Source organism: Mauremys mutica, chromosome 15 (genome assembly GCF_020497125.1).
Source record: "Mauremys mutica isolate MM-2020 ecotype Southern chromosome 15, ASM2049712v1, whole genome shotgun sequence".
NCBI lineage: Eukaryota > Metazoa > Chordata > Testudines > Geoemydidae > Mauremys > Mauremys mutica.
In genome coordinates, this window is record NC_059086.1 from 15,830,150 (window position 1) to 15,974,328 (window position 144,179).

The 144,179-nt window shown below is 48.0% G+C and overlaps 2 protein-coding genes across 2 annotated transcripts in view; one reads left to right on the forward strand and one right to left on the reverse strand.

Annotated features, from left to right (window-relative positions):
- The window catches only part of LOC123350521 (nuclear factor 7, ovary-like), a 17,269-nt gene extending 14,935 nt beyond the window's left edge, over positions 1 to 2,334 (forward strand). Inside the window, exon 4 of the mRNA XM_044989138.1 lies at positions 228 to 2,334. Coding sequence (XP_044845073.1) covers positions 228 to 816 — 589 coding nt within the window. The 3' untranslated portion in view covers positions 817 to 2,334. The remainder of the gene's footprint in view (positions 1 to 227) is intronic.
- Positions 2,335 to 16,145: 13,811 nt separating this feature from the next.
- LOC123350522 lies at positions 16,146 to 77,371 on the reverse strand. The gene is made up of 13 exons (XM_044989139.1): positions 77,281 to 77,371; positions 76,079 to 76,117; positions 75,318 to 75,608; positions 74,036 to 74,128; positions 73,242 to 73,535; positions 72,119 to 72,211; positions 71,324 to 71,617; positions 70,421 to 70,459; positions 69,489 to 69,782; positions 67,404 to 67,448; positions 66,626 to 66,784; positions 19,548 to 19,850; positions 16,146 to 16,225 (listed from the first exon to the last, which is right to left on the reverse strand). Exons 1-13 carry the CDS (start codon positions 77,309 to 77,311, stop codon positions 16,146 to 16,148), a joined length of 2,055 nt encoding a protein of 684 aa, XP_044845074.1. The 5' UTR covers positions 77,312 to 77,371.
- Between the last annotated feature and the right edge of the window lie 66,808 nt (positions 77,372 to 144,179).

Consider the following 144,179-nt stretch of genomic DNA (forward strand, 5'->3'; position numbering starts at 1 on the left):
CCCACTCCAGCTCTCCACACCTCTCCACCAGCTCAGGCCCAATCACAGCCCTGGAGCTCCCTGGAGCCCAAGGCTGGATCCAGGCTAGCAGTGCCAGTCCCACTAACCACCCCAACCCTTAGGCTGTCCTTCACTCCAGCTGTGCTGGCTGGATTCTCTCTCCTGTCAGATTGTGGGGTCCCCGACTGACCCATGGCTAATGGGGATATTCTGGTTTCTCTCCCCAGTTCCTGTCACCCTGGATCCAGATTCAAACACCCCAAGCTCACCATCCCTAAGGATGGCCGAAGAATCCAACATGACCCTGCCTCCCTAGAGCTGGCTACCCCATCTGGGGCCCTGGTTGCTGTGGGGAGGGAAGGATTTGTGGCCAGGAAGGTTCATGATGGGGAGGGAGAGGCTTGCTGGGGTTACTGGGAGGTAGAGGTGGGGGACAGTCAGGACTGGGAGCTGGGGGTGCTGAGTGAGTCTGTGAAGGACAGAGTGAGACAGGAGAGGCTGGAGAGACTCCCTGAGGGGGGGTGCTGGGCTCTGCGGAGATCTGGGAAGCAGTATTTCCCCGGGGAGGCCGACACTGTGATCCAGAGCTGGGGTGTGACACCGACAGTGGTTGGGGTGTATCTGGATCTAGAAGTGGGGAGTCTCTCATTCTATAGTGTCAGTTCAATGGCCCTTATCCTGGAGATTCCTGTGGAAGGTTCTGAGAGATTGTTCCCATTCCTCAGCACTGGTCATGCTGCAGGGAAGGACCAGGGGAAACCCCTCAGCATCTGCCCCCCCCAGCAACTGGGATTTCCTCCAAAAATTAGGAGTTAGTGGGTCTGTTTAGTCAGGGAGATTCCAGAGTCCCTGCACAGACCCCTGCCCTGAATGAGAGGGAAGGGGAAGAAAACAACACAGGACCTGCCACAGGAAAAACAGACCCATCGCCTGGACAGCACCCAGCCCCCGCAGACAAGGAAGTGGAAAAAAACAGGGCAAGGCCATTTGTGGGAGAACATTTCCAAAAGCTCCTGCCCACAAAACAGAGGACTGGGGATAAAACAGAGCAGGAGCATCAACAACCGGAAACACCCCCCAGACAGAAGGGGAAAAAGAACAGCCAAACCCTCCACGTCTGAAACCCACCTGCCGAACTCCTCCCAAGGGGCAAAGGGAATCATGAAAGAAAAACACTAAGAACTTGAATCCAGAATGGTCTCTGGATCTGACTCTTCTCCCAGGCCTACCAGGGCCAGGAAATGTTTTTGGGGAATCAGACACAAATGCTGACACCTGGGAAAGAACCCAGGGCCTCCCAGAGGATTCAGGGGGCCTGGGGCAAAGCAATTTCGGGGGTCCCGTCCATAAAAAAAAGTTGCAATACTATAGAATACTATATTATCGTGGGGGCCCCTGCAGGGCCTGGGGCCTGGAGCAAATTGCCCCACTTCCCCCACCCCCAGGGCGGCCCTGAAAGAACCTCGCTCTAATGGGAAAGTGGGGAAATGGCGACACATCAAATGTTTCCTTCCCACCCCAAACTCAAAAGAGAATCACAGCAATTCATGATAACGCTTTAAACCAATCCCCTGTTAAATCAGAATGTTTAACAGGACTGTTAAATGTAGGAAATTCAATACACACTGGTTGGTCAGGGGATGCAGCGGGGAAGGGTCTCACAGTAGCACTGACTCACTCTCATTGCAGACACACACTCACTGCTCCTGCCAGCCTCAGGCAGTGCAAGTGGGTGACCGAATCTGTGTATCAGACTGGATTGTGTTAGCCTCACACTGAGCATCACCCCGAGGGCTGAACCCCGCCCCCTGCCCAAACCCGGAGTCCTCCCCTGGGCTCTAGCAGGGCTGGCTGGCTGGTCTCACTGGGAGCAGGGACGATGGACGATGCTGCAGAAGCTTCTCATGGAACAAGAACATGGGGAAGTTCAGAAATCGTTGGAAATTGCAGTGAGGGGGCTGTGGTGTAGGAGGGGAACAGGCTGTCAGTGGCAGCATTGCCAAGGCCCATGATAAAGCCCCAGCTCCTGGAGTCCTGGGTTTGAGGGAGAATCTCAGCTTTGGTTTAAAACAAATAAAAGTAAGTTTCTAGCCTGTGGCTGTGGTGTGGAGCTGTAAAGTGTGACCCCAATGCCCTGTGTGCTGTGTCTAGCTTTGCTGCTGGGTGTGCTGCATTTAAACCCTATGGCCTGGCTGTCAGTTTACTGCAGGTTGTGATGGGACCTAGCAGTGAATGGAGGGCAGGGAGCCCTGGGCAGCGCTGCCCAAAGAAGCTGAATCTACAATCAATGAAAGGTGTAAGAGCAATGAGCTGGCTGAACCAGACAGCGCTCTCACTGTCAGATCCTAGTGGAGACTGGGCCGCCTCGGTGCCATGGGCATTTTACCTGCCTTTAGCTGGTGGAGGTGAACCCCAGGGATTTCTTACATGTGAAAACATCTTTTTCCTGGTGCAGGCAGTGGCCAAACCAGCCATTTCCACCCCGGTAGCAGCTAGCAATCAGCTTCCCAGCGCAGGCAGGACATTGGCAGGAGGATGTTTGGGGAAGAAATGACAATCATGGGGTGTTGCGAGTTTGGAGCTGCCCTGTAATAACCTCTGAACTTTGCTCTGTTTGGCTGACTCTTCTTCAGGGGTCGCTGCATGACCACAGGGCATGGCTAGTGAGTGAAGCTTCCCCTGGGGGATGCTAGCTGCCTGTCCTGTCTCTTCTGCCCACGGCACCACCCACACTCCACGCCTGCTGCACCCCAGGCCCCGACTCTCCTCCACAGTATCTTCTCCCCTTATTGGTCCTTTTGGTCAGGTGCCAACCAGGTTATCTGAGCTTCTTAACCCTTTACAGGTAAAGGAGGGATTCATCTTTACAGGGTAAGGATGGAATTTATGCTACCCTTAGCTGTATGTTTATGATAGGGACCCCTGGATACTGAACCCAGCCCTTGTTGCTGCCGACTCCACCTGTCAGAATAGTTATGTTATTATGCATTATTCTTCAGCACTGACCAATGGTGTCTCGCCAACACCCTGTCCAGACCTAGTAACTGCTATCTCCTCATGCTTCCGTGAGAGACTGCTGAATTGGAATTAATTTGCAAATTGGACACCAGCAAACCAGACTTGAATAAAGACTGGGAGTGGACGGGCCATTACACAAAGTAAAACTATTTCCCCATGCTTATCTCTTCCCCCCCCCCCCCGCCCACCGCTCCAGTTCCTTACATCTCCTTGTCAATTGCTGGAAACAGGCCATTTTCATTACCACTACAAACAGTTCTTTTTCTCTCCTGCTGATAATACCTCACCTGAACTGATCACTCTCATTAGAGTGTTTATGGTAACACCCATCATTTCATGTTCTCTGTGTGTATATATATCTATCTTCCTACTGTATTTTCTACTACATGCATCAGATGTAGTGGGGCTGTAGCCCACAAAAGCTTATGCTTAAATAAATTTTTTAGTCTAAATTTCTAGTGCCACAAGTACTCCTGTTCTTTATTCATTTCTGTTTCTCTTCTCTGGACTTGCTCCAATTTGATCACATCTTTGCTGAAATGTGGTCCCAGAACTGGACACAATACTCCAGTTGAGGCCATATCAGCTCAGAGTAGAGTGGAAAAAATACTTCTCATGTTTTGTTTACAACACTTCTGCTAATACATCCCAGAATGATGTGCACTTTTCTTGCAACAGTGTTACATTGTTGACTTATATTTAGCTTGTGATCTACTATGACCTTCAGATCCCTTTCCGCTGTACTCCTTCCTAGGCAGTCATCTCCCATTTTGTATGTGTGCAACTGATGGGTCCTTCTTAAGTGGAGTACTTTGCATTTGTCCTTATTGAATTTCATTCTATTTACATCAGACCATTTCTTCAGTTTGTCCAGATAATTTTGAACTTTAATGCTATCCAAAGCATTTGCAGCTTGGTATCATCCACAAACTTTATACATGTATTTTGTATGCCATGAATCACTGATGAAGATACTGAACAGAACCGGACCCAGTACTGATTCCTTCAGGACCCCACTCAATATTCCCTTCCAGATTGACTATGAACCACTGATAATTACTCTCTGGAAATGGTTTCCCAGTCAGTTATGCACCTACCTCATAATAGCTCCATCTGGGTTGCATTTCCTTAGTTTGTTTATGAGGAGGTCATGCGAGACAGCATCAAAACCCTGATTAAAGTCAAAATATACCACAGCTACTGGGTTACCCTGTCAAAGAGAGCTACTAAGTTGATTTGTCACAATTTGTGCTTGATAAATCCATGCTGAGTATTAGTTATCACCTTATTGCCTTTAGATGTTTGCAAACTGATTACTTAAATATTTGCTCCATTATCTTTCCAAGTACTCAAGTTAAGATGACTGGTCTGTAATTCCCTGGGTTGTCCTTATTTCCTTTTTTATAGGTAAGCACTAGATTTGCCCTTTTCCAGTTATCTGGAATCTCTCCTGTCTTCCATGACTTTTCGAAGATAATTGTTATCTCCTCAGTCATCTCCTTCATTATTTTAGGATGTATTTCATCAGGTGACCTGAAGACATCTAATTAATCTAATTTTTAACTTGTTCTTTCCTTATTTAAACCTCTGATCCTACCTCATTTTCACTGGCATTCACTATGTTAGATGTCCATTTGCTACTAACATTTTTGGTGAAAATTGAAACAAAAAAGTAATTTAGCACTTCTTCCATTTGCACATTTTCTTTTGTTGTCTCTCTCTCCGCCCCTCCCCCCGTCCCCGGACTGAGTAACAGACCTACCCTGTCCTTGGTCTTTTCTTGCTTCTAATGTATTTGTAGAATGTTTTCTTCTTACCCTTTGTGTTTCTAGCTAGTTGAATCTGTTTTGGTGCCTTGGCTTTTCTAATTTTATTCCTACAAAGAACCCAACAAAAAATCAAGAGATTTTTTTTTTAAATATGATCCCTAAAGATTCAAGACTAGAAGACAAAGAAAAGGACACATTTTTTTTTTAAAAACCTCATTAATTTAAGGCAAACTTGGATTTAGGAGGGACGGGGGCGGCCACATGATTTTTGGATACTTTGGGTTGGAAGTGGAATCACTACACAGAACCCAGAAGGCTTGGGAGCTGAGCGATCTATATAAAGAGTAAGGGGGTAGGAATACAGAGTTTGGGTATTTTTACCAATTTTATTCAGAAGAAACATTTTTTCCAAAAGGCAAACAGGCTGCATGTGTCTGTAAAATATTATAGTGCCCTATAGCACCTTGGGGTGCTGTACATTGTCCTGTTGTGGCCAAAGAGAAGGTCCCCCTCTTCATTGCTGCACAACCTCTATAGTGACCTTTGATTCTGGGAGGTTCTTTGATGTGGCCGTACTGTGACAAGCACTTGTCAACTGGAGCTTTAATGAATAGTCATAGGATGACGTCCGTGTATGTCAATGTCTCTTCTCTCTGGGGTGGTGGATCCTTTCAGATAAAAAAAAAGTAATGTTACTCTTCTTCTAAGCCACCCTAAAGCCAGAGAAATGAAGCCAGAAAATGTCCATCTGACAGCACTGCTGTACGTACATCGGGAGCAGTTCTAATGGGCATCTAGGCTGGGAAACACCAATGGCCTCACTTCCTCCATCAACCCCTCTGAGGCAGGCAACTCAGCTTTCCCCCTCCCCAGCCTTGGTCTGGCCTTTTTCTACCCCCTAGTTTGGACAGCTGGGCTTTGCCCTGATGCCTGCCAGTTGGGCAGAGGAGCCCTTCTCCCTCTCTCCATACTAGATAACCCATCCAGGTAGTGCCAGGTTATCCCTGCGATGGGGTGTTATTGTCTGATATAAGGATTTTTCTATGCTGCAGGCAGTTTCATTTTTTCCTGTCCAGTTTCATATTTTAATCACTGATGTTATTAATGGTGATATTTATAATGGTTCTGGACCATTTTTAGTATACTTTTCATATCCTGGAGATTGGGTGGCTCCCATTAAGCGCGTCTCTGATCTTTGGGCAATCACAGCACCTTGCTGAATTTGGTGGCTGTGATAAGCACCTTCCATTCAGGTTAAATAAGGGAACCACTGAATGCCCCTTTATTTAGTTTCGGCTGAAGCAATGGGAAACCACCACACAATGACTAGATTGCAGAAAAGCATGGGAATGGCAGGGCCATATGGTCCAAGAGGGTTCCTTTGGGTCTGATAAGAAAAGCAGTGTCAGGCTATGCGACACAAGCAGCAGAAACACCTTAGAAGCAAACAAAGAAGCAGGGCCGCCCAGAGGATTCTGGGGGCCCGGGGTCTTGGGCGGCGGTGGGGGGGGGGACCCGCTTCGGCGGGAAGTCGGTGGCGGGGGGGTCCTTCCGTTCCGGGACCCGCCGCCAAAGTGCCCCAAAGACCCACGGCGGGGACCTCCCGCCACCGAATTAACGCCGAAGCAGGACCTGCCGCCAAAGTGCAGCTGGGTCTTCGGCGGTAATTCGGCAGCGGGGGGTGCCCGCAGCGGGTCTTTGGGGCACTTTGGCGGCAGGTCCCGGAACGGAAGGACCCCCCCCACCGCCGACTTACCGCCAAAGACCCGGCTGCACTCCAGAGGCGGGTCCCACTTCGGCGGTAATTCGGCGGCGGGGGGGTCCTTCTGTCCTGGAGAGGAAGGACCCCCCCGCTAGCGAAGACTGGGAGCGAAGAAGCTCCAGGGGCCCGGGACGGGCCCCGTGAGAGTTTTCCGGGGGCCCTAGAGAGTTTTCCAGGGGCCCCGTGAGAGTTTTCCGGGGCCCCTGGAGCAAGTCAAGGACCCTGCTCCAGGGGCCCCGAAAAACTCTCGCGGGGGCCCCTGCTGGGCCCAGGGCCTGGGGCAAATTGCCTCACTTGCCCCGCCCTCTGGGCGGCCCTGCAAAGAAGGCAACAAGACCTATAGGCAATCACAGCACATTGCTGAAGTTGGTGTGTGTGATAACCCCTGCCATTCAGGCTAAATAGGGAAATCATTAAATCCCTCTTTGCTTAGTTTTAGCTGAAGAAATGGGCAACCACCACCCAAGGACTAGACCGCAGGCAAGCCCTGGCATGGAAGCGCTATGTGGGCCAACAGGGTTCCTTGGGGTCTGATAATAAATGCAGGGGTGGGTCGTGTAACACATGCAGCAGAAACACCTCAGAAGCAAATAGAGAAAGTAACAAGAAAGACAGACACAGCCAGAGAAGCACTTGGAGCAGGACCCTGAGAAAAAGCTGAGAGAGAGATTTTGGGTAGAGTGTTGGCTTGGAGCAAGGAGCAAAGAAAAGTGCCTCCTGGAGTTTGGTTCCTGTTGTGTTCAGGGAAACAGGATTCTGTAAATAAATGGGGTTGCATCAAAGAACATACCTGACTGTCATCACTTTTGCCTCTCAACAGAACAACCCGCAAGATCCCAAACATTGGTTATCTGCTTAAGTCAAAGGGGGACCAATATGTATCATTCTGATAGGGTTAAACCAGCTTCTGAATTCACGAGTCATGAATATCTCTGTAGGTAGTACCCTGTCCTACAGTCATGTACTAAAAGATCTAAGGGATAAATCATTTACTACTAGGAAAGTCTCTGGAGAGGGAGTGAGCCTCTATCTCTCTGAGATCATTTACTTTCTTGATCCCAAGCTTTCAGGACAAGATATCCCCCATGACGAGATATGGCAATGAAAATTTCATGTCTACTGGAGAGAGGATGTGAGTGAAAATCAGACTGATAACAAGATGCTAACTTCAATCTTAACTCTGAGGAGACCAGGTATCCCTCCATGATAGTGGCACACAGCTTCCCCCTTTGGGACACTGATATAAACACTCATTAAAATAATACATATTAAAAACAATAATAAAAGGACAACATTTCAGTGACCCAAACTCCTCCCATGCAGCTTTACAGGAGGAGGAATAAAAATCCAGGGTTATTCATTGTTCATTGCCAATATCAGCTGGAGTATTGACAAATAAATATCATAAGGAAGTAGTTTGTGGAAGGAAGTGCTGTGTCAGCAGCTTTCCCTGCCACTAACATGCACCACCACACAGCCACTGCTAACAGTATGGGACCATGCCCGTCCCTCTGAGACCTATATCACATTGTGGGAAATCCTGTCCCTACTGAAGTCAATGGGAAACTCCCAGGATTGCACCCCTTGCCTGTCTTCCTTCCCCTTTAGGAGGCCTGTAGCAGGGAGGGTTACCAGAGACGCAATCTGAAGCCTGGGACTCCTGAGTTCCAAGCCATGTTCCAAGCCCGCGGGTCACTGCCAAGCTGGAACAGGCAAATGGATCGCACTTTTCTATGACTTCACTTTGTCGTTAATAAAAGCTGTGACTCACCCTGGAGCTTCCGACCCAATTCACGGAGGCATCTGGGGAGAGAATGACAGTTACACATGGGCACTGGGTGTAAATGCCCTTCAGGGAAGGCACCTCACTGAGCACAAACTATAACCCCTCAGCTCCTACCTCTCCCCTAGCCAGGGCGGGACTCCCCCGTGGGCAGCACTGAGCACAATCGAGCCTGATCCTGAGCAGGGTCACTAGGTTATACCAAAGCAGAAGAATTTAATGCGGCTGTTGAAGATCTTCAGTGGCAACTGTCTGCATTTTCCACAGAGCTATTTTGTCACAAAGAAAGGCAGCTTTTGGCACAATATTTCAACATTTTGTTCAAAAAACAAATTCCCCAAAATGGAAATATTTTGGCCAAATCCAGAAATACTGTAAGGTGCCAAATGGGACTTGCAGTTCAGCTGCATCTTGTGGATATTGTTCTCTCTGGGCTGGGCTGTCAAGCTGGGCTTCATCTCCCATGATGCACTGGAACCAAGAAGTCCCATCATGTACTACTTCCCATCACCAAGAGGGGACAGCTAATAGACAGCTGCAGCGGAACAGCAGCCAGCAAACAGAGCTGTAAACAGGGGAGTTTCACTGGGAGTTCTGTTGGAGGAGCAGGTTTTTGTATTTTGTGTATTGTATTTTGTAGTTTGTATGTGTGGAGGCTGGTAGGGGCAGGGTTATGGGAGAGAAGCTGAGCCCTGCTTAGGGGGCAGGGCTTATCTGCCTAGGGGTCCTATAAAAGTAGCCAGCCAGTCAGGCAGCAGCATAGACAGCTGCAGCGGCACAGCAGCCAGCAAACAGAGCTGTAAACAGGGGAGTTTCAGTGGGAGTTGACAGGGGGAGACTTAGAGACGTAGGCAGAGGAACTGACAGGTTAGTGAAGGGAGTGGGTGGTGGTCTGCCAGTGTTCTGGTGCCTGTTGGGGGTTTGTTTTGTGTTTCTTGGACTAACAGGTTTTAGGTGGGAAGGCTATGACCGATACAGAGGCAGCAGTCAAAGACACAATGAGGATGACCGGATGTGGAAGCTGCGGCATGTACATGATCCTGGAGGGGGGACCCGAAAAGAGTTTCGTCTGCATGAAGTGCCGCCTGATAGAGCTGATGGAAGAAAAGATCAGAGGACTGGAGTTGCAGGTGGAAACTCTGGTCGAGTTTAGAAGGGGGTTCGAGCAGATGATGGAGCAAAGAAATGAGGCGGCTGAAGGGACAATCTCAGACTTGCAGATGGAAGCAGGACCAAAGAATTCTGAGGGGAGATTGCTGAGTGAGGAAAGTGGACGGTGGAAGCATGTGACTAAGAGAACCAGGCAGAGAAAAAGACAGGCCAGTGAAGGAGAAATAGAGCTCAAGAACAGGTTTGCAGAGTTGGAAAATGAAGAAGGAACACAGCAGGTGGTCACTGAAGGTGAGAGGGCAAGGAAAAAGAGAAGAGCAGCTAGCCCTACAGGAAGAGGGGAAGAGTCAATGGAGACAACACCAAATATGAGCCCCAGGAGAACACAGGATGGGTTGCGGAGGATTGCAAGGGCGAACGGGAATCGAGAGGACTTGCAGCCAGTGGGAGCAGGGGATAGACCAGAGAATCATACTGTCACCAGGAAAAGGCAGGTCTATGTGATTGGGGACTCCTTACTGAGAAGAATAGACAGGCCTGTAACTAGAGCTGATTCGGAGAACAGAAGGGTGTGCTGTCTGCCGGGTGCTAAGATACGGAATGTGGACCTGAGGCTGAAAAGGATCTTAATGGGAGCGGGAAAGAATCCGTTGATTATCCTTCATGTGGGAACGAATGATACGGCTAGGTTCTCGCTGGAACGTATCAAGGGAGACTATGCCAGGCTGGGAAAGATGCTTAAGGAAATCGAGGCTCAGGTGATTTTCAGTGGGATTCTGCCTGTTCCTAGAGAAGGGCAACAAAGGTGTGACAAGATCATGGCGATCAACAGATGGCTCAGGCAGTGGTGCTATAAGGAGGGCTTTGGGATGTACGGCCACTGGGAAGCATTCATGGACAGAGGACTGTTCTCTCGGGATGGACTTCACCTGAGTAAGGAGGGAAATCCTCCTTCTAGGATGGAGGCTCGCCCAACTGATTAAGAGAGCTTTAAACTAGGAATTTGGGGGAGATGGTTGGGAGATGTCCAGGTAATCTCCACGCCGGAAATTAACACCGAGAGGGAAAAAAACAAAGTAAGAGAGGATACAGCCATGAGCAGAAGAATGGACATAAGGAGGAAGGGTAGTGTAGATACCAGTCTAATAGGTGATACTGGTGGTAGAATGTCTGTGCCTAACCAGATAAAGAATGTCAGTGAAGCCAAACGGCAAAAATTAAGCTGTCTGTACACTAATGCGAGGAGCCTAGGAAACAAAATGGAGGAACTAGAGCTACTGGTGCAGGAAGTGAAACCGGATATTATAGGGATAACAGAAACATGGTGGAATAGTAGTCATGACTGGAGTACAGGTATTGAAGGCTATGTGCTGTTTAGGAAAGATAGAAATAAAGGCAAAGGTGGTGGAGTAGCATTGTATATCAATGATGAGGTTAACTGTAAAGAAATAAGAAGGGATGGAATGGACAAGACAGAGTCTGTCTGGGCAAAAGTCACATTGGGAAAGAAAGCTACTAGAGCCTCCCCGGAGACAGGGGCGGCTCTAGAAAATAGGCTGCCCCAGGCAGCGCGGTGTGCTGCGCCGCCCTTCCTCGGTCCCGCGGCGGGTCCCCTCTTCCCGCGGCTCCGGTTGAGCTCCCGCGGCAGGTCCACCGGAGCCCCGGGACGAGCGGACCTGCCGCAGGCATGACTGCGGGAGCTCCACCGGAGCCGCAGGAACAGCGGACCTCCCGCGGGCACGGCTGCGGACGGTTCGCGGGTCCGGCGGCTCCGCTTGAGCTGCCGCAGTCATGCCTGCGGGAGGTCCAGCCGAGCCGCGGGAAGAGCGCCCCCTCCGCAGTCATGCCTGCGGCAGGTCCGGTCGTCCGCGGCTCCGGTGGACCTCCCGCAGGCATGACTGCGGCAGGTCCGCCGGCCCAGCCTGCCGCCCCCTAGATTTGGCCGCCCTAGGCACCAGCTTGGTTTGCTGGTGCCTAGAGCCGCCCCTGCCCGGAGATAGTGCTTGGGGTGTGCTACAGACCGCCGGGATCTGATTTGGAGATGGATAGAGACCTCTTTAATGTTTTTAATGAAGTAAACACTAATGGGAATTGTGTGATCATGGGAGACTTTAACTTCCCAGATATAGACTGGAGGACAAGTGCTAGTAGTAGTAATAGGGCTCAGATTTTTCTGGATGTAATAGCTGATGGATTTCTTCATCAAGTAGTTGAAGAGCCAACAAAGGGGGATGCCATTTTAGATTTGGTTTTGGTGAGTAGTGAGGACCTCATATAAGAAATGGTTGTAGGGGACAACCTTGGTTCGAGTGATCATGAGTTAATTCAGTTCAAACTAGATGAAAGGATAAACAAAAATACATCTGGGACTAGGGTTTTTTATTTCAAAAGGGCTAACTTTAAAGAATTAAGGAAATTAGTTAGGGGAGTGGATTGGACTGAAGAACTTGTGGATCTAAACGCGGAGGAGGCCTGGAATTACTTCAAGTCAAAGTTGCAGAAACTATCAGAAGCCTGCATCCCAAGAAAGAGGAAAAAAATCATAGGCAGGAGGTGTAGACCAAGCTGGATGAGCAAGCATCTCAGAGAGGTGATTAAGAAAAAGCAGAAAGCCTACAGGGAGTGGAAGATGGGCGGGATTAGCAAGGAAAGCTACCTTATTGAGGTCAGAACATGTAGGGATGAAGTGAGAAAGGCTAAAAGCCATGTAGATTTGGACCTTGCAAAGGGAATTAAAACCAATAGTAAAAGGTTCTATAGCCATATAAATAAGAAGAAAACAAAGAAAGAAGAAGTGGGACCGCTAAACACTGAGGATGGAGTGGAGGTTAAAGATAATCTAGGCATGGCCCAATATCTAAATAAATACTTTGCCTCAGTCTTTAATAAGGATAATGAGGAGCTTAGGGATAATGGAAGGATGACAATTGGGAATGAGGATATGAAGGTAGATGTCATAAACAGTTAGTTAAGGGTTAAGGTCTCTTTTACCTGTAAAGGGTTAACAAGCAGTACCTGATGAACACCTGACCAGAGGACCAATCAGGGACAAGATAATTTCAAATCTCTGTGGAGGGAATTTTTTTTTCTGTGTTTTTGTTTGTGTTGTCTCTCTCTTCGGAGCTAAGAGAGTCCAGGCACCTTAATCAAGTCCTCCCAGGTTTCTGCAGTATTTTTCATCTATTCAGTCTAGTGAGTATTAGAAAGGCGTACTAGTATTATAAGTTTATTTCTACATTTGCAATTGTGTGTTTTGCTGAAGGAATATCTTTATTTCTGTTACTGTTACTTTCCTTTTCTGAGAAAGAAAGGGGGAGGGGGAAATCTCTCCAGGTTATAATTTAGACCCTGTGTATTGTTCCATCCTGGTATTACAGAGATAGTGTACTTTCTTTTTGTTCTTTTAATAAACTCTTTTCTTTTTAGGACTTGATTGATTCTTCTCTTGTTTGCATTTTCAAGGGAAGGGGAGGGGAGTCCCTCTTTGTGCTGAGTCAACGATTTGACTCGGTGTGTATCTCTCCGGAGCAGGCTGGAGAGAGGGAAGGAGGGGAGGGGAGCTGGCTGTTTCTCTCTCTCTGGTGAGATTCAAGGGATTTGAATCTGGGTTCCCCAGGGGAAGTTTGGGGGACAGGCAGTGTGTTACCCACTTTAAACTTAACTGGTGGCAGCAGAACCGGATCTAGACTAGGATTAGTTTAGAGGAGCCCATGCAGGTCCCCATCTTGGAACCCAAAAGCTCCAAGTGGGGGAGAAGACCTATGACAGTAGATATTACCGCATCCGAGGTAGAAGCCAAACTCGAACAGCTTAATGGGACTAAATTGGAGGGCCCAGATAATCTTCATCCAAGAATATTAAAGGAACTGGCACATGAAACTGCAAGCCCATTAGCAAGAATTTTTAATGAATCAGTAAACTCAGGGGTTGTACCGTACGACTGGAGAATTGCTAACATAGTTCCTATTTTTAAGAAAGGAAAAAAAAGTGATCCGAGTAACTATAGGCCTGTTCATTTGACATCTGTAGTATGTAAGGTCTTGGAAAAAATTTTGAAGGAGAGGGTAGTTAAGGACATTTAGGTCAATGGTAATTGGGACAAAATACAACATGGTTTCACAAAAGGTAGATCGTGCCAAACCAACCTGATCTCCTTCTTTGAGAAAGTAACAGATTTTTTAGACAAAGGAAATGCAGTGGATCTAATTTACCTCGATTTCAGTAAGGCATTAGACACGGTTCCACATGGGGAATTATTAGTTAAATTGGAAAAGATGGGGATAAATATGAAAATTGAAAGGTGGATAAGGAACTGGTTAAAGGGGAGACTACAACGGGTCGTACTGAAAGGTGAACTGTCAGGCTGGAAGGAGGTTACTAGTGGAGTTCCTCAGGGATCAGTTTTCGGATCAATTTTATTTAACCTTTTTATTACTGACCTTGGCACAAAAAGCGGGAATGTGCTAATAAAGTTTGTGGATGACACAAAGCTGGGTGGTATTGCTAACACAGAGAAGGACCGGGATATCATACAGGAAGATCTGGATGACCTTGTAAACTGGAGTAACAGTAATAGAATGAAATTTAATAGTGAAAAGTGCAAGGTCATGCATTTAGGGATTAATAACAAGAATTTTAGTTATAAATTGGGGACACATCAGTTGGAAGTAACAGAGGAGGAGAAGGACCTCGGAGTGTTGGTTGATCACAGGATGACTATGAGCCACCAATGTGATATGGCTGTTAAAAAAGCTAATGCGGTTTTAGAATGCATCAGGCAAGGTATTTCCAGCAAAGATAAGGAGGCGTTAGTACCGTTATATAAGGCACTGGTGAGACCTCATCTGGAATACTGTGTGCAGTTCTGGTCTCCCATGTTTAAGAAGGATGAATTCAAACTGGAACAGGTTCAGAGACGGGCTACTAGGATGATCCGAGGAATGGAAAACCTGTCTTATGAAAGGAGCCTGAAAGAGCTTGGCTTGTTTAGCCTAACCAAAAGAAGGTTGAGGGGGGATATGATTGGTCTTTATAAATATATCAGAGGGATAAATATTAGGGAGGAAGAGGAATTATTTAAGCTTAGTAACAATGTGGACACAAGAACAAATGGATATAAACTGGACACTAGGAAGTTTAGACTTGAAATTAGACAAAGGTTTCTAACCATTAGAGGAGTGAAGTTCTGGAACAGCCTTCCAAGGGGAGTAGTGGGGGCAAAATACATATCTGGCTTTAAGACTAAGCTTGATAAATTTATGGAGAGGATGATATGATGGGATAGCCTAATTTTGGCAATTGATATTTGATTATCAGCAGGTAAGTATGCCCAGTGGTCTGTGATGGGATGTTAGATGGGTTGGGATCTGAGTTACTACAGAGAATTCTTTCCTGGGTGCTGGCTGGTGAGTCTTGCCCACATGCTCAGGGTTTAACTGATCGCCATATTTGGGGTCGGGAAGGAATTTTCCTCCAGGGCAGATTGGCAAAGGCCCTGGAGGTTTTTCGCCTTCCTCTGCAGCGTGGGGCACGGGTCACGGGTCACTTGCTGGAGGATTCTCTGCAGCTTGAGGTCTTCAAACCGCAATTTGGGGACTTCAGTAACTCAGACATAGGTTAGGGGTTTGTTATAGAAGTGGATGGGTGAGATTCTGTGGCCTGAATTGTGCAGGAGGTCAGACTAGATAATCATAATGGTCCCTTCTGACCTTAAAGTCTATGAGTCTATGGGATAAAGTGGTGCATCATGGGAGAGCCAGAGATCCTGGCTGAAAGAGGAGACCAGGAGCATGAGGAACCTGACTTACAGCTCCAAGAAGGAACTCTTGCACTATTTTGAATCAAAATATTGTGTTTTTCAGCTCAAATATTTTGATTTTTGATTGTCACTGAAAATTTGAAATGGCTAACAGAAAAGTTTGGTGAATGCTAAAAATAAATTCATTGTTGTCTAAATATTCCACAGGAAAAAACTCTATTTTCCAACCAGGTCTAGAATTTGCTATTTAATTTTTAAAATAAAAGTGTAAAATTAGTAAGTTGAACAGATCCGAGCAGGTTGTGTGAGACTGTTCTTCTCAGGAGACAATCTCCCTCTGGGACTTGACAGGAACTTCTCAGAGCTTCCACACACCCTACACATTTAGAGGATTTTAAACAAGCGTTTTCTCTATTTATACTTGAACTTCAAGTATCCTGAGATAAGAATATCCCCCACGTATGTCTTTCAGTCTTCAGCTAATGGGTGTGCACCTTTTGGTCACCAATGCAGTGTCTGTTGGGACTTATTGCTGTGTTGTCACATCCTGGTCTTCGTTTGCATAGATCAGAAAGGACTGGTCAGCAACAGGGCAGACCCAGCTCCCAGGGAAGGGGCTGGAACACTTTCCAATGGGAACTTTCGCCATGATTTTTCCTTTCCATGAAGGAAGGGAGGTGGTAACAGTTTGGCTCAGACCCCTAAGCCATGGCAATGCAGGACTGGGGATTACAGGCAAAGGGTGGGACAAAGAAACCTCAGGGACTCAGATGCACGAGCCCTGGGACCCCAAGAACTCTTTATCCTCAATCCACTTTTATCATAGGCAATTTGTTAGTCTAACTCTTGGCCAGACAGTTTGATCTGGGATCTGTCCATCCCCCACCAATTAGCACATTTACTCCCAGCCCCACTGCATTTCTCCCTCATGTGCTGGAGACCCCACTAACTCCAATACTCTCCAAAAGCTCTTACAGTGAATATCATCTTCACGAGCATTGCTGGTGTCACGCTGGACTCGTTCCCTGTGGGGAGGAATAAGGACAGGACGTATCAGTGATGCCACATGCTCAATCTCTGTTTTCAGCAATCCAGCTGTGAGGAGATTCTTCCCATGGCTGATTCTACTGCTAAGACCTTACATCTTGATTCAGTTCACACTCAGTGGAAAGGCAGCAGGCTCTACTTCTGGATAATCAGGACATGTGGTGGCTTTGCCATTTATTCCGGGGTATGTCAGTGGTTTGAGCATTGGCCTGCTAAACTCAGGGCTGTGAGCGCAATCCTTGAGGGGGCCATTTGGGGATTGGTCCTGCTTTGAGCAGGGGGTTGGACTAGATGATCTCTTGAGGTCCCTTCCAACCCTAATAATCTATTATTCTATGTCTAATAAAGATAAGAATTGAACATTCTGTCGTACTTTAGCAAAGCAGCCAATAAAACACCCAGCTGAAACTGCACTTGGTCAAGTTGTAGTTAAGATAGGGTGCAGGGACCAAAGATCCCTGACATCTCAGGACAGAAGTTACAGAGAACATTTTCATCTGTGCTCAGTTAGAACTAAATGAATTGGAGACTCTTGATTCCCTGGCCGCTTCCATCCCAGTCCCATAAGAAGGGACCAGTTATAGGGAACTGGCTGGGTCAGTTGGTGCCACTTTGTGGAAGACCAGCCCCAACACCCTAGAGTGTGTCACACACACAAGGGCGATTTTCAAACACACTCACTCTGCTGCCAGTGAATTAGATGGGAAAATGCCGCTTTGGCAAACCCCTTCCTTAAAGTGTCATCTCCTAACCCACAGATCCCATCCCAAACAGGGAGTTCATTCTGCCCTGGCCTTTCAAAAACTCCTCCACAGCAAACAGCCTGAAACTTCTGTCCCCCTACTCCCAGCAGGTGAGCTGAGCTCTGTGAGGCAGAGAGAAGGGACCCAGAATGGATATGAGATGTAAGAGGGAATAATCTCCTCCTACCTTTGATCCCTTGGTAGAGGTGCAACTCGAAGCAGTGAAAAAAATGTGATCAGAGACGTGGACACGTTTCCTCAAGGGCAGAGAGAGAGAGACGGAAACTGAGTGACACGGCCTCAATTTCTCATTGTATTGACACAAAGACCCATCGCAATGGCCCAGCCCAAGAGCTCTCCTCCACCAGCCCCACTGACTGCCTTTAGGAGAGGTGTGGCCAAGTCTGATGATTTAACTTCAAGTCTCATGGCATTTGATATTCTATGTAAAGCCCCAGGTCTAATAGTCAGGGGATTCAGTGATGGTCTTGGTTTTCATTAAAAGAAACAAAAAAAGTAAATATATATCATTTTCTTGTTTTGGAAGAAAAGCCTGAAAATGTGACCCAAGAGACCCCTCAAAGAACAAATCCCCCAGGCAAATACAAAGACCCCACACTGGTGACTTGTTGGAAATCCCATGAGTTTTAAGCCAATCTCGAGATTCTTGGGATAACATTAGTGCTGTGAAAGCTTGGGACTGAGGGCGCCACATGAGGAAAGGTTGGCAGGGCAGAGCTGTATCCAGAGCTCTGTTTTCAGTGTTGTTAGATCCTGATTCAGGAAAGCACTTACAGATGGGTACAGATGTAAAGGCCCTTCTTCACTAGGGGATGCCGTCCTGAACTGCAGCCTTAGTCAATATTCCATTCAGACACACACCCCTGGGTGAGTCCTAGATTGTGACCATCTCTGGGGCAGGGACTGTCCCCTTCATTACTGATCTGTGCAGCGCCTGGCACAGTGGGGTCCTGAGCCTTGACTGGGGCTCCAGAGCATGACAGTAAAACACCTAATAAATAATGCACAGCACCTAGCACAGTGGAGATCTGATCCCTGTCTGGGGCTCCAGGGTGCTATTGCAATACAAATAATTAATCACAATGATAATCCCTTTCCTCATCTCTTTGATCTTTCTCCCCAGTCAGCCTCCCTAAACCACAATTTCACTGTGTCTTTCATTATCTCTCTCCCCCATCCCAGGCACACTGGGTATAGGGAATCTAAGGGCTTGTCTCTGCCACATCTGTCTGTACATTTGCGAACACGGCTTGGCCTCACTCTCATACCCACCTTTCTTTCCCAGCAGATAAAGCACCACAGCCAGAACCACGATGGCAGGGATTGTAATTCCCAATGGGAGCTTCAGACCCGGCCCTAGGAAAGAACCTCAATGTGAATGGCCTCTCCAAGCAGCCACCAGCAAGTCCCCACTGTCTGGAGCTGGCTGAATCCTGTAGTAAGTGACCCACATGTCCTCATGAACATACCCAGGGAGCTCACCTCACATTATCTGCAAGGTGACATTATTGGCTGTTCTTTGTGAGTAACGTTTTCCAGAAATTATTTTGACCCAACTGATTTTATTCCACACACAGTTTAATTGAATCAAATGTTTCCCCCCAAACAATGCAAGTGCAATGATCTTCTTAGTCATTCCAGAAAAGTAATTTTGAAAAGAAAGAAAACATTTTGTTTTGTTTTGAACCTACAGTTTTGTTTCATTTTGGTTTTCCAAATCTAGAAATAGAAGGAAAACGTCCCTTTGAAAGTAAACAAAGCAAAACTCTCTATGTATCCAACTGACATTTTGTCTCATTTTTGTTTCGAAAACCTAAAACAAAGGAAAATGTCTGGTCAAAATGAGACAAAAGAAAATTTTTGTTAAGTTTCATGTCTATTTTGTTCATCAAAAACTTGACATTTCCCTTCACAAGTTTTGAATAAAATTGTTTTGTTCACAATTTTTTGTGGAAATAAACCTGGATTTCCCCTCAGCTCTAAGGGTGAGCTTCTCAAGGAAGAAAACATGCCTCTGGGAAGTGCCCTGCTGCAGGAAATCATCATGATTCAGGACAGCACCAGGTACAAACTTAACTTCAAACAACCACTTTAGTTCCATCAATGGGACTTTAGCAGGTGCTTAAAGCTAAGCACCTACATAGAAGGTGTTGTCCTGGATAGGGTTGGACTTGAGCAAGTGTTCAGAGGTTTCCTGAGCTGGGGCTAGAGATCTGTAGGGCATGTAAAGATGTGTGTGGTGTTGGTCAACAAATCTCCAATGGAACAGTTTTCCATCAGAAAATGCGGTTTCTGCAAAATAAAAGCAGTTCAACGAGGTGCTTCGATGTTACTGAATGAAAATATTACTGAATTTCTGTTCCATGAAATATATCAGATTTTGACTTTTCATCCTAATTCCATATGAAAATAAATTTTGAAATGTCAGAATTTCCTGCAGGACAGAAATGCCTTTTCCCTTCCCCTGCCCCCCAACCTGTTACTGGCCAGGGCTGAGCTGGGATACAGTGTCTCTCTGTCTCGCTCACACACACACCTGACTCAGGGATCACACTGAGGTGCTTAGCAGGGCTGAGCTGGGATTTGTTCACCCGTTTGTCGCTGTCCTTGATCTCGTACCCACAGGCGTAATTCCCGGAGCTGCCACTGGACACTGTATGGTCATAGACATAGGTGACCTTCTTCTCTGAACCTGTCTGGGATGAAATCTCCTCCCCGTCCTTACAGAAGATGATGCGTGTGGCCAGGGCCTGGGAGATCACAGAACACTGGATCTGCACGGAACCCCCTTGTTGGGTGGACGTCTGGCTCAGATACAGGGTGGGGGCACGGAGAGCACCTGGGAAGGGGAATGAGCCAGAGCCATCAGTAGAGCTATCGGTGGCGCCTGTTTTAGGGGGATCCCAGGGAGCATTTTACTAAAGGAAGTTGGTTGCCATGGAAGCAGCTTGTCTGTCTACCCTGCAATCAAAAGCCTGGAGGCACAGTTGACCCATGTCAGCTCATTTGGGATCACGGGGTTCAGACTCAGGACTGCATACATGGCACGAGCCAGCGTCAAATTGCAGAGCAGGAGGAGCCCTACCGGAGGAAGGGCTGTGGGGTCTGCCTAATGTCTCTGGAGCAGGCTCTTATTTCAGCACAGCTGGGTAACGAGGGGATAATGTTAGATTTGAGACCTGAGGCCAGTCACTGCCCCAGGGAGCTCACTAACAGCTAAGGAGCTGTGTTCAGTCCCTAATCCTTCCAGCGTCTGCTCTAACATCCTCCCTGACTTGGGCCCCTTCCACCCCACAGCTGGCACAGAGGCACCGGGATCAATTCCAGGCCCAGGCTAAAGGAAGGTCCTAGAGCAGCAGCAGGGAGAAGATCCCCCTTTCCTGGGAATCACCAGGATGATGGGACCCAGCTCTGAACTCGCAGAGGAATTGCTGCTGCCGCTGGGTAGGTCAATATCTGCCCACCACTGTCCCTGCCCTGGCAGCGCCCCCGGCTGCTGCCTTGGCTGGCATCCCCTGCCCCTGCTGCTCAGGCAGCCAGCACAGAAATGTGGCCATGACTGAAAAGCTGCGTCCCGGCTCTGCCAGCCCCTGCTGGGCCAGACACAGGTTTACTGGGCTCAGCTCCATGGAATGGGTCATATAGGAGTTCAGCCAGGTGAACTGACTGTCCCTTCTAGCTGTACCCTAGTGAAAGCCCCCTGCCCATTTGGGGTTGACTGTTGACGTGCTGCTGACATTTCAGGACAAGGCTGTGTCCATGTGGGTGGGTCAGGGGGAGCATCAAAGACAACCGTGTGGCCACAAGAGGCTAGAAGCCAGTGCCATGAGAAGGTGAATCCCTTGGGGTCAGAGCCGTAGTGTTCTCTGCTTTCCAGGGCCAGTGCCCAGGGGGTGGGATGGGCCATGGATGTGTCGCTCTCACCCAAGTGTCACCTCGGCTCCAGGTCACAGGGGAGATGCACAGCAGGGAGCAGCCTCAGGGATGGTGGCTGGACAGGCAAGGGTAAATGTCATGTATAGATTGGGGACAGACAGACAGATAGACTCACCGGGAGCTGAGCAGATCTCCTGGCTGCTGGGGCTCAGTGCTGGGAACAGAAAGGTGATGTGTGTTCAGTGCCGGGTTAGAATCTCCCCTGCTGTGAGATGCCCTGAATAGCTGATGGGATCTGTGCTCTCCCCCATGAGCATGAATCCCAGTTCCAGCCCCAGCCATCCCACCAGGGGCACCTCTGCCTGCTCCATGAGGCTGTGCGAGAGCCCTGACCCTTCCAGGTCCCCTCTGGGTGGGTGACACCCCTGGCAGAGGCCTGGGGGATTTCCATGTCTTCAGCACTTAAGTGTCTCTGCACAGGTGTGACATTATGAGTGTACTATAATATTTCATTGGAAGGTGACAAGGCCAGAAAGAGTTAATTAACTCACAGACTGACCTGACCCATGGGTGAACCTTAAGGACTGATTAGGAAGATATGTAAATGAATAGAGCTTTGAAATGCAAGTCTGTATTGTTAGAGATCTCAAGGGTACATGTTTGCTCAGGTCTTGTGATCAGGGCCTGCTCCAGACCCCAGCGCCCCAAGCGCGCGCGTGGGGCGGCATTTTACCGGCAGGGTGGCAGGCAGCTCCGGCGGGCCTTCCGCAGTCATGCCTGCAGAAGCTCCACCCGAGCCGCGGGACCACTGGACCCTCCGCAGGCACGTCTGCAAGAGGTCCCCCAGAATCGGGGGACCGGCGACTAGCAGCGCGCCCCCTGCGGCATGCTGCCCTGCTTGGGGCAGCCGGATTCCTAGAGCCACCCCTGCTTGTGATGTAAGCAAACAAGTCTTGTCTATTGCTATAACTTTAATTCAAATATCAAAAAAGGAATATTAACATTTAGGAAGATACTTGAGTAAAATAGTATTATTGTCTATATCAGGGGTAGGCAACCTATGGCATGCGTGCCAAAGTGGCACGCGAGCTTATTTTCAGTGGCATTCACACTGGCGAGGTCCTGGCCACCGGTCCGGGGGGCTCTGCATTTAATTTAATTTTAAATGAAGCTTCTTAAACATTTTCAAAACCTTATACACTTTATATACAACAGTTATTTAGTTATATATAGGGGATGGCAACCTTTCGGAAGTGGTGTGCCAAGTCTTCATTTATTCACTCTGATTTAAGGTTTTGCATGCCAGTAATACACTTTAACATTTTTAGAAGTTCTTTTTCCATAAGTCTATAATATATAACTAAATTATTGTTGTATGTAAAGTAAATAAGGTTTTTAAAATGTTTAAGAAGCTTCATTTAAAATTAAAATAAAATGAAGAGCCCCCTGGACCGGTGGCCAGGACCCAGGTGTGTGAATGCCACTGAAAATCAGCTCGTGTGCTGCCTTCGGCATGTGTGCCATAGGTTGCCTATCCCTGTTATAGACTTATAGAAGGAGACCTTCTACAAACATTAAACTGCATTACTGGCACGAGAAACCTTAAATTAGAGTGAATATATGAAAACTCAGCACACCACTTCTGAAAGGTTGCCGACCCCTGGTCTATATGTCTCTTTGAAGGTTGTGGTAACCTGTATCTGAACTGTTTAATGGATAAATTACCCTGTGCTAATTGCCAGGATGTTTGGAAGGAGAGTTAAGCTGATTGTTTTCTCAGGCCAAAAGGCTGCTGGAAACATACAAGAACCCTGAGACACGATCCTACTTCATCTCAGATCTGCTTTGGGTTTCAAGAGGGTGAAACCTTAAGCCACAAGGGATTGAGATCCCCAGTCATTGACTGGAGCTACCCTGAATATGGACATTGGACTGTAACCTATGGACTATTTCTAAAAGGACTTTTGGCAACTACAAGCTCACCTCTGCTATGTATCTGAGCCTCAAGAATTGAATTCAAGTCTGTATGTATATTGTTCTTTTAACCAACTCTCTCTCTCTCTCTCTTTTCTTTTTAAATAAATTTTAGCTTAGTTAACAAGAATTGGCTATACATATGTATTTGGGTAAAATCTAAGTTATAATTGGACCTGGGTATGTGGATCATCCTTTGGGATTGGAAGAACCTTTTCTTTTATATGATGAGATAAGATTTTTAGTAATCATCATCATATCTGACAGGTGTGTCTGGACGGAGGCCTGAGTGTTTGAACTTCTAAGTAACCAGTGAGGCACTATAGAAGCTGTTTTGTGCTGACTTGGTAAATCTAAGTACTGGAATATCTACCAGCGTTTGGGGTTTGTCTGCCCCGTTTTGTTTGCAGTTCACCCTAATTGAGTGACCTCAGCAGGCTCCCACGGGCAGTACTGTCACAACGAGGCTCTGCTAACAGCCCAGCGGCACCTACATTCATCCCCAGCCCCATTAACTGAACTCAGCCCCTCACTTCCCCAGCAGAGCCTGCAGCAGGGAATGTGCTACAGACACACAGAGACACAGGGCCCAGACCTCATACAGACATTTGAGACACCGGCCCAAAGCAGAGCCCCTGATCCCAACCCCTACTCCCATACACAGATCTGGGATTGGATCCAAACTGTGTGACATGGGCCCAGACCTATAACAAATCTCACCCCGAGCCCCAGATCCAGAACCTCTGAATTCCAGGAGAATCCAGAATCAGAGCCCAGCCTGGATCCCAGCTCGGTGTCTCTAGCCTGTCGGTAACAGGGAGCCCTGGGGCTGGAACCTGATAATCCCCCACCCTCCAAAGGCAACAGCCCTCCCTGCTCTCTCTATCTCCAGGCTGAGCTAACACCCCATGAGCATCCTCCCCCAAGCCCAGACCATCCTGACTCCATGTGCCTGGTGTGGGGAGCTGGGCCCAGTGACACACCAGGGGTTTGAATACAGCCAAATGCCAGGTCACAGCTCCCAGCAATGGACACCAGCCAGACCTGCAGTCTGGAGCCTGGGTTGGGACAGCAGGGATCCGGGAAAGTATTTAGGGGCCCCAGGGGACAAGTAACTCAACATGAGCTCCCAGGGCACTGCTGTGGAACAGGGCTGATGTGCCCCATGGCTGTGTAACGAGGTGAGCAGGAGCAGGGAGGGGATTTCCCCCAGCGTGCGGCCTTGGTGACTCCGATCCTGGATCCTGCACCTGATTCTGGGGCCCCAGTTTAAAAGGCTGTTGGAAAAGTGCAGCGGGTACAGGGCAGAGCCAGAAAAATGCTGTGAGAGCTGGAGAAGAGGCCTCACAGGAGAGGCCGGGGGAGCTCTGTGTGTGGAGCTGCTCAGACAGCTGGGCTGGTCCCAGTGTCTAAGCTCCTTCTGGGGAGAAACCTCAGATGCTGAGGAGCATTTCAGTGCCGCAGAAACAGGCAGAGTCAGACCCAAGGGCTGGACGCAGACTCTGGGTAAACTCCAGTGAGAAAGGAGGCAGCAGTTTCTCCCCGTACGAGGGATTAACCCCCAGCACCAGCTCCCCAGGGAAGTGGGGGAATCACAGCCAGGCCGGAGGCCTTTCTGGGGCATTCTTTAATCAAACACAAGTGACTGGGCTCAGTGCAGGGGAGCTGGGGGAAGTTCTCTGCTCTGGGCTATCGGGGTGTCAGACTGGATGGGTGAATGGTCCCTCCTGGCCTTAAACTCTGTGAGATTGTGACTGTAACCGCAGCCTGTGCCGACGGCTAGTCCCGGGCCATCCCCAGCACCGAGTGCTGGTCCTGTGCTGGTTTGGGACAGTCCCACTCCCTCGAACATCCAACAATGCAATCCTTTCTGCCACAAAAGGGCATTTGCTGACTCCCTGGGCCAGGGGCTGCTCTCGGTTCTGTTTCCTCCCAACCCCCTAGGAGATAGCTGGGGCGTCCCGGATACTCACCAGGCAGCAAGATGCATAGAGACAGGATCATCGTGGCAGTTGAGAGGAACTGCAAGGGACTGAAATGGTCCAGTGGTTTCAGCTCTAGATGGGGTTGGGTGGAGACAATCTTCAGTCACTCCCTGCTCCCACCTGCCCCTTTTGCCCCTCAGGGCTCAGGGCAGAAGGACCCTCTTCCTGCTCAGAGTGTTGTGAACCCAGATGCTGTTGCTGCTCTGAGTCCCCATCAGGGCCTTATGGCTGAGGCAGCAGGGATGCCGCAGCCCCTCTCTGCTCTGCCCCGTCCTGTCCTCACGTCTGATCGTCACCGCTCCCTGTTTCCTGTCCCATGAACCACCATGGCCACATCATCTTTATTTAGTGTCGGAAGCCTGAGAATCAACCACACATCAAATATGTTGATAAACCTCCTCTCCCGATTTAGTAGTAGACGACTCAGCCAAACCCATCCTGGTAAACACAGGCCCGGCCTGGATGGAGGTTTTAACATTAATCACACCTAGTGCATCCATAGATTGCAAAGTGGAAGGAGGGAAACAGATGGGGAAACTGAGGCACAGGAAGATGAATATATCACTGGCCCAAGGTCACCCAGTAGGGCGGAGTCATGAACTGGAGTCAGATCGGATTTCCAGGCCAGTGCTCTGTCCACTAGGCCACACTGCCTCTCTTTACCCAAGAGGCCAGTGTGACAAAGGTATTTAGCAAAAAAGCCAGGTACCTAGTGGGATTCACTAGAGCTCCTAGGCAGGCTGGGCACCTGACTCTTGTTGGCAGCTGATGAAAGTTAGGCACCTCACTCCCTTGCGCACTCTGTCAGTCACACAAGGCACCCGTCTCCATCACTTGGCTCCTGAATCTGGCCCCAGGTGCTGAAGGACCCAGAGCAGGTGAGAAAGGGCAGCTTCTTCTCTGTGCAGAGTGGGGCCAGGCAGCCCCCAAACTGCCTGCCCTCGTGTGTGAGCCGTGCCCTGCACAGGCGCTGGGAGGTCACTGCCAGGACGGCGGCTGTGGCCGTGTGTTACCTGAGGAGCCCTTAGCTGTCACCTGAGGGCCACACACTGCTGACTGTGGGGAGGTGGCGCTGTCCAGTCCCCAGGCATTAGGGGAGCTGGGCTCTGTCTCCCCTCTGCTCCCTCATGGGGGCCCTTGAGGCAGCAAATCCCCATCTATTCAGCCCCCCTTGGCGACAGGCTGTGAGCTCTAGGGCTGACAATGCTATGTCAGAGCTGAGCCCTCAGCCCAGGGCTCCAGTGACTTGGGGCTATTCACCCAAAGATCCCACCTCTCATAAACCCTCCCCCTCACATCCCTCCCCCTCTAACATTGGGAACAGGCTGAGCCTTGGGGAGCCTGGGCCCAGCTGATGCCAGACAAGTCCCAGTGAGAAACAAGCCTCAATTTCTAGTCAGGAGGGTGATTAACCCTGTGACAAACCATCCAGGGCAGGGGGGATTCTCTATCACCTGATGGTGTCAGAGCCAGGCTGGAGGCCTTCCTGGGAGAGGCTTTGGTCCCACACGAGCTATTGGCTCAATTCAGGGGGTTGGGGGAGTCTCTGGGCTGTCCAGATCACACTGGCTGAGCTAACGTCCCTTCTGGCTCTGGAAGCCAACTGTCAAGGGCTGTTTGTGTCCCAGTTTGGGGTGAGTCTGGCTAGGATGAGCCCGAAAACACAGGGCAAGTGTCAGAGACACAGGCTGGGAAATAGTCTGAGCGGGTTTCATTGATCTCACAAAGTGTCCCCGACCTGCTGGGCCTGGATCGTGAGCTGATTCCTTCCTCCCTCCCCTGGCCCAAACCCCCAGGCAGCCAGGGGAGAATTAGACCCGTCCTGCAGGGGATATTGATGGAGCCAGATGCTGCAGGACTAGAGAGCAACTGGCTGCTGCTCAGTGACTCTCTGCACCCAGTGTGGCTGTTCCATGCAGCTGTGCAGAGATAGAACCACAGGAAAAGCCCACAGCACACTGAACATCTGCAGTGTCCCTTGTGCAGACGCCTCTTCCCCAGCCCAGCAGTGAGCAGCCCAGCAGCCCAGCAGTGAGCAGCCTGACCACGACCTAGGAGCCCAGCAGAGCAGGAGTGAGCCACACGCTGTGATGTGAGATTGAAGAACCTCTAACACTGTAATATTTCTGGCCCAGATGGTGGCTGTGGTTTGCATGTGTAGTAGGAAGAGGGTCTGAAACATAAGCCCGTATATCAGAGGCCTGGCGTGAGGCTTGAGGCCTGAACTAAAGTACTGGTCAAGATTTGCTGATATAAACCAAAGAAGCTAAATCAGGTTCTGCCTGCTTGCAAGCACAGAATCTGGCAAGAATATGGCTGATACTGCAGAAACAGATATTCCTAAGTCATATTAGGCACAAGAATATATACACAAACACATTCCAGAAAGGCGGTACCAGAACAGCTTGATAACAGCACATTCCCCACAGATAACAGGAACACACTGACCCATCCTAAAGATGAGAACAGGATGACAACATGATGAATAGAGATGTTTTGATCGAACCAACATGTACAAGGTAATGGGAGGCCCCTGGATACGTCAATGGGGCATCCCTAATACGTCTGAGGGTGGCACCCTGATATGTCAGGAGTGATGCATAACTTGTTTGTATCTGTGTATAAAGATTGTGATGGGTTCGATCACAGAGACCCCCTTGGGACTGTTACCTGAAGAGCTGAAACTACATCTGATGAAGTGGGTATTCACCCATGAAAGCTTATGCTTCAAGACGTCTGTTAGTCTATAAAGTGCCACAGGACTCTTTTGTCATTTTTTACAGATCCAGACTAACATGGCTACCCCTCTGAGGTTTAAGATGGATTCCAGTATCAGGTGACATGGTCACATGTCCTGTGAGACCCCAAGCCTCCATTCATCCTGGCCTGACACACAAATGCAGGAATGCTTGCAAGTAAACAGAGCCATTTACAATCAATTGTCCTAGTCCATGGGAGCCATCAAGATTCTAAACCACCATTAACGGCCCACATTTTGCATAATTACAACAGGACTTCAGAGTTATATTTCATATTTCTAGTTTCAGATACCAGAATGATACATAATACAAATAGGATGAACACACTCAATAGATTACAAGCTTTGTAATGATACCTTACAAGAGATCTTTTGCATGAAGCATATTCCAGTTACATTATATTCACACTTCTTATCTTATTTCTTATTTCTTATTTCTATAAAACATATGGAGTGCAAGGTCACAAAGATGTATCTCAAAGGTGGACTAGGGGATAGTGGAAAGTCCCACCACTAACTGAGCGGGTCCATTGTCATGAGCATACATGTGATAGCATAACTGTAGGCATTGATCCACGGATCTAGGACCATGCTTTGCTGACAATAAACCTGACCAAGTGCCTTTACATCTTGATGGATCTTGTGGTCATTGGGCAGTTCACTCGAGATCTGTTGTGCCAGCTGTCTGTGCAGAGCTGGGACGGCGTACATGGGGAACACTCACATGCAGCCAAACATTTATTAGCGTCTAGCTCATACTGGTTTTGTTGTGTCCCGCTGGTTGTACCAGGAGAGGCTGGGTTTCAGCTGCAGTACCTGGGAACACAGAACAGCCAGACTTGGGTGATCCCTCTCCAGCATCTGGCAAAACATCTGCCAGGTTGGGAGTGCCCGGAGCAGAGTGTGCCGGGCCTGACAGACAGACAGATGGGGCATATTTCCTGCCCCACCAGCTCCATGCACACAGACTGCATTTGGGGACATTTCCGTGTCTCTGCTCTCCCAGTTTCATCTCCTGCCCTGGTCTAGTGAAAGAGGCAGCAGGGAACCAATCCCAGCTTATCAGAAATGAGGGCTTGGCTGAGCAGCAGGTGGGTGCAGGTAAGAGCAGCTGCCCTAGGGGCGCTGCAGGATGAAGGATGGGGGGGTGATGGTTGGTGCCATTGGGGAGGGGGCCATAGACATTCTCTCTCTTTAGCTGTGGAAAGAGTTACTGGCTGGGGTTAGAACCTGACTGACAATTTTCCCAGTGGAAAATGTGGTTTGCCTGAAATCAGGATTTGCCAATGGCAGCTGGGATTGATCCTGCATGAGAATTCCTGAGTGTGAGAAAGTGGGGGACACAAACCGCTGCCACCCCTTCTTCCTGAGACAGCTAGAAACCAGTAACCAAAGTGTTGAAAAATCACTATCCCTTCACCTCTCCTCCCTCCACGGAGACATGGAGAGCCCAAGGGAACATCTCAAATGCGGATTATTCCTGAGAAAATTCTCCCAGGAAAATCCTCCTTTCCCCAGCAGCTCTAACCACGCTAGTGCACAAACCTCATGTCACAGTTACGGGGCTGGCTGCTCCTCTGTGCCCTCTCTGGAGGACCCTCAGGCCTTCCTTCCTCTCACACAAGACCTGGCTACAGCCCCCTGTGGACTGGCCGTGCTGACTCCCAGCTGGTCTGACTGGACTCAGAACCTGCAGTTCTACCACCAGGAGCTGTGACCAGCCATGACTGCAGTGACCCAAACACCTTCTTACACAAAGTCTCATTTCATCTCAAGAGCCGGAGCCAGGCGCAGCCAGAGAACAAGAGTAAAGGGGCTCCCTGCAAGTCTACCTCATCCCTAGACCATCTGGTCCCCGGTGTCTCTGCCTGTCCCCTCCCTGTCCTTCTCCCCCCACCCTAACCCTTAGGGTAGGATTCCTTCTCGCTGCCACCAGTCAGGTTAAAGTGTCTGACACACTGCCTGTCCCCCAAGCTTCCCCTGGGGAACCCAGATTCAAACCCCTTGAATCTCTACACACAGGGAAGCAGCCCACTTCCCCCCTCCCTCTCCTGCTCTCTCTCTGCTTGGAGACAACCCTTGTCTCCACAGAGTGGCGCCTAGCTTCCTTCCCCTGAATCCACAGGTAAGGAACTTAACCAAGTCCTGAACTTAAAAGAGTTTATTAAAAGAATAAAAGAAAGAAGAGAAAAAATACACAATCTCTATGAATCCAAGATAGACATTCATAGGGTCTAATCTTATTAATCCCTGGAGAAATTTCTCCCTTTTCCTCAGTACAAACAATACAGGCAAAATTACGAATAATCAATACAAACACACAGAATTGCAGACACAGGATTCTTATATGAAATTACCCAGTACTTCTAATACTCACTAGCTTGAATAGAAGAAATTAGTTCAGAAAGATGAGCAGACTTGGTTAAGCGTCTAGACTGGTGTAGTTCCAGACGGCTAAGAACTCAGAACAAAAAACACAGAGACCCAAGTTCCCGCTCTCTGGGATTTTCAAATTCTCTTCCCTGATTGGTCCTTTGGTCAGGTGTTTCACCAGGTCTGTGTTAACCCTTTACAGGTAGAACTTAACCCTTAACTAACTACTTATGACAGCGTCTCTCAGTGCAGCACGAGGTCTCTGTTCCCTCCTGTATCCCTGAGACTGGTTAACGGGTGAGGTGGCTCAGCAGGGCCCTGGATGGCTCTGCAGTGTCTCTTATCCCTTGCAGTGTTTGGCAGGAGGTTTAGGGGGCAAACAACCCCTGCTCAACTTAACCCCTTGTGTTCATGCAGTGACCTCGGCACAACAGTCAGATAAACAGCAAAGTTCAGAGGTTATTACAGGGAAGCTCTAATCCTGTCACACCTAGTGATTCTCATTTGTTCCCGTAAGATTCACCTGCCTCCCCACCCATGGCAACCAGTGTCCTGTCTGTGCCAGGAAGTCAACTGCCAGCTGCTGCCAACATAGAAACGGCTGGTTTGGGTGCGGTCTACACCAGAAGAAAGGAGTTTTCACACTGTAATACCTCCCTGGAGTTCACCTCCACCAGCTACAGGGATGTGAAATGCCCATGGCACCGAGGTGGCCTTGTCCCCAATAGGATCTGACAAGGAGAACACTGCTTGTCCCAGCCGGCTCATCGCACTCACACCTTTTACCTAGTGCAGACCAAGCGTCTGTGCTTGGCGCTGCCCAGGGCTCCCTGTGCCCCATTCATTGCTGGGGCCCATCATGACCTGCAATAAATCAAAAGCCAGGCCTTAAGGTTTAAATGCAGCACACTGAGCAGTAAAGCCAGACACGGCGCATAGAGGTATTGGGGTCACACTTTACATCTCCACCCCACAGCCATAGGCTAGAAATTGACTTTTTTATTTGTTGTAAATCAAAGCTGAGATTCTCCCACACTCCCAGGATTCCAGGAGATGGGACTTTAAGGGAAACAGCAAATACCATGATACTTGGCAACACTGCTCTGGCAGCCTGTTCCCCATCTGCACCTCAGCCCCTTCACTACAATTTCCAACAGGGTCTGAACTTCCCCACGTCCTTGTTCCAGGAGAAGCTTCTGCAGCATCATCCATCATCCTTGGTGCCCCAGTCTTGCTCCAAGGGGAGGTTAGTGGGGCAGAGTGCTGCTCAGGGTGAGGCTATCACAATTCAGTCTGATACAAGGAAGGCCCAATCCTGTCACCCACCTGCACGGCCTGATGCTGGCAGGAGCAGTGTGTGTGTATCTGCAATGGAAGTGAGTCAATGCCACTATGAGACCCTTCCCCTCTGCATCCCCCGACTGGTGTGTATTGAATTGCCTACATTTATCAGTCAAGTTAACACAGTTCCCTCCAATTAGCACATTCTGATTTAACTGAGGGTTGGGTCAAAGCGTTATCATGAATCATTGCTGTTTTCCTTTGAGAGGAAACTTCTGATGTGTCGCCATTTCCCCAAGTTCCCTGTGCGGAGAGGTTCTTTCCCAGGTGTCAGTGTTTGGGTCTGATTCCCGCATTGCAGTCCTGGATCTGGTATTCATGGAATGAGAGAGTCAGCTCCAGAGACCCTTCTGGAGTCAAGTTCTGAGCGCATTTCTTTCCAGACTTTGGGGGTTTAGCATTTCATAGAGTCATAGCCTCATAGAAGATTAGGGTTGAAAGACACCTCAGGAGGTCATCTAGTAAAACCCCCTGCTCAAAGGAGGACCAACACCAACTAAATCATCTCATCCAGGGCTTTGTCAAACCTAATCTTAAAGACCTCTATGGATAGAGATTCTACCACCTCTCTAGGTAACCCATTCCAGTGCTTCACTACCCTCCTAGTGAAAGAGTGGTTCCTGATTTCCATCCTAGACCGCTCACACTGCAACTTGAGACCATTGCTCTTTGTTCTGTCATCTGCCACCATTGAGAACAGCTGAGCTCCATCCTCTTTGGAACCCCCTTCAGGTAGTTGAGGGCTGCTATCAAATCCCCCACTCACTCTTCTCTTCTGCAGACTAAACAAGCCCAGTTCCCTCAGCCTCTCCTCATAAGTCATGTGCCCAGCCCCCTAATCACTTTCATTGCCCTGTGCTGGACTCTCTCCAATTTGTCCACATCCTTTCTCTAGTGGAGGGCACAAAACTGCACACAATACTCCAGATGTGGCTTCACCAGTGCTGAATAGAGGGGAATAATCACTTCCTTTGATCTTCTGGTAATGCTACCACAACATGGGCACACTGCTGACTTATATCCAGCTTCTCATCCACTGTAATCCCCAGGTCCTTTTCTGCAGAACTGCTGCTTAGCCAGTTGGTCCCCAGCCTGTAACAGTGAATGGGATACTTCTGTCCTAAGTGCAGGACACTGCACCTGTCCTTGCTGAACCTCATCAGATTTCGTTTGGCCCAATCCTCCAATTTGTCTAGGTCATTCTGTACTCTATCCTTACCCTCCAGAGTATCTATCTCTCCCCCCAGCTTAGTGTCATCTGCAAACTTGCTGAGGGTGCAATCCATCCCATCATCCAGATCATTAATAATGATGTTGAACAAAACCAGTCCAGGACCAACCCCTGGGGCACTCCGCTTGATATCGGCTGCCAACTAGACATCGAGCCATTGATCACTGCCTGTTGAGCCTGATGATCTAGCCAGCTTTCTATCCATCTTATAGTCCATTCATCCAATCCATACTTTTTTAACTAGCTGGCAAGAATACTGTGGGAGACAGTATAAAAAACTTTGCTAAAATCAAGATATATCATGTCCACTTCTTTCTTCGTATCCACAGAGCCAGTTATCTCATCATAGAAAGCAATCAGGTTGGACATGCATGACTTGCCCTTTGTGAATCCATGTTGACAGTTCCTGATCAACTTCGTCTCCTCCATGTGCTTCATAATGGTTTCCTTGAGGGCCTGTTCCTTGATTTTTCCAGGGACTGAGCTGAGGCTGACCAGTTTGTAGTTCCCTGGATTCTCCTTCTTCCCTTTTTTAAAGATAGGCACTACATTTGCCTTTTTCCAATCATCCAGGACCTCTCCCAATCACCACAAGTTTTCAAAGATAATGGCCAATGGCTCTGCAATCACATCAGCCAACGCCCTCAGCACCCTCAGATGTATTAGATCTAGACCCATGGACCTGTGCGTGTCCAGCTTTTCTAAATAGATCTTAACCTGTTCTTTCACCACTGAGGGCTGCTCACCTCCTCCCCATACTGTGTTGTCCAGGACAGCAGTGTGGGAGCTGACCCTGTCTGTGAAGACCGAGCCCAAAGAAGCATTGAGTACTTCAGCTTTTTCCACATCATCTGTCACTAGGTTGCCTCCCCCATTCATTAAGGGTCCCACACTTTCCCTGACCTTTTTCTGTAGAAACCCTTCTTGTTACTCTTCACATCCCTTGCTAGCTGCAACTCCAGTTGTGTTTTGTCCATCCTGATTACATCCCTGCATACTTGAGAATATTTCTTTTCCCCCTTCTGTTTGCCAGGCTCCTGCTCTGTTTTATCCCTCTTCTCTTCAGGATGGGGAAGTGGTTTTGGATATTTTTGATCTCAGATGTCCCCATGCTGTTTCCTTTCACATCCCCATCTGTGGGAGCAGGATGGTGTCCATGTTTCTCATGTAGCAGATGGCCCTGTGTTGTTTCCTGCCCCTTCACCATAATTGGGGGAAGGGAGCTGTGCTGGGGATGTAAGATCTTGTCACATGGTGTTTCACTCACTGCAGGGTGGTGCCCCTTTCTGACAATTTTGGGGATTAGCTCCATCTCATTCAGCACCTGCTTTCTACCATTGCTGCTCTCTTCCCACTCACGGAGTTTCAGTACAGCCATTTTGTGACTTGGCCCTCCAGCCAGGTCACTCTGTGATTTCCCCTTTTGGGGGAGTCTCTCAGAGTCACTCTCCACCAGCAGCATCAGGCAGGCCTCACACCTGCTGCTCTGAGCCGTGACTCCTGCAGTGACTCAGTCATTCTGTTCACTGCCCCAGGCTGCCACTCCGCAGTGATAGGTGGGGAACCCAGGCCTGCCCTCTACTCTGGGTTCCAGTCCAGAGCCCTACAGCGAGCAGTTAAGGTCTGTGTCCACACTAACCTTACTGCTATTACTCCTGGACTCCTTCCTACCATGCTGCTTCCCTGCCTTCTCCCTTACCTCAGGGACAGGGACTGCAGGCTTCCGCCCTGCTGCTCTCTTACACTTGCCAGATTTATAGAATCCCCATCTGTCCCCCACACCATGGGTGAATTTCTTCCTAATTAGCTCTCTCCGCAGAGACTAAATTTCCCCCCTTCACAACTTAATTGGCTGATTGGGCTGCGCCCAGTTCAGCTCTTACAGGGCCAGTGTGGAGAGAACACCCCATCATAGATCTCTCCATCTAGCAGCCGCAATAATCCTTAATTTCCAGCAGAAATCACAGTTGCTGGGGGGCAGATGCTGAGGGGTTTCCCCTGGTCCCTCCCCACAGCGTGACCAGGGCTGAGGAACAGGAACAATGTTTCAGAACCCTCCACTGGAATCTCCAGGAAAAGGGCCATTGAACTGACACTATAAAATGAGAGAAACCCCCCCCCCCCTTTTAGATCCAGATAGACTGTCCACGTCTCACCCCAGGTCTTGATCACAGTATCAAGCCACTCTGGGGTGATACCACCCCTCCGATCTCCCCAGAGCCCAGCACCCCCCTTCAGGGGGTCTCTCCAGTCTCTCCTATTTCTCAGTCTCATTCAGCACCCTCAGGTCTCGGTCCAGGCTGTCCCCTACCTCCACCTCCCAATACCACATACAAACCCTGCCCTCTCCTCCATGATCCCTCCTGGACACAAACCCCTCCCTCCCCACAGTGATCAGAGCCCCAGAGGGGGCAGCTGGCCCTGGGGATGGGGGGTTGTGCTGGACTGTTCTGCCATCTGCAGACACAATGAGTTCAGGGTGTTTGCAACTCAGATCCAGGGTGACAGGAAGTGGGGAGAAAAACCAAAACAACCCCATTAAATGTGAGCCTGAGTGTGGTCTCTTGCTCATCTCCACATTCTAGGAAATGGCCCAGATCAGGGCCGCCCAGAGGGGAAGGGCAAGTGGGGCAATTTGCCCCAGGCCCCGGAGGGACCCCCACGAGAGTTTTTTGGGGCCCCTAGAGCAGGGTCCTTCACTCGCTCCGGGGGCCCCGGAAAACTCTCGTGGGGTCTGGGCCCCTCGGAGCTTTTTCTGTTCCGGGTCATTGTCAGCAATTCGGCGCCGGGGGGTCCTTCTGCTCCAGGGCAGAAGGACCCCCCGCCGCCGAATTACTGCCGAAGCGGGACCTGCTGCCGAAGTGCCGGGTCTTCGGCAGTAATTTGGCGGCGGGGAGCTCCCACCGCGGGTCTTCGAGGCACTTCGGTGGCAGGTCCTGGAGCAGAAGGACCCCCCGCATCGAATTACCGCCGAAGCGGGAGCCCCCCACCGCCGAAGACCCCAGGCCCCCTGAATCCTCTGGGCGGCCCTGGCCCAGAAGGCCCTGCACTCCAGCAGTCATCTATAGAAAGCGGCTCCTCCCCTTCTCCTGCATCAGAGCAATGTGATCAGCACTGGATTGTCAAAGGCCAGGTGATATGCATATAGGTTTGCCGTCCAACAACAGGGAGTCAGCATAGCTACAGAGCTATTTGAGGTGTGATTATTTTTTACTGAAATAGTTATTCCAGTGCATCTCCTAGAGTGGATGCAGTTAGGATAATCCTTAGTTCTTATCAGTAGATCACAAAGTGCTTTACAAAGGAGGTCAGTGTTATTATTCCTATTGTACAGATGGAGAAACTGAGGCACAGGGAGGACCATGGCAGAGCTGGGAATAGAACAAGGAGCTTCTACATGCCAGGCCAGTGCTCTTTTCACTAGACAACACTGCCTCCCCTTATCTGTGCCTTTTGATAATATGGCTTGATCCCTTTCCAATCAGGGAATAACTGTACCAGTAGACCTGTGCCCATACTAGGGAGTGGGGCCACTTTAACTATACTAAGACAAACTGATAGTGAGAGCAGTACAAATTAGCAGAATAAATCTCAGAACTGATCTCAGGAAAACCCTAACTGTAAGAACAATAGGACAATGGAACAGACTGCCTAGCTCCTTCACTGGAGGCTTTTGACAAGAGGCTGGAGCCATCTGTCTAGGATAGTTTAGACACAACAAATCCTGCATCTTGGAAGGAGGTTAGACTAGATGACCCTTCTGGTTCCTTCTAACCCTGTGGTTCTATGATTCATAGATGTTAAGACCAAAAGGAGCCATTATTACCAGCTAGTCTGACCTCAGCAGTGCAAGTAGGGTGGTCCAGACCAGTATGCCTTACCAGACAGATATTTATAGCTGGTACAGCATACCAGAAATAGAAGCAGCAGAATATGGGGCAGCTGGGCAGCCTCACTGTCGCAGCTCCTCAGGCACAGCTGTGCAGTCCCAGCCTTTCCACGCAGGGTCTCCTCCCCCCCCTCGACAGAAGACAGGGCTGGGGGTGGTACAGGGGATGTTTCTGTCTCTTTCTTCATGTCTTGTCTATTTTGTATCTTCTGAGCTTCTGCCACAATTGAATGATTGTGCATGGGGCAACCTGGTAGCCCCACCTTCTGCTCCTTTCCCCTCTACAGTTCCCTGGAGAGAACCGCAGCAGAAACAGGAGCAGAAACCCCAGCCCCGCTCCCTGCCCCCTTCCATGAAGCTGTGGCTCCTCCGGCTCCCAGCAGCAGCCATGCTGCAGGACAGGGCTGGGGAAGGGGTTGGGGTTGGGGGTGGTACAGCTGCTGGAGGAGCTGCCGGTGTTCTGCTCCTTTCCCCGCTGCAGTTCCCAGGAGAGCTCTGAACCACGGGGCTCTCCTGGGAACTGCAGCGGGGAAAGGAGCAGAACGTGGGGCTACCAGGTGACACAAATAGCTCCCTGGCAGAATTTTGTTACATACCATCCACAGCCCGCCCCCACACCAGTCCTGTCCTCCGGCAGGGCTGGCTGCTGTACTACAGATGGAGGAGACCCTGTGTGGAAGGAGTGGGGTAGTACAGCCATGTAGGATGAACTGTGGGTGTGGGGCTGCCCAGCAACCCCATGTTCTGCTTCTTCAGCTCAGTGGGAGGAGGACAGATTTCTCCCCTTCCCAGGTAAGGGGTGGGGGTGGATCATGGGGAGGGGATAGGGAGACCATGGGGGCCCTGGGGTGGGGGCTGGGAGGAGTCACATGGAGGGTCACATAATGGGGTCATGTGCCCCCCGTGGACCTCTCCACTTTACAGGTAAGAAATTGATTGCACCTGCACCACTGTCTGACCTCCTGTATAATCCAGGCCAGAGACCCTTCCCTACTGATCTCTGCATCCAGCCCAGAACTTCCAGCTAGAGTGGCTCTTATAGAAAGAGACACACAGTTTGGGTTGAAAATTTCCAAGTGATGGAGAATCCACCACATCCCTAGGGCAGTACTTTCAATGGTTAATTCCCCTCAGTGTTAAAATCTGCACTTTATTTCATGTCTAAATTTGTCCATCTTCAACTTCCAGCCATCAGATTTTGTTCTGTCTTTGTCTAGATTAAAGACCTATCGACTGCCAGAAATCTCCTCCCTGTGTAGGTACTTACACACTATGATCAACTCACCTTTTAACCTTCTCTTGGAAAAACTCTATAACTTCAGCTCCTACGATTCTGACTGTGAGGCAGATTTCCATATCTCTAATCATTCTTATAGCTATTTATTGAGCACTTTCCAGTGTGCCAACATCTTGTTTGAAATTGTGGACACCAGAACAGGACACAGTATCCCGTAGTGGTCTGGCTAAACCATACACCGTGGTCTGGCTAACAGCATATTGCCCTCCTTGCCTATTTCTCTTGTTAGTTTTTCTCTTTTATACATACAAAGGTTGTGTTCGCCATCTTAGTTCCAGCATCACTCTAGGAACTTATATTCAGCTGGTTTTTGCCAAGATCTTTAAATCCTTTTCAGAGTCACTGCTTTCCAAGACACACTTTCCCATCCTGTAAGTGTGACCTACACTCTTTGTTCCCAGGTATGTGACCTTTCATATGACCATGTTGAAATGCATATTTTTAGAGTGAGCTCACATTACCAAGTGATCCAGGTTAGTCTGTAGTACAGACCTGTCCTCGTCATTTTTTACCATTCCACCAGTGTTTGCATCATTTGCAAACTCTACCAGCAATGATTTTATATTTCCTTCCAACTCACTGATAAAGCTATTGAATAGCACTGGCTCAGAACAGATCCCTGTGCAAATAAACTAGAAACCTCCCCATAGTAGATGATATCCCATTACAATTACTTTGAGATCTATTAGTTAGACAGTTTTTAATCCACTTAATGTGGGCTACATTTATTTTGTATAGTGCTAATTTTTGTTATCAGAGGTTCATGCATGACTAAAGCCATGTCTACGCTAGCACTTATGTCAGCAAAACTTTTGTTGCTCGGGGGTGTGAAAAAAGACACCTCTGAGCGATATAAGTTTTGCTGGCATAAGTGCTCATGTGCACAGCACTATGTCAGTGGGAGATGTTCTCCCACTGACATAGGTAACGCTGCTCATTGAGCTGGATTTATGATGTTGACGGGAGAGCTCTCTCCTCTTGGAATAACGTGGCTACACAATTCAAGGCTGCTATTGTTGGCAGAGTGTGAGCTGATGACTAGATGAACTACTAGGTCTGACAGTTAATACATTATCTAACACCACACATCCCTACAGCACAGAGCAGGCCTGTGTGTTCAGCCTCCTGTGCTGGGTTAACACATGTTCTAACACAACATACTGTTCCCTGGAAACAAGGCTAGAAAGGGTCTGAGCCCAGCTAGGCTCAGCTACACCTGATTGCCAGACTGAGAGCTCTTTGGGACAGGGACGGTCTCTCACAGTCTGTATGTGCAGAGCCCAGCACAGTGGGGTCTTGATCTTGGTCTGTGCATCTCCCAGTACAGTGTGGCCTAATCTCAGGAGGGGTTTCTGCAGCAGACAGCGCAATGTGAACCTTGATGTCAGCTGGGGCCTCCAGATGCTATTGTAATACACACAATAATAATAATTAATAACAAAAACCAGAGAGGCATCTCCCATTTAGATCTCTGAGCCAAATGGCACCCCACCACCACCACACACACACACACACACACAAACCCCTTCACCTGGGTCATCAGCGGAGCAGGGTGGGGCAAGGCTGTGAAGCCCTTTTGAAGAGGCACCAAATCACCCGTGTTCCCCATCACACCCTCCAGGGAAAGACCACTAGGAACCCCAGCTGGCCACACCCTGCAGTGAGGCTGAGCAGTGAATCACACCCACCATCGGGGTTTGCCCAGCACTGATGGGAGGTGGGAACTGCCCCTGGCAGGAGGGACATGCTCACAGGGGGCAGGAGTGTGGGCATCCCTGAGAGCAAAGTAAAGGGGGTAATAATGGGGAGAAAGATGCCATGCAGCAAACCAGAAGCCTGGGTCCCGGCTCTGCACAGAGCTCCCAGGGAACTGAACTGAAGTGCTGGGGCAGAGCGAGAAACGGATCCTGGAGCTGTGTGTGAACTCTGACCCAGGGAAAGTGACAACACCAGAGCATCTGTCACACATTAACTTGGAAGGGCAGCAAAGAATCCTGTGGCACCTTATAGGCTAACAGACGTTTTGGAGCATGAGCTTTCGTGGGTGAATACCCACTTTGTCGGATGCATGTATTCACCCATGAAAGCTCATGCTCCAAAATGTCTGTTAGTCTATAAGTTGCCACAGGATTCTTTGCTGCTTTTACAGATCCAGACTAACATGGCTACCCCTCTGATCAGGGCCGGCTCCAGACCCCAGCACGCCAAGCACGCGCGTGGGGCGGCATTTTCCCTGGAGGGTGGCAGGCGGGTCCGGCGGACCATCTGCAGGCATGACTGAGGATTGTTCGCTGGTCCCGCGGCTCGGGTGGACCTCCCGCAGGCATGACTGCGGAGGGTGCGCTCGTCACGCGGCTCCAGTGGACCTCCCGCAGGCATCACTGTGGACGGTTCGCTGGTCCCGCGGCTTGGATGGACCTCCCGCAGGCATGACTGCGGATGCTCCACCGGAGCCGCCGGATCAGCGAACCCTCCGCAGCTGCGGGAGGTTCACTGGAGCAGCGGGACCAGCGGACCCTCCGCAGTCTTGCCTGCGGGAGGTCTACCCGAGCAGTGGGACCAGCACCTCCCGCATGCATGACTGCTTGGGGCGGCCAAATTCCTAGAGCCGCCCCTGCCTCTGATACTTAACTTGGAAGAGATATTATATGGCCAGGACCCAGGGCAGATGTTTGGTTATCTGTGGAGAAATGGGGAGCAGTGAGGAGTTTATCCTTCCATTCCTGGGGGAGCCCCATTGCAGGTCTGCACTGAGAGCTGTTACACACTCCCCTTGATCCACTCTCCACTCTCAGCCTCTTAGGGTGCCACGGTGCCTGGTTTTCAACTGGAAAGTCCAGTCAAAAGGGAGACCTGATATTGTCCGGTAAGATCTACTGACTCGACACCAAAAGTCCGGTTGCTGTGGGTGGGGGTTGTGCCAGGTCATCACCCACGACAGCATCTACTCGGCTGGGGCTGCCTCTTACCTGCATCAGGCGGCTGCAGCTCCCAGCCCTGGCTCCACAGATGAGTCCCTTCCTACCCTTTTGGGCGGGCAGCGGTGGAGTTGTAGAGGGAAAGAACAGAGAGCAATGGGGGGAGGGGGGAAGAAGCACGAACTGTGGGTGGGGCCTCTGAAGAAGAGGTGGGACAGTGTCGGGGCTTCAAGGGGAAGGTGGTGTGGGGGAGTTCTGGCACTCCTGCTGGTTTTTGAAATATTACAAAGTTGGCAACGCTGGGGGTAGGAGGGGCACAAGGACAAGGAGGATGTTAGAGCAGACACTGGAGGGGCTAGGCACTGGATACAGACCCTTGGCTGTTGGCTGCTAAGCTTCTTGGGGCAGCAAGTGTCCTTCACTGAATGGGCTGCATGGGCAGGCCAAGGTGTTGATCTTGCCCTAGACAGCCCTCAATGGCCAGTGGCTGGCCTCACTGAGGGGTCACATCTCTGCAAGATGTACTGCCCCAGCTAGGCTGGAATCAGAGCTTCCATCCGAGAGATGGCACAGATCCACCTTTCATTTACCTCCTGTTCCACTGATAGCCCCATTGACAGCCGTGACCCATTTTTCTTCCCAGGCGCTTTCCCTGCCTCCATCCTCTACCTGAGCTAGACGTCATCCACCCAGCTGAGGGCCTCCATGCGGCTCCAGAGCTCCACTATCTCTCTCCAGGAATTACTCCTATGGGTACGAGATCAAGGACACTGACAGCCTGGTGACCAGATCCCATCTCAGCTGTGCTCAGCAACTCACCGTCACGGGAATGGGGGGCAGTTAACAGATGATTAAAAACCACACACCCCCCTGAAAATCCAAATGCTAAAATTCTTCAATTTTCAAAATCTGAAACAAAAAATATCTAACAAAACATCTTTGTCCAAAATTTGTCACAGGGAACCACCCCTACCCCGCCTTTACCCCAACTCAACTCAGCTGGCCCAGCACCCAGGCACATGCAGGATGGGGACATCATAGAAATGTCAGAGTGGAAGGGACCTCAAGAAGTCATCAAGTCCAGCCCCTGGCAGTGAAGCAGAACCAAGTAATCCTAGACCATCCCTGACAGGGATTTGTCCAACCTGTTCTTAATAACCTCTGACAATGGGGATTCCACAACCTTCCTAGGATTAACAACCTCCAGTGATTAACGTCCCTTATTATTAGAAGTTTTTCCAAACATCTAACCTAAATTTCCCTTGCTGCAGATTAAACCCATTACTTCTTGTCCTACCATCAGTGGACATGGAGAATCAATGATCCCCATCCTCTTTATGGGCCTGGAGTAGGGCCATGGTCTGGCTCTGGTCTCTTATGTATTTATTGCCTAGGTAGTAACTCCAGAACTGGTGGTATCAGGGGTAACACCCCCCCTCTCCCCAAGGTAAATAATTCTGAAGCGTTTCTTTATTCATGGGACTCTATCTGGGGAAAGGCGAGTCCTGGGCTGGACAACCCACAGTCTGAGCGTGATCACCAGGACAACGGACATAGAGGAAACACACAGTAGGATGACACAGTCGCCAATGCAGCGCTCTCTCTCTCTGCAGCTCTCCCAGGCTTTAACCAGCATTGCTGAGCCGAGCTGTATCTTTGCAGGGCAGGAAAACGGCTCTTTCAAAGGGGGAATCCCAAACCCTTCTGGTGGGCAAGAGTTTCATCTGGAGTTCACAGACCTCCTCTGCTAAACCGGCAGTCAGTGAATTATTTCCTCCCTCTGCACTCACTGTATTTGTTCCTGTTCTGTCAGGAAGCACCAGACACATCATCACATCTGGTCTCACAAGTTCTTCCTCCCAATTTAAATCAGTGATTTATGCTTTGTGCTCCAGCCCTGGAACAGAGGTATCACAATCAGCATGGGCAAAACCCTCTTTCAGGACTTTAAGACCAGCAGCAGTGCCCCATTCCCAGGCAGCAACCGAGCCTCAGGAACTGACTTTAGCAGAGCCCCAACCTTGCTGTTTGACTCAGCTCTCCGCAAAGCATCTGCATCAGCAAACCAACACCTACACAACATGTCTGCAAAGGCTGTGTGCGCCTCTCACACAGCAAGGAAAAGATGGTGTCAGATTTTGTGTAACAGCGCCACTTAGTGACTCCTGACAGAACGATACTAATGATATCTGTGCCTCAAGAGCTGGTGCAAAAATAACATTTCTGTTCCATGAGAAATTCTAACCTTTCACATTTTGTTTCCATCCTGAATTAGTACAAAGAGTCATGGATTCCGAAACATTGAAGTGCTTTATTGAAAGGTTTTTATTTTGAGGAAGCAGCATTTTCTGATGAAAAACTCTTCCATTGGGTATTTATAGACCAGTTTTGCATATGTCTCTGCATGCCATACTGATCTGTGGCCCCAACCCAGGAAACTTCTGAAAATGTGCTTAAGTCCAGTCCTATTCAGACCGGCATGTATGTAGGTGCTTAACTTTGAGCACCTGCTAAAGTCCCATTGATGGAACTAAAATGGCTGTTTGAAGTTAAGTTTGAACATAGGTGGGGTCCTGAATCGTGATGCTTCCCTGGAGCAGGACAGTTCCCACAGGAATGTTTTCTGCCTTGAGGAGTTTGCATTTGGAGCTGGGGGAAAAGCTACAAAAAAAAAAAAAAAGAAAGAAAACTATTTCATTCAAAACTTATTATGGAATCTGTTTATGTTTTCTTGAAAAAATATTCATGAAACTCAAAAATTTTCATTTGGTCTTATTTTCATTTAACAGTTTACTTTATTTTGGGTTTTTAGAACAAAATGAAACAAAACTGTCAATTCAAAACAAAACAAAATATTGTCTTTCATTTCAAAATGATTTTTGTGGAAAGACTAAGAAGGTCCCTGCATGTGCACTGTTCAGGGAAAACATTTTGATTTCAGTTAAATTGTCTTTGGATTGAAAAAATATTGGGTCCAAAAATGGTGGAAAAACTTCAACTGACTTTACTCACAAAGAACAGCCATTAACATTGCCCTGCAGATAACCATGGGGTGAACTCCCTGGGTAGGTTCATGAGGACATTAGTGGTCATTTACCATAGGACTCAGGCAACTCCAGTGAGTGGGGATTGTGATGGGTTGGGTTACAGAAACTCCCTCAAGACTGTGACTAGATGTGCTGGGATACCACTGGGAACAAACCCCTCTGCCAGAGAAGGCTTCCCTCCACTCCCGTCTTGCTGAGTTAGACACTCCAGTTAGCTACAGCATAAACCAAGAGGTTGGGCCACACACCCCTGCAGTTCACTGAAACTGGCTTCTTAGTTAACAGAAACTTTTCCGGCACCCAGTATTCAGTTTTTTTGGGAGCCTAAATCCTAAATTCTCTACTCAGACACTATGCCACCAGCGCTCCCAGCTATCTCCGTGACACCACTGATTTCCTGAGGAAACTACAATGCATTGGTGACCTTCCAGAAAACACCATCCTTGCCACCATGGATGTAGACGCTCTCTACACAAACATCTCACACACAGATGGAATACAAGCTGTCAGGAACAGTATCCCTGATGATGCCACAGCACAACTGGCTGCTGAGCTCTGTGCCTTTATCCTCACACACAACTATTTCAAATTTGATGACAATATATATCTCCAGATCAGTGGCACCACTAAGGGGACCCGCATGGCCCCACAATATGCCAATATTTTTATGGCCGACCTGGAACAACGCTTCCTCAGCTCCCGTCCACTCACGCCTCTTCTCTATCTATACTACATTGATGACATCTTCATCATCTGGACCCATGGGAAGGAGACTCTGGAAAAAATCCACCACAATTTCAACAGCTTCCACCCCACCATCAACCTCAGCCTGGATCAATCTACACGAGAGGTCCACTTCCTAGACACCATGGTGCAAATAAGTGATGGTCACATTAACACCACCTTATACTGAAAACCTACCGACCACTATGCCTTCCTTCGTGCCTCCAGCTTCCATCCCGGGCACACCACAAGATCCATTGTCTACAGCCAAGCACTGAGGTACAACCACATCTGCTCTAACCCCTCAGACAGGGACCAACACCTACAAAATCTCCACCAAGCATTCTCAAAACTACAGTACCCGCACGAGGAAATAAGGAAACAGATCAACAGGGCCAGACGTGTACCCAGAAGCCTCCTACTGCAAGACAAACCCAAGAAAGAAACCAACAGGACTCCACTGGCCATCACATACAGTCCCCAGCTAAAACCCCTCCAATGCATCATCAGGGATCTACAACCCATACTGGACAATGATCCCACACTTTCACAGGCCTTGGGTGGCAGGCCAGTCCTCGCCCACAGACAACCTGCCATCCTGAAGCATATTCTCACCAGTAACTGCACACCGCACCATAGTAACTCTAGCTCAAGAACCAATCCATGCAACAAACCTCGATGCCAACTCTGCCCACATATCTACACCAGCGACACCATCGTAGGACCTAACCAGATCAGCCACACCATCACCGGTTCATTCACCTGCACGTCCCCCAATGTAATATACGCCATCATATGCCAGCAATGCCCCTCTGCTATGTACATCGGCCAAACTGGACAGTCTCTACGGAAAAAGATAAATGGACACAAATCAGATATTAGGAATGGCAATATACAAAAACCTGTAGGAGAACACGTCAACCTCCCTGGCCACACAATAGCAGATCTTAAGGTGGCCATCCTGCAGCAAAAAAACTTCAGGACCAGACTTCAAAGAGAAACTGCTGAGCTTCAGTTCATCTGCAAATTTGACACCATCAGCTCAGGATTAAACAAAGACTGTGAATGGCTTGCCAACTACAGAACCAGTTTCTCCTCCCTTGGTTTTCACACCTCAACTGCTAGAACAGGGCCTCATCCTCCCTGATTGAACTAACCTCGTTATCTCTAGCTTGCTTGCATATATATACCTGCCCCTGGAAATTTCCACTACTTGCATCCAACGAAGTGGGTATTCACCCACGAAAGCTCATACTCCAAAATGTCTGTTAGTCTATAAGGTGCCACAGGATTCTTTGCTGCTTTTACAGATCCAGACTAACACGGCTACCCCTCTGATACTTAAATCCCAAATGAATCCATTTTACTCTATAGAAAGTTTATACACGGTAAACTCATGAATTGTCCGCTCTCTATAACACTGATAGAGAAATATGCACAGCAGTTTGCTCTGCCAGGTATTAATCACTTACTCTGGGTTAATTAATAAGCAAAAGTGATTTTTAAGTATAAAAAGTAGGATTTACGTGGTTTCATTATTAACAGACAGAACAAGCTAAGTTACCATGCAAAATAAAACAAAATATGCAAGTCTAAGCCTAATACATTAGAAAACTGCATACAGGTAAATCTCACCCTCTGAGATGTTCCAATAAGCTTCTTTCACAGTCTAGATTCCTTCCTAGTCTGGGACCAATCCTTTTTAGACCAATGTTGTGGTTTATGGCCTGCGTCCAGCAATCACTCACACCCCTGTAGTAACAGTCCTTTGTCGCAGTTTCTTTCAGGCATTTCTTTGGGGTGGAGAGGGCATCTCTTGAGCCAGCTGAAGACCAAATGGAGAGGTTTCCTGGGCCTTTTATATTCTCTCTCTTGTGGGCGGAAACCCCTTTATTCTTCTGTGCAAAATCACAGCAACAAGATGGAGTTTGTAGCCATCTGGGCAAGTCACATGTCCATGAATGATTCAGCTTTTTGCGGGCCAGCACCATTGTTTACATACTTTGAACATTCTCAGGAAAGCTCAGATGTGGGTTGTCATCTCCCAAAGTCCACGGTCAGTTAAGTGTTTCTTGATTGGGAACTTACTCAGAATAGTCCTTTCTCAAGAAGCTGACCAAATGCTTCACTGATGCTACTTTGAATCAAACACATTGAGATACAAGTACATAGCCAATATTCATAACTTCAAATACAAAAAAAGATACACACATACAAACAGAATAATCATAACCAGCAAATTACAACCTTTCTATAGACACCTTACTTGACCTCATTTGTACAAGATTTGGTGCAACTATAGGACCTTGGTTGCAACAATGATCTATACCGTTACAGTTCATGTCAATAATGTCACAGGGGAATTACAATCCCTGCCGTCATGGTTCTGGCTGTGGTGCTTTATCTGCTGGGAAAGAAAGGTGGGTAAGACAGTGAGGCCAAGCCATGTTAGCAAATGTACAGACAGACGTGGCAGAGACACCCCCTGTACCCAGTGTGTCTGGGATTGGAGGAGAGAGATGATCAAAGACACAGTGAAATTGATCATTTCTTTTTGGGAGGCTGGCTGGGGAGAAAGATCAAAGGGATGATGAAAGGGATTCTAATAGTGATTAATTATTTCTATTACAGTAGCACCCTGGAGCCCCAGTCAGGGATCAGGACCCCACTGTGCCAGGTGCTGCGCAGATCAATAATGAAGGGGACAGCCCCTGTCCTACAGATGGTCACAATCTAGGACTAAACCAGGGGCATGTGTATGGATGGAATATCGACACACAGATCACTAATGCTGCAGTTCAGGAAGGCATCCCCTAGTCAGGAAGGGCCCTTACACCTGTGCCCGTGTGTAAGTGCTTTCCTGAATCCAGACCTAGCAACTCTGAAAATAGAGCTCTGGACACAGCTTTGCCCTGCCAACCTTTCCTCACACAGCGTCCCCAGCCCCAAGCTTTCACAGCACTCGAGTCACCCCAACAATCTCGAGACTGGCTTAAAACTCACGGGATTTCCAACAAGTCACTAGTGTGAGTTCTTTGTATTTGCCTGGAGGATTTGATCTTTGTGGGGTCTCTCAGGTCACATTTTCAGGCTTTTCTCTCTAAATACAAGGGTTATAAATTTACATTTTTTAAAATGTAAACTGAGATTCTCACTGAACCCCCTGACTATCAGACCTGGGGCTTTATGTAGAACATCAAATGCCATGAGACTGGCAGTTAAATTGTCAAACTTGGCCACAATATTGGAGCTGGTGGAGGAGAGCGCTGGGCTGGGCCATGGGGATAGGGCTCAATATGAGGAGGAACTGGGGACGTGTCTCTCAGTTTCTGTCTGTTTCTCTCTGCCCATGAGGAAGTGTCCACATCTCTGACCACACTGTTTCTCTGCCTTCCAAGAGTGTTTCTACCAAGGGATCAAAGGTAGGAGGAGATTATTCCCTCTCCTGTCTCGTTTCCATTCTGGGTCCCTTCTCTCTGCCTCATGGAAGGGCCTGCAGTAGCTCCAGCATCATAGTGGAGCTCAGCTCTCCTGTGGCACGGGGTTTCAGTCTGGTTGTTCTGGAGGAGTTTTTGAAAAGGCCAGGGAAGGATCAGCTTCCTTTTCAGGATGGGATCTGGGGGTTATGAGGAGATGCTTTAAGGAAGATGTTTGCTAAAGCAGCTTGTTCCCATAAAATTCATCGGCAGCAGAGTGAGCGCATTCGAAAATGGTCCCTAAGTGTTTGAAGAATGAAAGTGACCCTGTTTTACACTCAGGGGGTAGCGGGGCTGGTCAGCCACAAAGCGACACCAACCAAGCCAGCCAGTTCCCTAGAACTGTGTCTGTTCTTCTGGGGCAGGGCTGGGAGTGGCCAGGCCTGGCTGGGAACCAAGGGTCTCCAGTCCATCCAGGTGTAGTGGGTAACACCCAACGTTACCTCCATCAGCTGTAACTAGTTCAGTGCCAGGATCGGCGTGTCCACACACAGTCTCACCCCAAACCACTCACAGCAGGTTCTCTAACAGCAGCTGTGATTTCGGTGCAGATCTGTGCATGGGGTTGCCATAGCACTTGCCCACCCACCACACACAGAGACCCTGCAGGAACTCCCCACATGGTGTCTAAGCGTCTCTCCCCTCCCCCCCTGACTTCCCAGTCGCCTTCTGCAGCCCGCCAAGCCAGTTGCTGCCCTTCTGAGGGCCACGGGGCCCATACGCTCGTTCTAAGCCCTGCCTGGCCCATGTCGACCTCATGGCCCTGCAGCTCAGAGCAGATGCATCAGCTGCATGTTACCCTGAGATGGACTCCAGCAAATCTACAGAACCCCGGCCCAGACAGGCATGATAGGAGGTGGAGACAGCATTGGGCTGGGGGTGGGGCAGAGGGAGCCAGGTGGGAGTCCATGGGGTGACCAGCTGGACACAGAGAGGAAAAGGTGCCTGGGGACACTTGAAGCAGTTTCCAGGCTCTGCCAGTGTCCAGCCCAGCCTGGGTTCCCAGTGCAGTGACTCTTCCAATAAAACTGGTGGGGGTAAGGCCCCCACCCCAACTACCAGTGGTGTATGTTCCCTGTCAGCCTCCTGTGCGCCCCAACTGTAGGGCTCTGTAGCTGCCTCTCCCCAAATATTCCCTCCCTCCCTCTTCCTCCTCCCATATGACCAGTATCTCCCCACAGACACCCCCACCCTGCCCTCCTTGGACATGGAAACTGGTTAGCAGACTGGGCCAGAAGAAGGGTCTGAAGCTTCATTTCCACACAGTGCAAAGACATTAAAGTCAAGCCTTAACAATGAATGTTTAACCTTTCTACACTGTGAGGAGACAAGGGCCAAAAATTATTTGGGTTAAAAAAATTCAAATAAAAACATTTGTTCAGAAAATGTTTGGTTTTTCTGACAAAAAAAATTCAAAGTGAAACAAAACAAAATGTCAATTTGAAAGAAAACAAAATTAACATTTTGTTTCTTTAAGATATTTTTTATTGAAAATTTCATTAACATCCAACAGTTTTGGCTAAACATTAGAAATGGTTTAAACTATTGTGAAAATAATTTCTGTTGAAAAAATATCAACCAGTTCTAACTTTGTGAAAACAACCATTTTCTCTTCAACTTTTGTCCTGAGATGTCAGGGATTTTCAGTTCCCCGCAAGCTCAACTCCATGCTGACCTAGTGAGATTTTGTGTGGTTGGTTTCTTGGTCATTTTGCTGAAGTAGAATAGGATGTTCAAGTCTCAACTTTATTAGACTTTCCTTCCATAAATGGTGAAGCTGCAACGTTCCCTGATTATCCACATATACGGGGACTGTTACCCTCTTACTAACATTCAGTGGGGGTGTTTTGGTTGGCTAGCTCCCAGCACTAAAAGATTGGTGAGCGGCCAATGCTCCAGGAGAGTCTCAGCCTCAGAGCCTGGCTAATCAGGGAGTCAGGAGGGCAGGGGGGTCCCGTCCTCTGTGTGAGCTGGAATTGCCCTGGTCAGACAGAGTGGGGCCAAGCTAAGGAGAAAGCAGGGGCCCAAGCTAAGCTGGAGAGCAGAGCCATGCCAAATCCAGAGGGGCCAGAGAAGCAGCCCCGGAGGCAGGTCAGAGCTGGGAGCAGAATCACAGAAGCAGCCCAGGGAGACCAGATCCTGTGCTGGGAGCAAAGCTGCAGCCACTGAGCCAGGTATGGTGAGCAACTGGGGCCAGCCGAGGGGGAACCCTGGGCAAAGGGCCCAGCACAGAAAGACACCCTACAAGGAACAGAGTTAACTGCCCTGACATTCCAGAGACACTGTTTGTGATGTTCCCTGCCACAGAGGAGCGTGATGTGTTTTCCTTTAACCTTTCCCATTTTTCATTATTCTTTTTTTTAATTAATTGTTAATTAAACAGCTTGTATTTGCTTTAAATTGTATGAAATGATCAGTGGGTCAGAGAGGTGCCCAGTGCAGAGAAAGTACCCCAGAGTGGGGACACCCTAGCCCCCGTCCTAGGTGACCATAGCAAGGTGGGGGGTTGAGCCCCACCCAGGAATCCTGGGCCCACCCTTGTTCGGGTTATGAGGACTCTGCCAGACAGGAGAGTGGAAGGGCAGTCCTCGAGGGCAGGGAGGCTTCTGGGTAAAGGAAGTGGGAGTGAGGACTCAGATTCTTTTGCTAACCTACTTTACCGGGGTAGTGCAGAAGCCAGGAAAGTTCCTCACAATAGTGAGACCATTCCCCCGCTTACACACAGATAGGGTTTGCTGCTTTTCCACTGAGCGTGAGCTAATGGAGATGTAGAGTCCTAACAGAAGAACCAGCCATGGGAAGAAATCTACTCACAGCTGGATCTCTGAAAACAGACTCAGTGCCACCCAGGTGATACAGAAAGAGCACATGGCATCAATGATACCACTCATTCTTATTAGTTCCCACCAACAACCCTTGTGAAGATCAAATTCAATATAAGAGATTTTGGAGAGTACTGGGGTCACCATCACATGAGTGAGAAATGTGGGTGTTGAAGGTAAATGTCTTAATTGGTGGGGAATGGACAGATCCCAGATCAGACAGTCTGGCCAAGAGTTAGCAGAACAACCTGCCTGTGATCAAAATGAATGAGGAGAAAGAATTCTCAGTGTCCCAGGGATCGTGCATTTGAGTTCCTGAGGTTCCTTTGTCCCACCCTTTGTCTGTAATTCCCAATCCTGCATTGCCCTGGCTTAGGGGACTGAGTCAAAATGTTATCACTTCCTGTCCTTCATGGAAAGGGCACATCCTGGGGAAAGCTCCCACTGGCAAGTGTTTGTCATAAACAGATAGTTAAGGGTTAAGGTCTCTTTTACCTGTAAAGGGTTAACATGCAGTACATGTGACCCACCTGACCAGAGGACCAATCAGGAACAAGAGATTTTCAAATCTCTGTGGAGGGAAGCCTTTGTCTTTTCTTTGTTAAAGAGTTCTCTTTTTGGATCTAAGAGAGGCAATCATGTCTCCAAGTTCTCCTGGAGTAGTTTCTACTATCTAATAGTGAGTATTAATTAGAAAGGCGGATTAGTCTTGTAATTTGATTTCTACATTTGCAATTGTGTGTTTGCTAAAGGAAATGCTTTATTCCTGTTTGCTGTTACTTTGCTTTTACTGAGGGTATGGCTACACTGGCGATTTGCAGCGCTGGAAAGCCTCCACCAGCGCTGCAATTAGTAAGTGGCCACACCTGCAAGGCACTTCCAGCGCTGCAACTCCCTGGCTGCAGCGCTGGCCGTACACCCCTCTCGGCATGGGGAATAAGGATTCCAGCGCTGGTGCTGCAGCGCTGGTCATCAAGTGTGGCCACACACCAGCGCTGTGATTGGCCTCCAGGGTATAAGGATGTATCCCAGAATGCCTGTTCAGCCACTCTGCTCATCAGGTCAGACTCTACTTCCCTGGCCTCAGGTGACCTGCCCTTTAAATGCCCCGGGAATTTTAAAAATCCCCTTCCTGTTTGCTCAGCCAGGTATGGAATGCAATCAGTGAATCTTTACAGGTGACCATGCCTCCACGTGGCAAACGAGCCCCAGCATGGAGCAATGGCGAGCTGATGGACCTCATCAGTGTTTGGGGGGAGGAATCTGTGCAGGCACAGCTGCGCTCTAGCCGTAAGAATTATGATACCTTTGCCCAGGTATCGAGAGCCATGCTGGAAAGGGGCCATGAGCGTGACGCGCTGCAGTGCAGGATAAAAGTAAAGGAGCTCCGGAGTGCCTATTGCAAAGCACGTGAGGGGAACCGCAGATCCGGCAGTGCCCCCACGACCTGCCAGTTTTACAAGGAGCTGGATGCGATTTATGGGGGTGACCCCTCTGTAAATCCAAGGGCCACGATGGACAGTTCAGAGCCGGTAGAGGAGGGGGAGGGGGAGGCAGACAGTGAGGCTACTGTGGTGGGGGAAGACACCCCGGAGGAGGCATGCAGTCAGGAGCTCTTCTCAAGCCAGGAGGAAGCTAGCCAGTCGCAGCCCCTGGAACTTGGTGCAGAAGAATCACAGGAGCAGGTCCCAGGTAAGCAGCTTTTATTGCAATGCAAAGGTTTTGGGAGAGTAGGGGGGATGGTATGGCTGCATGCCTGCATGCCTAGACATGGAATATCCCATTGATGTGGTCTATCACGTCGCAGTAATCTGCCTCTGTAATCTCTTCAAAAGTTTCTGCAAGAGCATAGGCAATTTGCGTGACCAAGTTTAAAGGGAGAGCCATTGTGGTCCCTGTCCCATTCAGGCTAACGCATCCGCGCCACTGTTCCAGGAGGGGTGGGGGAACCATGCTTGCACAGAGGCACGCTGCATAAGGACCCGGGCGGAATCCGCATTGTTGTAGGAGACCCTCTGTAACAGGGCGGTACTCACCCCTGCGGCGCCTCCTGCTGGTGACTCATGGAATTTGCTCCGTCCAGTGCCGGAGCGCCCTCTGCAGGCCAGTGATCCACCTGTTCGTCTGGCCCCTGTGTCCCTCCCTGGACCCAGTGCCCCTTTCTCTGGGGTGCTGCCCCCTGACAATCACCCCCGTCTCTCTGGGTCCCCCCTCCTTAGGTAACCCTCACCCTCTATCCCTACCTTGCCTCAGTGTATGGCTACTGCCAGTCATTGTCTAGCCCCCCACTCTGGGCAGACTGCAGTCTCAGCCAACTCATCCCTGGCAAGGAGAGTTTTGGACCTGCTGCTTTGTCCTACCCCTGGGCCACCCTCTGCGACCCACAGTACCTATCGGCCCACTCCTAGGCCGCAGCCTGGGGCTTTCTAGGCTGGAGCTCCCCGGCTCCTCAGCCTTCCCCAGCCCGGCTGCACTCAGGTACCTGGTCTCTCTTTCCCAGCAGCTAGACCCATCTCTCTCTGAAGGTAGAAGAGAGACTGTCTGGGCTCCTAGCTTCCCTGCCTTTTATAAGGCCCTGCTCCTCAGTTTGGGGCGTGGCCCCCAGCTGCAGCCACTTCCCTAATCAGCTCAGCTTGAGAGCAGCAGTTCTCAAGCCCTGCCAAGCTGTTTCTAACCCCTTAAAACCCCGGAGCAGAGTCCACCCTGCTACACCCTCCCTTGCTTCTTTGGTAACCCGCAGAAGGGAGATATCTTCAAGTATTAACTCCTGTGGGAAATGGAGGGAGTGTTTCAGTGCTGGTTTCCCCAACTGCATAGCGCGGCAGGCAGGAACCCCAGGAACCCCAGGGTTAACAAAGCCCCGAAACAGGCAGCCTAGCCATGAAGCAAGAAGCACCCTGCTCGAGCAGACCGCGGAAGGAAACCCCAGGGTTAATTACCATTACCATTTCTGGGAGGCTGTGAATTCTCTAGCAGTTGCTGAAATGTGTGAGGAATGCTTGTGAGACTTTAAAATAACTTCAGATTATACACAATGGAAGCTCTCTTAAAATGTATCATTTGCTGTATTTTTACAGTGACCTTGAGTAGTCCTGGGCCGGTCTTATCAGTGACTGAAAGAAAGCTTCAAAACCTGAGGAGGAAACCTAACAAAAGCAAAGAAGAATTGGTGAAGGCAGTTATGAACCAGTGTGCAACAGAGAATAAAAATGCACAGGAATGGAGAGAAAAGATGCATCACTGGAGGCAAACAGAAAGCAGGAGAAAGGCGTTGACGCTGAAGAAAACCACGAGGCAGCTTATAAACCTCATTGCGCGCCAAACAGACTGTATGCAGTCAATGGTAGCAATGCAGGCAGAGCACTACCGTGCCAAACCCCCACCCTCACAAACCTCTTTCCCCTATGCACCAATGTCAGCTCCAAGTCCCATTCCCCAGCATCCAGGTTCTTACCTACATCATCACCAGCTGCCCCCAACACCTGTACGGTCACCTATGAGCCCAGAGAACTACGACCCTTACCCTCTGCACTCAACCCCCATCACCATGCAACAGTACAATCCTGAGGTGCACAGCACTCCTGGCAGTACATATGCAAAACTATGAATGTACAGTTCAACAACCAACCCCCCTGCCCGTGTACTTCCTTTTTTTTTAAATAACTGATTTCTTTGATTATGAATCAGTTTTTATTATTGCATAAAGTGAAAGATAACAAACCCCAATGAAAACACAGGTAACAAACATCAAGGAAAACACAGGCACTTAAAAGCACTGTAACCAGTGCACGTCACTCCTGGTCAAGGCAAAAAAACATTACTGTTGGCTTTCAGCCTCAAATTTCTCCCTCAAGGCATCCCTAATCCTTGTTGCCCTGTGGTGGGCGTCTCTAGTAGCCTTGCTGTCTGGCTGTGCAAATTCAGCCTCCAGGACTTGCACCTCGTTGGTCCATGCCTGGCTGAATGTTTCACCCTTCCCTTCACAAATATTATGGAGGGTACAGCACGCGGATATAACCGCAGGGATGCTGCTTTCCCCCAAGTCTAGCTTCCCATAAAGCGCCCGCCAGCGCCCCTTTAAACAGCCAAAAGCACACTCCACAGTCATTCGGCATCGTCTCAGCCTGTAGTTGAAACGGTCCTGGCTCCTGTTCAGCTTCCCTGTATATGGTTTCATGAGCCAAGGCATTAATGGGTAAGCGGGGTCCCCAAGGATCACAATTGGCATTTCAACGTCCCTTACTGTGATCTTTCGGTCTGGGAAAAATGTACCTTCCTGCATCTTCCTGAACAGGCCACTGTTCCGAAAGATGCGTGCATCATGCACTTTTCCAGGCCAGCCTGTGTAAATATCAATGAAACGCCCACGGTGATCCACAAGCGCCTGGAGAACCATAGAGAAATACCCCTTGTGATTAATGTACTCGTAGGCTAGGTGGGGTGGTGCCAGAATAGGAATATGCGTCCCATCTATTGCCCCTCCACAGTTAGGGAAACCCATTTCTGAAAAGCCATCCACAATGTCCTGCACGTTCCCCACAGTCACGGTTCTCCTTAGCAGGATGCGATTAATGGCCCTGCAAACTTGCATCAACACGATTCCAACGGTCGACTTTCCCACCCCAAACTAGTTCCCGACCGACCGGTAGCTGTCTGGAGTTGCCAGCTTCCACATTGCAATAGCCACCCGCTTTTCCACCGTCAGGGCAGATCTCAATCTTGTGTCCTTGCGCCGCAGGGTGGGGGCGAGCTCAGCACACAGTCCCATGAAAGTGGCTTTTCTCATACGAAAGTTCTGCAGCCACTGCTCGTCATCCCAGACTTCCATGACAATGTGATCCCACCACTCACTGCTTGTCTCACGAGCCCAAAAGCGGCGTTCCACAGTGCTGAGCATTTCCGTTACCGCCACAAGCAATTTCATGTCACCCGCTTTAGGCAAATCCATATCATCATCGGACTCCTCACTGTCACTTTGGAGCTGAAGGAGGAATAACTCAACTGCCAAACATGATGTGCTGGCGACAGTCAGCAGCAAATTCCTCAGCAGCTCAGGCTCCATTTCACAGCATGCTGAACTCACAATGGCAAGAAACGTGGACGGCGAAACTGTGACTGCTGGGAAGTGAAGCGATGCACCACGGGGCGTTGGAACAGGAAGCGGAATGACCCACACACTTCCTTCCCCTTCCCACAATACTCAGCGCCAAAACGGCGCCAAAATGGGATGAGGTGCTCTGTGGGATAGCTGCCCACAATGCACCTCTCAGTACAGCGCTGGAAATGCTGCCAATGTGGCCACACTGCAGCGCTGGTAGCTGTCAGTGTGGCCACACTGCAGCGCTGGCCCTGCACAGCTGGATGACCAGCGCTGCAAACTACCAGTGCTGCAAACCGTAAGTGTAGCCATACCCTGAGAAAGAAAGGGGGCGGGGGAATTCTCTCCAGGGTTACAGGTTAAACTTTGTGTATTGTTCTATCTTGGTTACAGAGACAGTTACTTTGCTTTTTATTCTTTAATAAATTCTTTTCTTTTCTATTAAGGACTTGGTTGGTCTTTCCTTGGGTGGATTCTCAGGGAAAGAGGAGGAGGGAGGTATCCCTCTGTAGTTGGATCCCGGTGTCTCTCCTAGGAAAAGGGAGGGGGAGGAAGCAGGGGGGAATGGTTTATTTCTCCTGGGTGTAAGAACTCCATGGATTTGGTGCTCTTGGAATCCCCTAGGATTTTGGGGAAGGACTGTGTCTCAATCCACGTTTCCTGATTGAGTGGTGGCAGCTTTTACTAGATCTAAACTAGGATTTTAGTTTAGAGGGAAACCAAGGCAGGTCCCCACATTGGAACCCAACAGCTCCAAGTGGGGGTGAGACCTATGACACATCTGAGGTTCCTTTGTCCCACCCTTTGTCTGTAATTCCCAATCCTGCATTGCCCTGGCTTAGGGGACTGAGTCAAAATGTTATCACTTCCTGTCCTTCATGGAAAGGGCACATCCTGGGGAAAGCTCCCACTGGAAAGTGTTTCACCCTCTTCCCTGGGAGCTGGCTCTGCCAGGTGTTGACCAGTCCTTCCTGCCCTGTGGAAACATGGACCAGGATGTGACAACACAGCAATAAGTCCCAATGGACTGGCTTGGCAGACAATTGATGCTCACCCATTGGCTGTATTGTGAGGCCCAAGGCTGAAGGCTGAGATACGTACGTGTGAGCTATTTTTATCTCAGGGTGTGTGAGGTTGGAAGTATAAATAGAGAAAACTCTTGTTTAAAAGCCCCTTGAATGTCTTAGGTGTTTGGATGCCCTGAGGAGCGTCACATTCCAGAGGCAGATTTAGCCCCCTGAGAATCACAGGCACACACAACCTTTGTGCCACGCAGAGTCTGGCGTGCTAAATTTCCATTTTTATTAAATAATTGAAAATTAACCCCAAGGATCATTGCATCTTAGACCTGGTTGGAAAATAGGGGTTTTCATGTGGAACATTTAGATAAAAATGAATTTCTTTTAGCTTTTCTCAAAACTTCCTGTGGGAAATTTTAACTTTTTAGTGAAATATCAAAAATCAAAATACTTAAGTTGGAAAATAAAATATTTTCATTCAAGTTGGTCCAAGAGTGCCTCATGGGAGCTGTAGTTCAGGTACCTCATGCTCTTGGTCTCTTTGAACTTGGCTCTCTGGCTCTCCCATGATGCGCCACATTCTCCCCTCATGGAGGATAGGTTCATCAATGGCTATTAGCCAGGATGGGCAGGGCTGGTGTCCCTAGCCTTTGTTTGCCAGAAGCTGGGAATAGGTGACAGGGGATGGATCACTTGATGATTACCTGCTCTGTTCATTCCCTCTGGGGCATCTCGCATTGGCCACTGTCAGAAGACAGGATACTGGGCTAGATGGACCTACTATAGCCGTTCTTATGTTTTCTTGGTGATGGGAACTAGTACATCATGAGAGTCCCTTATTGCAGTGCATCATGGGAGATGAAGCCCAGCCATCCAGCCCAGATTGCAGAGGAGAATATGAGCATGAGGGAACTGTACTACAAGTCCCATGCGGCACCATGGTGATATTTTGAATCAGAATATTTCTGGCTTTAGCCAAAATATTTCAGTTTTGGGGCATTTGTTTTTTAAACAAAATGCTGAAAATTTCTGCTGAAAGCCAACTCTGTTTGTGACAAAATAGCTCTGTGGAAAACCCAGACAGACAGTTTCCACTGAGCATCTTCAACAGCCGCATTAAATCCTTCTGCTTCGGTATCCCCTAGCGACCCTGATCAGGATCAGGCTCCATTGTGCTGAGTGCTGCCCACGGGGGAGCCCTGCCCTTGCTGGAGGAGAGGTGGGAGCCGTGGGGTTATAATTCGTGCCCAGCAAGGTGCCTTCCCTTAAAGACATTTACACCCAGCGACAGTCAGGGGTGGCTCTAGGTATTTTGCCGCCCCAAGCATGGCAGGCAGGCTGTCTTCAGCGGCTTGCCTGCAGGAGGTCCCCGGTCCCACGGATTCGGCGACACGCCTGCGGGAGGTCCACCAAAGCCACGGGACCAGCGGACCCTCCACAGGCATGCTGCCAAAGGCAACCTGCCTGCCGCCCTCGCGGAGACCAGCAGAGCACCCCCTGTGGCTTGCCACCCCAGGCATGCGCTTGGCGTGCTGGTGCCTGGAGCCGCCCCTGGTGACAATGTGTAACTGTCATTCTCTTCCCAGATGTCTCAGTGAATTGACTGGGAAGCTCCAGGGTGAGTCACAGCTTTTATTAATGACAAAGTGAAGTGATAGAAAAGAGCGATTCGTTTGCCTGTTCCAGCTCGGCAGCGACCCCTGGGCTTGGAACATGGATTTACTCAGGGTTCCCAGGCTTCGGATGGTGTTTGTTATCCTGGTCTCACTGCTGCTGCCCCAGATCTCCACCCAGGAGCAGGTAGCTGCCTCCCACATGTGCTGTTAGCCTGGCCAGTCAGGCCCTGCCCCCCACAGACACACAGACACACATCTAGGCAAGCAGAAAACGTCCTTCCCAAACTCCACACTGCAGCAATAGGTGATAATCCCCCATGGCCTGAAAATCTATCCAGCTACAGAGGCACTTTCCCCCACCAACCTCTGAACTCAAACAGACAAGCAAGGCAGAGATGTTCAAAGTTCCTTTTAAAACTCCTGGGAATTGGGCATTCAAATTCCCCAGGCAGGTTTGAAAACCTCCTCCTTATGCTAATTATCTTTCAAACTCAAGCTGACATTGTCAATGAACAATGAATAACCCTGGATGTGTATTCCTTCTCATGGTAAGCTGTATTGCGGTAGTTTGGGTCACTGAACTTCTGTCCTTTTTTATTTTTATTTTTATCTGTAACATTTAATTGAGTGTTTAAAGCAGTGTCATAAAGGGAAGAGCTGTACACTGCTATCATGGTGTGCTAAGTGGTCTCTTAGGAGTTAAGGTTGAAGTTAGCATCCCGTTATCAGCCTGATTTTCAACCCTCCCTCCCTACAAAACCAATCCAGCAAATATGAATTTTTCATTGCCATGCCTTGTCATCAAGGAGATCTTGTCCTGAAAGATTCAGGCAAAGAACTCAGGTAACCTCAAAGACTTGGATTCTCATTCACTTTCTAAACATTTTCCTAGTATTACTTTGACTGCTCATATACTAAGAAATGCTGATTTAGAATAGTAGAATCATAGAATATTTTTACCCATGAAAGCTTATGCCCAAATAAATCTCTTAGTCTTTAAGGTGCCACCAGACTCATTGTTTTTGTGGATACAATTACCCCCTGATATTACCGTTGGAAGAGACCTCAGGAGGTCAACTAGTCTAATCCCCTTCTCAAAGCAGGACCAACACCAACTAAATCATCCCAGCCAAGGCTTTGTGAAGCCTGACCTAAAAAACCTCTAAGGAAGGAGATTCCACCACCTCCCTAGGTAACCCATTCCAGTGCTTCACCACCCTCCTAGTGAAATAGGGTTTTATAATATCCAACCTAGACCTCCCCCACTGTAACTTGAGACTGTTCCTTGTTCTGTATCTTCCGCCACTAAGAACAGCCTAGCTCCATCCTTTGGCATCCCCCTTCAGGTAGTTGAAAATTACTATCAAATTCCCCCTCACTCTTCTCTTCTGCAGACTAAATAACCCGAGTTCCCTCAGCCTCTCCTCGTAAATCCCTTACAGATTTTCGTAAATGACGGTAGCACAGGGTATTGCTTACAGAGATATTTATGACTCAAGTGAATTCAGATAAGTTTAACCCTATCAAAATTATACATATTGACCCTTTTGACCCAAGCAGTTGGCTAATATTTGTGGTCTTGTGGGTTATTAGATTTAGAGGAGAAAGTGATGATAGAGTCAGATATGTTCATTGATGCAACCCCATTCATTTACATAATATCTATAAAGTCCAGTTTCCCTAAGCGCAACAGGAACCAAACAACAGAAGGCACTTTCTCTACTCCCGTGTCAAAGCCTTTTCCCTGCCAGCACTCTTCCCAAAAGCTCTTTCTCAGCATTTTCTCAAGCCCCTGCTCCAAGTGCTCCTCTGGCCAGGTCTGGCTTTCTTGTTGGATTCTGTGGTTGCTTCTGAGGTGTTTCTGCTTCTTCTTTCACACAGCATGACCCTGCTTTTCTTATCAGACGAAGAGGAACCCCCTTCGACCACATGCCCCTGCCATGCCCAGATTTGCCAGTGGTATAGTCCTTGGGCGGTGGTTGCTGAAACTAAACAAAGGGGCATTTAATGGTTCTCTTATTTAGCCTAAATGGCAGGTGGTTATCACAGCCACTAGTTTCAACAATGCGATTGCCCATAGATCAGAGACACGCTTGTTGGGGGTTACCCAATCTCCAGCATAACTATATATATATATATATATATATATATAATATTATAATAAGAAATGGAAATAACCTTTATAAATATCACCATTAATGCCATCAGTGATTAAAATATGAAACTGGACAGGAAAAAAACTACACTACCTGCAGCACAGAAGAATCCTTATTTCAGATAATAACACTCCATCGCAGGGAGAACCTGGCACTACGTCGATAGGGCAGCTGGCATGGAGAGAGGGAGAAGGGCTCCTCTTTCAAGCTAGCAGGTGGCAGGGCAAAGCCCTGCTGTCCTAACTGGAGGGCAGAAAAGGGCCAGACCAAGGCTTGGGGTGGGAAATATGAGCTGCTTGCTTCAGAGGGGTTTATGCGCACTGGATGGTTCTGTGACGCAGCTGTTCTCCGAGCATTGGAGAGATCCCCAGGCCAACATACATGGGCATCGCTCTGCAGCAGGACAGATGTCATTAATGCTCCAGTTGCTGAAATGCAGCACTTGTCAGTGTGCAGCCATATCTCAGAACTTCCTAAAATCAGAGGCAACTGTAGAGGCCATGCAGCAAGGAAGTGGGGATCCTTCTCTGTGGCCACAGCTGGACAATGCACAGTACCCAAAGTGCTGTAGGACACTGGAATATTCTTAGGGCACATGCATCCTGTTTTCTTTTTGGAAAAAAAAATTCTTCTGAATAAAATTGGTAAAAATACCCAAACTCTGTATTCCTACCCTCTGATTCTTTATATCAACAGTTCAGCTCCCAAGTCCTCTCGGTCTGTTTAGCGATTCCATCGCCAACCCACAGTGTACAAAAATCATGAGGCAGCTCCCCCAAAATCCCAAGATTGCCTTCAAATTCATAAGGCGTTTTTTTTCTTTAATTATAAAATTTGGATCCTTTTATTTTCTTTCTGGTGTTTGATTCTTTAGGGGTCACATTTTTCAGCTTTTCTTCACAACTAAGAAGGCTAGAACTTAATTTTTTAAACAAAAGCAAAAATTTTCACATTATCCCAATGCTTCAGGAGCTGAGGCTCTTAAAAAAAAACAGCAAAAAGCATGTCACTCACTGTAAAATCATGAAAACTGACAACAGCATCAGGGTCCCCTTTGAATTGGCAGGTTCTGTGACCCACATCTGTTAAATGCCAGGTTGGCTTGTATGGAAGTTACAGAATTTAAATATCAAGCAAAAAGTATTTGTCACAAGCTATGGCTTTGTGAAACTGTGTTTATTCTCCTCAGTCAGATACTGCAGCCATGTGGTTGCAAGAGAACATCATGAAAGGATTTAGCTCCCTGGAAAGCAGTTACTGTATGAAGCAATGCCATTACTTTGTTGTATGTGATCCAACTCTGGATGACATCTAGCAGAGGGCCCAGGGGTACATAAGGGTTACAAGGATCCCCTAGCTCCTGTGTTGACAGTTAAGTCCACCAAAGTGTGTCATGTGAAGTTTCTGCTGAAAGCCTGGGTCACACTGGGCCTCAACATTTTGGCTTGTAGACAGCAGCATTAATGAGTGACTGGAAACGATAAGTAAGATGGAGTTTTCCAGTGGGATTGGTGCAAAGCCCCTTCTAGTGGGTAGGAAGGTGCCTTCACATGGACAAGGGTGCAGGGGTCAGAAATGAAATATTTCCCAGGGTTTCTTGTTCTCTCTGCTGCCCTATTTTAAATATTGCACATTGTCTATAAACCTCACAACAGAACCCTGCCACTACCATCCATATTCCCAGATGTGAAATGCAGTTAGGTGCGTCTTGCTGAAAGCTCTGCATAGATGTGAGACATCCAAGGGGACATGTGTCCTTCCAGTGGTGGGAAACACCCCTGCAACCCATGAGAGATTAGCCACAGTCTCCATTCTCTGGCCAGTAATCCTATGACTCACCTGATGGGAATCATACACTGATGGGAATATCAGACGGTAGCCGTGTTTGTCTGGATCTGTAAAAAGCGACAAAGAGTCCTGTGGCACCTTATAGACTAAAAGACGTATTGGAGCATGAGCTTTCGTGGGTGAATATAAGGTGCCACAGGACTCTTTGTCGCTTTTTGATGGGAATATAAAACCCAAGGAAACTGACAAAAAAACCCAAAATAATTAACAGTAGATGGGATCTTTCACCCAGACACTCTGCATTATTCTGTATTAAAATTTCTATTGTGGTAGCAGCTAGGTATTGAACAGATGGGGGCCCCATTGTGCAAGGCACTGGAGAGACATAGAACAAATGACAGTCCATGCCCAAAAGAGCTCATGTAACTTTTGACTGGGCTAAAATTTGCTTTACTGCTCCTTTCCTAGTGTTTTAACACAATATTTATAAAAAGAGCAGATGGAGAGCAAGAATTTAGTTAACCGTTGTACGATTTTAAAAGAATAAAAGGAATGAACTTAATTTTTTTTAGGAATTAACATTATAACATTTTATAATGAAAAAAAACTCAATAGCCTAAGTTTTACTAAGTTACAAGGCTATTTTATAATTTACATATATTATTTTAGTTACATATAAATATAAATTTCAGACTAAAAGAATTTAAATCATCAGTTTTCACAAACAGTGAGAAGTAATTTAGAGTTCTTAGAGCTCAGATTGAGTTCACCTGATTTTTAGTTAGAGTCTTTGTTTATTAACTGTATGTAGTTTGTTGAGTGAAAAGGACTGTGTTTTTTTACTGTTGCTTGCAGAAATTTTTAACTGGAATTCAGTGAGATTTTTTCTCTTCTGCTGTACTGGGGAATTACTTAGTTAACTAATTAACTAATTAATTAGTATTAAATATATAAATGAAAACCCCTGTTACAAAAAATACAAAACCCAAGAATAGCAAAATATAGTTAAATTTTCTTTATTATCACATTTAAATAAGATGAGAGTTGGTGAACTAGGATGGTTAAGACAATTTGACAAAAATTAAATAACATATAAGGTATAGAATTAAATTGAAAGAAGTTAGTTTTCTTTCCCATTTTTTTAAATAACTATTACTACTCATGTTTCTCTGTTGAGATGTTAACAATAGCACTAACCTGCTGCAAAGTAATTCAGAACTAGAGGAAAATAACACAACTGGGAACAGACTATCCAATAAGTTCTTGGACTGCATTGCAGACAACTTTTTATTTCAGAAGGTTGAAAAAGCTACTAGGGGGGAAGCTGTTCTAGACCAGATTTTAACAAATAGGGAGGAACTCATTGAGAACTTGAAAGTAGAAGACAGCTTGGGTGAAAGTGATCATGAAATTATAGAGTTTGCAATTCTAAGGAAGGGTAGAAGGGAGTACAGCAAAATAGAGACAATGGATTTCAGAAAGGCGGATTTTGGTAAGCTCAGAGAGCTGATAGGTAAGGTCCCATTGGAATCAAGACTGAGGGGAAAAACAACTGAGGAGAGTCGGCAGTTTTTCAAAGGAACACTATTAAGGGCCCAAAAGCAAGCTATTCCGCTGGGTAGGAAAAATAGAAAATGTGGCAAAAGACCACCTTGGCTTAACCATGAGACCTTGAATGATCTAAAAAATAAAATGGAATCATATAAAAATGGAAACTAGGACAGATTACAAAGGATGAATATAGGCAAACAACACAGGAATGCAGGGGCAAGATTAGAAAGGCAAAATGAGCTCAAACTAGCTACGGGAATAAAGGGAAACAAGAAGACTTTTTATCAATACATTAGAAGCAAGAGGAAGACCAAGGACAGGGTAGGCCCACTGCTCAGTGAGGAGGAAGAAACAGTAACAGGAAACTTGGATATGGCAGAGATGCTTAATGACTTCTTTGTTTCGGTCTTCACCAAGAAGTCTGAAGGAATGTCTAACATAGCGAATGCTAATGGGAAGGGAGTTGGTTTAGCAGATAAAATAAAAAAAAGAACAAGTTAAAAATCACTTAGAAAAGTTGGATGCCTGCAAGTAACCAGGGCCTGATGAAATGCATCCTATAATACTCAAAGAACTAATAGAGGAGGTATCTGAGCCTCTAGCTATTATCTTTGGAAAATCATGGGAGACAGGAGAGATTCCCAGGAAACTACAGACCAGTTAGTTTAACTTCCGTGCCAGGGAAGATAATGGAGTAAATAATTAAGGAAATCATCTGCAAACACTTGGAAGGTGGTAAGGTGATAGGGAATAGCCAGCATGGATTTGTAAAGAACAAATCATGTCAAACCAATCTGATAGCTTTCTTTGATAAGATAACGAGTCTTGTGGATAAGGGAGAAGCGGTGGATGTGGTAGGGGAGCAGTCGGGGACAAAGGGCAGGGGTCCCAGGAGGGGGTAGTCAGGGGACAAGGAACGGAGGGGTTGGGGTTCTGAGGGGTCCCAGCCCTCTGCCCTGAGCCTTGACCCCCCCGCCACAGCACTCTGCTCTGAGCCCTGCACCCCCCACACATACCCCAGGCCCCTGCCCTGAGCCCTGTACCTCCCAGCTCTCTGACTCCTTCACCCCGCCATGACCCAAGCCCTGACTCTGGCACCCCCACCCTGAGCACCAAACAGGAGCTCCTGCACCCCTGTCACATTCCCACCTGCACCCCTCACACCAAATGGGAGCTGCCCAGGTAAGTGCCCGCACATCCAAACCTCCTGCCCCAACCCTGAGCCCCCTCCCTCATTCTAGTTCCTGGCCAGACCCTTCACCCCCAGCTCTGTGCTCGGTCCACTCCAACCCTCAGCTCAGTGCAGAGAGGGGAAGAGAATGGGCCAGAACCAGGGAGAAGGTAGGTAGCCACTGTATGTGGGCAGGGCCGGGACCCCAGACTGGTAGCGGGGTGAGCGGGGCCAGCAGCCGGGATTCCGGCTGGCAGGAGTCGGCAGATGGAACCCCTGAGCGGCACTGGGCTGAGCCGCTCAGTACACTGCCGGTCTGGGGTCCCAGCTGCCAGCCCCGCACACCCCACTGCCGGTCTGGGGTGCCAGCTGCTGCCCCCACACAGCCTGCTGCCGGTCTGGGGTTCTGGCTGCTGGACCCTTCCCAGCTGGGGTCTTGGCCTCAGGCCCCGCTCAGCCCGTTGCCAGCCTAGGTGAACAGAACCCCAGACCAGCAGCGGGCTGAGCGGGCCGGCAATGTAAGATCAACATTTTAATTTAATTTTAATTGAAGCTTCTTAAACATTTTGAAAATCTTGTTTATTTTACAATACAACACTAGTTTTAGTTATATAATATATAGACTTGTAGAGAGGGACCTTCTAAAAACATTAAAATGTATTACCGGCATGCAAAATCTTAGTGAATAAATGAAGACTCGGCACACGACTTCTGAAAGGTTGCCGACCCCTGGTCTAGACAGTATTTGGTCCTGCCATGAGGGCAGGGGACTGGACTCAATGACCTCTCGAGGTCCCTTTCAGTCCTAGAATCTATGAATCTATGAAAACAACTTGCTTTTTGCTCCTGTGGCTGCGTTTCTCCCAGCACATGCAGGTTACAGGTCTTTTTTGTAAAGTAGCTGCCCTGACTACTTGCTTTCAGTGGAGTTTATGAGTCCAGCTATAGGGAGCTTGATAATACCCAAAACTGCTACACCCAGTTCAATAACTGCTGGGTGTGCAATGTAAGGGGGAGATTTTCAAAAGCACTCGAGGGATTTAGGAGCACAAGGTAGTCAGCACAAAGCACAGTCACAGACTTGTGCTCCTAAATCCTGTAGGGACTTTGGAAATTCTCCCCTTAGGGAAGGCAGAATTATTATCCTCATTTCACAGATGGGGAGCTGAGCCCCAGGGAGATGAAGTGACATGCTCAAGGATGCTCTAGCACAGCTGGGACTTGGACCTCAATCTCCCAGAAGTCCCATTCTAGGGACTTAACCATGAGCCCATCCTTTCCCCCTAATCATACAGCTTTTCTCGAATGAGGGATTCTTCTGCTTCTGAAGGAGGCTGGAGAAGTTTACCTGGGCAAAGACTGTTACCGCAGGAGCCTAGTGTGCAGCACTGACCAATGGTGTCTCCCCAACACACGGTCAGAGCTGAGCACTGGTATCTCCCCAGAACCTTCAACCCCCTACTAATAGCTTGTCTATATGGTTCCTCCACTCCCAGCCCCTTTACCCTCCATGATGCTGATGCTACCCCTATGAGTCTCCTCCAGCCCTGTGGGATGAGGCAGATCCCGTCTCTTCAGCATGAAAGTGATGATAGGTGCAGAGAGCAAGAGGAGCAGGACCAGGACACAGCGGGCAGTCCAGATGACGAGGGACATGACTGGCTCTGCAACATGGAAAGAGACGTGGTGATAGCTGTCTGTAAAGCAGCATGTGGGACTGCAATGCCACCACTAGACGCAGAACAGCTGTCTTAGTTCCCGGAGTCCTAGCTCTAAGGGGGGGATCATGCTGCAGGGGGGCACGTTCCCCCTACAGGAGGCCTAACTGATGGAGGCTGTTGAGGAGGCTTCTCCCTTTGCCCAGCACAGCCCTGAGGGGTTGGAGGAGCAGGGAACGGCCCAGGTTTGCTCAGGCTGCACTGGGACGCTGTGCAAAGGCCTCACAAAAGCTAGCGACAGATGCAGCATCCCAGACTCTATTACCCCTTCCAGTGTGGCTGGCAGTTCACCACGGGGGCACAGGACAGCACGAGGCCTTGGCATGAGCTGTGTCCTCAGGAGCAGGTGGAAATGGGACGTAAGTGATGCTGTGGGCTGTGCTGCTCCTCTGCCCTGGGGGAATTGCACAGGCAGAGCCGAGTCTATCAGGGGTGACTGCACTGCAGGCCGAGGAGTTACTTGCCCTGGTTTGAGTTTGGCTCAGACTTTATGCCCTGAGGTCAAAGCTGGGGGCGCAGAGCTGGGCTGTGATAATCAGGGTGTGACAGAGCAATAGCCCGTTACCTGTGCGGGTCGGCTCCTCTGCTCCTCCACTGCTGCTCACATTGCCTGTGGGACAAGGGCAAAGAGAATCGCACCGTGTGGGAGAGACGCCTGCAGCCTCCGCAGGGACGCGCCTCCCAGGGACAGACAGAGCGGTTCTGCCAACCACTGGGGTCAGATCTCCAGCGGGTGTAAATCAGCATCACTGTGCTGGAGTCATTGGGCCAGATCCCCAGTAAATTGGTGTCTCTCTTTTGGAGTCCATAGGGCTCTGCCAGTTTACACCATCAAGGAGCCGGTCCCTGGACGCTCTCTCTTGTTCTGAGTTTCACACTGAGTTACCCCACTGCAGACTCAGTGAGGACATCACCGTCCATTTAACAAACCGTCATTTCATTGATCCCTGAGACCTTTCACTGACGTTGAAGCTCCGTGGGAGTGAAAATGCCCCAGGAAGCCATGAGCCAGGATGAGAGTTGCGAGGTGTCCAATTTCTGACCAAAACACCTGGTTGAAAAGGGACACTAGGGGCTCCGATCAGCAGTGCTGACGGAGCTGTTAAAAGTCTGGTTGGCAGCACAGGGAGGCAAAGGCAGGCTCCCTGCCTGCCGTGACTCTGGGTAGCTCCCAGAATCAGCAGCATTTCCCCCTTCAGGCTCCTAGGCAAAGGGTCAGCCAGGGGGCTCCACGCACTGCCCCCACCCCAAGCACCTCCACATAGGCGACAGAGGGGAGACATGTCACTGCTTCCAGGAGCTGCCTGAGGTAAGCAACACGTGGAGCCTGCACCCCCTCCCGCTTCCCACACCTCTGCCCCAGCCATGATCCCCCTACTGCCCCCTGAACCCATTGATCCCATCCCAGAGCACCCTCCTGCACCCCAAAACCCTCATCCAGAGCCCTCACCTGCTCCCACACCCCAATCCCCTCAGCCAGCCCAGTGAAAATGAGCAGGTGAGTGAGGGTAGGGAGAGTGAGCAAGGGAGGGAGGAGAGGATGGAGTGAGTGGGGGCAAAGCCTCAGAGAAGGGGCGGGGCAGGGTGTGGGGCAAGGGTGTTCTGTTTTGTGCAAGTAGAAAGTTGGCAACCTTACCTAGGATTTCCCTGCCCCTCCAATCAGACGTTCTTGTCTGGGGACCACCCTCAGGGATCTGAATGTGTGGGAGACCCCTGCACCCTGCGGACAGCCCGGGGCTCGTCTAGTGGCCAGAGCGGGTTGTGTGATAGGCTGTGTGCATGGGCAACATTCCCAGACACCCCTGTGCCTGGGACAGCACCAAACCTAGGCCCTGCTCACGCCCAGTGCTGAGGGTTCAGGGGAGTTAAGTGCTACCTGGCCCTGGGGCTGTCCCCTCTGTGCAGGCCGGGTTTCACTGCAGAGAGCTGGGTCTCCCCCGGTGTAAGTGCTGCAGGCAGAGGAGTTACCCCAGGGGTAACTCCTCTGCCTGCCCAAAGTCCAAAGTCTCTATGTAGCGAGGGGAGAGCTGGGGGGACAGAGCCGGGCTCTGGATACCTGGGGTCTGGCCCAAGAGCGTCTACGAGAGCTGTGGGGTCTGACTCCTCTCCACTGCTGCTCACCTGGCCTGTGCAAAGGGGACAAGGAGCATCTGGGCCTGTCAGTGCCTCCAGTTGACACTCAGTGTGTGAGAAACATGGCTGCGATGGCTGAGCCCAGCCCCCTATGCCAGTCAAATGGGACATGACTGTTCCCCAAATGGAAACCTCCCCAAAGCAGATCAGTGACTGGCTCTGCGATACCTCCCAAATGTCATGCACATTACGGGCATTTGGCAGCCCTCTCCCCCTGTGTAGAAGTTGTGAGTGTGAGCATAGACACCCCACAGGGCATCTTGGAGTCTGCGGATGGCCCCAGACTATGAACCATGAGATCCTGTGCTCTAGGCCCAGCTCTTCCAGTGAGTGTTATTAACTTCTCTGAGTTCTTCACAGACCCTAGTAAGAGCCAAGAGCTCATGCCCCTAAAGTAAATTCAACCTCTTTCTGCTAAATCTTCTGCTCATCACCAGTCATTCAGCTATCTGCCTCTGGATTCTCCTTCTGCCAGGGCATTGGATGATTTACTCACTTTGCCGCTCACCTCTCTTACCAGTAATGCTGAGGTGCTGGGCAGGGCTGAGCTGGGATCTGGTCACCCGCTTGTTGCTCTCCTTGATCTCGTACCCGCAGGAGTAATTCCCAGAGCTGCCCATGGACACCGCATGGTCATAGCTGTAGGAGACATTCTTCTCCAACCCTGTCTGGGAGAAAACCTCCTCCCCATCCTTACAGAAGATGACGCGGGTGGCTGGGGCCTGGGAGACCACAGAACACTTGAGCCGCACGGAGTCCCCCTGTCGAGCAGACATCTGGCTCAGGTAGAGGGTGGGGGCATGTAGAACACCTGAGAAGGGGAATGGGTGAAGGGGTCAATGGGCCTTCAGTGGCCCCTGTTTCATGGGGATCCCAGGAAGCAGTTTGTCAAAGGAAGTAGGATGCCATGGAAGCAGTTGCTAAGGGCATGTCTATGCTGTAGTTAAAAACACTCTGCTGGCCTATGCCAGCTGAGTTGGTCTTGAAGGGCTCGAGCTCCAGGGCTGTTTACATGTCACAGGCCAGCCACTGGCATCTAACTGCAGTGTGGATGTACTTTGCCTGCTCAGGAGCTGTGAGGTGTGTGCAGTGTCTCTGGAGCAAGCTCTTCTTTCAGCACAGCTGGGTATTGGGGGGATAATGTCAGATGTGAGACTGTCGGCTCTTCGGGGGCAGGGACCAGAGCTTCACATAGGGGTGTGCAGCACCTGGCACGATGGAGCCCTGATCCCTGAAAGGGGCATCCTGGGAGCACGGTAATAATAGCAATAATAATAAGCTTCTGTAGCAGGAAGCCTTTTCTACTTGTACAAATCCCTCTGGCATGTTAGATAGATAGATAGATAGATAGATAGATAGATAGATAGATAGATAGATAGATAGATAGATAGATAGATAGATAGATAGATGAGTGAGTGTGTCTGGAGACAGACAGACAGATGGACTCACCGGGAGCTGAGCAGATCTCCTGGCTGCTGGGACTCAGCGCTGGGAACAGAAAGGAGATGTGTGGTTAGTACTGGAGGTAAAAACTCCCCCTATTCTAAGGTCCCTCTTCAAGGACAAAAACTGCCTCACTCACACAGACCTTGCTTGAGTTGGCCTGTGCAATGGCGACAAGGAGAATCTGGGCTTGTCAGTGCCTCCAGGTGACACTCAGTGTGTGACAAACGTGGCTGCGATGGCTGAGCCCAGCCCCCTGCACCAGTCAAATGGGACACAACTGTTCCCCGAATGGAAACCTCACCAAAGGCGCTCCCTGAGTGGCTCAATCAGCCCAGTCAAATGCCATGCACTTCCCACAGAAAGTCCTGGAGCCTGTAGGTGGCACTCAGCTACAAGCCAGGACACCCTGTGCTCGAGTAACTCCTCGCACACTTCACAGCCACTAGCTCATGCCGCTATGGTATAGGTGACAGGTGTCATTCACCCCTTGTATGGATAATGAAGAGTTGCACAAGGTCACTTGAGGCTGTGCTGGGAATAGAAGGGAGGGTTTTCACACAGCAAACCCCAGTCAAGTCTACTTTGTCTTGGTACCTTTAAGAGGGAATTTGCCAGATTTATGTGCTTGGTTGTGCTGCCTCTAATACTAATCACAGTCTGCTCCCAGAGCCAGGAAGAGAACCCAGGGGTCCTGGGAACTAACATCCTTCTGCTGTCTCACTAACATTTGTGTGACCCACCAACAACATGGGTGCTGTGTCTTCAACTAAGGACTGGTGCAAATGGAGGATAACAACTCAATTCTTCTGCTCATCACCCCTGTCACTCAGCTATCTATCTGTCTCTGGATTCACTTTCCGCCAGGGCATTGGCTGATTCGCTCACTTTGCCATTCACCCCTCTTACCAGTAACACTGAGGTGCTTGGCAGGGCTGAGCTGGGATCTGTTCACTTGCTTGTCGCTCTCCTTGATCTCGTACCCGCAGGAGTAATTCCCAGAGCTGCCCATGGACACTGTGTGGTCATAGCTGTAGGTGACCTTCTTCTCCAACCCTGCCTGGGAGAAAACCTCCTCCCCATCCTTACAGTAGATGACGCGGGTGGCTGGGGCCTGGGAGACCACAGAGCACTGGAGCAGCACGGAGTCCCCCTGTTGGGCGGATGTCTGGCTCAGGTAGAGGATGGGGGCAGGGAAAGCACCTAGGAAGGGGAATGGGTCGAGAGGTCAATGAGGCCTTCAATTGGCCCCTGTTTCATGGGGATCCCAGGAAGCAGTTTACCAAAGGAAGTAGGATGCCATGGAAGCAGTTGCTAAGGGTATGTCCCTGCTGTAGTTAAAAACCCTCTGCTGGCTCATGCCAGCTGAGTCAGGCTTGTAGGGCTCAGGCTCCAGGGCTGTTTACACGTCACAAGCCAGCCGCTGGCATCTAACTGCAGTGTGGACATACTCTGCCTGCTCAGGAACTGTGGGGTGTGTGCAGTGTCTCTGGAGCAAGCTCTTCTTTCAGCACAGCTGTGTAGTGGGGGGATAATGTCAGATCTGAAACTGTTAGCTCTTTGAGGGCAGGGACCAGAGCTTCACATAGGGGGGTGCAGAACCTGGCCCAATGGGACCCTGATCCCTGAGAGGGGCATCCTGGGGGAATGGTAATAATACTAATAATACATCTGTAGCTGGAAGCCTTTTCTACTAGTACAAACCTCTCTGGCATGATTGATGGAGGGGTGAGTGTGTCTGGGCACAGACAGACTGACCTGGATCTGAGCAGATCTCCTGACTGCTGGGACTCAGCACTGAGAACAGAAAGGAGACATGTGGTTAGTGCTGGAGATAAAATCTCCCCCTATTCTAAGGTCTCTCTTCAAGGACAAAAACTGCCTCACTCAAACAGATCTTGCTTGAAATTGGTCTCCCTCTGGTGTAAGTGCTGCTGGCAGAAGAGTTACCCCCAGAGGTCACTACATGTGTCTGATGAAGTGGGTATTCACCCATGAAAGCTCATGCTCCAATATGTCTGTTAGTCTATAAGGTGCCACAGGACTCTGCTGCTTTTACATATCCAGACTAACATGGCTACCCCTCTCATACTTGACCCCAGAGGTCTGTTTGCAGTGTGATAAACCCAGGCCAGTTGGGAACATCATAGTAGGTTGTTTTTTTTTTTAAATAATAATTGTTGGGTTCTTTTTATTTATGGTCTGTTTTTTCAGCACTTAGGTTGTACTTGCTTCATGTTTTTGAGCTCTTCTCTGTATGAGGGAGGGATAGAAGCTTTTTTTTTTTTTAATTAAAGTAGAATCATAGAATATCATGGAACTCAGGTCATCTAGTCCAACCCCCTGCTCAAAACAGGACCAATCTGCCAATAAGCACAGGACCCACCAAGGTAAAGGAGGAACTTTGTCACAAGGGATAATGAAGAGTTGCACAAGGTCACTTGAGGCTGTGCTGGGAATAGAAGGGAGGGTTTTCACACAGCAAACCCCAGTCAAGTCTACTTTGTCTTGGTACCCTTAAGAGGGGATGTGCCAGATTTATGTGCTTGGTTGTGCTGCCTCTAATACTAACCACAGTTTGCTCCCAGAGCCAGGAAGAGAACCCAGGGGTCCTGGGAACTAACATCCTTCTGCTGTCTCACTAACATTTGTGTGACCCACCAACAACATGGGTGCTGTGTCTTCAACTAAGGACTGGTGCAAATGGAGGATAACAACTCAATTCTTCTGCTCATCACCCCTGTCACTCAGCTATCTATCTGTCTCTGGATTCACTTTCCGCCAGGGCATTGGCTGATTCGCTCACTTTGCCATTCACCCCTCTTACCAGTAACACTGAGGTGCTTGGCAGGGCTGAGCTGGGATCTGTTCACTTGCTTGTCGCTCTCCTTGATCTCGTACCCGCAGGAGTAATTCCCAGAGCTGCCCATGGACACTGTGTGGTCATAGCTGTAGGTGACCTTCTTCTCCAACCCTGCCTGGGAGAAAACCTCCTCCCCATCCTTACAGTAGACGACACGGGTGGCTGGGGCCTGGGAGACCACAGAGCACTGGAGCAGCACGGAGTCCCCCTGTTGGGCGGATGTCTGGCTCAGGTAGAGGATCGGAGCAGGGAGAGCACCTGGGAAGGGGAATGGGTCGAGAGATCAATGAGGCCTTCAATTGGCCCCTGTTTCATGGGGATCCCAGGAAGCAGTTTGCCAAAGGAAGTAGGATGCCATGGAAGCAGTTGCTAAGGGTATGTCCCTGCTGTAGTTAAAAACTCTCTGCTGGCTCATGCCAGCTGAGTCAGGCTTGTAGGGCTCAGGCTCCAGGGCTGTTTACACATCACAAGCCAGCCGCTGGCATCTAACTGCAGTGTGGACGTACTCTGCCTGCTCAGGAGCTGCAGGGTGTGTGCAGTGTCTCTGGAGCAAGCTCTTCTTTCTGCACTGCTGGGTACTGGGGGGATAATGTCAGATCTGAGACTGTTAGCTCTTCGAGGACAGGGACCAGAGCTTCACATAGGAGTGGGCAAAACCTGGCCCAGTGGGGCCTGATCCCTGAGAGGGGCATCCTGGGGAAATGGTAATAATACTAATAATACATCTGTAGCTGGAAGCCTTTTCTACTAGTACAAACCTCTCTGGCATGATTGATGGAGGGGTGAGTGTGTCTGGGCACAGACAGACTGATCTGGATCTGAGCAGATCTCCTGGCTTCTGGGACTCAGCACTGGGAACAGAAAGGAGAGGTGTGGTTAGTGTGAAAGTTATTTCGTGCCCCCGCCCCTTAATAGCTTACAAGCAGCCAGTAGGGGGAAGCAGAAGCCTCACATAACACAGTGACCTGAATTTTTCAACTATCTTTTCTCTTGTCTGGCAACCACCAATGAAGTATTAACATGGCATGGTCTTTGTTTGAAAGTGTATAAAAAGCTTTTCGTATCTTGATACAGGGATCTCCTTTCTTCTGCAGAATAAAGCATCTTTTCCTTATCCCTGTCAGGATGTTATTGGCTCTCAGCTAGGCAGACACGATATTTCGGTAACATTAGTACTGGAGATAAAATCTTCCCCCTATTCTAAGGTCCCTCTTCAAGGACAAAAACTGCCTCACTCACATAGACCTTCCTTGAACTTGGTCTCCCTCTGGTGGAAGTCCTGCTGGCAGAAGAGTTACCCCCAGAGGTTGGGTTGGACCAAAGTCTCTATGCAGCGAGCAGAGAGCTGTGAGAACAGCCAGGCTCAGATCCCCAGGGCACTTGCCCAAGAGCTATCTGAGCTCTGGGATCTGACTCCTCTCCACTGCTGCTTACCTGACCTGTACAATGAGAATGAGGAGAATCTGGCCCTGTCAGTGCCTCCAGGTGACACTCAGTGTGTGAGAAATGCGTCTGCGATGGCTGAGCCCAGCCCCTGCACCAGTCAAATGGGACATGACTGTTCCCCGAATGGAAACCTCAGCAAAGGAGCTCCCTGAGTGGCTCAATCAGCCCAGCCAAATGCCATGCACTTCCCACACAAAGTCCTGGAGCTTGTAGGTGGCACTCAGCTACAAGCCAGGACACCCTGTGCTCGAGGTCGAGCTCTTCCACTGAGTGTTAGTAACTCCTCGCACACTTCACAGCCGCTAGCTCATGCCACTATGGAATAGGTGACAGGTGTCATTCACCCCTTGTATTGATAATGAAGAGTTGCACAAGATCACCTGAGGCTGTGCTGGGAATAGAAGGGAGGGTTTTCACACATCAAACCACAGTCAAATCTATTTTGCAAATGGAGAATTGTAACAGGAGAATATTTATGACAAAACAACCTAATTCTTCTGCTCATCACCCTGTCACTCAGCTATCTATCTGCATCTGAATTCTTTCTGCCAGGGCGTTGGATGATTTACTTACTTTGGCATTCACCCCTCTTACCAGTAACACTGAGATGCTTGGCAGGGCTGAGCTGGGATCTGTTCACTTGCTTGTCGCTCTCCTTAATCTCGTATCCGCAGGAGTAATTCCCAGAGCTGTCCATGGACACTGTGTGGTCATAGCTATAGGTGACCTTCTTCAACCCTGCCTGAGAGAAAACCTCCTCCCCGTCTTTACAGAAGATGACGCGGGCGGCTGGGGCCTTGGAGATCACAGAGCACTGGAGCAGCACGGAGTCCCCCTGTCGAGCAGACGTCTGGCTCAGGTAGAGGATGGGGGCAGGGACAACACCTGGGAAGGCCAATGGGTCAGCCATCAGTGGGGTCATTGTTGTTGCCCATTTGGGGGCAGCCCGGGAGCAGTTTACTAAAGGAAAATGATTGCCATGGAAGCAGCTTGCAGCTGCTAAGCATCTGTCTTATCTCTACACTGCAGTTAAAAAGTGGCTGCTGGGCTGTGTCAGCTGACTTGGGCTTCCGGGACTCGGGCTATATGGCTGTTTACATGGGATAGGCCAGCCACAGGCGTCTAATTGCAGTGTAGATTAATTCTGCCTGCACAAGGGCTGCAGGGTATGTGCAATGTGTCTGGAGCAGGATCTTATTTCAGCACGACTGGGCATCAGGAGGATAATGTCAGATCCGAGATTGTCAGTTCTTCAGGGGCCACAGTAATAATATAATCTTCTGCAGCTGGTAACCTTTTCTATTAGTACAAACCCCTCTGGAAAAAATAGATAGAAGGGTGACAGATGGACTTACCGGGAGCTGAGCAGATATTCTGGCTGCTGGGATTCATTACTGGGAAGAGAAAGGTGCTGTGTGGTTAGTGCTGGAGATAAAATCTCCCCCTTCCTTTGTCCCCACTTCAAGGACAAAAACTCTTTTCAATAGACAGGAAAATAAATTCTTGATTCCTGTTTTGCTGAAGAAGTAAACCAGACAGGATGTTACATCTGGGACAGGGCAGGTTCCATGCACACACACACCTTGTCTGAGCTGGGACTTCTTTTCCCTTCACCTCTCTAGAGCAGTGGCTCTCAACCTTTCCAGACTACAGTTCCCCTTTCAGGAGTCTGATTTGTCTTGCATACCCCAAGTTTCACCTCACTTAAAAACAATTTGCTTACAAAATCATACATAAAAATATATGTCACAGCCACACAATTACTATAGAGCAAAATAAACAAGTCACTGTCTGTATGAAAGTTTAGTTTGTACTGACTTCATTCATGATTTTTATGTAGTCTATCATAAAACTCGGCAAATGTCTAGAGTCAGGGGTGGCTCTATAAATTATGGCGCCCCAAGCAGGGCGGCGCGCTGCGCCGCCCTTCTCTGGTCCCGCGACTGGGGCAGAAGTGTCTGTGGCAGGTGTGCTGGTTCGCGGCTCCGGTGGAGCATCCGCAGGCATGCCTGCGGGAGCTCCGTCCGAGCCGCGGGAAGAGGGGACCCTCCGCAGTCATGCCTGCAGCAGGTCCGCTCATCCCGGGCTCCGGTGGACCTCCCGCAGGCATGACTGCGGAAGGTCCGCCGGAGCCAAATGCCGCCCTGCCCCGACAATACCGCCCCACGCGCCTGCTTGGCGCGCTGGGGTCTGGAGCCAGCCCTGTCTAGAGTAGTTGGTGTACCCCTGGAAGACCTTTGTGTCCCCACAAGTATGCATACCCTGGCTCAGAACCACTGCTCTAGAGGGCCAGATCCTCAGCTGATGTAAACAGATATTGAGTCGAATGGAGCTACACTGATTTACACCAGCTATGGATGTGCCCCAATTGACTCCAGTGGAGCGATACCGATACACCAGCTGGGGATCTGGTCCAGTAACTCTCATTCTCAGTATTTCTACTGGTTCCCATGTCTCTCCCACTAAAGATGATTTGCCAACCATCTGGCCAGGGGCTGCTCTTGGTTCTGTTTCCCCCAACCTGCTACAAATTAGCACAGGATTCCCACATACTCACCAGGAAGCAAAAGGCACAGAGACAGGATCATCGGGGCAGTCGGGGGAACCAAGTGGGATGGAAACAGCCCAGAGATTTTAGCTCCTGACAGGGCCTGAAGGGGACAATCCACTGTCACTCCTTGCTCTCACCTGTGCCCTGTCTGATTTCAACAGAAGGGAAGTTCAGGTCTCTCTCTCTCTCTCTCTCTGTTCCAATCTGCCCCTGTCTGATCCTCAGGATTGGATGCTCCAGTCAGCCCCTCTCCCTGCTCCCAGGCCTTCTGGGCTTTGTAGGGCTCAGACAGCAGAAATGCTGCAGCCTGTCTGATTTGCTCTGTCCCTTCCTCAGGTCTGATGTTCATCACCACTCCCTGTTTCCTGCCCCGTGCCGCCCCCGTTTTGGTGCTCCAGCCACAGCATCTCTATTTAGGGCTGGAAGATTGAGAACTGAAAGAACCTGGTTTGTGAGTTTGAGTATAAACATATCACTGAAGAAACCCCTCCCATCCCATCTCATTGCCTGGGGATCGAGACAGCCCCCTGGCTAAAGGCACAGCTGGGCCAGGGTCAAAGGTAACTGGGTGATTGAGGGATGTTGGATGAGCCTGAACCTTTTACCTCCACCCTGGTCTCCAGTCCCTGGTGAGAAGGATTCAGCTCCCCCAGGAGGTAATTCATCCTCTGGGCTTATGTGGGATATAAATGGGGTCTGGGCCTCATGTAGGACCCGCTGCATACGGGTGAATTTCGCACTCACAGAAGACACCTACCACAGGACTGCACTGGCTTCCCCATCTCCTTAGTTTTCCCTTACCATATCCACCATTTTCCCCCTCCAGCCACTTCTGCCCATCCTGCTCTGACTACCTCTGCTCCCATTCTGGGCTCCTGTTCCTGCTGAGAGATGAGCACCAGGGCACTGCCAGATGGGGAGGAACACAATGCAGTTGGGAAAGAGCATCCAGAAGTGAAATCTGGGCAACAGGGTAGCTGAAATCAGTGTGACTAAGCAAGTGGGGAACCAGGGCAAAAGGCCAAAGAAACATATGGGAAAGAAATAAGTCTTGTGAATAGACGTTAACAACTTTACTGGAAGCCAAACAGCTGAGAGCCTCAAGGGAAATGTGTCAGGAGTACAAGGTAGAGCTGTTCTGCATAGTAGTTTTGCAGAGCCATGCATAAGTGGATTGTGCTAGGATGGAATCAGCTCTGCAGAGCAGCTGGACAGGGGATGTCTGGGTGAGGGTCAGAGGAGCATGTTTTGAGACTCCCTGTTATAAGCAGTTCCCAGAAGATGACAGGGTGAAAAAGGGTAAATATTTTTTGCAATTTTTTTTTAAATTGTTTCAAAACCTTTTGTTCAAAATATTTGTTTTAATAATTTCTCCCTGTCTTTTGGGGAAATGGAAAAAAGGGAGGGAGGGAAAATCTGAAATCTCTCAAAGTAGGTTTTTAAAAATGAAAATGTTCATTTTTTTATTTTCCAATTTTGTTTTTAGAAAATTTCAAAAACACTTTTTTTCCTTTGGAAAAATGGAAACTGGAAAAAATGTTTGACAAACTCTAGCCCAGAGTGATCCCTGGGGCTGTGGGTCAGGCTGAGCTGCTGGCACCCTTGGATGGCAGCCGGGCCCTGCTTGTAGCTCAGACAATGCTGCCCAGAAAGGGCCTGATCCAAAGTCCACTGGTGGCAATGGAAAGACTCCCCTGACCTCACTGGCCTGGGGATCAGGCCGCTGTGTAAGAGGGTCAGTTCTCTTGTGATAGAGAAATTGCTCTGGAGCTTTCACTTGAATGACCCCAACCCAGACTCACCACAGGAACAAGAACAGGGAACCTCTTCACCATCGGAGGGTGTAGGGGAGGTTGATGATGGGATCATGAACAGTGCATAGTGGGATGTGAAGAAGGGGAACTCACTCCATCCCCCAGCCAGAGCTGCAAACGCAGATACGTGAAGCAAGAGCAGCTGCAGAGTGAGTTCCTCCTTTCCCCACAGATCCTGCAGCTCCCTCACTCACACGGACCCTGAAAGAAGCAGAGGAAACTGCTCCACACTTCAAAGAAATGTCTCTGTGTTAGTGCTTTAACAGAGACTTGAAGGAGTCGGGTGCACAGAGCCTGCACTAAAGAGAGAGATTGTTAGATAGATCAATGGATAGAGAGAGAGACAGAGGATGTATATGTGGTAGACAGATACAATATTATTTTTAAATACTGTGCTTGGTTTATCACATGGTTAAGCACAAAGACCAAGACTTTCTGGTTTATCTTACCTTGTTTTGGAAGCAATATACACTATACAGTGCACTTTTTTTTAACGGTGAGGATAATTAACCATGGGAAAAACTTACCAAGGGCTGTGATGGATTCTCCGTTACTGGCAATTTTTAAATCAAACTTGGATGTTTTTTTTTCCTCAAAGACATGCTGTAGTTCAAATAGGAATGATTTGGGGGCAGTTCTCTGGCCTGTGTTATACAGGAGGTCAGACTATGTGATCACAGTGGTCCCTTCTGGCCTTAGAATTTTAGAATAAACCCAACAAAGGCTCTGATTCCACAACAAGAGTGTCTCTATGGGACTTATACCAGCAAAGCTAGAGTGGTATAATTTTACTGGTAAATTTCCCTGTATATAGAGATGTCCTGAGCTCTTCCCATCAATGCTCTCCCCTCTACATCCCCTGTCACTGGAGTATCTGAGCCGCTCACAATCATTAATTGGTTTTATCCTCACACACCCCTGAGTGGAAGGGAAGTAGTTCATCCTCATTTCACACGTGGGGAAACTGAGGCACAACAAAATCACAATTCCTCCCCACAGTCCCCATCCCGCCCAAAAGCCTGGGTGACCATGACCAGTGTTGTACAAATGATATTTCAGCCAAAGAGGGGAAAAGCCTGGATAAGATGGGATTGGGATATAGGGAAAGTGTCAGACACAGAAGCTGGAAAATCTCTCATATAGGATTTAATTGATTCCACAAAGCGGCCCACTCCCTATTGCCTCTGGGCTAGATCCTGCCTCATTTCCCTCCATCCCAAACTTCGGGCAGCCATGGCAGAATTAGACCCGTCTCCCCCACTCTGCAGGGTGGAGCTAGACGCTGTGGGACTAGAGAGTGACCGGCTGTTGCTCAGAAAAGGGAAGGGAGAGGAGAGTTGATGCAGTGAGCAGTGGCTCCTGCTTAGTGACTCTCTGCACACACAGTCCAGCTGCTCTGTGCAGCCATGTGGGGAGGGAACCGCAGGACTAATCGACAGTACCCTGAGCATCTGCAGAGCCTCCTGTGCAGACACCTCGTCCTCCACTCAGCAGTGAGCTCTACCCAGCTACACCCCAAGCTAGCAGCCCAGCAGGGCGGGGGTGTATTACAGGCTGTGATGTAGGATTAAATAGCACGCTTATACAATGTTATTTTTGTTCTCACATGTTAATCTACCTCATTCTTTCTCTCTCCATTTAGTCTGTTCTCTGAGGTTTCCAGGGCAGTTTATTTTCATAGTTGTGCATTTAAAGTCCAGAAGGGACCAATGGGACCAATGGCATCAGAGCATCTGCACAGCCCAGGCTACAGAGCCTCCCCCAGGGATCCCTGCATTGAGCTGCTCACTTCTGGCTGAGCTAGAGCCTGTCTGGTAGAAAGAGACGTCCCCTCTCAGTTTAAAGACTCCAAGCCGGCTCCCATTTCCAAACACTAAGATAGTTGTGGCTGATCAGTGAAAGAGGGGACCGGGGGAAGGGAGAGGCTGGACTGGGACAGAGCAACTGGACATGGGCTGCGTGTGAACTGCCCTTTCATGCATCCGACAAAGTGGGTATTCACCCACAGAAGCTCATGCTCCAATACATCTGTTAGTCTATAAGGTGCCACAGGACTCTTTGCTCGGTTCAGGGAGGTTAGCCCCCGTCCCTGCCCCTTCCATCCCCCCTCCCATTGGACTCCTGACCCCACATCACAATCATGCCAGGCCCCCCAGCCCACCAGAGTGGCAGGCAGGCAGGCAGTGCCTCCCCAGCCCAGAGCTCTAGTTGATACAAGCACTGGGCCTCAGCTTTCCCGAGTCCCAGGCTGCAGGCCAGCTCACCCTAGCCTCAGCCTGGGCCCGGGCCCAGGGGAGAGTGGGAAAAAGGAGGAGGCCTCGGGGCAGTGGGTGGGCAGGACCATGCCTTCCCTGGCCTGTGATACTTGCCATAAGGTTTAGCTCCATCTGAGGGTCCTAATCTGACCTTCCCCAGAGTTTGGGGGTGTGGAGTTGGGGTTCTGCTTTGGGCCTATTATAGAGACAGTCCCAGGCCACACAGTTACTACCCTAAGGTTTGGGTGTGGGGACTGTCCCTCTGAGACCAAGTGAGCAACAGGTACCAGAGATGATGATTCAGAGCCTGACCAAGGAGAGAGAGAAGATGCTCGATTTGGGGTGGCTGGGCCACCAAACAGTGAAGGAGCAAGAGGGATGATATGGACATATTTGTTTGATAGAGATTTCAGGAAGCTCCGTGGAGCAACCAGATCTGCTGCATACTCAAGACCTGACACTGACAGACTGACTGAGCAGCTAGGCCAGGCCACAGACATACCCAGGATAGACTTTGGCAAAAGATGTTGTGAAGTTTAACACTCTAGTCAAGAATATAAGCCACAGCAGGTTGTCAGGGCAGGGACCCTGCTGGATAATACCTGACTTTACACCATCATGCACACGAGTGGCACTGATGACTGTACTAGGGCCGGCTGGGAATTTTACATGAAGACTTTTTTTGATAAAAAACTTGATTTTTGAGTATTTTTTTAATTTTACTTCATTGTGGATGTCTCTGCTTTCTTTAAACATTTTTGATTTTTCATTGGAAAACCAGCAGCCCCAAATTATTTCAGTTTTTGGAAGCTTTCAGCTGATTTTTTTCAGTTTTCAGGTTTCAAAACCTGATATTCCTCTAACCCCCTATTTCCATTATTTCAATTTGTTGATGAAAAATAAAATGTTATTGCTGAAAATTTCAGTGGAAATTATTCTAGATTTTCCACAGAGAAAAAAATCCCATTTTCTACACCAGAATGTGCCATGTTTAAGCCCTCACTGATTGCAGGTGGAATCTGCCAATGCTCTGTTCCGCTGCATGACTCCTCTATGATCTCCTAGAGGTTAATGCATGTTAGCTTGAAGGACTGTGTGAGAAATGTGGGAATGTTCATAATCATATCCCATCAAATCCAGCCCCCTGTGCTGAGGCAGGACCAAGTAAACCTAGACCATCCCTGGTGGGGGTATGTCCAGCCTCTTAATAATCTCAGAGGATTTGGATTCCAGAACCTCCCTTGGGAGTGCTTAACTACCCTTATCATTAGAAAGTTTTTCCTACTATCGAACCTAAACCTCCGTTGTTGCAGATTAAGCCCCTTACTTCTTGGCCTACCTTCAGAGGGTGCTGAGAACAATTGGTCCCCATCCTCTTTTTAACAGTCCTTAACATATTTGAAGATGGTTATCAGGTTCCCCCTCAGTCTTCTTTTCTCAAAATTAAACATGCCCAGATTTTTTTAACCTTTCCTCAAAGGTCAGGTTTTCTAATAGTAACCCTTCTGCCACGTGGAGTTGGCAGCAACAGGGGCTTGGTTCAATATCTAGACTATTCTGTTTTAACAGAACAACAGAGAATTGGCTTGAGCTCCCACCCAGTAACCTGGGAAAATTACATACCATGCCTGAGTGCCTCTAAGAGGCAATGCTTCCCCACTCATAAGCACTGAGTCTGTGTATAGCAGAGAAAACTTGTAATAAAAAGAGGAAAGATACCCAGCATTAACTTGGGAAAACACTGCAAGCATGATTCAGAAACATATGGCCATGACCAAAATACCCACTGCCACAATGGGCACTTTGCCTCAGGTTTTCACAAAAGTTCTGTAGTAACTGAGAGCCTGGAGCACTGGGTTTGGTACAAGATCTGAGGTCTGAACCAGAGGCAATGAACCAAAGTCAGACCATGGATTAGAGCAGATGTTTACAAGTTCATTGTCCAGTACATTAACTTGGTGAAGTTGTTACTAGTGTACTAGGCACTAGATACTTAGGTAATAATTGGAGATATAAGAATCTTCTAGAACTGGAAGGGACCTTGAAAGGTCATTGAGTCCAGCCCCCTACCTTCACCAGCAGGACCAATTTTTGGCCCAGGTCCCTAAGTGGCCCCCTCAAGGATTGAACTCACAACCCTGGGTTTAGCAGGCCAATGCTCAAACCACTGAGCTATCTTTCCCCCACCTTCCATAGATTATATCCCTATCTAGTAAAGATAAGATGGTTTTACATAATAATGAACAGATGTTTTGTACAAGATATCAGGAGCAAGGGGAGGTAACAAACATGTCAAGAAATACATAAGGTGGGGTGCAAGTTGTGTATTTCAGTTGTTTGACTCAAACTACAAATGTCAGGGAACTTCATTGTAATCCTTCGTATGGCCTAGAGGACAGCAGAAACTTCCGCTGCTGACTGAACTGCTCCTTGCCACTCAGCACTCATTTGTTACTATATCTACAACCATGGAGCCAGGGCACTGGGTCTGTGCCTTGAGGGCAATAAACCTGGTTGAGTGCCTTTGTCACTGAACCACGCCTGTGGTCTTTCTTTATGAGTAACATCAAGATCTGCTGAATTAGCAGGCTGCAATATCTGCTGCTAATAATAACAACATTGGAGTTCTAAGCACAGACGAGCAGGGCAGCCGGAACAACATTACTGAGGCAAACACAGTCCAGCCTTCAGCACTTAACAACACTGGATAGTACTATCTAGTTCTGCTGAATGAGTTATTTGTTCAGAGCTGGACAGCCCACAGAAAGAACACACACACAAGGCAATCGACAGCAAGTCCAACAAAAAAAAATTGCTTCAACATGCTACTCTCCTCTCCCCTACACCCACTCCATTCACAGTTGTTGTCCTTAGTCAGCAAAGACCCAGAGTTCAGAGGTGCATTCACATGTGTTCACCTCACAGGTGGGGGGGGGGGGAAAGAAGGCATCTCAGCACACTCCACTGTCGATCGCTCTGCTGCTACTCACTCGCCCACACTGCCTCCACCAGTTGGTCACTCACTCTCTCTGTCGGCTGCCTGCTCCATCAGTTGATAGCTTGCTTGCTCCACCATCACTGCCATCTCTACTGCTGGGATGTCTTGAAGTCCCACCCTTTAACACAGCTCCCAGTGATTCAGCTGTTACATTGCTAGGGCAGGCTGGGCAGTCTCTTTCACTGGAGACACAGTCCCATAGCAGGTCTAATACTTAGACCTGGATGATCAGTGATTTCAGTTCTCATGATCCTTAACAAAAGTCTCTCAGTTGAGCTGTCATTAAACAGTGGAGAAGGGAGGATCAGATTGTGTCCAGGACTCTTAGGTAAGGCCCATATCACCCAAAAGAAACACATACTTTCCTCCTCCCCCGCCCAACTCCACTCCACTGGTAGTTGGCACCCATGCCCCTTGCTTAGCATGCTCACCTAAGTTGAGGGTGAACCCCTCAATCAGGGCATGCCCAGCAGAGTTCTGCACCCCTTGAGTCACACAGCAATAACAATTTATTACCTCTGCACTCAATAACAAAGTGACTTGCAATCCAAGACCAGCCAAAAGTGATAAATTTGTCAAAGCATCGCCATCATGTTGCACACTTAAAACAAGTTGGTGTGTTTATGCAAACAAGGTCGGGTTCTGATATCTTCTCCCCCAGCTCATCACTAGATGCCAGAGGAGAGCTCATTCAGACTCTGCTTACCTCAACCTTTGATCATTTCTATTGCGCTCCTCTGTGATCTCTCCAACTTGTCCACATCTTTCCTAAAGTGTGATACTCAAAATTGGACACAGTACTCCAGCTCAGACTACCCCACTTACCACCTGTGACTTACATATGACACTACTGTTAATACGTCATAGAGGGTCATTACCCTTTTCCGCAACTGCATCATGTTGTTGACTCATATTCAATTTGTCATCCATTGTGACCTTCAGATCCTTTTCAGCAGTACTGCCACCTATCCAGTTATTCCCTATTTTGTAGTTGTACATTTGATTTTTCCTTCCTCAGGTCTGGTCTACACTCCAAACCTATATGGGTATAAAGAGGTTGCTCAGGGGTGTGAAAAATCCACACCCCAGAGACAAGGAGTTATACTGGGCTAACTCTCCATATAGACAGTGCTTAGCTGGTGGGAGAACTTCTCCTGCAGACATAGCTATTGCCTCTCGGGGAGGTGGATTAACTAAACCTATGGGAGAGATCTCTCCCGTTGACTTAGAGAGTCTTAATTAAAGGACTACAGTGGCACAACTGCACAAATGCAGCAGCACCAATGCCGCGTTTTAAGTATAGACATGTCTGCAGTAAAGTACTTCACACTTGTCTTTATTAAATTTCATCTCATTTGATTTCAGACCAATTCTCCAATTTGTCAAGGTCATTTTGAATTCTATTCATGTCCTCCTAAATGACTGTAACCCTTCCATGCTTTGTCTTATCTGCAGATTTTATAATCATATTCTCCATTCCATAATCCAAGACATCAATGAAAATATTGAATAGAACCAGACCCAAGACTGACCTCTGCAGTGTCCCACTAGATACGCCATCCCAGTTTGACAGTAAACCACTGACAACTACCATTTGAGTATAGTATTTCAACCAGTTGTGCATCCACCTTATAGTAATTTTATCTCAACCACATTTCCCTAGTTTTCTTATGAGACTGTCATGTGGGACTGATTCAAAAGCCTTGCTAAAATCAAGCTATATCTAGTAATAATTGTAGATATACCCATCTCCTAGAACTGGAAGGGATCTTGAAAGGTCATCAAGTCCAGCCCCCTGCCTTCACTAGCAGGACCAATTTTTGCCCCAGATCCCTACGTGGCCTCCTCGAGGATTGAACTCACAACCCTGGGCTTAGCAGGCCAATGCTCAAACTACTGAGCTATCCCTCTCATCTATGGCTTCCTCCCATCCACTGAGCCAGTAACATCATCAAAGAAGGAAGTTAGGTTGGTTTAGAATGATTTGTTCTTGACAAATCCATGCTGGCTATTCCTCATAAACCTGTTATCCTCTAGGTGTTTACCAATTGATTGTTTAATAATTTGTTCCAGTATCTTTTCAGGTATTGAAGTTAGATTGACTTGTCTATAACTCCCTGAATCCTGTTTTCCCTTTTTTGAGATAGGTGCTATGTTTGCCCTCCGCCAATGCTATGGATGTGCAGGAAAAGAACAAGCACATCTACCAGTTGCTCTTGGTACTATTTGAACCCAGGCACACAGAGCACAATGCATTAGCAATATAGCACCTTAACCACACAGTCATTTTGTCAGCCAAAAGGGCCCTTTTGCTACCAGCTGTCACTTGGTCAAGCAAGGCCGGGAACTCAACTCAGGGTAGAAAGGACATAGCAGGGGAGGCCTGCAAGCAGACCAGTGGTATAGAGGCTTCATGCATAAGTCACATTCTTCTAAGATAGGTTTGAGATCTAGCTGGTGTAGGAAGTGCTGTGGCACTCAGTTTATGGAGAACGTTTCTTCTTTTGGCATCTGGGAAGAAGAGACATGGAAGAACTAGCCAGTGGGCACCTCCATGAAAAAAGGGAAGATGACCAACAACCAAAGGAAGATTCAAACACATAGCTGCAGCACACAATGAATTAGTAGTTCTTAATCAGTCTTGCATGATATAGCTTTGGACTTGGCATCCTGAAGACCAGATCTGTGTTTTCCTCTGTAAATTCGCTTGGGTGCCTAGACTCATCTGACTAAATGACAGCTCATGAGAAAGTTGCCCTATTGCCAAAGAGATAGGGCTGATCCCGTGTATTCTGCTTGGATAGGTTTGAATCCCACCTTTGTTACTAGCCAGCCTTTCCTTTGGCAGGGTGGCCACTGATTCTTTCCTCTTCAGATCCTCACTACCCCAGCATGCCTTACCATAAAACCGGTTTGCAGTATGGTTGTAGGCATGTTGGTCCCAGGATAGTAGAGCTGTGTAACTCAAAAGCGTCTCTCTCACCAGCAGAAGTTGGTGCAATAGAAGGTTTGACCTCACCTGCCTTGTCTGGCTAATAAAAACCAGACACACCCAACAAACCAGGGGCCCCACAGTCCCAGGGCCAGCTGGACTCCAGGCCGGCTCACAAAGGTGGGAATTTTGCCTAGTGCCTCCCCAGCACTGGCGCCTCAGCAGGCAGAGCCTGTCTCTTCCCCACGCTCGCTCAGGCGTCTGGCCATGGCTGAGCAATGCCAGTGTAACCCCCGCATTTGCATTTCAGGGCGCGGTGACGTCACTACGGAAGCAAACAGTCAGGGGCTACGTGGCCCTTTGCTCTGTGAGCTGGAGACTTGCTGGAGACTGGCGGGGCCCTGCTGGGATGGGCCGAACCCTCCAGCCCTGGGTGCGGCGAGCTCGGGTGATGGGCTAGAGCCGCCTGCAGTAACTTGGGAATCTCCTGTTGGGGGAGGGGCCTGGCGAGCAGAGTCAGTGACGGGACCATCAAGGGGGGGAACGGCCAACTGCCACCTGGGGGGATGGGGGGAGCCCAACTGTCACCTGAGGGGAATGGCCAACTGTCACCTGGGGGGGGTGAGATGGGGGACCCCAGCTGTTACCTAAGGAGGGATGGGGGAAGTACAACTGTCAAGCCGAGAGGAGTGAGTTGGGGGGAGTTGAGGGAGGATCTCCTGCTGGGGGTGGTGGTGGTGGTCAGGAAAAGCCCTCAGATAAGAGGGAGCCCATGGGATGGAGGGAAGGGACTGGGATTGGGCAGGGGGAAGGGAGGGTAGAAATGGGGAGGTGACAGAGAAGGGGGTGGAGATGGGGGGAGGAGAAGGGCTAGAAATAGGGTGCGGGGAGGAGAGAGGAGAAGAATAGAAACAGCACAGTTGCGGGGTGAGGATGAGAGCCCAGACAGGGCCTAGGGGAGGTGGGAGCGCAGGACCTAAGGGAGCCACACTTTTAGTTTCTGGGTGCCAAGGGGTCTCACTCACCTGCACATAACCGTGCTCCTTAGAGATTAACAACAGCCCCCATAGAATCACAGAATCATAGAATCTCAGGGTTGGAAGGGACCTCAGGAGGTCATCTAGTCCAACCCCCTGCTCAAAGCAGGACCAACCCCAACTAAATCATCCCATCCAGGGCTTTGTCAAGCCTAACCTTAAAGACCTCTAAGGAAGGAGATTCCACCACCTCCCTAGGTAACCCATTCCACTTCTTCACCACCCTACTAGTGAAAAAGTTTTTCCTAATGTCCAACCTAAACCTCCCCCTCTGCAACTTGAGACCATTACTCCTTGTTTTGTCATCTTCTACCACTGAGAACAGTCTAGATCCATCCTCCTTGGAACCCCCTTTCAGGTAGTTGAAAGCAGCTATCAAATCCCCCCTCATTCTTCTCTTCTGCAGGCTAAACAATCCCAGTTCCCTCAGCCTCTCCTCATAAGTCATGTGCTCCAGCCCCCTAATCATTTTTGTTGCCCTCCGCTGGACTCTCTCCAATTTATCCACATCCTTCTTGTAGTGTGGGGCCCAAAAATGGACACAATACTCCAAATGAGGACTCACCAGTGCTGAATAGAGGGGAATGATCATATCCCTCGATCTGCTGGAAATGCCCCTACTTATACAACTCAAAATGCCATTAGCCTTCTTGGAAACAAGGGCACACTGCTGACTCATATTCAGCTTTTCGTCCACCGTAACCCCTAGGTCCTTTTCTGCAGAACTGCTGCCCAGCCATTCGGACCCTAGTCTGTAGCAGTGCATGGGATTCTTCCGTCCTAAGTGCAGGACTCTGCACTTGTCCTTGTTGAACCTCATCATATTTCTTTTGGTCCAATCCTCTAATTTGTCTAGGTCCCTCTGTATCCTATCCCTACCCTCCAGCGTATCAACCACTCCTCCCAGTTTAGTGTCATCTGCAAACCTGCTGAGGGTGCAGTCCACACCATCCTCCAGATCGTTAATGAAGATATTGAACAAAACCGGCCCCAGCACCGACCCTTGGGGCACTCCACTTGATACCGGCTGCCAACTAGTCATGGAACCATTGATCACTATTTTCTATCCACCTTACCGTCCATTCATCCAGCCCAGACTTCTTTAATTTGCTGGCAAGAATACTGTGGGAGACTGTATCAAAAGCTTTGCTAAAGTCCAGAAATAGCACATCCACTGCTTTTCCCTCATCCAGAGAGCCGGTTATCTCATCATAGAAGGCAATTAGGTTAGTCAGGCATGACTTGCCCTTGGTGAATCCATGCTGACTGTTCCTGATCACTTTCCCCTCCTTTAAGTGGTTCAAAATTGATTCCTTGAGGACCTGCTCCATGATTTTTCCACGGACTGAGGTGAGACTGACTGGCCTGTAGTTCCGTGGATCTTCCTTCTTCCCTTTTTAAAAGATGGGCACTACATTAGCTTTTTTCCAGTCATCCGGGACCTCCCCCGATCGCCATGATTTTTCAAAGATAATGGCCAATGGCTCTGCAATCTCATCGGCCAACTCCTTTAGCACCCTCGGATGCAGCGCATCCGGCCCCATGGATTTGTGCTCGTCCAGCTTTTCTAAATAGTCCCGAACTACTTCTTTCTCCACAGAGAGCTGGTCACCTCCTCCCCATACCGTGCTGCAGAGTGCAGCTGTCTGGGAGCTGATCTTGTCTGTGAAGACAGAGGCAAAAAAAGCATTGAGTACACTAGCTTTCTCCCCATCCTCTGTCACTAGGTTCCCTCCCTCATTCAGCAATGGGGCCCACACTTTCCTTGACTTTCTTCTTGTTGCTAACATACCTGAAGAAACCCTTCTTGTTACTCCTAACATCTCCGGCTAGCTGCAACTCCAAGCGTGATTTGGCCTTCCTAATTTCACTCCTGCATGCCTGAGCAATACTTTAATACTCCTCCCTGGTTATTTGTCCAATCTTCCACTTCTTGTAAGCTGTTTTTTTTTGTTTAAGATGAGCAAGGATTTCACTGTTAAGCCAATCTGGTCACCTGCCATATTTACTTTTCTTCCTACACATCGGGATGGTTTGTTCCTGCAACCTCAATAAGGATTCTTTAAAATACAGCCAGCTTTCCTCGAGTCCTTTCCCCGTCATGTTATTCTCCCAGGGGACCTTGCCCATCAGTTCCCTGAGGGAGTCGAAGTCTGCTTTTCTGAAGTCCAAGGTCTCTGTTCTACTGCTCTCCTTTCTTCCTTGTGTCAAGATCCTGAACTCGACCATGTCATGGTCACTGCCTCCCAGGTTCCCATCCACTATTGCTTCCTCTACTATTTCTTCCCTGTTTGTGAGCAGCAGGTCAAGAAGAGCTTTTCCCCTAGTTGGTTCCTCCAGCACTTGCACCAGGAAATTGTCCCCTACACTTTCCAGAAACTTCCTGGATTGCCTGTGCACCGCTGTATTGCTCTCCCAGCAGATATCGGGGTGATTAAAGTCACCCATGAGAACCAGGGCCTGTGATCTAGCAACTTCTGTTAGTTGCTGGAAGAAAGCCTCGTCCACCTCATCCCCCTGGTCCGGTGGTCTGTAGCAGACTCCCACCACGACATTACCCTTGTTGTTCATACTTCTAAATTTAATCCAGAGACTCTCAGGTTTTTCTGCAGTTTCATACTGGAGCTCTGAGCAGTCATACTGCTCTCTTACGTACAATGGAACCCCCCCACCTTTTCTGCCCTGCCTATCCTTCCTGAACAGTTTATATCCATCCATTACAGTACTCCAGTCATGTGAATTATCCCACCAAGTCTCTGTTATTCCAATTACATCATAATTCTTTGACTGTGCCAGGACTTCTAGTTCTCCCTGCTTGTTCCCCAGGCTTCTTGCATTTGTGTATAGGCATGTAAGATAACTCACTGACTGTCCTGGGGTCCCAGTATGGGGCAGGAGCCCTCACCTACTTGTGCTTTCTCCCGATATCCCACTTCCCCACTTACCTCGGGGCTTTTTTCTCCTTCCCCCGGTGAACCATCTTTCCAAGCTCCCTATTTTGTGGGGCAGGGATCTGCTGACGGGAAGGGGTGGCCCTGTCAGGAGATCCCTCACGTCACATCAGATATGCTGAGACCCCTCAAGTAACACAGGCCAGGGGAAGCTGCTGGGAGCCATACAATAGAAAGCACCCCAACACTATGCAGCCTTCAGATTTGGTGACCCCCATCCCGAGGTGGGTCCCAGATCCGAACTGCCACTCCAGATACCCCAAACTGGTGGTATATTCTATAAATAGATTTGACCAAAGTAGTAACAAATGTAAACTTCTGGATCACTGTACCAGTCTTACCATGGAGTCAGACAGTCCCTTTAGACTCTCCAGTCTATCTTGTCACTCAGACAAACTGAACTTTGTGTTAAAAGGTCACTTTAAACCAAAAGTCACACCACATCAGGCTGCTCCCAGTTTCAAGAGACCAGTCACTTACCCCAGATCAATAGGTACTCCAGCTCTTACACCAAAGATAACGCTGGTAGCCAATTTTATATTAAACTAACTACAGGTTTATTAGTTAAGAAAAGGAAATGAGAGTTATTGAGAGGTTAAAGCGGGTAAAATATTTTCACAAGTGAGTCACAGTTTATAGTTCCAAATGATGCCAGCAATATAATAAACTGCTAGTTTCCCAAAAGTCTTTTCAGTTTACCCAGATTGTCCCTGGGGATCTCTGCTTCACATCTGGTGCACTTCCTTGTAAGAATCCAGAGATCCAGGATCCTTCCTTGAATCCTTACTTATAGCGTCCTCTCATAGAAAACAAGCTGACAGAGTTCACTACCCATGTGGGCTTTTCCTTTGGTGATGGTGCGTGAAGAATGCACTGTGAGTCTTTGGCCTCCAATCATCACATAAAATGATCACTTGCTTCAAAATTAGCTCTTTTCTGTTAAAGTCCTTCATTTGCATTCTGCGAGGCTTCTTCCTTCTTTGAAGGGTTATTTACTTACAGGGATATACACAATGTAAATGTTTGTTATTACAGTCTAACAGGAAACACATAAGTGAAAACAATGCAAGTGATATTCCACTAGTTTTCATGAAGTTTAAACACCAAATACATTCTTTTATATTTAACACTCACTTTGATCTATACTAATATACAAGTGAATTGTCCTGGAGCTCTGACATGAGCTGGCACTTGGTCTGCCAGCATCTCATCCATCATTGGTGTTCTGGGTGCTACAGTAATAAGAGCAGTCTGGCTTTATGGGATTCACACAGTGAAGAGACCATTTTAAAATAGGTTTTGTACCTAAAAACTATGATAATCTGTAAATTATGGTGTGAATCACCAAAATGCTGAAACCGAGTTGCTGCTCTGACTGGATCTGTGTGTGGGGTGTAGGGTTGTCAGGCATCTGGTTTTTGACCAGAACACCTGGTTGAAAAGGGACCCTGGCAGCTCTGGTCAGCAAAGCAAAAATCCGGTTGATCGCAGTGCCAGCCTGGCAGGCAAGCGCCGCACCTGGCTCCGCATAGCTCCTGGGAAGCAGGCGTCACATCTCTCCGGCTCCTAGGCGGAGGGACGGCCAGGGGACTCGATGTGCTGTCCCTGCTTGCAGGCGCCACCCTTAGTGCAGCTCAGCAGCTCCCATTGGCCATGGTTTCTGGCCAATGGGAGATGCAGGGGCAGTGCCTGTGGACGGGGACAGCACATGGAGCCCCCTGGCGACTCCCGGCTAGGAGCCGGAGGGACATGATGCTGCTTCCTAGGAGCTCCCTTAGGTCAGTGCCGACTGGAGCCTGCACCCTGAACCCCCTCCCACACTTCAACTCCCTTCCCCAGCTTGGAACCCCCTCCCACAGTCTAAACCCCTTGGCCCCAGTCTGTGGCCCCCTCCTGCACTCTGAACCCCTCATCCCCAGCTGCACCCCAGAGCCTACATCCCCAGCTGGATCTTTCACACCCTCTCACACCCCAACCCTCTGCCCCAGCATGGTGAAAATGAGCAAGTGAAGAAAGGTGGGGGAGAGCAAGTGATGGAGGAAGGGGGGATGGAGTGAGCAGGGGTGGGACCTCAGGGAATGGGTGGGGCAGGGGGTGGGGCAAGTGTGTTCGGTTTTCTTCAATTAGAAAGTTGGCAGCCTTAGTCTCTCTGCAGACTCTGGCGGGAGTTGCTGGGAATGTTAAATCCAGGGCATGATCCTCAGCTTTTTTCCTCACACATGAAACCAGGAAACCTATGTTTTCCTTTAACCAAAGACAAGAGTCTGTTGGGTCCCTTGGCATAGGCCTACAGTGCCTAGGCCTCAACCCTGCTCTTTGGTAGTTCATGTCACTTCCACAGTGACCTTGATGGGCTCAGAAGGAGGTCTCATTGGGGAGAGGGTTCCCTTTGTTAGGTCCCAGCTAGTGTCAGATTTAGAGTTAGTGGGGCCCTGTGCTCACTTCTTTTTTGCCCCCCCCACACCACGGGGGAAGCATTCTCTTCCCCCCCACCCCCATTTTTAATTCTTTTTTCTCCATTCTTCTCCTGGGGCTCAGGGTTGGGGTGCAGGAGTTAGGGACTTAAGGTGTGGGAGGAGGCACAGGGCTGGGGCAGGCAGGGAGTGCAGAGCACTTACCTGGGGTATCTCCTGTTTGGTGCAGGAGGGGGTGCAGGTGGCTCTGTGCAGCGCGGCACCATCCCCATGGCCGCAATTCTGGGAGCCCCTCCACCAGGCAGGGCCGTCCAGAATGCAGGTGGTGCAGAGGCTTTAGGGGCTGCAAGGCCCTTGCCTAAGGGGGCCCTGGGCTGCAGCTCTAAACCCCTTTTCAGAATGTGTCCCTGTGAACATGGGCGGAGGACTCAGGAGGAACAGAGGCAGACGTGCAGCCAGCAGCCGCCCTGTGCTCCTCCTGAGTCCTCCACCTGCGGTTCTCCCACCACCCACACCTCCTGCCTGCTACCTTGAGGGTGGAGACGAGCCTCCCTCCCTGCTTTCCTGCTCAATGCCCCCACTCCCCCTCCATGGTGTGTGCTAGTGCTAAGCCTGAGTGCCTGGGCCCTGAGGCCCCCCGTTGTTTACTGGTAAATCTGCCCCAGTCCCAGCACACACAGAGGAGTTAGACAAAATCATAAATCCTGTGGCTGGAAGGCTGCACCTAATACGGCTTTAGTACTTAGAATCCAGAGTGATAACACACAAGGACCCAGAATGGAGAGAGACAAAGCAGGCTGCTCCCTAAGGCAGAGGCGCCCAGGTCACCCCATTTAGGTTGGGATTGGTCCTGCTTTGAGCAGGGGGTAGGACTATATGACCTCCTGAGATCCCTTCCAACCCTAATATTCTATGAATCTATGATCTTTCTCTTAGGCTCCTCTCTGTAGAGCTGCCTGCTGTTGGACCCAGATCGTGCACCTCCTTACAGAGACCCCTGACTGCCAACAGAACCAGGAAACCCCCCAGAGCATTTACAGTTACAGCTTCCAATTCCTGAACAGTTTTCAATGCATCACACAGATGATGGACAGGCTTGGAGGGAGCTGGAAGTGAAACAGAAATAGATTCACAGAAGTTAAAGCCAGAAGAGCCCATTGTGTCCATCCAGTCTGACCCTGTGTTCACATGTTGGAGAATTGAGGGGAGGATGACTGAGGCTCTGAGCAGAACTGAAATGGCCCCTGTTGACTCCCTCACTATGTATCTTGCTGTAATATTTACTGCTGTGATAGTCTCCCATTGGTGTCAGGGGGAGCAGATATCTGACAATGCCCCCTAGGGTCTGTGACAGCCACTGCCAGCCCTGTCTCTGTCACCTGGCAGCATCACTTACAGAGGTGAGTGACTTCTGCCCAAGCTGACCCTGTAGAAAGGTGCCCAGATGTCACCCACTGGCCAATGTGTTAGACAGGCCCCTCTGGGCCTAATCCACGCAACATATGAGTCTGTCACAGCACCAGCTGCACAGCCTGACTCTTTAACTCATGCTTTAGAACCTCATGCAGTTTGCTGTGGAGTGCTCTGGTCCAGGAGGGGCTGGGAGCTCTGCACAAGTTGAAGTTGGATTCAGGCAATGCAGGATCTTCCACTCACCCTGACATGAGCTCCACTATAGACTCTCCTCCCACTATTGAATTATCAGTGGCAAGGTCCTCCTTTCCCCTCCTGGACAGACAAGGTCAGCATATTGGCCCACTCTTCCCCTAGAAAGGTTGGAGTATCAACAAGGATTTTCACCCTCCAATCCCACTACTTCCCTCAGCCTCAGGGTGTTGGTTGCAGAGATACATTGCAAGATTATACAGTGACTCCTCACTTAACATTGTAGTTGTGTTCCTGAAAAATGCTACTTTAAGCAAAATGATGTTAAGTGAATCCAATTTCCCCATAAGAATTAATGTAAATCAGGGGGTTAGGTTCCAGGGAAATTTTTTTACACCAGACAAGACTATATATATATAGTCTTGTACCAGTATTAAATTGTACCAGTATTAAATTGTTTGTTTAAAACTTATAATGTGTGTGTGTGTGTGTGTGTATATATATATATATATATATATATATACACACACACACACACACATTATAAGTTTTAAACAAACAATTTAATACTGGTACACATTGATGATGACTGTGAAGCTTGGTTGACATGGAGGTGTCAGAGGGTGGGATATTTCCCAGGCAATGCCTTACTGCTAAATGATGAACTAGCTGAGCCCTCAAGGGTTAACTCTCACAGTCTACAAGGCAGCAGGAATGGAGGGAGGGGAGAGAGCATCACAGACAGAGACAGAGAGACACACTGTGTGTGTGTGAGATAGATGCGCATTTCCCCTTGAAGTACACTGCCTTGTTAATTAGATCAGCTTGCTGAGACTGCAGCTGCTGCTGCCTGGAAGCTCCCTCTGTGGTGTGTCCCCACCCCCGCTCTATGGAAGATGGGGTAAGTGGGGTGCAGAAGCATGGGGGAGGGGGACACCCTTGACATTAACCCTCCTCTTCCTCCCCTCCGCCCTCGCACAGCAAGCAGGGGTCTTGGGGAGCAGCTCCAAGGCAAAGGGCAGGAGCAGCACGTGGCAGTGGTGGGAGGGACAGCTGCAATTGGTAGCCTGCTGGGCAGCTGCTGCACAGGGAACTTAGGGGAGCAGGGAGCTGCTGCTCCACCCTGGTTCCAAGCCCCCACCAGCTAGCTGCAACAGGCTGCTCTTCCTGCAAGCAGTGGACAAAGCAGGAAGGGAGCATTGCACAACTTTAAATGAGCATGTTCCCTAATTGATTAACAACAAAACAGCGTTAACCAGGACAACTTTAAGTGAAGAGTTACTGTAATTTAGAGAGGCTCCTTCATAAAGGACATTATTATGTATATAGGGATTGTGAGTCATGCCTGGTAGCAGGATCGAGAACTCAGTGTAACTGTGCACAGCAGTTCACCACAGACACTCTGTAGTTTGTTTTTAATACAAGTTTTATTCCTTTCTCACTCACTGGTTTGTTCTTTAATGAACCCCAAGATCATTTCATGGTGTGAAAAGTGCTGAATAAGAAGGAAACTGCTGTCATTTTGAGGTTAACTCCTGTGTTTGAAACTGAAAGGAGAGGCAAGGGGAGCACACGGAACAGCAAACAGAGAAGAACCACAAGCTTTTGTATGTATTTTATTAACACAATGGTTGCTTGACTAGTTTAAGAAGGGAAGAAAACCATAAATGGATGTGTTTCCATCTGCATCCAGAACTGGAAGAAATTCCAACAGAGACTTGAATTGTATTTAGGAGCTATAAGGGCAGAGAAGAAAAGCAATAAAGGGAAATTAAAGATTTTGCATGTTTTTGGGGAGGAAGCATTGGATATTTATAACTATATGTTTGAGGAAGGTGAAAGCATGAAGTTTAGTAAAATTCTGACTAAATTTGAGGAACATTTCAGACCAAAAAATAAAGATACCGTTGAGAGAGACAATTTTTTACACACATGTAAAAAATTGACACTATTGAGCAATATGTTACAGAATTAGAGAGACTCAGTGAAACTTGTGACTTTGCTGAGTTGACAGAGTCTCTGGTCAGTACTGAGTTCACAATGGTACCAAGGGCACAGTGGAACCAGGCAATTTGTGACTCATACCTGGGGGACACAATCTAAAGGGGAGGACATGTGACTGTCTTACATGTCTCCTCTGCCCAGCAATACCCTCCCACCATGCGCTCAGCCCAGGACCTTCACACTCCCCGCCCTACACACATTACCTGCAGTTGGGGGCTCTCTTCTTTTCCTCCTGCACCATCCCCTGCCTCCCCAACACTTTTGACCTCTCTCCCTGGCAGCCAGGCCGGGATGCAGTGCGGGAAGGAGCCACTTCTTGCACAACTGAAGCTGGCCACTTAGGGTTCCTGCTCTGTGCAGTGTGGTGGCTGCCTGAGAAAGCCTGGCTGGGGAGGCGGTGTCCCGCTCCCAGATTGGGCCTGGCTGCCAGAGGCAGGGTCTGAGCAAGCTGGAAATGGGCCAGGAGGGAGAGGGGGCTCTGGCTTGCTCAGCCTCTATCCACAGCAGTTGGGCTGATGCAGGGACCCAGAGTGGCCCATGCAAGAAGCACCTGGTCCCACCCCCCTTTGCTCCCTACCCAGCCCAGTTGGTAATAGGTAATAATTGGAGATATACCAATCTCCTAGAACTAGAAGGGACCTTGAAAGGTCATTGAGTCCAGCCCCCTGCCTTCACTAGCAGGACCAATTTTTGCCCCAGATCCCTAAGTGGCCTCCTCAAAGATTGAACTCACATCCCTGAGTTTAGCAGGCCAATGCTCAAACCACTGAGCTATCCCTCCCCCTGTTGCCAGGCACAGAGGCCAAGCATGCTGTGGGGGGCAGTCACAGTGAGAGGACAGCGCCCTTCCCTCCCCAGCAGGCCAACCTGGGGAAGGGACTTGATCTCCGCATGCCCCTCCATGCGTTGCCTCTGCAACGGGTCCACACTCGGGAAGGGCCCCATAATCTTTATCATTACTACTGATGGCTCTCCCTGGGATTGGGGGGTAGGAGAAGAAGGTCAGATAGTGTGTGTGGTGAGGGGAGCAGAGGAGAGTCTGAGGTGATCTTGGCAATGTCTGTCTGTCTGCCTGTTCCTCAGCTGAAGGCTGAGCAAGTCAGTGCCTCACACCAGTTGAAGGGCTCAGGAGAGCATAGCGGCCCCACCATGCCAGGCCTGAGCTGTGCAGAGGCAGTGAACATGAGGCGGTGTGGTGTGTCCATACCCACTTTTCCCCAGCCGCTTGGCAGAGTGTGGGGTGCAGGGGCTTGGCAGGTCCCAGTCAGGATTTTCTGGCTGCCCTGCAGATGGCTGGGCTCCTTCATTGCACCCATGTGCAGATCGCATGGCTCCTGCCTCCTCCCTGGGCTCTCAAGCCCCTGCTGGGCCTGTGGGAGTGCAGGCTGGAGGGCGCTGTGCATGCGGCTCCCTCACCCCATGCGTCTGCCCCGGCCCTGCCATTATTCAAATGAGGAGGCTGAGCCAGGTGGCAGGGAGTGTGGGGGTCCTGGATCATACTGAACAGGAAGTGGCAGCACCTGGTGGACATGCACCCCAACCAGTGGGTGCTCATTGCACCAGGTAGCCCCCCTTGTCCCGGGCCCGCAGAGCAGCTGGAGCCCCAGTGCCCCATCTGCCCATCAGTACTCCCAGGGGAGACTGGACCTCCCCCAGCTCCATTTCCCCACCAGCATCCCCGGGGGAGATTGAACCTCTCACAGCATCCCCTGGCCCATCACCCCACCAGCACCCATGGGGTGACTTGAATGTCGTGCCCCCCTCAACTCCCCTGGTCAACCTGTGCTCCAAGTCCAGCAGGGAGCTGTACTTGGCCAAGCTGCAGCCAGGTGAGGCCTGGCCTGGTTCAGCGGAGACACGGGGCAGATCGACAGCAGTGATGCCTCTTGAGTGGGGTTCCCGAGAGTGGTCCGGCTTGGGTGAAGTGTGGGTCCGGTTCAGGAATAGAGGTTCAGGAGAACCAGGTTCTGGCAGGAAATGGGGAAGTTCAGGTCGAAAGGGCTCAATTCATAGAGGGGTCTGATCTGGTTCAGGCTGGAAGGGGGTCTTGTCCCATTTGGGGGTTTTGGTCTGGGGAAGGATGTGGGTCTGGTCTGGTTTAGAGCAGGGGTCATTCTGGGAAGGGGTGAGGGTCTGGTCCAATTTGGTCTAGGGAGAGATTTGGATCTGGTCTGGTTCAGGGAGGTCATTCTCGAGGGAATGTGGATCTGGTCTGTTTTTAAGGGTTAGCCTGGTCTTTTGTGGATACATATGGTCTCAATCCTAGTCTCTGCAGTAAATAAAATGTGTTAAATTTTTCATAGTTTTTTTATTTTTAAAATGTTTTAAACCTATCCCAGTTTCACACAATTCAATTCAAGCCCTGGTAGTTCATATGAAAAAATGTGAAGGGTGAGATAGTGTGATGGTTCCCTATTAGTGAGAGTAGTATAGCCCAGTGGACTAGGTTGCTTTTGTTATTGTCACTGCTACTGTAGCTCAGTGGGCTATCTTGCTTTTATTATATTTACTGCTTTGCATTATGTTTAGCGGAAATGCAAGAAACCTACAGGCCTGCATCCTGTAAGACATTAGCATCAACAAGTTAGCATAAGGCTTGAGGCCTATGAACTTTGAACGGATACATTTTGCATAGATAAATGGCCCAATGGAAAATCCCAAGTATGTGGGGAGCTGAAAATAGAGTTTAAGGGGAAGTTCTGACCACAGGTACATGAGTCAACCACAGAAGTGTCCTAGCAACGAACGGACGTACATAATAGGTACATGGGATACAGCTAAGGCTGGCCTGCTTGCTTGCCAATATATCTTTTCTTATAAGTTTCTTATGGGTTTGATTATTTGTTTTCTTATAATAGGTTTATAGGTCTATATTGGAGTATATTTTGGCTGCAACAGAAGGGACTTGCAGGCGACATCCTGTATGTCGAGCTAAGGCAAGGTTAGCATACATATGTTTGGGACCTTTCACCTAAATACATGGTGATGAACTAAAGCACCAGGTCCATATATGGCGGCAACCTTTAACATAAGGGATGCATTGAAGTAGGTTGGCATGGGGGCTTTCTTAAGTTCATACCCTTTTAAACTTAACAGGTACCCCACAACTTGGAACGAACAGAAATATCCAGTTAGGACATAAATAACAAATGTGATACCTAATCACAAGAGGCCATGGAAACGAATTGACATATATGATAATAAGTTGAAATCATTGATATGATAACCTGTAAAAAAAGACACTCCAACATTAGTAAGGTGAGGAAATACAAATAAGGAAAAAGGGAAAAATCCCTTACTGAATATGCATCGAACATAACAGCGTCAGAGTAATATATTATAAAAGTGGCATTCCGGCCTAGAGGCGGTAAAAGAGAACATAAGTATGGCCATACTGGGTCAGACCAAAAGTCCATCTAGCCCAGTATCCTGTCTTCCAACAGTGACCAATGCCAGGTGCTCCAGAGGGAATGAACAGAACAGGTAATCATCAAGTGAACCATTCCCTGTCGCTCATTCCCAGCTTCAGGCAAACAGGCTAGGGACACCATTCCTGACCATCCTGGCTAATAGCATTTATGAACCTATCCTCCATGAATGTATCTAGTTCTTTTTTTGAACTTGGCCCTCACAACATACTCTGGACTTTAGTCTTGGCCTTCACAACATCATCTGGCAAGGAGTTCCACAGGTTGACTGTGTTGTGTGAAAAAACACTTCCTTTTTTTTTTGTTTTAAACCTTCTGCTTATTAATTTCATTTGGTGACCTCTAGTGCTTCTCTTATGAGAAAGAGTAAAAAACACTTCCTTATTTACTTTCTCCACACCAGTCACGATTTTGTAGACCTCTATCATATCCCCCCCTTAGTCCCCTTTTTTCCAAGCTGAAAAGTCCCTGTCTTCTTAATATCTCATCATATGGCAGATGCTCCATTCCCCAAATCATTTTTGTTGTCTTTTCCGAACCTTTTTCAATTCCAATATATCTTTTTTGAGAAGGGTGACCACATCTGCACACACTATTCAAGACGTGGGCATGCCATGGATTTATATAGGGGCAATATGACATTTTCTGTCCTATTACACTCGTCTATAATTTTTGAGAAGTCGTCTGCTTCAGAGATAAAATGTGCTATTTATTATGTATTTTGATGTGCTGAATTCAAATATGATAATTAAAACAACTGATTGGCTACTGTTTCTAAGATATTTAAGTTTTTACATTTTATGTCTATGTATATTGTGTAGATAGTAGAGTTTTAATCATAAATTGTAAACCTAGGTCTTTTGATATGTTTATGGTTGCTTTACATGATAATATTTCACCTGTCCTGTTTATGTAACACTTTAAAAATCAGCAAAAGGGTTATCTAACTCAAATTTATTATGAAACAAAAGGCAAAAAACTATTATGTACATAGTTTAGTCCTATTCAGTGTCTACTCGGCGCTTCTTGGCTTGTCTCTTGTATTCATTAAATGGAGCATCTCTTGTCACTGTCCAGCAATAGTCTGCAAGCATTGATGGGCTCCATTTGCCCTGATAGCGTTTCTCCATTGTTGCAATGTCCTGGTGAAATCACTGGCTGTGCTCGTCGCTCACTGCTCCGTAATTCGGTGGAAAAAAATCTAGATGAGAGTGCAAAAAATGTATCTTTAGTGACATGTTGCAACCAAGGCTGTTGTATCCCTTGAGGAGGTTTTCCACCAATAACCTGTAGTTGTCTGCCTCGTTGTTTCCGAGAAAATGTATTGCCACTAACTGGAAGACTTTCCATGCCGTCTTTTCCTTGCCATGCAGTGCATGGTCAAATGCATCATCTTGAAGAAGTTCATGAATCTGAGGACCAACAAAGACACCTTCCTTTATCTTAGCTTCACTTAACCTTGGAAATTTTCCATGGAGCTACTTGAAAGCTGCTTGTGTTTTGTCAGTGGCCTTGACAAAGTTCTTCATCAGACCCAGCTTGATGTGTAAGGGTGGTAACAAAATCTTCCTTGATTCAACAAGTGGTGGATGCTGAACACTTTTCCTCCCAGGCTCCAATGACTGTCGGAGTGGCCAGTCTTTCTTGATGTAGTGGGAATCTCTTGCACAACTATCCCATTCACAGAGAAAACAGCAGTACTTTGTGTATCCAGTCTGCAGACCAAGCAAGAGAGCAACAACCTTCAAATCGCCACAAAGCTGCCACTGATGTTGGTCATAGTTTATGTACCTCAAAAGTTGTTTCATGTTGTCATAGGTTTCCTTCATATGGACTGCATGACCAACTGGAATTGATGGCAAAACATTGCCATTATGCAGTAAAACAGCTTTAAGACTCGTCTTCGATGAATCAATGAACAGTCTCCACTCATCTGGATCATGAACGATGTTGAGGGCTGCCATCACACCATCGATGTTGTTGCAGACTACAAGATCACCTTCCATGAAGAAGAATGGGACAAGAGCCTTTTGACGGTCATGGAACATGGAAACCCTAACATCACCTGCCAGGAGATTCCACTGCTGTAGTCTGGAGCCCAACAGCTCTGCCTTACTCTTGGGTAGTTCCAAATCCCTGACAAGGTCATTCATTTCACTTTGTGTTATGAGGTGTGGTTCAGAGGAGGAGGATGGGAGAAAATGTGCGTCCTCTGACATTGATGGTTCAGGACCGGAAGTTTCACCCTCTTCCTCTTCCTCATCTGACTCAAGTGAGAATGATTCTGGTGCATCAGGATCGGCAGTCCTTCTCCGTGGGGTACTGGGCGTATAGCTGATGGAATGTTTGGATAATGCACAGTCCACTTTTTCTTCTTTGACACACCTTTCCCAACTGGAGGCACCATGAAGAAGTAACAATTGCTGGTATGATCTGTTGGCTCTCTCCAAATCATTGGCACTGCAAAAGGCATAGATTTCCTTTTCCTGTTCAACCACTGGCAAAGATTTGTTGCACAAGTGTTGCAGCATATGTGTGGGGCCCACCTCTTGTCCTGATCTCCAATTTTGCAGCCAAAATAAAGGTGATAGGCTTTCTTATCCATAGTGGTTATACTGCACTTTTGTGATGCAAAAGTCACTTCACCACAAACATAGCAGAAGTTATCTGCACTGTTCACACAAGTACGAGGCATCTCTGCTCACTTTGGCTAAAGAGAAATGTGTCCCTTTGCAAAATCAAACACTGACAAATAAGAGAGCACGGCACTGTATGATTTCTAGGGCTGATATAGGGCAATTTGTTCAGCAGAGTGATGTAAGCTTCTTTATGATTGCATCATCCATGATTTCTAGGAATAACATGATGCAATTCATATCATGTATGACGCAATACCAGCTTCAGATTGCATCATTCGTTGTTTTGCCTAAAAAGCAAGTACTGTCCAAACCCAGTCATAGATTTATTCATAGATCCAGCAAAGATGTATTTTAGTCATTTCTGGTTTAAATTGAGATCCCTTCCCTTTATAACTCATTTATCCTCCACTATTCCCAAGTCAAGGGTCGCATATACTGACCCAATAGCATATCTTGAAAACTAGAGCCAATCAACAATTTTAAGCATCATTTTCGTTCTCAGTGACCCAGAATTAGTAAAGTTTGACTACATTTATTTCAGAAGCATTTTGGCTGTAGAGCAGTGTTATCTATCCGTTTCTTAATGATGCTCAACTTTCTGTTTGCTTTTTTGACTGGCACTGCACATTGAGTGGATGTTTTCTGAGAACTATCCACAATGATTCCAAGATCATTGAGAGTCCAGCGGAGGGCAACAAAAATGATTAGGGGGCTGGAACACATGACTTATGAGGAGAGGCTGAGGGAACTGGGATTGTTTAGCCTGCAGAAGAGAAGAATGAGGGGGGATTTGATAGCTGCTTTCAACTATGTGAAAGGGGGTTCCAAGGAGGATGGATCTAGACTTTTCTCAGTGGTAGAAGATGACAGAACAAGGAGTAATGGTCTCAAGTTGCAGAGGGGGAGGTTTAGGTTGGACATTAGGAAAAACTTTCTCACTAGTAGGATGGTAAGGAACTGGAATGGGTTACCTAGGGAGGTGGTGGAATCTCCTTCCTTAGAGGTCTTTAAGGTCAGGCTTGACAAAGCCCTGGCTGGGATGATTTAGTTGGGTTGATCCTGCTTTGAGCAGGGGGTTGGACTAGATGACCTCCTGAGGTCCTTTCCAACCCTGAGATTCTATGATTCTATGATCTCTTCCTTGAGTGGTAACAGCTAATTTAGACCCCATCATTTTTTACGTATAGTTGGGATTATGTTTTCCAGTGTGCATTACTTTGCATTTATCAACATTAAATTTCATTTGTGATTTTGTTGACCAGTCACCCAGTTTTGAGAGATCCTTTTGTAGCTCTTCGCAGTCTGCCGGGTCTTAACTATTGTGATGGAGCAAGGCCGGATGGCTACAGGAAAGTACTGAGGAACAGGTATGTTAGCCCCAGGCTAAGCAAATCCCTAGTACCATGGGAACCAAAATGGCAGTTGCTCCAGGCTAATCAAGGCACCTGGGGCCAATTAAGAACTTTCTAGAAAGCACCGGAGAGAGCTACATTGATTGGAGCACCTGCAGCCAATCAGGACAGGCTAATCAAGGCACCTGGGGCCAATTAAGAACTTTCTAGAAAGCACCGGAGAGAGCTACATTGATTGGAGCACCTGCAGCCAATCAGGGCAGGTAATCAAGGCACCTGGGGCCAATTAAGAACTTTCTAGAAGGCTCCGGAGAGAGCTACATTGATTGGAGCATCTGCAGCCAATCAGGACAGGCTAATCAGGGCACCTGGTATAAAAAGGGGAGCTCACTCCAGTCAAGGGAGTCAGATGAAAGAAGTGTGCATGAGGAGCTGGGAGCAAGAGACACAAGGAACTAAGAACGGAGAGGGGGTACTACTGGAGGATTGAGGAAACACCATACAATCAAACAGTATCAGACACCAGGAGGATCCTATGGTGAGGATAAAGAAGGTGTTTGAAGGAGGCTATGGGGGAGTAGCCCAGGGAGCTGTAGCAGTCAAGCAGCGGTTACAAGTAGCACTATAGAGACTGCTGTAATTCACAGGGCCCTGGGCTGGAACCTGGAGTAGAGGGCAGGCCTGGGTTCCCCCCTAGCCCCGCTACTCCTAATCAGACATAGGAGTACTTGATCCAGATTGTGGGTTTCATCCAAGGGGAAAACCACTGAGGGGAAGAAATCCGCCAATAAGCGCAGGACCTACTAGAGGAGAGGAGGAACTTTGCCACACTATCTTTAGTAATTTTGCATCATCTGCAAATTTTGCCACTTCACTATTTACCCCCTTTTCCATATCATTTATGAACATGTTGAATAAGACTTGTTCTGTCCTGGGAACAGACCCCTAGGGGAACACCACTATTTACCTCTCTCCATTCTGAAAACTGACCATTTATATCTACCCCTTTTAACCAGTTACCAATCCATGAAAGCACCTTCCCTCTTATTCCTTGGCAGCTTACTTTGCATAAAAGCCTTTGGTGAGGGACCTTGTCAAAGGCTTTCTGAAAATCTAAGTACACTATATCCACTGGATCCCCTTGGTCCACATGCTTGTTGACTCCTCAAAGTAGATTGGTGAGGCATGATTTCCCTTTACTAAAACCATGTTGACCCTTCCTCAACAAATTATGTTCATCTATATGTCTAACAATATTGTTCTTTATTATAGTTTCAACCACTTTGCCTGGTATTAAAGTCGGGCTTACCAGCGTGTTTACCTCTGGAGCCCTTTTTAAAAATTGGCATCATATTAGCTATCCTCCAGTCATCTGGTACAGAAGCTGATTTAAATGATAGGTTACATACTACAGTTAGTAGTTCTGCAATTTCACATTTGAGTTCCTTCAGAACTCTTGGGTAAATACCATCTGGTCCCAGTGACTTATTACTGTTTTATTTATCTATTTGTTCCAAATCTTCCTCTAATGATACCTCAATCTGGGACAGTTCATCAGATCTGTCATCTAAAAAGAATGGCTCAGGTTTGGGAATCTCCCTCACATCATCAGCCATGAAGACTGATGCAAATAATTAATTTAGTTTCTCCGTAATGGCCTTATCATCTTTGAGTGCTCCTTTACCACCACAGCTGTCCAGTGGCTCTACTGGTTGGTTAGCAGGCTTCCTGCTTCTGATGTACTAAAAAAAAATTGCTATTACTATTTGAGTCTTTGGCTAACTGTTCCTCAAATTCTTTTTTGGCCTTCCTAATTGTATTTTTACCATTCATTTGCCAGTGTTCATGCTCCTCTCTATTTTCCTCGCTGGGATTTAACTTCCATTTTTTAAAGGATGCCTTTTGCCTCTCACTGCTTCTTTTTCTTTGTTGTTTAGCCATGGTGGCTCTTTTTTGCTTCTAGGAGAGTGAACAGATCCTAGCTCAGCCCTGTCAAGCACCTCAGCCTCAGCAGCAAGGCATCTCGTGTGTGCATGCACGTGAGCATGAGAGAGAGAGAGAGACTGTATCTCAGCTCAGCCCTGCCCAGCAACTCATCAAGACAGCAAAGGGGTGGTGAACACACAACAATTAAATAACAAACAACTGAAAATCCAAACGCTGAAAATTATCCATTCCCAAAATCTGAAATGAAAAATTTCTAACAAAATATCTTTGTTCAAAATTTGTCATGTTGAACCATCCACTCCTAATTTTTCACCCATCTCAGCTCAGATTCCCCAGCCCAGGCAGGCGGGGGACAGGAACGTGATAGAAATGTCAGTCTTACTCCTGGGAGAATTCTGCACATCTGTGGCTGCACAGAATTCCTCTGTCTCACTTAATTTTGTATTTTCCTGTATAAAAAACATTTTGCCCAAAAGTGCTGCAGTTCTGCCTTTTGCCCACCAAAGGCCACTGTGGCACAAGAACAGCCAGCTGTGTTCATGCCAGCTGTTCTAGCACCACAGCTTCCTTTGGTAAGCAAAAGACTGAACTGTAGCCCTTGGGCAAAAAAAATTATATGTGGCAAAATACAAAATTCTATGCCCAATGCTGCAGAATTCCCCTAGGAATAGAAGTGCATCACAGCACTCTGTCCACAGAGCCAGGTTAGGACAGAGTGGGGCATCCAGGGCTGCTGCGGGGTGTATGTGTGTCGCAGACTGGGGGTCAGAATGGCTAGTGGGGGGGACAGCCTGGAACATAGGTTCAGGAGCTAATGGGGTGACCGCACTGATCCTGGGGACAGGGAGGAGGGCTGCAGAGATGTATGGGAATGAGAGGTATGGTGACAGGGACAGAAGTGCCTGACTGAATGGGAGAAGCTTGGTGTCAGCCTGGGTTTGTGTGGAGGAGGCTTCCCAATACCCTAACAATCCCCCCTCAAAGAAAACCCTCCTACCCACACCCAACACCCTTCAGGTTCACTCCTAGGCTTTTTCCCTTTCCCTTAGCTCCTCCGTTCCCCTGACACCCCCAAGCTCTTACACTACTTCTGACAGGTGCAGGAAATACCACTCTGAGTTCTGTATTGTAATTTAAATGAATTACACACAATTCTGTATTAATATGTCTCATAAGGAATCTGTTTGTCAAAAAAGCAATTCCTGAATCTTTTTCTTTTTTGGTCTGCATTGTTACAGACATACTTGCTGACAGATATTTTGAAATACATTACCAAAATAATTGTAATTGGCATACTTATATTGTGTTATTTTGACAAATAAAATATGCAGATTTTTGCAGAATTTTCAAATATTGTGTGCAAAAATTTTAATTTTTTGGTGACTAATTCCTCCAGGAGTACAATCTGGAAGGGACCTCAAGTTGTCATCAAGTCCCACCCCCTGTGCTGAGGCAGGACCAAGTAAACTTAGACCATCCCTGACAGGATGTTCTTGATAACCTGTTCTTAATAACCTCTGAAGACAGGGATTCCACGACCTGCCTTGGAAGTTATTCTAGAGCTTAACTACCCTTATCATTAGAAACTTTTTCTAACATCTAACCTAAATTTCCCTTGCTGTAGATTACTCCCATTACTTCCTGTTCTACCTTCAGTGGACAGGGAAAATAATTGATTCCTGTCCTCATTATGGGCCTGGAGTGTGGCCATGGTCTGTTCTGGTTTCTTATGTATTTATTGCCTAGGAGATGACTCCAGCTGTGGTAGTGTCGGAGGTTCCTCCCTCAAAGGTAAATGATTCTGAAGTGTTTCTTTATTTATTGGACTCTATTTAGGGAAAGGTGGGTCCTGGGTTAGGGAACCCCCAGTCTGAGTGTGATCACAAGGACAATGAACGTAGAGGAAGCACCCGATGATGCAGTAGAGTGATGGAGTTGTCCAATGTGGTGCTCTCTCTCCCTGCAGCTCTCTCAGGATTTAACCAGCATTGCTAAACTGGACTGCATCTTTGCAGGGCAGGAAAATGGCTCTTTCAAAGGGGGAATCCTAAACCCTTCTGATGGGCAAGTTTCATCTGGTGTTCATTGTCCCCATCTGCTAAACTTCTGCTAAATTCAGTGAATTATTTCCTTCCTCTCCACTCACTCTATTTGTTGTTGTTCTGGCAGGAGGCACTAGATGGCATCATCACACCTGGGCTCATAAGTTCTTTCTCTCCATATAATTAGTTACTTATGCTCTGTGGTCCAGTCCTGGAACAGAGGTATCACAAACAGCATGCGGGCAAACCTCTCGTTCAGGAATCTCAGCCCAATACCAGTGATCAGTTCCCAGGATGCAACCATGCCCCAAGAACAGACCTTAGCAGAGCCCCAACCTGGCTGTTTGGCCCAGTTCCTCAAAGCATCTGCATCAGCAAACCAACACCTACACAGTATGTCTGCAAAGGCTGTGTGAACCTCTCACACAGCAAGGAAAAGATGGTGTCAGACTTTGTGTAACAGCGCCACCTAATGGCTCTTGCCAGAGCAATACCAATATTGTATGTGCCTCAAGAGCTTGTGGGAACATGACATTTTTGTCCCGTGAGAAATATTGACCTTTCACATTTTATTTTCATTTTGTACCAGGACAACAAGTCAAAATTTCAAATGTTCACGGAACAGAAATTCAGCAACATTTTGATTCAGAAACATCTAAGCACCTTGTTGATTTTGAAGAAACAGCATTTTCGGATGGAAAACTCTTCCACTGGGTATTTTTCGACAAGCTCTGCACACGTCTCTCCATGCTGTACAGATTTATCATCCTCACTCAGGAAAGTTCTCAAGCATGTGCTCAAGTCCAACCCATTCAGGACAGAAGCTATGTATGTGCTTAACTTTAAGCTTCTGCTGAAGTCCCATTGCTGGAACTCAAATGTCTGTTTGAAGTTAAGTTTGTACCTGGGTGCTGTCCTGAATAGTGATGCTTCCCTGAAGCAGGGCAGTTCCCACAGCAATGGTTCCTGCCTTGAGGAACTCGCACTTAGATCTGTGCAGCAGAGGCAATCCAGGTTTATTGAGACAAAAAATTGTGAATAACATTATTTCTTTCAAAACTTGTTATGGAAAATGTCAGTGTTTTGATGAAAACAATAATCATGAAACTTAACAAAAAATTTCATTTGGCCTCATTTTCGCTTGACATTTTCCTTTTTTTTGAGTTTTCAGAACCAAAATGAGACAAAACTGTCAGTTAGAAACACAAATAGCTTTGCTATGTTTAGTTTCAAATAGACATTTTCCTTCCATTTTTGGACTTTGACAGCCAAAGCAAAGCTGTTAATTCAAATCAAAACAAAACATTTTCTTTCATTTCAAAATTATTTTTGTAGAACGACTAAGAAGATCATTACTTGTGAACTGTTTGGGGGAAAAGATTTAATTTAAATTAAACTGGTTTTGCATTAAAAAAAGTTGGTCAAAAAATGTGTGGAAAAACTTCAACCAGCTGTATTTACAAAGAACAGGCAATAATGTCACCCTTCAGATAACCATGAGGTGAGCTCCCCGAGTATGTTCATGAGGAAATTGGGGTCACTTTCTATAGGACTCAGCCAGCTACAGTCAGTACGTACTTGCCAGTGGCTGCTTGGAGAGGGCATTCATAGTGCCGAATCTGAAGCTCCTGTTGGGAATTACAATCTCTGCCATCGTGGTTCTGTCTGTGGTGCTTTATCTGCTGGGAAAGAAAGGTGAGTATGACAGTGAGGCCAAGCCACGTTGGCAAATGTACAGAGGTGTCAGAGATGAAGAAGAGGTTACTCGCATTATGTAGTGTTGTGGAAAATTGACCACACAATTTATTTTGGATCAGACAGCCTGAGGCTCCTTTATTCCCAATATCTAAATAAATACTTTGCCTCAGTCTTTAATAAGGCTAATGAGGAGCTTAGGGATAATGCAAGGATGACAAATGGGAATGAGGATTTGGAGGTAGATATCACATCTGAGGTAGAAACCAAACTCGAACAGCTTAATGGGACTAAATCGGAGGGCCCAGATAATTTTTATCCAAGAATATTAAAGGAACTGGCACATGAAATTGCAAGCCCATTAGCAAGAATTTGTAATGAGTCAGTAAACTCAGGGGTTGTACCGAACGACTGGAGAATTGCTAACATAGTTCCTATTTTTAAGAAAGGGAAAAAAAGTGATCCGAGTAACTATAGGCCTGTTAGTTTGACATCTATAGTATGTAAGGTCTTGGAAAAAATTTTGAAGGAGAAATACAACATGGTTTTACAAAAGGTAGATCGTGCCAAACCAACCTGATCTCCTTCTTTGAGAAGGTAACAGATTTTTTAGACAAAGGAAATGCAGTGGATCTAATTTACCTCAATTTCAGACAGTGAGTAATTGGGGGGAGGGGGGAAGTGTTTTTGCTTTTGTCCTATATTAATTTTGCAATATATTCCAAATAAGGTAATTAATGTACAATGTGTGTAATTTGTCTATGGTCTTAACCTTTATAAGCTGGCTAGAAATTTATGGAAGGCAGAGCAGCTTGCCACCTTGCATGGGGCCATGCTGACTCTCCTTGCATGTATGCTCATATAAAATAAAGGCGCCTCAGGCTGTCTGATCCAAAATAAATTGTGTGGTCAATTTTCCACAACAATCTGGGGGCTCGTCCGGGATCCACAGATGACTTCCCCGAACCGGAGGACTGCGAGCAGTCTCCCACCAGACCCAGGGCCCATTTGAAAGGGAAGAGACCTTTTGAAATCTTTATCATGGGTTTCTGGTGGAGTATTTGCGTGTAGGCTCAGGGTTGGGTGAGTTGCACGCTGGATCTGAACCTTTTGCTGACAGACATACCTGACGCCCTTCTGTTCTGTTCTGAATCCCTGGGAAAAGCCACTGGGTGGCTAGATAGGTCATGGATAGACCTCTGTTCTGTGTTCCAGTGTGCTGTGAAGGTTGTTCTGTCATAGGTCCGGGGCTGGCACCCCCCAAGGTAGGAGCCACCACGGACCCCAGGGAAGTGAGTGCCCCCGGAGTGGCCCTAAAGATAAGATTGGCCAAGGCTCCTGTCAGCAATAGGCAGACAGTGGAGGGGCCGTAAAACTAGCTGCCAGTAATTGGAGCTAAAAGCCCGTAGGTGTGCCGGTGCTTGCAGTGAATGAGTGAGGGCTGCAGGGTCCCTTTCTCTTGTTTTCCCCCCCAGGAGCGTTAAGCTCCCTCCCCAACTCGGAGAGAGGGGGAGCCCCAGGAAACCGCCCGCTGACCCAGAAGTAGCAGAGTAACCTAAACCGTCCTCTTGAAAATGGGCTGGTGCTCTGTGCTGAAGGAAGGTGTACGGGGACCACAGTGTCTTTCTTCCCTGACCCCTTCCTGAACTGACCCTGTGACTGAGTTCCTGCCCCTGATTATCCCACTTGGAGCCTTGGGCTCCCTCCCCTGCTCGGAGAGAGGGGGTGTCCCAGGAATCTGCCCACAATCTTGGAAATACGAGGGTAGCCAACATCGTTCTCTTGAAGATGGGCCAGTGCTCTTTGCCAGAAGGGGGTGTGCGGGGACTGCACCTTTATGTAGAACCCTTTTGGTGTGAATGCTGGAATGATTGAGAGTTACACCCCAACTGATGGTGACAGGGGGTGATGCCTCGACTAATGGTAACAGGAGGAGAAAGGGCACACGGTAAACGTGGTGTGTTTTGTACGTTTTGTTCACTGTGCTAGTCTGTCTGTTAAGTGTTTTATATTTAGCCCTTTGAGGATGCCTGTAGCTGGGTTGTGATTGTCTGCCAGGTATCCATAATGGGGGCAAGGGGGAATCTAAGCAGATTCCCGTGCCAGAGAAGGGCACTCCTGCTGTGTACATGTACTCAAATTATGATCCCTCAACCTGTAAAATTTTAAATAGATGGAATTGGTACACTAGGGATAATCCTAGCCTGCAATTCCACCCATATGGAACTAGGCAGGCAGCTGCTGCTCAGCCCCCACTGGCCCCAAGGGCAAGAAATATCAAGCGTCTTAAGTATCAAAAGCCCTTATATGTATCCCTCAAACAGTGTCTCCCCGTACTGAGGAAATGTTCCCCCTGTGCCAGTTCCCAGGCACTGGGTCAGGAGATCGTGGTGTCTGTGCATGCACCTTGGTCTCCCATGGAGTTGTATAATTTAATTAATTTTTTTCTGAAAATAAAAGAAGACCCTGTTAAATTCCAAAAAGAATTAAAAACTGTCATGCACTGATATAACCCCACCTGGGCAGACTTAAACAACTCTTGAAGGGAGTCCTGCCCAGGAAAACATTAAATCTGCCTTTATCAGGCAGCCCAGTGGCCCATGGAGGACCCAGACCATGACCACGACACAATAAATAGGATTAGAAACAGGCTGTGGGAAGCAGTTCTCCCAGTCTGCCCAAAGAAAGCAGATTGAGCCAAAATTAGCACTTGTAAACCAAGAAAAGAAAAGAATCTAAATGAAATTTTAGCAGCTACCCAACTCTATCACTGCCACACTGAAACTAAGTTAATGACCCTCCAGTTCCAGGACATGCAGGGACCCCACAATAGCCACCCATTGTGGGGGACGGGGAAAAGGCCAAACCAAGGTCCCCACCGTTTACCTCCCCAGGACCCAATAATGGCATGTGTCACTATTGCAAACAGATGGGCCATTGGAAAAGAGAATGTCCCTACCACGTTGGCCACTCCACAAGTGGTAGGGGTGGGCAACGTTCTTGTGCCCCACCCCGTCTCTTCACCTCTGACCGTTTCTGTCGGTCCTCTGTCTAACTATAATGCTTTCCTCCTCAGTTCTTGTTTACTTGATGATCTTTCGGGAAAAGATTTGCTTTGTAAATTAAATTGTACAATCTGCTGTACCCCAAATGATGTGTATCTGGATGTGCCTGATCCTGGTCACAATGAGGTCCTGGCAGTTTTGTAGAAGGACACTCTAAAGGAGAAGACTGACCCCAACCCTTCCTCATTGCAACAGGAACTGCTGGTTAAGGTCTCTCCCTCCCTGTGGGCCTTGTGAGCCGATCATGCCATCCAGGTTGGGCACATTGGGTCTGCCCAACCGGCTGAAATTTGCCTAAACCCAGAAAGACCACTTCCCAAAGTGCAGTGGAACCCTCTCTCAAACTAGACTGAGGAAGGAATTTAACCTGTAATTACCTCCTTAATTCAACATGAAGTCATTATTCCTATGATCAGTAAGTGTGACTTCCCTATTTTACTGTGCTGTGTCTGCTGTTGTTCTCCCTATCTTTCCCATTGTCTGTAGCCCTGCTACTATCCTTTCTTACAATGCACCGGTGCTGAGGGGTTGTTACCGCCTCAAGGGAAGATTGTATTAAGTCCGGACATAGAAAAAAGATTATTATTATTAAATAAGATGCATCTAGATGTAATGTGTGTATGTAAATAGGTGTGTATAAATAGATAAAAGGGGGGGTAATCAAAAAGCCCACCCTCCTTGCTAAATTGGTAGTGAAACAATGCCTGTGTCCATGGAAAGAAATAATGCATCAAGAAAAGAGGATCGGGTCTGAACAAGCAGGCAACTGCAGTTTGAGTAAGTTGAAAGAAAGAAAGTGAGAAGTTAACTCTGTAGTTATTGGAGGGAATTAAGCAGTGAAACTATGTATAAATGTTAAAAGAAGGTGTTATGAAAAGAAAAATCTTGGTTTCTTTGCAGTCATTTCTTTGAGAGAGTCTGTAAATAATCCAGGCAAGAGGCTATTTAAGTAAAATCATTTGACTATGAAAAAGTTAGTCAAATTTGCTAAAGAACACTCCTGGTGTGTACAATCTTTGTTTTATAAGTTTAAAATAAATTGGTGTTGTTTTGGGGTTGTAAAACCAAAAAATATTTTTGCCAAACAAAAAGAAACTAGTGTTGTTTAATTTTGGTATTTAGCATTTAATCCTTAAGGTGACTTAACGTGTTACAAGATTTAAATTGTTCTATTTAATTTTTTTAATATAAAAACCAAAGTTGTGGCTGCAGCAGGGCAGTCAAGACCAGGAAAATGGTAAAAGATTTTAAATCTGTTTTGGTAACAAATAGCAGATAGAAGCTGTAATCAGTGCCCCACACTAAGCCTTAAGGTGACTCTGAGTAATCAACAGTCACTTTGCCAAAGGGAAGCCAAAATGGATTGTGTTTTCCATTTCAAATCAACGTGTATTTAAAAGCAGAAGTTAAAAGATAGAAGCCATTAAAACCTGACCTGCCTACAAAACAAAAACAGGAAAATACAGGGAGTAATTTGAATAATTCCTCAGTTTTGCCTGCAGTCAGCAAGGGTATTTGTAAAGAAATAAATATTTTAAGCAATGGTCTGCCAACCCCAAGGGGGTAGAGATGTGCTCTCTTTGTCTTTAAAAAAAAAAAGGAAAAGGAAAAGCTGATACCAACTGAAAAAGCCGCAGATTGTTCTTGAAGTGTTGCTGGGTACAACTTACACTCTGATTACCTTTGTCACTCCCTGGACGGCCGCCTGGTTGCGCCTCAGGTGCTCTGGCCCTATTTGCTCGCATGCATCACTGGATGGCACGTGTGAGCAAAGGAGGGGTTAATTGCTGCAGTTAAATAAGACTTTTCCTCTGTGGCTCAGCACTACTGCCAGCAACATAATGTTGGTAAAGCTGTCAAGGTTAGGCAGGCAGCACATCCCCCTTCCTGGGGACCTTTTGTAAATATTCAGATTGATTTTATTCAAATGTTTAAATGTTGTAATTGTAAGTATGTGTTAGTGTTAGTAATGTATTTCCTTGTAAAAAGGTAGATGCCAAAACTGTTGTAAAACTTTTGCTTAAGAATTCTGAATAATTTGGCATACCTGGACAGATTATAAAAGATTTATGTGCACATGCACAGATCGAATATGGACAAATGCCCTTTTAAGGCCACTCCCAATCAAAAGACCGGACTCAGCCCTCATAAAATTTCTACCAGGGCACCCAATGCAATTACCGACAGTGCTCTGCTGGCCCTGGCTCAGATGGACATTCATTTAATAAATAACACAATGCTTCATTATTGCCAGGGACTAATAAAATATGCTAGGTCTTTTTATATACAGTAGCTCTGCCACTCGCTGAAACCAGAAGACTGGGTCCACCAGCGAGGAACACATGGAGGAACACATGGAGGTCCACCAGCGAGGAACTGCCCTGGCCCCACGCTGAAAGACCCTTTTCAAATCCTGTTAATTATCAACACTGTTGTGAAATGCCAAAAATTGACTACCTGCCCATGTTTCTCACTGTAATGGCTCTCTGACTGATGATAGGTCTATCTTTCCTTCTGGCGTTGTTGATCCTTCTGGACAGCAGGAGAGAAGGACAAGGTAAAGATCTGGTAACCTCTCCTTTGTCCATTGACAGACCCACTGAGCCTTTGAATCTTGCTAAGAAAACAACCTCTCCACCTGAGGACATAATAAAACCTCCAAGCAAGCAAGGTGATTGTGCTAGTAACCTCTCCCTTGCTGCCTCACTGCCGGACAGCTAAGTGAATTAAGACTACGAAATCTTGAAGAATAGCTTCCGGAATCAAGCCAAGACTACCTGAAAATGAAACTTATAATGTTCCTCAGCCTCTCCTCCTTAATGAACTTGGGGTGGGGATGGAAAAGTAACATTTTTCTAGATCTTAGCCTCACTAGTAAATAATCAAATGTATACCCAAAGAGTCTGTTCTGCCACTGAAGATTTTACCTGTACTGAAAATTATTCCCGTGACTAATGATTTATCCTGTACCATAGTGAAATTTATTGCAATAAACCCCTATTTATACCATTAATATTAATGCCCTTCTGCCCTTTGTGAAGGTGTATGGCCAACAGATGTGGTATAATACTTCACAAAGAAAAAAATGTGTTGGGACACCGATAAACTGTAATTAATGCTACATTAGGGACCATTAAATTCACACTGTCCTTATTCAGTTTTCAAATTACCGCTACATATCCAAATTGCTCTAAAGGAGCTGCCATTTCGCTAGTACAGCAAAAGAACTGGGTTTCCCCTAGAAAGAAAGAAACTTGGCTGAACACTTGTGGGATGCAGCTAATGGCGCAGCTGTAATTTGAAATATCCACATAAGCCAACAGCATGAGGGAAAAATTAGGCCAATTGGAAAAGGCCTCTGGTCTTATTTCTGGAGCACAGTTAACTCAGGTGCAGGCTGGAGTGGGTGAATAACATGTTATTTCAGCCCTTAGTTCTATAACCCAGAAGTTGCTGACAGAGATGGTATTAAATATCACTGATGCTGGGAAGGCATTGCAATGGGCCTTGGCATGATCAGAAATTAAAGATTTCCTGAATGACCAGCTAATGGCTATTCGGAGTAGTCTCGAGCACCAGGCCTGTCCCACTGCCCTTACAGACACTTCAGAAATACTATCTAATCTGTGGCCATGGAGGCATACTTGGAGATATCTGGGTGGAGGTGTGGACAGATACAGTGCTCCTTCCAAGCCTATGGACCAGTCAAAGGGATGTGCCCCTCCCCCATTTCTCACTGTCTGTTCTTTTGCGGTCAGTGACCTTTCTAACACAACCGTTGTGGTTATATATTTCATAAGCCTGGCTATTGCAAATTATGCTACTTGGGGACGTTATCACTCTGCCCCCTCATGCCCTTTATACACACAAAGCCATTGTTCCATTTTGGGAACTTTCCACTGTGACTCCTTTTACCTCTTGACACAAAGAAGCAACTTTCCATCACTCTTTCATCACTCTGTCCCACTCCTCTCTGTTCCTTACACAAAGATAAGGAGGTGTTAGTACCATTATATAAGGCACTGGTGAGACCTCATCTGGAATAGTGTGCGCAGTTCTGGTCTCCCATGTTTAAGAAGGGTGAATTCAAACTGGAACAGGTTCAGAGACGGGCTACTAGGATGATCCGAGAAATGGAAAACCTGTCTTATGAAAGGAGACTCAAAGAGCTTGGCTTGTTTAGCCTAACCAAAAGAAGGCTGAGGGGAGATACGATTGCTCTCTATAAATATATCAGAGGGATAAATACTAGGGAGGGAGAGGAATTATTTAATCTCAGTACCAATGTGGACACAAGAAAAATGGAAATAAACTGGCCATCAGGAAGTTTAGATTTGAAATTAGATGGAGTTTTCAAACCATCAGAGGAGTGAAGTGCTGGAACAGCCTTCCAAAGGAAACAGTGGGGGAAAAATGCATATCTGGCTTCAAGACTAAGTTTATGGAGGGGATGGTATGATGGGATAAGCTAATTTTGGCAATTAATTGATCTTTTACTGTTAGCAGTAAATATGCCCAATGGTCTATGATGGGATGTTAGATGGGGTAGGATCTGAGTTACTGCAGAGAATTCTTTCCTGGTTGCTGGCTGGTGAGTCTTGCCCACATGCTCAGGGTTTAGCTGATCACCATAGTTGGGGTCAGGAAGGAATTTTCGTCTGGGGAGATTGGCAGAGGCCCTAGGGGTTTTTCGCCTTCCTCTGCAGTGTGGGACATGGGCTAAATAGGCTCCTATGAATTCCAGGTGTTGCACTGGGTTCAAAGTAGACTTTTAGGTATTTAGTTGTAGATCTAATTGCAGGAATAGCTCTATAGTCTTTTGTGTTTCTCTCGGGACATTGGTGAAGGTACATGCTTTGAGCAAGCAATCATCTAGATCCAGAAATATCATGATGCTTTTTTTGCGAAGTTGTGCCACCATCACAGAAAGGACTTTCAAGAACACCCTGTGTGCTCAAGATAGACTGAATGGGTGCACTTTGTATTGGACATGATCTTGACCCAGAGTGAATCTTAGGAACCTCCTGTAGGATGGGTGGAATATGATATGAAAGTAAATGTCTTGCAGGTCGAAGGCCAAGAACCAGTCCCCCAGTCCAGAGATGGGGTTATTGCTGCCAAGGTAACCATCTTGAAACAGTGTATTTTTGTGAATCTCTTGAGTGCCCTTAGATCCAAAAATGGGTCTGCAACCTCCATTATTTTTCTGTATCAGGAAGTGTTTGGAATAGAACCCCTTCCCTCAGTGTTGGGTGGGAACTGGTTCTATAGCATCTAGTTTTAGGAGGTGGTTCATTTCCTTGTGTAAAAGGTGCTTATAAAAAAGGTACTTGAAGAGGGATGAGGAGGAAGATAAAGTAGATTGAATATCCCTTGACAATGATCTCTAGTACTCACTTGTCTGAGGTTATACACTCCCAGTTTTGATGAAAAGGAGTCAAGCAGTTGCCAAACTGGTGAAGATATTCGGGTTGGTGGAGCAAATGAGACTGGGGGTGGTAACTCTGGAATTTGACCAATACACCAACATTGTTGTTTGTAAGTAGAAGGTTGTGATCTCAATGATTGTGGGGCAGTCGGTCTCCGTTTTGAGGCCGACTGCCTCTTCCTTTGAGTCTCATAATGCCTCTGTGGAGGAGGAAAGTGAGTATGATGGGATCTCTGTGCCAGCTGGTACTTACTGTCTCCTTTTTTGGGCAGGAGTGTAAATACCCAGATAATGTAAAGTGGGCCTAGAATCTTTCAATGTGTGGAAGGATTCGTCTGTTCTTTCTGCAAACAATTTAGATTCCTGTCACAGGGTTCACTCATTGCTAGCAGTGTCTCCTGCTGGCCATCCTGGGAATTAGCTCTATCAGGCTTACACTCTCCCTCCAGTGGTGTCTTCTCTCCATCCTGCCTCTCTCTGCAACCCCTTTTCACTCCCAGATCTGCAGTCTCCTCTTTGAGGCTTGGACCTCTGGCTAGGTCACTAAGGTCCTCTCCTTCCAGGGAATCCACAGTATTTACAGACCTGCTGTCTGGCTGGGCCTTGTCACTTCCCAGTGGCTGGTAAGGAAACCCAGGCCTGCCCTCTACACTGAGTTTCAACCCAAGGGCCCTATAACAAGCAGTCAAGGTCTCTGTACCATCTTACCACTTGCTGCTGTTTCCCTGGGCTTCTTTCTACCTATCTAGCTTCCCCTCTCTTTGGCTCTCAGCCTCCCAACTCTTTCCACTCAGGGAGTGACTGCAGCCTACTTCCCTGTCTGGCTTTATACAGGCCCCCACCTGTTCCTGCACAGATAAGTTTGTTCCTCTTATTGGGGCTTTCATCTCAGTGTTCAGTCTACTAGATTAATTGGCCCATCAGGCCTCCATTAACCTTTTCCACTCCTGTGTGGTGTGGACACCCCATCAAAATCCCTGAAAAGGGAGCTCTTCCACCGTGGCTTGTACCACCTTTGGAAAGCTGGAGAGATAAAGCCAAAATGCTCTCCTCATGAGAAGTGCCATGGAGATGGAATGAGCAGCTGTATTGGCAGCATCTAGAGAACCCTGCAATGCTGTCCTCATGAGGAGCTGACCCTTAGCAAAGATTGCCTGAAATTGCTCTTTCTGATCTGATAGGAGGTGCTCAATAAAAGTGTTTAATTTAGAATAATTGTTAATTGTATTTTGGCACGAGAGCTTGGTAGTTAGCGATTCTAAATTGTAGTGTCACTGAAGAATCTGATTTACATCCAAATAAATCCAGTCACTTCCAGTCCTTATTGAATGGTGTTGTTTTAATGTAGTGCTGTCTGCTACATTCATTAACAGCATCGATGACCAGCGAATTTGGGGATGAGCGAGAAATTAAAAAGTTTCTGTCTTTAGAGGGTACATAATATTTTTGTCCAAATTTTACACATTGGGGGTATTGTGGCTGGTACCTGCCATATAGTTTTCACCAGATCAAGCAATGCCTCATTGATGGGGAGTGCAATTTTTGCTGATGACGACATCTGTAGGATGTCAAGCAGTTTGTGCAGTGACTATGACTTCTTCAAGTGAGGTTTGCAGGAAATCTGCTACCTTCTTAAAGAGGTCTTGTAATTGCTTGAAGTCATCTGCTGTAGTTGGTGGGGGAGGCATGACGCCCTCATCAGGAGATGATGAGTAAATGTTGGTCACTGAAGTAGCTTCCATGTCTAGTCTATCCTCCTTTTGAGGATCTGGAGGTCTGGCTATTGAAGCTGAAGGAGATCACCGTCCTTCATCTCTCTGGGTGATGCTAGAGATCCTCAAAATTGTTGTCAATATGTTGCCCATAGGTCCCAATATGGCCACTGAGTTGGTGGACAGGGCATGGGTGGGAGCATCCAAGGGTGTCTGTACCACCTGGGTGGGTCTGTTCTACTCTAGTGGTAGATTGAGGGTACATGAGTCTCTATATGGCTAGCTCCCTGATGTTGTAATGTAGAAACTTTCCCAGATACTAAGTTATCCCCATCCTCCTCCCTATTGACACTTGACACGGGTGGAGCAGTCATGGATCATGATGTAAAATTTCTTAGTACAGCATGTTAGTCCAGGAACCAGGGCATAACCCATATTGCAGTCATGTTTGTGCCTAGTAAGGGTGATTCAGGCATCTCTGAGACCATCAAGTGTTTGGGGAACCAAAACAATCATCAGTACCATTGAGGTCAGTTAAGTAGGCACTGTTGATGCAGAGAGAGTCATCAGTTCTGGAGGCTCGCTGAATTCTGACGTATGGCCAGCAGATGTCACCGTAGCTTTTTGTGGTGCTGGAGTACTCGGTACTGGTTGTCTGCAAGACTCTATTGGTGCCATTTTAGAGGAGCTGTGTCATTCTTTGCTGCTCCTTTCTCCTGACAGTACCAATCTGCTTGATCTGGCCCTCTTAGAGTCTTTGGGCTTACCAGTGGTACAGGTACCAGAGGATCCTGCAGCCTCATAGGTACCTAGTCATAGGTAGGTCGGTGCCACGGTTATCTACCATGATGGGGACCTCTTTCTCTTGACTTATTCTCTACATGGGGAACTTGTGGCCTGATTTTTTTGAGACTTTCTGAGAGATTTCCTCTCTGAAGTCACTGGAGAGTGCTGATCCGACAATGTAGATGGGATTGGTCTTGACAGGGACCACTCTCCGGGGGCAGGGTTGGAGGCTAGTTGGGCTGAGCTTTCCATCATGGGCAGTCTTAATTTTAGCTCACGGCTCTTTCTGGTTCTGGATTTCAATTTAAGGCAAAAGATGTAGTTCTGAAGCACATGTGGCCCTCCAAGGTAGTGAATGCAGAGGGAATAGCTGTCACTGATAGGAATGGCTTCCTGACAAGAGAGGCAACATTTAAAGCCAGGGAATCTGGGCATATTTTTTTCAGAATTCACTTCCCAAATGGGAAAAACTAGAGAAAACTAATTTATAATAAGGAGATAACTATTCTACAAGTGAAATAAAAACATTTTTTTTGACAAATGAAAAGAGAAGAAGGAAGTAAAAGACTAACTAAAGAAGCTCTATTACTACTAAGGAAACAACCAGTAATAAAAATACACTAAGAGGAATCTCTGTCAACAGGTTGGGCTAAGGCTCCATTTCATGACAAAGGTGGTTGAGAAGGAACTGAGGGCAGTTTGCCTCCACAGCACCATATAGCAGCAAAACAGATCATGAGATGGGGAGAGCACATATGCAGGCCCAACAAACACTGATACCAAAAATATCAATCTGAGAAGCAAGGAGGTGAAGAAAACTAGAGTGGAGCTGTATTGGGGTGGTCACCTGCTCCTGTCATAAAGGGCTTAAAACAGCCCAGAAGAGGGCTGTGGCTGGAGGCAAGCAGCCCAGGCTGATCGGGGAAGCAGCCTCAGCTGGGCCCATGCCTCAATCAGGGCCCAGCTGGCCCTTATAAGAGGGCAGTGGGTCAGGAGCAGTTAGTCTCTCTCTGCCTGCAGAGAGGGAAGGGCCTGGCTGCTTAGGAGCTCACAGAGTGGAGCAGCACTGGGGGAAGGCCAGAGGAACTGGGGAGGAACTGGGGAGCTCTGGCCTGGAAACCCCCGAGGCTGCAGACCTAGTATAAGGCTGAATAGGTATTGGAGTTGCAGGGGGAAGCCCAAGGGTAGGCAGAGGCAGCAGGTCCAAACCCTCCTTGACTGTGATGAGTGGCTTATATACTGCAGTCTGCCCCAGTGAACAAGGCTAGGTGGGGACTGGGCAGTAGCCATATACTGAGGTGAGGTGGGGACAGGGGGTGGGGGTTCCCGTGGAAGGGGGAGACCCAGAGACTGCAGGGGTTACTGCAGGGGGCAGCACCCTAGTGGAAAGGGGCACCAGGTTCCGGGAGGGATTTGGGGGACAAGTGTCAAGTGGGACACAGGCCTGCAGAGGGCGCTCCGGAGGCTGGAAGAGCTGATTCCCTGGATGACCAGTAGGAGGTGCCGCAAGGGTGAGTCTCACACCTTGACAGGAGCACACAAAGGAGACCAAAGCCCTGAGGTAAGTGGGGAAATGGGATACCGGGAGGAAGCACAAGCAGGAGAGTGCAAGATGGGAGGACTCCTGTCCTGTCTCAGACCGATTAAGTGGGACAATCAGTGAGTTATCTTAAATGCCTATACACAAATGCAAGAAGCAGGGGAAACAAGCAGAGAGAACTGGAAGTCCTGGCACAGTCAAGGCACTATGATATGATTGGAATAACAGAGACTTGGTGAGATAACTCATATGACTGGAGTACTGTCGTGGATAGATATAAACCGTTCAGGAAGGACAGGCAGGGCAGAAAAGATGGGGGAATTGCACTGTATGTAAGAGAGAAGTATGACTGCTCAGACCTCCGGTATGAAACTGCAGAAAAACCTGAGAGTCTCTGGATTAAGTTTAGAAGTGTGAGCAACAAGGGTGATGTCGTGGTGGGAGTCTGCTATAGACCACCAGACCAGGGAGATGAGGTGGACGAGGTTTTCTTCCGGCAACTAACAGAAGTTACTAGATAGCAGGCCCTGGATCTCATGGGAGACTTTAATCACCCTGATATCTGCTGGGAGAGCAATACAGCAGTGCACAGATAATCCAGGAAGTTTTTGGAAAGGGTAGGGGACAAGTCCTGGTACAAGTGCTGGAGGAACCAACTGGGGGCAGAGCTCTTCTTGACCTGCTACTCACAAACAGAGAAGAAATTGTAAGGGAAGCAAAAGTGGATGGGCACCTGGGAGGCAGTGACCATGAGATGATCGAGTTCAGGATCCTGACACAAGGTAAAAAGGAGAGCAGCAGAATACAGACCCTGGACTTCAGAAAAGCAGACTTTGACTCCCTCAGGGAACTGATGGGCAGGATCCCCTGGGATAATAACATGAAGGGGAAAGGAGTCCAGGAGAGCTGGTTGTATTTTAAAGAATCCTTATTGAGGTTACAGGAGAAAAAACATCCCGATGTGTAGAAAGAATAGTAAATATGGCAGGCGACCAGCTTGGCTTAACAGTGAAATCCTTGCTGATCTTAAATGCAAAAAAGAAGCTTACAAGAAATGGAAGATTGGACAAATGACCAGGGAGGAGTATAAAAATATTGCTCAGGCATGCAGGAGTGAAATCAGGATGGCCAAATCACACTTGGAGTTGCAGCTAGCAAGGGATGTTAAGAGTAACAAGAAGGGTTTCTTCAGGTATGTTAGCAACAAAAAGTAAATCAAGGAAAGTGTGGGCCCCTTACTGAATGAGGGAGGCAACCTAGTGAAAAAGGATGTGGAAAAAGCTAATGTCCTCAATGATTTTTTTGCCTCTGTCTTCAAAAACAAGGTCAGCTCCCAGACTGCTGCACTGGGCAGCACAGTATAGGGAGAAGGTGACCAGCCCTCTGTGGAGAAAGAAGTGGTTCGGGACTATTTAGAAAAACTGGATGAGCACAAGTCCATGGGACCGGATGTGCTGCATCCGAGGATGCTAAAGGAGTTGGCAGATGTGACTGCAGAACCATTGGCCATTATCTTTGAAAATTCATGGCGAACGGGGGAGGTCCCGGATGACTGGAAAAAGGCTACTGTAGTGCCCATCTTTAAAAAAAGGAAGCAGGAGGATCCAGGGAACAACAGGTCAGTCAGCCTCACCTCAGTCCCTGGAAAAATCATGGAGCACGTCCTCAAGGAATCAATTCTGAGGCACTTAGAGGAGACGAAAGTGATCAGGAACAGTCAGCACAGATTCACCAAGGACAAGTCAGGCCTGACTAACCTAATTGCCTTCTATGAGGAGATAACTGGGTCTGTGGATGAGGGGAGAGCAGTGGATGTGTTATTCCTTGACATTAGCAAAGCTTTTGATATGGTCTCCCACTTGCCAGCAAGTTAAAGAAGTATGGGCTGGATGATGGGGCTTTAAAGTGGATAGAAAGCTGGCTAGATCGTCGGGCTCAACGAGTAGTGATCAACAGCTCCATGTCTAGTTGGCAACCGGTTTCAAGCAGAGTGCCCCAAGGGTCAGTCCTGGGGCCTGTTTTGTTCAATATTTTCATTAATGATCTGGGGGATGGCGTAGACTGCACTCTCAGCAAGTTAAACTGGGAGGAGTGGTAGATATGCTGGATGGTAGGGATAGGATACAGAGGGACCTAGACAAATTAGAGGACTGGGCCAAAAGAAACCTGATGAAGTTCAACAAGGACAAATGCAGAGTCCTGCACTTAGGACGGAAGAATCTTATTCACTGTTACAGACTAGGGACTGAAAGGCTAGGAAGCAGTTCTGCAGAAAAGGACCTAGGGGTTACAGTGGATGAGAAGCTGGACATGAGTCAACAGTGTGCCCTTGTTGCCAAGAAGGCTAATATCATTTTGGGCTGGATAAGTAGGGGCATTGCCAGCAGATTGAGGGATGTGATCATTCCCCTCTATTTGACATTGGTGAGGCCTCATCTGGAGTACTGTGTCTAGTTTTGGGCCCCACACTACAAGAAGGATGTGGAAAAATTGGAAAGAGTCCAGTGGAGGGCAACAAAAATGATTTATGGGGCTGGAGCACGTGATTTATGAGGAGAGGCTGAGGGAACTGGGATTGTTTAGCCTGCTGAAGAGAAGAATGAGGGGGGATTTGATAGCTGCTTTCAGCTACCTGAAAGGGGGTTCCAAGGAGGATGGATCTAGACTGTTCTCCGTGGTAGAAGATGACAGAACAACGAGTAATGGTCTCAAGTTGCAGAGGGGTAGGTTTAGGTTGGACATTAGGAAAAACTTTTTCACTAATAGGGTGGTGAGGAACTGGAATGGGTTACCTAGGGAGGTGGTGGAATCTCCTTCCTTAGAGGTCTTTAAGGTCAGGCTTGACAAAGCCCTGGCTGGGATGATTTAGTTGGGTTTGGTCCTGCTTTGAGCAGGGGGTTGGACTAGATGACCTCCTAAGGTCCCTTCAAACCCTGAGAGTCTATGATTCTATGACACTACTTGAAGAAGAACTGTTGTTCATGAACAACAGACAAGGTCCTAGATCAGTCCCTAAACAGAACCCACAAATTGTACCAGGGGACAGCACCACCAGCTGATGGCACTGCAGGGAATGAGGGAAGAGATTGTCATACCAGAGCATGTGTAATGTAGAGAGAGGCCTGCACTGCTGCAGCCTGACACCCCCCTGCCTCAGACCTCCTATTTCTGTGCCGTTCAATCGCTTTGTGTTGCTGATCTGAAAAAGTGTGTAACTCTAGGGTTAGTGGTTGGCAGGAGCTTAGCTGGGAAAGGGTCTGTGGGGCTGTGTGGCTCTGGATTTACTGTCCACCCCTAGAGATGTGGGGTCAGGTCCTGTCTCAGATGCTAATGGAATAATGTGTCTGGTGGGGCCATCAGAGTGCACCTCACAAACTCATATAGAGCATAGCATGGTTTGGAGGCTCTGTTCATTCGAGGCCCTAGACTAGGTAGAGAGAAAAGAGGACAAAGGAGGAGCTGTGGGCTGGGATAGCAGGGAAGGTTTGGATGGGACTGAGGGATGCCAACAGAGCTGGGGCTGGGGAAGGAAGCCCAAGGCTGCATTAGCAGGGGGCTGCAGGCTGTGGTGATGTTTGCCCCATGGGCATCCCTGCACAGCTCAATTCAAGGCCCTTTCCAGTGACCTGGCATGAATGGTTTGTGCAAGGTCATGCTGTGCAGAGGACACCATTCAGAGCCCTGAGCACTGAGAAAGATAGAGCAGCTGATGTCTAGCAGGCCAGATCTGGCTTTCTGGGGGCTCCTTGGGGTTCCCTGCAATTTTACAGCTTGCAGATGCCTAATGCCAACACTACCTGAAGGTCAGGATTGAGGGTCATTGGCAGAAAGAGGGACTTGAGAGCAGGGGCGTAGCCATGAGTGGGCCTGGGTGGGCCATGACTTACACACTTAGTATCCAGGCCAGGGAGCGGGATCGGGGTGCAGAGAGTTGTTCCGCTCCACCCATTGCTATAGCGGGGCCAGGTGGGTAGAGCAGAGCACTTCTTCTCAGTCTCTGAAATCGGGAAGAGGAGTTAGAAATATAGATGTGCCGTGTGATGCTGTGTGCCCCATAACAGCAGTTAGTGACAGACATTCCCAGCCCCAGTGCAGGAACCAGCACCTTTGATGATGGAAGACATGAGTCTGGATCCTGATACAGCTCTGACATTCTCAACCCTTCCATGTAAGGGGAATTCCTTTTCTGTGTTACTAACAGCCCTTTGGAGCATCAAGCTACGCACTCCAGGTGTAAGTAGGGGATGGACGTGCAGATGATTGGGGCTCAGATTTGGGATCTGGCCTTAGCAACAAAACGTGGAAACGTGAGCCACTTTCTGGAAAATGGCCCAGAAGAGCCTGCACTGCATCAATCATTTATAGAAAGTGGCTGGTCCCCTTCTGCTCCATCAGAACAATGTGACTGACATTGAATTGTCAAAGGCCAGGTGACACCTATCTATCTACCCACATGTGAGAGCAGCTAAACCTGTGTCTGCTGCAGAGAGCTCAAAGTGCTGCTGTGGGACTGGGGTGATTCTAATGGGACTCAGATTTTGGCCTGAACTGTTCACTCAGCCCTGCCCTGCGGTGTTGATGCTTCTGTGTCTGCTTAGGACCGTGTGTGGCTGGGAGCCTCTGCCCAGGGGCTCTACTGGGGAGATGGTTGAACTTACCAAGCTTCTCACTCTGCTTGCTGCACTCTGGGGAGAGAAGAAAAGGAGAACATGATGGGTTCATCATGGATTATTCTGAGCAGAGTGACATGGGCCTGTTCCAAATTTTGGGTACATCTGCACTGCAGCTGGGAAGGTGCTTCTCAATTTGGGCAGGCAGACACATGCTAATTCTGCTCAAACCAGTATGCTAAAAGTAGCAGGGGCAATAACTTGCACTAGCCGCACAAGTACACACCTGTTGAGATCTCCTGGGTACATAGTGAGGTGACTACACTGAACTGGTGCCGAGGCTGTTCCCAGCTATACTGCTATTTGTAGCACGGTAAGTCAACAGCAGGGCCCATGAGTTTCAAACTCTCATCTACAGGAAGGAGCCAGTATCTTCCATCCCACCTCCACCCAGTGATCTGGGAACAGTCTCCAGAATGCAAAGCTGAGCTCTGACAGAGGACTCCAGTCCTGGGAGCTGATTGGTGGAACTCCAGGAGTCCTTATTGGTTTCCTTCTTATATATAAGCCAATCAGAGGATGAGGAAGTCACCTGTACAGCTGGGTTTTCCTTTTTTAGTGCTGCCTCCCTTGTGTTATGTGCTCCTGCTGCCTGACTCTGATCTCCTGGTAGACTGACCTGGCCTGGCTTTTGGCTTCCGACCTCTGTTCTCACCACTTGGTTTGACTGCCCATATCCTGCCTATGACAGTCTGCATGGGCCACAAAGAGCACAGGAGTGGGCCTGGTGCTGGGAAAATTGACCCATGCACCCAACTGCTGTCCTCTTGAGCACACTTGAGTGGGCTACAAGCAGTCAGGCAGACAACCAAGCCCTGAAGGCCTGGGTCATCCAGGTGACCTCAGAGAACCAGCTTTTGCAGGATCAAGTAAGACAGCTGAATGCAGAAAATGCCGTAATCCAGAGATGGGCCAAGGAGCCCTGTTCTCCGATACATCTGCCTTAATGGTTTGATGATAACTGCCAGCGATTCTGGGAGTACATAACCTGGCCGCCTTGGAGCTAATACAGCAGCTTCGTCAGGCCCAGCAGTGAGGAAACACCTTGAAATGGCACGAGCAGACTATAAACTGTATACAGACCAGTATCCACAGCAAGTTCCACTTAATCAGTGGGACAAAAGGTACGGCGGTCCATGGAGCATCCCTGTATAGAGGGACCTACTTGGACACTGGACTTTCACTTCATTTGCCCTTTTAGCCATGGGGTCAGGTCCTCTCAGCTCCTAGTGGGACCATGTGGGTGGTGGGGCCCATCAGAATGCACCTCACAGAGTCTATATAGAGCATAGTAGTGTTTGGAGGCTTTGTTCATTCGAAGCCCAGGCCTAGATTAGGAGTGGGGAGTGGGAGAGAAGAGGACAGGATTGAGGAGCTGAGAGCTGGAATAGCAGGGAAGCTGTGAGTGAGGCTGAGGGATGCCAACAGAGCTGGTGCTGGGGGTGGAAGCCCAGGGCTGGGATAGCTGGGGGCTGCAGGCAGTGGTGAATTTGTCTCATGGGGACCACCTGCACAGCTCAGTCCCAGTGACTTGGCATGTGTGGTGTATGCGAGGTCATGCTGTGCAGAGGGCACCATTCAGAGCCCTCGGTAACACTGAGCAAGATGCAGCAGCTGATTCCCAGTCGGCCAGATCTGGCTTTCAGGTGGGCCCTCACTGCTCAGGGTTCCATGTAATTACATGTTTTGCAGGTACCTAATGCCACCACTAGCTGCAGGTCAGGATTGAGGGTCATTGGCAGAGAAGTGTGGCTGGAGATCCCATGCTGGCTTAGCAGGAAGTTGTTAGCAGTGATTGAGGGGTCCTGGCATCACTGTGTTTGTGGGGCCAGAGCTGGATAACAAGCAGCTACAGGTCCGGATAAAACTGTTACTCACCTTCTTTCAGAGTAGCAGCTGTGTCAGTCTGTATCTGGAAAAACAACAGGAGTACTTGTGGCACCTTAGAGACTAACAAATTTATTTGAGCATAAGCTTTTGTGGGCTACAGCTCACTTCATTGGCTGTAGCCCACAAAAGCTTATGCTCAAATAAATTTATTAGTCTCTAAGGTGCCACAAGTACTCACCTTCTTGTAACTATTCTTCAAGATGTGGTGTTCACATCCATTCTAATCTGATGTTCACGTGCCACGTGAATAGTCATTGGAAACTTTTCCCTTCACAGCTCCTGTTGAGTTGGGTAGGGAGCCCCTGGAGTGGCATCTTCATGGCACTCAATATATGACTCTGCCAACCTGACTCCCATTCAATTCCTTCTTGCCAGCTGCTCCGACAGAGGGGAAGGAGGGTGGGTATTAGAATGAACATGTGTGACGGTGCACCCCATAATGCTTTAGGGAATTATGCTTCTGAATGTATATATGATATAATTGGAATATGTTTTATGCTACATATACCATGTAAAATGTCTCTGTAAAGGTTATGATCTACTGAATCCATTCCTCCTATTTGTAGGCATATATCATTTTTGTATTCAAAGTTATGAATATTGGCTGTGTACTTTCTTGATTCTAAGTAGCCTAGTAAGAGCATTTGTTCAGCTTCTTGAGAAAGGAATGTGCAAATTAAATGCCCAGTCAAGAACCACTTAAACCAACAATGAACATGGAGATGCCAATCCACATCTGAGGTTTCCCAGGAATGTGGCTTGCCCAGGGCCGCCCAGGGGTGGGGTGGGGGGAAGTGGGGCAATTGGCCCCAGGCCCCGGGCCCTGCAGGGGCCCCCACGAGAATACAGTATTCTAGAATATTGCAATCTTTTTATGGAAGGGCCCCCCGAAATTGCTTTTTCCCAGGCTCCCTGAATCCTCTGGGTGGCCCTGGGCTTGCCTGGTAAGGAACTCAGTCGTGCATGGACATGTGACTTGCCCATGTGACTCAAACTCCATTTTGTAGCTGGATTTTACACAAGGGGAGGGAGGGGTCTCCACCCACTAGAGAAAGTCTATTTAAACCCCTGGGAGACTGCTCCATTTTGTCTTTAGCTGGCTTAAGAGATAGCCTCTCCAACCCCAAGGATACCTGAAAGAAAGTGGAACTGAGCACAGTAACTACAGGGGGTGTGAGTGATTGCTGGACCCAGAGCAAAGGGAGACTAGTCTGTAAAAGGAAGCTTAATGGAACACCAATGAGGGTGAGATTTTCATCTGTATTCAGTTTTATTACTGTATTAGAGATAAATTTGTGTGTTTTATTTTATTTTACTTGGTGATTCACTTTGTTCTGTCTTTTACTACTTGGAAACACTTAAATCCTACTTTCTGTATTTAGTAAAATCACTTTTTACTTATTAATTAACCTGGAGTATATATTAGTACTGCGGGCAGGGGCAGGGGCAAACAGCTGTGCATATCTCTCTATCAGTGTTATAGAGGGCAAACAGTCTATGAGTTTACCCTGTATAAGCTTTATACAGGGCAAAATGGATTTATGTAGGGTTTGGACCCCATTGGGAGTTGAGCATCTGAGTGTTAAAGACAGGAACACTTCTTAACCTGTTTTCAATTGGGCCCACAGCTGTTAGGGGACGAGATTCAGACTTGGGTCTGGGTTTGTAGCAGACTTACGAGTCTGACTCAAACCAGGCAGGGGTCTGGACTCCCAAGCTGGCAGGAAAGCAGGGGCAGAAGCAGTCTTGGCGCATCAGTTGGCAGCCCCAAGGGGGTTTCTGTGATCCAATCCGTCACAATGTGAACAACACATCTCGAAGAACAACAGTTACAAGAAGGTGAGTAATAATTTTTCCTTCTTTGAGTGCTTGCTCACGTCAATTCCAATCAGGTGACTCCCAAGCTATCACCCAGAAGCGGAGCTGGAATTAAGGCACCTGTCAGGGTTCCCTCCCCACTCTGAACTCTTGGGTCCAGATGTGGGGACCCGCATGAAAGACCCCCTAAACTTATTTCTATCAGCTTAGGTTAAAACTTCCCCAAGGTACAAATCCCTCCTTGTACTTGGACAGTACTGCTGCCACCACCAAGTCATTTGGACAAAGATTCAGGGAAAGGACCACTTGGAGTTCCTATTCTTCCAAAATATTTCCCCCAAGCTCCTTCACCCCCTTTCTTGGGGAGGATTGAGATTAATATTGTCACCAATTGGTACAGGTGAGCACAGGCCAATTCCCTGGGTTTTTAGGACACAGAAAATCAATCAGGTTCTTAAAAGAAGTTTATTTACAAAAAAAAAAAAGTAAAAGAATCACCTCTGTAAACTCAGGATGGAAGTTAAAGTTACTGGGTAATAAAAGTTTTAAACACAGAGGACCCTCCTCCAGGCTTAGCTTCAAAGTTACAGAAAACACGAATAAAACTCCCTCTTAGCACAGGGAAAATTCACAGGCTAAAACAAAAGATAATCAAACGCCTTGCCTTGCTGTACTTACTATTTTTGTAAGCTGAGATTTTTTTTGGGGGGTAGGGGTTTAGGAGATGGATTTTCCTGCCTGGACCCTCTCTGGCTCCGAGAGAACACACAAAGAGCACAAATACCCCCCGCCTGCAGATTTGAAAGTATCTTCTTTCCCCATTGGTCCTTCTGGTCAGGTGCCAACTAGGTTATCTGAGCTTCTTAACCCCATACAGGTAAATGATTCCATACCTCTGGTCAGGAGGGATTTTATATTACTGGATACATAAAGGTTGTTACCCTTCCCTTTATTTTTATGACAGAACCATTCATTGGAGAACTGCCTGCCAAAAAGCTGCATCCTCTGTGGCATGCTGTGTGATGGCATAGTGTGTAGTAAACGTGTGCATGGACAACCAGGTCACCACTCTGCACATCTCCTGGATGGGCACCTGGGCCCAGAAAGTGGTGGATGAGGCTGGAGCCTGCGTCAAGTTCACCATAATAGACGGAGCTGGAATCTTGGTGAGGTCATGGCAAGTACGGATGTGTTGGGATATGTAAGGGTTAAGTAAAGACCTGGGTAACTGCTAGCATGGTATGAGGGAGGAAGGCAGGGACAGGCAAATGTCTGTATAATATAAACAAGGGCAGGTATAAGGTATAAGGCTTCAGTCCTCACAAACTGCTAACAGGCAGACAAATGCCTTGGTCAGAAAACCTGCTCATACCTCCACCAGTGGAACAGATCGTGCAGGCAAACATGGAGGATTGTATCCTTTAGCTTCAGGAACGAATCCAAATATTACACAGGGAAGCTGCCCAATCAGAGGGCAAGGCTAAGGCCAAAACCAAAGCCTGGTACAATCCCCTGGATCAAATACAAACAGGAATGTTGGTAATGAATCGTGCCCAGGGCCCCACCCTTCCCGGTGCCTCAGTGGGAGGGTCCTTATCTGATAGCTGATATGTTTCATCCATCTCTGGTGTGCTTATCCCATGAGGGTCAGCACTGCTGGACTCATGTCTTTCAGATAAAGCACTATAATACCTTAACCAAGTGCCAAAAGGAATGAAGTCTCACCTCAGTCCCTGGAAAAATCATGGAACAGGTCCTCAAGGAATCAATCCTGAACCACTTAAAGGAGGGGAAAGTGATCAGGAAAAGTCAGCATGGATTCACCAAGGGGGGTCATGCCTGACTAACCTAATTGCCTTCTATGACGAGATAACCGGCTCTGTGGATGAGGGGAAAGCAGTGGATGTACTATTTCTGGACTTTAGCAAAGCTTATGATACAGTCTCCCATAGTATTCTTGCCAGCAAGTTAAAGAAGTATGAGCTGGATGAATGGACGGTAAGGTGGATAGAAAACTGGCTAGATGGTCGGGCTCAATGGGTAGTGATCAATGGTTCCATGTCTAGTTGGCAGCCGGTATCAAGTGGAGTGCCCCAAGGGTCGGTGCTGGGGCCGGTTTTATTCAATATCTTCATTAACGATCTGCAGGATGGTGTGGACTGCACCCTTAGCAAGTTTGCAGATGACACTAAACTGGGAGGAGTGGTTGATACGCTGTAGGGTAGGGCTAGGATACAGAGGGACCTAGACAAATGAGAGGATTGGGCCAAAAGAAATATGATGAGGTTCAACAAGGACAAGTGCAGAGTCCTGACTTAGGACGGAAGAATCCCATGCACTGCTACAGACTAGAGACCGAATGGCTGGGCAGCAGTTCTGCAGAAAAGGACCTAGGGGTTATGGTGGATGAAAACCTGAATATGAGTCAACAGTGTGCCCTTGTTGCCAAGAAGGCTAATGGCATTTTGGGTTGTATAAGTAGAGGCATTTCCAGCAGATCAAGGGATGTGATCATCCCCCTCTACTCAGCACTGGTGAGGCCTCATTTGGAGTACTGTGTTCAGTTTTGGGCCCCACACTACAAGAAGGATGTGGATAAATTGGAGGGAGTCCAGCGGAGGGCAACAAAAATGATTAGGGGTCTGGAGCACATGACTTATGAGGAGAGGCTGAGGGAACTGGGATTGTTTAGTCTGCAGAAGAGAAGAATGAGGGGGGATTTGATAGCTGCTTTCAACTACCTGAAAGGGGGTTCCAAAGAGGATGGATCTAGACTGTTCTCAGTGGTAGAAGATGACAGAACAAGGAGTAATGGTCTCAAGTTGCAGAGGGGGAGGTTTAGGTTGGATATTAGGAAAAACTTTTTCACTAGTAGGGTGGTGAAGAACTGGAATGGGTTACCTAGGGAGGTAGTGGAATCTCCTTCCTTAGAGGTTTTTAAGGTCAGGCTTGGCAAAGCCCTGGCTGGGATGATTTAGTTGGGTTTGGTCCTGCTTTGAGCAGGGGATTGGACTAGATGACCTCCTGAGGTCCCTTCCAACCCTGAGATTCTATGATTCTAAGTGTTTCCGTTCTTCAGGACTATGGCCATTCCTGTGGATACTTCCCACGGTTGGATTGGGTTTAATTGGCCTCCTTATCCAGCCTCTGATCTGGTGGATATTGAAATGCAACATAAATTGAAGTACTACAGCCCGGAGCAAGTCCAACAGTGGCCCTGCTATCGAAGGTGAACAATTCTTTGGTGGCAGGGAGGGAATTGTGGTTTAACAAATTGTGGGGTACTGCATACTACTTGGGGTTTATTCCCTATCCTCGCCAATGTATATTTGGAGAGGTGGGAATAAGGTGTATGGCCTTACCCGAAGTGGTCAGTAATCTTAGACCTACACCCTTTGTGCTACCACACACCATGGCCCATGGGACACCCACAGATACCCCATATCAATCCACTCTTTCCTTTCCTTCCCCTAACCTGACATCTACTGACCCTGACACCCTCAATGACTGGTGCCAAGTATACTTGCAAAATGGATGTGGCCTGAGCAATCGTTTTCTTCAGTGATTTAATAACAGCTCTTTACAAGCATCCAAATATACCCACAATAGTTCAGCAAGTTTAAGGTGTTTAAGGTGGAGGGAATGGATGGTCACTTAGCTCACTTTGTACAGACCCCCCAGGCAATTGTTTATGCATAGTGTGTACTTCCTCCTCTCCCCCCCCCCCCGTTAACCCTGTGAAGAAATGATTCGGCTCTCTGGGGAATGTGGACATCGGATGGAAATCTCACTCCCCTCTGGATTCCCCTAAATTCTTCAGGTATGGCACCGCCTTCTTATTGGACATGTCATGCTGCCCCTTTTTTGGACCTAGGGAAACCTTTTCTCCTCCCTACTCCTCCCCCTCCCTCCAAATTGTCTTTAACACACCTATCCCCATGGTGGTCTACCCCTATTCAAAGACCTGTGGTTCTTAATGCACCTGGTTTACAAAGGTCTATCACTCTGTTTCCCACTGATTGGTACCTCAGTAATACATTTGCTAACTGTTCTTGGTTTACCAAAGTAGCTGAAATAATGCTGCTATTGCCAATTACAGACTTGGTGGAAAAGAACACCTGAAAATGGCAAGCTCGCACAAACTACCTATGGGAAGGTTGGAACTCGCTGCAGGAAGCTGACTCAGCATCTCAAATTCAATGTCTCGAACATGCCCTGGGGCTACTGGATGAGAGGAGAGGGTGGGTTATTGCAGGAATCTGTGCTTAGCTCAACAGACTGTTTGTTGGGAAATATTTTCGAGGGCTAGAATAACATTATGGAATCTCTTATGAGTGAACTGGTAAACAGTGTGAAAACTATTCTGTAGAGAGAAGCATGTGGCCAAGTTCAACAAACCCTTACCAATCATCTTGTAAACCTCTTGCAGGATGCCTGCCAAGGTTTATGGCCATCTGGGTTGGAGGGAACCAACGTAGCAAATCATTAAGGTGTACTGGCCCTTTAAAGCTAACTGGCAAACAATCTTGGGGGACAGTACACTGGGTCAGTGTACCCTTACTGTCAGGGGAGTGGCTGAAGGAAAATGGACCTCAGTCACCCTTTTACAGCCGGGGTTCGGGAGTGGGTGCAAATGCAAATGGTTCCAAGAACCCATGTGGCAAGTGTTAATAACAAATAATGACACACGGTTTGGTGAAATTTCATACTTTTTATGGAGCTTGGTAGGTGTGCTTCCCTGGAGGAGGTATTGACTATTTCTATTAACAATGGGCACAATTATTCTGCAGTGGCTTTTACCAGCCATGAGGAATATGGTCTTGCCTCAGTGCAGGGGACTGGACTAGATGACCCATCAAGATCCCTTCCAGTCCTACATTTCTATGATTGTATGTGAAATGGATATAATATTATGTAAATGATCTGACAGGTGTTTGTCTAACCTGTTCTTAAAATCCTCTAATGTTGGAGATTCCACAACCTGCATAGGTAATTAGTTGCAGTGCCTAACTTCCCTTAGAGTTAGGAAGTTTTCCCTAATGTCTAACCTTAAACTCCCTTGCTGAAATTTAAGCCTATTACTTCTTACAATGGTATCAGTGGTTATGGAGAACAGCTTATTACCCTCATTTTTATAAACAATTTTTTTCATACTTGAAGACCATTATCATTTATCTGTGATAAAAAAAACCCAAATTCTCTGATAAATATAAAAATCCAAGTTTTTCCTCAATTAAAATAAAATGCTGAACTTCAGTTTCCCTTGCCGCTTTACCATACCACACCATGCCACCTTTACTTCTGCAATGCTGCTGTTGGCAGTGCTCCCTTTGAAGCTGGGAACCCAGCCTGCAGTAGCCACTCTCTGCTTGGCCTTCAAAGCTGGGCGGCTGGAGTAAAAACTAAAGATTCTCTGTAAAAACACAAATTCTGCATTTTTCCACATTTTTCCATGGCAAATGGATTTCTAGGATCCCTCAGTGTCAGTCCCCACTTAGTATGCTCTTCTCCAGACTAAACAAACCCATTTTTTTCAGATTTTTCTTTACAGCTCATATTTCTAGAACTTTAATCATTTTATGTTGCTCTCCCCTGGACTTTTTCCAATTTGTCCACATCTTTCCCAAGGTGTTGTGCCCAGAGTTTGAAACAGTCCTCCAATTAAGGCCTTATCAGTGCTGAGTAGAGTGGAAGAATTATTTCTTGTGTCTTCCTTATAACATTCCTGCTAATAAATCCCAGAATGATCTTCCCTTTTCCCCCCAGCAGTACTGTATTGTTCACTTAGGTTTAGTTTTTGATTCACTATACCCCCTTGGTCCTTTTCTGCAGTATTCCTTCCTAGGTAGTCATTTCCTGTTTTGTATTTGTGCACTTGATTATTCCTTCCAAAGTGTAGTACTATGCATTTTTCCTTTTTCAATTTCATCCTATTTATTTCAGACCACTTCTCCAATTTGTCAAGATCATTCTGAATTCTAATCCTATCCTCCAAAGCACTTGCAACCCCTCCTAGCTTGGTATCATCCACAGACTTTACAAGTGTACTCTCTATGCCATTGTCCAAATCATTTATGAAGCTATTGAATGAAAGTGGAACCCAAACAGATCCCTGTGGGACACCACAGGTAACGTCTTTAATATTTTTCAACATTTCTTCTGCTGCAGTATGTGTGATAGAGACAAATTCGGTAGTACAGTCTGATTGAAGTGGTATTTTCTTTCCCAATTAACTCAATGCATATTTATATAAACCCGTCCATGTTCATACTGGGTAGACTAATGGTCCATCTGGCCCAGTATGCTCTCTTCTGACAGTGACCAATGCCAGGTGTTTCAGAGGGAATTAACAGAACAGGACAGTTATCAAGTGATCCATCCCCTGTCATCCGGTTCCAGCTTCTCACAGTCAGAGGTTTAGAGATATCCAGAGCATGCAGTTGCATGTCTGACTGCTTTGGGTAATAGCTATTGATGCACCAATCCCCCATGAACTAATCCAATTATTTCATGAACTCAGTTATGCTTTTTGCCTGCATAATGTCCCCTGCCAAAAGTTCCACAGGTTGACTATGCATTGTATGAAGAAATAATTACTTATATGTATTTTAAACCTGCTGTCTGTTAATTTCATTGAGTGACCCCTGTTTTTTCTGTTATTTGAAGGGGTAAATAACACTTCCTCATTCCTGATGTTATAGACCTCTGTCATATCCCCTCTTAGTATCGTTAGATTGATTTAACCCTGCACCTGTCCACACGATGAAGCCATTTTTGTCGACTTAATGGACTCTTAAAATCTATGTCTGTACTCCTGCCTGACCAGGGGATTAGTGCTGAAATTGATATCGCTGGGTCCAGGGCCGGCGCTACAGTTTTCTCTGCCCCAAACAGCGCGCTGAATTGCAGCGGCAGGCGGTGGGGGCAGTCCCTGTGCCCTTAGGGCGGCAGGTGTGTTTCCGTGGCAGTGGCAATTCAGCGGCAGCTTCTATGTTTAGCTGAAGCCGCCGTGGACAGCTAAACATAGAAGCTGCCGCCACCGCAGAAACATGCCTGCCGCCCTAACGGCGCACGGACTGCCCCCGGCCTCCGCGGCGGCAATTCAGCATGCTGCTTGGGGGCAAAACAACAGGGATTGACGCCCCTTGCAGATTGCTACCCCAAGCACCAGCTTGGAATGCTGGTGCCTGGAGTCGGCCCTGGCTGGGTCGAATTTTGGGGTAGTGTGGACTTAATCTGATGGTATTTGCCTCCGGGAACTATCCCAGAGTGCTCCATTGTGACTGCTCTGGACAGCACTCTCAACTTGGATGCACTGACCAGGTAAACAGGAAAAGACCCGCAAACTTTTGAATTTCATTTCCTATTTGTCTAGCATGGCAAGCTGATCAGCACAGGTGACCGTGCAGATCTCATCAGCAGAGGTCACCATGGAGTCCCAGAATTGCAAAAGAGCTCCAGCATGGACTGAATGGGAGGTACTCGATCTGGTTGCTGTATGGGGAGATGAATCCGTGCTATCAGAACTCTGTTCCAAAAGATGAAATGCCAAAATATTTGAAAAAATCTCCAAGGGCATGAAGGACAGAGGCTATAACAGGGACCTGCAGCAGTACTGCGTGAAACTTAAGGAGCTCAGGCAAGCCTACCAAAAAAAACAGAGGCAAATGCCCACTCAGGATCAGACCCCCAGACATGCTGCTTCTATGATGAGCTGCATGACATTCTAGGGGGTTCCCTTACCACTAACCCACACCTGTATGTGGACTCCTGCAAGGGAGTCTCACACAACAGGGATGAGGATTTGGGGGATGAGGAAGATGATGATGAGGAGGAGATTGAAGATAACGCACAGCAGGCAAGGGGAGAAACCATTCTCACTGACAGCCAGGAACTGTTGATCACCTTGGACCCAATACCCTCCCAACCTGGCTCTCAGACCTTGAAGGGGCAGCTCCAGGCACCAGCGCTCAAAGTGCGTGCTTGGGGCGGCAAGCCACTGGGGGCACTCTGCCGGTCACCGCCTGCGGGAGGTCTGCTGAATCCGCGGGACCAGTGGACCCTCTGCAGGCAAGCCGTCAAAGGCAGCCTGCCTGCCGTGCTTGGGGCTGCAAAATGTCTAGAGCTGCCCCTGCCTCTGGCGAGTGTACCTTTGTAAATGTAATACATGGTTTAAAAGTGAGCATGTTTAATGATTAATTTGCCCTTAAGGCTTGGGATGCATTCATGGCCAGCATAGATCCTGGAAAAGTCTGTTAACATGTCTGGGGATGGAGCGGAAATCCTCCAGGGCCATCTCAATGAAGCTCTCCTGGAGATACTCCCAAAGCCTTTGCAAAAGGTTTCTGGGGAGGGCACCCTTATTGTGTCCTCCATGGTAGGACACTTTACCACACCAGGCCAGTAGCACATAGTCTGGAATCATTGCATAAGAAAGCATGGCAACTTATGGTCCCGGTGTTTGCTGGCATTCAAGCAACATCTGTTCTTTATCTCTGTGTGTTTTCCTCAGGAGAGTGATATAATTCATGGTCACCTGGTTGAAATAGGGAAATTTTATTAAGGTGACATTCAGAGGTGGCTGTTCCTGCTGGGCTGTTAGCCTATGGCTGAAAAGAAATCATCCCTGCTGTTAGCCACACAGTTGGGGAAGGGGAGAAGCGATCATCCCAGAGAATTGGGTGTGTGTGGAGGGGGTTAGTTGGGTTTGTGCTGCATGTTAACCTGAAAACATCAGCCCCTCTTTTTAAATAGCCAATGTGTCTTTTTAAATACTACTCTTTTTTTTCCTCCCACAGCTGCAAATGTTTCAATGCTGCCACTATCATCTCCATTCCAGAGGCTAGCACACATAAGAAGGTGAAAAAAACACACTCGCGATTAAATGTTCTCTGAGCTCATGCAGTCCTCCCGCACTGAAAGAGCCCACTGAATGCATGGAGGCAGACAATGTCAGAGTCCAGGAAAGCAAAAAATGAACGCGAGGACAGGAGGCCCTGGAGGAACGCGCGAGAGGATAGATGGCTAGAGCAACAGGAGAGGTGGCAGCAGCATGATTAGAGGGGGCAGGATGCAATGCTGAGGCTACTGGAGGACCAAACTGATATGCTCCGGTATATGGTTGAGGTGCAGGAAAGGCACAGACCATGACTGCAGCCCCTGTGTAACCAACCGCCCTCCTCCCCAAGTTCCATAGCCTCCTCACCCAGACGCCCAAGAATGCGGTGGAGGGGGCTCCAGGTACCCAACCACTGCACCCCAGAGGACTGCCCAAGCAACAGAAAGCTGGCATTCAATAAGTTCTGAAGTACAGTGGGGCCTTGTCCTTCCCCCCTCCCTACCCCATCCAGTGCTTCCCTCCTCTCCCACCACTCCCAGGCTACCTTGGCAGTTATCCCCCTATTTGTATGACAAATTAATAAAGAATGCATGAATTTGAAACAACAATGACTTTATTGCCTCTCCAAGGGGTGGTTGAAGGGGGGAAGGGAGGGCGGTTGGCTTACAGGGAAGCAGAGTGAACCAAGGGGACAAGTTTTCATCAAGGAGAAACAAACAGAACTGTCACACTGTAGCCTGGCCAGTCATAAAACTGGTTTTCAAAGCTTCTCTGATGTGCAGCACTTCCTGGTGCACTCTTCTAATTGCCCTGGTGTCTGGCTGCACATAATCAGTGGCCAGGTGATTTGCCTCAACCTCCTACCCCACCATAAACATCTCCCCCTTACTCTCACAGATATTGTGAAGCACACAGCAAGCAGTAATAACAATGGGAATATTGGTTTGGCTGAGGTCTAACCAAGTCAGTAAACTGTGCCAGCGCACTTTGAAACATCCAAATGCACATTCTACCACCATTCTGCACTTGCTCATCCGGTAGTTGAACAGCTCCTGACTACCATCCAGGATGCCTGTGAATGGCTTCATGAGCCATGGCATTAAGGGGTAGGCTGGGTTCCCAAGGATAACTACATGACACTCATGCACAGGCATTTCAACATCCCCAACGGTTATTTTCTGGTCTGGAAAGTAAGTCCCCTGCTGCAGCTGTTCAGACAGACCAGAGTTCCTGAAGATGTGAGCGTCATGTACCTTTCCCGGCCATCCCACGTTGATGTCGATGAAACATCCCTTGTAATCCACCAGTGCTTGCAGCAGCATTGAAAAGTACCCCTTGCGGTTTATGTACTGGCTGCCCTGGTGGTCCGGTGCCAAGATAGGGAGATGGGTTCCGTCTATCGCCCCACCACAGTTAGGGAATCCCATTTCAGCAAAGCCATCCACTATGACCTGCACATTTCCCAGAGTCACTACCCTTAATAGCAGCAGCTCAGTGATCGCATTGGCTACTTGGATCACAGCAGCCCCCACAGTAGATTTGCCCACTCCAAACTGATACCGACTGACCGGTAGCTGTCTGGAATTGCAAACTTCCAGAAGGTATTGCCACTCGCTTGTGAACTGTGAGGGCTGCTCTTATCTTGGTATTCTTGCGCTTCAGGGCAGGGGAAAGCAAGTCACAAAGTTCCATGAAAGTGCCCATACACAAGCAAAAGTTATGCAGACACTGGGAATCATCCCAGACCTGCAACACTATGCAGTCCCACCAATCTGTGCTTGTTTCGCGGGCCCAGAATCGGTGTTCCATGGCATGAGCCTGCCTCATTGTCACCAGGATGTCCAAATTGCTAGGGCCCACGCTTTGAGAGAAGTCTGTGTCCATGTCCTCATCACTCTCGTCACTGTACTGCTGTCACCTCCTCACCTGCTTTTGCAGGTTCTGGTTCTGCATATACTGCATGATAATGCACAAGGTGTTTACAATGCTCATAACTGCCGCGGTGATCTGAGCAGGCTCCATGCTTGCTGTGGTATGACGTCTGCAGAAGAGCAGGAGAGCAGAGTTGTAAGGGAAGTGGTGGTTGGATGACCAGTTTTGCAGATCTACTGCACCATCTGCTGCCAGGACACAACAGCTGAGCGGTCTGTATGCTTGCTGTGGTATGGCGAGACAAGAGCAGGAGACCAGAGTTGCAGTGGAAGTGGCGGATGACAATGGTCATGTAGAGGACCTGCGAGACCACCAGGAGAGCACAGTTTTGCAGACCTATCGCACCATCTGCTACCAGCAGCACCAGGACACCACAGTGGCGGTATTGGTGAGCTGAGCTTAGTGGGCTGCACACCTGCCATGGTATGGCAAGACAAGAGCAGGAGAGCAGATTTGCAAAGGAAGCGGTGGTTGGATGTTGATGTGGCAGTTCTACTGCACCGTCTGCTGAAAGCGGTATGGCTTCTGCACAGATAAAAAAGGCATGAAACGATTGTCTGCCATTGCTTTCACGGAGGGCGGGGTAACTGACAACATGTACCCCAGACCATCTGTGACAATGGTTTTGCCCATCAGCCATTGGGAGCACAACCCAGAATTCCAGTGGGTGGCGGAGTCTATGGGAACTGTGGGGTAGTTACCACAGTGCAACGCTCCAAAAGTCGATGCTAGCCTCGGTACTGTGGGCGCACTCTGCCGACTTAATGCCCTTAAAGGGGACACACACACAATCGACTGTATAAAATTGATTTCTATAAATTCGACCTAATTTTGTAGTGTAGTGTAGACATACCCTTAGTCTTTTTAATCTCTCTTCATACAAAAGCCATTCCATACCAGTAATCATATGTCTTGTCCCTCGGTGCAGCTTTTCCAAATCTAATGTATCTTTTTTTTCAGATGGGGCAATCAGTGTTGTGTATTTGGTTGTCATGGTTTTTGTTTCTATGGCAACTGAGTGAGATTATTAGAGGATAGCCCAGCCGGTTTCGGCCGGTTGGGTGAGCTCTGTGTCTGTAAGTAAAATGACAGTTTTGTTAGCTGTCTGCTGTCTGGCCTGAAGTGATTTCTTCCTAAACCGGCCACCCCCAAGGATATAACAATCAGAACTACATACGGTATTCAAGAGGTTCCAATATCAGAGATTTTGGAATAAAGTGATAAACAGTAATAAATCATCAGGACGAGATTATATTCACCCAAGAATTCCAAAGGAACTTAAATATGCACACCAGATCCAGAATGTACTGTGTAGCTACACGTCAGAAATTTGTTAATCTCTAAGGTGCCACAAGTACTCCTGTTCTTTATGTCAGAAAAAGGCTCTGGCAGTGGGAAAAGGCGTCAGTGGCACTTTCATTGCCACAGGAAAAGGCTCAGGGGAAGGGGTCGGAGACACCTTTCCCCACAGCCTTCTAACTGCCAGAGCCTCTCCCTACTGCCAAACTTGGATTATTTCCCTGTGGTGAAGATGTACTCCAACAATAGGGAGCTGGCAGAGCCCTTCCCTGCTAAAAATAGCAGTGTAGATAAGGTGGCATGGCTTAGGCAAGTAGAGAGCTGTATACGGTATTTACTTGGATATATACCCTCACCCTTCAGGTGTGTCTTTACTTCATGTGCCTAAGTCATGCCTCACTAGCTACTATTTATACCTGTCCTAGGACAATGCAGAAATAAGGGGGAAGTGTAGACACATCCATAGTTCAAACATTCTCTATAGCAGAAGGGGAACAAGACTGCTACCCCCACTCCTCTGTGCTGCACTTTCCTGTGAAGAGTGAAATTGCTTTCAAAGACTCCTGAATGCTGCTGGCAGCAGCTGAGCTCCTGTTATCCCTGCTGGCAGGGGGTGAGGTGTACACAGAGAGATTAATTCAGTTGAATATAGACCCAGCTTATAGTTATTAATCAGACATTAAATTCGTCCATTGATTGTACAGAAATATGTTGAAATTAAATTAGTAATAAACTTGATGTTATTTTGTTTCCAAGGACAATGCTAACCAATGATGGTATAAGACAGTGCTGGGTTTTCCTCAGTAAAATCCT

Excerpts from the sequence above, each read along its gene's own strand:
- LOC123350522 (XM_044989139.1), bottom strand. The coding sequence starts at position 77,311 with ATGATCCTGTCTCTGTGCCTTTTGCTTCCTG. Across the intron at positions 74,129-75,317 it reads CAAGCATCTCAGTGTTACTG|TGCTGAGTCCCAGAAGCCAG; the intron begins GTAAGAGGGGTG and ends TTCTGTTCCCAG. Across the intron at positions 66,785-67,403 it reads AGAGGAGCCGACCCGCACAG|AGCCAGTCATGTCCCTCGTC; the intron begins GTAACGGGCTAT and ends TCCATGTTGCAG.